The sequence below is a fragment of the Diadema antillarum genome, unplaced genomic scaffold, assembly GCF_040938485.1.
Source record: "Diadema antillarum isolate AM-2024a unplaced genomic scaffold, OU_Dant_1.0 seq00000379_RagTag, whole genome shotgun sequence".
In the NCBI taxonomy this organism is placed as follows: domain Eukaryota; kingdom Metazoa; phylum Echinodermata; class Echinoidea; order Diadematoida; family Diadematidae; genus Diadema; species Diadema antillarum.
Window position 1 is genome coordinate 230,534 of NW_027271378.1, and position 119,408 is coordinate 349,941.

The window sequence follows — 119,408 nt, forward strand, 5'->3', positions numbered from 1 at the left end:
AATTCAAATTCAAATTCCAGAAGGCACAGCACCACTTATAGTCTTGGTCGATTCTTGTCACTACTTTCCAATGACATTAGCACAGGCAAACATGATTCAACCGTGCTCCATCATTGGTCATAATAACATCAATTTGACTTCAGCAACATCTAGGAGACGGAAGACATTTCAAGACGCAACTTTCAACTTGCACTGAAAAAAAAAAAACAATGTTATTGAACAATTTTACACAGAATGTTTGGAATAAGGGCATATCTACTCGTGTAATCACGCAAACAACAGAATTAAATTTTGGCTTTAAGCTCTTCATCGTCTCTAGTTTTCTGCCCGAGATCAAATTCACGAATTTCCTTTTAAAACGCTCCTATACAATGTACAACGTCTGACAGAACCCCCGAGTGTATATTTTTACATTTCATGTTTTATATGAATGAAAATAAATAGATTTATACATATTCATGTAATCTTATTTGTATATTTGTATATGTATCTATATATATATATATATATATATATATATATACGGATGTGTAGGTACGCTTAAGATTCAAATTCAGATTGATATTTCTCAGATTGTCATGCGATTATTAAAACTGCAATTCAAAGTTTAGTACCTGGGGGTGTTTCATAAAGCTGTTCGTAAAGTTACGAACGACTTACGAGCGACTGGTGATCAGTTCTTGTGCTGAATTATGGATATTCTGATAAGTATAGTACATCAAAACTGATCACCAGTCGCTCGTAAGTTGTTCGTAACTTTACGAACAGCTTTATGAAACACCCCCTGGTATGACAAACAATTCCCATGATATTCAGAACACTTGACCACTTGTTGACGTTGTTAATCGTCGTCCATCCCAATTTGCTATTTTTCAATGATTTATGATTTCATTTGTGTTTATTCACAAAACTTTCAGATGTACGATACTCCAGCTTCACCCAATTGATAGGTCCACGACAAGAGCCATTGTGTCAGTCTCACCGGCCATGAACTGGTCGTAGGTGAGTCCATTCCGAATCGCAGTTCGCCCATGCTCTGTCGACGAGGCCACACCACTGCTCGTTTCGTTGATCACCTGCAGCAGTTGGGTGTGGCTTTTGTGAATCGCCGGGAAGGAATTGACAACCGCTTGAGAGGCGGGGTCGAAGAGGTACGTAGTTCCTGACGCCTGTAAAACGACAGGGAATGGTATTAATGGCATTTTACACTTACTTGCACTTCTGATTAAATGTAAAGGCACTATATATAGGAAACCTAAAACAAAATGTATATGTGGATTGACTGAATGTAGCAATATGAAAGCACATGAGCGAAGTTTTCAGGAAAATCGGACAATCGATCGAAAAGTTACGAATTTAAAAAAAAAAATGGTGCCGTCATCGCTGGATAAGAAGACTACTGAAGTCCATGACATCACGTATGGACAAAAATATAAAGAAAATAAAAGGTAAATTCAACATCTAGTCTTATATTTCTACAGCATAATGAAACAGCTCTTGACTTTCCTTTTTGAGAAAGCAGGGGTAATGGTTTTACCTTTAACACACTTATGTCAGTAACATATACAAGTCGATGGAATGTGTAGGCCCCTATACTTTTCAGGCAGAAAGACGTTTTGTGAAATTCTCCCCGAGTCCGATTATATTCTTTACATTGTTGTAAATAAATGACGTTAACAAACTGTACAAACGGTAGCAGTTTTCTTACCAAGCGTTGACGGCACCGAAACTTTAATATTTAATAACTTTTACATCGACTGTTCGATTCTCCCAAAAATTTTGCAGATGGTGTGTTGTATATAATATTGCTGCTTTAACTCAATTCGTATTGAAATTTCGGTTATGGTTTCCTTTAAGTATGATGTGGAGCTACGCCATATACAGTAGCTTCATGATTTAAGGCAGCGATAACTCTCGTTACATGCTTATTCGTTTAGTATTCTTATGTAACGGATATAGCTATAGTAGATGAAAAGGAGTGAGTGGAACAAGTTTGGCTATCATTTGGATAAATAGTGGTGTTAACCGATCAAACACTGGTTTGATCTTGATGCAGAATCCAGCCCCTTGGCATTACTAAATTTCTTTCTTTTTTTAGAAATATTCGATTGAACTGAGTAAGACCATTAAACTTTACAAAATTGGTTTAAAAAAAAAAACAACTCATAAGTATGCCTATTCAAGACCGAATATCAACTTTAGCATTGTGTTGGTAAGTGTCAATCAGTTATACACTGAGCGATTTTAATCCACTGATGATTTTGCAGCCGAAATAAACACGTGTATATTCCCAAATCAGGGTTCAAATTAGGGGCAAGTTTTTATGTTGAATTGTCGATACTATATAGCAACGAATGATACAAAGCCGCATTGGACCGCATCGCACTTGTATATGTAGTTAAAATGACACTATAGCATTGGTTAAATGGTTTGATGAGAAAAACAGTGATATCTCCTTATATCTTAGGCTTCATTGCAAAAATTTCACATGGTAGAATGTTTTGTGGTGCAACTGACCTACACATATGCATCAGATATGATATCTTGAACATTTTGTAAATCTCTGCTCCCAAAAAACATGATCTTTAAGGTGGTGATGATTTAGCTTTGAACTTTTTGCAAGATAGTTAAAAATGATTTTATGAAATATGAAAGAGCATATACAATTTTACGAGACATTCAAATTTTATTTCATGAAAATCGGTTTTGAAATGGCTGAGCTATCCAAAAACAAAGTAAAACAAAGCGATCTTATAGGTTCCGACCTTTTATTTAGGATCACTTTGTTTTGGATATTTCAGCCATTGCAAGACCGATTTTCAACAAACAAACTTCGAATTCCTTTCAGAATTGTGTGCACTTTCATATTTCCTAGGAGGTTTCCAGTTACTGAAGCCTGAAGAAATCTGATGGCCCATCTCAACCGAAACTGTACCTTTGATTCAACAACCTTTAAAGGGACATTCCATACAATTTATGGAATTTTACATTGTAGTACACAAACTGATAGTGCCATGTATAGCTTTCTCAAATCTATTGTGGTCCTCGCGAAGACAAACCAATACTCTGAAAAAAAACCAACAACGACCTAGTACACTCAACAAAGATGATGATATAGGAGGCTCACATTATTCCAGTAATGTATCAATGTTATCAATAACGTTTGCTTAACAAATTCACCTGTGTAAAAAAATGTATGCATGCTGTCTTGTTTGTTCTGCCTCCACGAGCACCTAATCATGCATTGTTATGTGAGGGTGATGAAGCTATGTCATCATCCTTGTTCACTGGGATTTGTTATGAATTTTGAAAATATTTTTATTCCTTAACTTAATTACTTTATATTCTTTAACTCTGTACCCAGTGTGACCAATAGACTGTTTTTCGTAATGTTTTCAGATTTATGGATGTTTCATTTCCGGGAGCATAGATAAAAGCTATTCCATTAACCTGTTCCTCATAAATAAAATTCAGTTGCTTAAATCCCGTTTGCATGCATTACTTGTAGCTATGTCGGACAAGCCTCAGTACAAGCTTTCAGGTTGTCACGAACAACCTTTGTTTTAAAGGTATGCATACAACTTGAATATGTTACGAAAACCGCTGATTTATCGATTTTCTAATACAAAAGTCTCAAAATCTTCCGGAGGTCTCCTTTAAAGCGCTCATTTTCATTGTTGAAGTTGTATAGTTGTGATTCTATCAAAGTAAACACCCAGACTTCTGAGAGTAAGAAAGTATTTAATTTCAATCTCAGCTTGCTGCCTTGAAACGTAAACATCTATCACAACCATACTGCGTTCATGCATATAAAATGAGGTGAAGTCATCTTCTAAATGCTTTCCCAGTGGTTCATACATACACCATGATTACTGTATCAAATTTATATTTGTTGTTTTATCGATATTTTACCTGCGCTAAAATACGCCATAATACGTTAGAGTTTCTCTTTATTTTTTTGAATGCAAATATCAAAGCAAGGTACTTTGTTTGAAGATTTGTGTACAAGAGAATGAGAGACTTTTGACGCGAAGTATACCATCATGACCTAATCTAATATGACTCGACTGATTCAGAGCAATTATCAACTTCGAATACACAATATTAAGCTTATAAGATCCCATAACTTTCAGTATCAAGGGAATTTCTGTGTTCTATAATGCGTTGAGGCTTCTAAGTGAAGGAGATTTAAGAAAACATTCACATCTTAACCTACGCAGCTTGAATGAAACAGAATGTCGCAGATTCCTTTACCACCAAATATTTTCATCACCATATTCAAAAAAAAAGAAGAAAGAAACACGTGTCGATAATCACTAATTATTTTGATCACCATTTAAACGTGTGTCGATAAAGAATTATATACTATATATACAAAACATGTACCATCGCAATAATTCGGTTGCACGGGTTCATTGTATGGGTTCATTGTATGGCACAATAGCGTTCTATACACCGGTAGTTTCTGAACTATACGCAAGCTGGGCCCTGTTGCATAAAACCCTTACCGCTGGACTTACCGCTCCTTTCTAGCGGTAAGTCTTCAAATTAGCGGTAAATTTTGTAATCCTTGATGCTGATTGGCTGTGACGCCTAATTTTGACGGTAGTTACCATTGAAATTCAACAGTAAGTTTTATGCAACGGGCCCCTGATCTTTTGAAAATTTCCCAAATAGCTCCTTACCATTCCGGTGTGTTCGATCAGTTGAACCTCACTCGAGGAAAGGGATGTCATCGATCACTTTCCGCCACAAACCTGGGAATTCTGAGCCATGAAAAGTAAAGACATATTTGTGACTTGAGACTTTTCTATATACCTGCAAACAAAATCAAGAAGAAGAAATGCTTGAATACGATCTCAAAATGGACCTACTAGAGTGTTAATTGTTCTCTCGCTAGCTTTTTCACTCTCATTGATGTATTTCGTCCTTTTGTTATCAGTGACATTACAAAATGGTCATTTCTATTTATGTACACGTAAGTGTATTTACTTTGTCACAATGTGCACATTTTCGTCTAATGGAACATGTATCTCATGGGTGTTGTTGTTGTTGTTATTGTTTGTTCTTCTCTATCGTCAACAATATCATTATCATCGAACGTAGTCCATGGGCCAAGACCCGAAAAATGGGTTGTTGGTACCACCTGAGGTGGCAAAACCTTTTTGGTGTCATTTTGTTTGTCGGACATACATATGCTTATCAAGCTATGATAGCATTTCCAAATGAGTAGCTTAGTCATAATAAATCAATTTTCAACCAATTTGGTCTCGTTTTTATATCACTATACTTCTGAATCGAAACTAACTGCTATACAAAGAAGAGCACTGTCTTCTGTATGTCCACAGGTGTTCTGTTGTAAACGCGGTGCGCTTAGTCTTTATTCAAGGCAGCGAAGGGAATATCCAAAGGGTTATGATGTCCACAGCTGTCACGCGGTGCGCTTAGTCTTTATCTAGAACAATGTACCATTATCATATTTAAAGTTCCTAATAAAAGGGATTATCTATACGGTTTTTATACTACCCTCTCAACAAAAAATACATCAGTCTTAAACAAAAATCAATCTGTTCATTTACAATATTATTCATTATAATGTATTGTAGTGTACCGGTACATTGTTTTTGCATTATCTTTCATTGTTGGATGGAAATAAAGCAACATTGGCGTGGTATTAGCGTTTTAACCGTAGCGTTTTCACCGGAAATTGATAAATAATTGAAAAATACGGTAAAATTTACGAGGAATTGCTTTTTATTTTGCTGTTGTTTTTAGATAAGGGGAAATACACTGTATTATAAGCTTTGGATATTCCCTTCGCCGTCGTGAATAAAGACTAAGCGCTGTGGACATCATAACCTTTGGATATTCCCTTCGTTGCCTTCACTAAAGACTAAGCGCACCGCGTTTTCAACAGAACACCTGTGAACATACAGAAGACAGTGCTTTTCTTTGTATAGCGGTTAGTCTCAATTCAGAAATACAGGTATATAACAACGAGACCAAATTGGTTAAAAATTCATTTATTATGACTAAGCCACTCATTTGGAAATGCTATCATAGCTTGATAAGCATATCTATGCCCGACAAACCTACTACACACATGGACTAATAACGAATGTCTTTCATTGATCCCATCATCACCGCCGCCACCTGATTATGTGCATCTTAATGAGTACTTTCAGGTGCTTGGATAATGACGATTGAGCAATCGTGCATCGTCCCTATGAAAGAACAATTTCCCTCATTGCAGTCTTATTTTGCTGAGGTGCCTTTTCAGACTCAACTGCCTTCGAATAAACGTCGATGAAAGGGAGCAGCAAACCTGAAAACATGACAGTTTTCCTGTCACGAAATTGAAAATTACCCGAGTGGACACTTGTGGACAAACATGTAACATGGCTTAATAATGATGGGACATACATGTCATCTACGGTTACTGTCCATGATTACTCTGGAACGATGTGCGAAAAATGTGGAAATTAGATTACAAAAATTAATCACATGCAACCTGCCAAAATAATTGCTTTCTCTTGTAAAGTACGCGCATTTCGCCAATGAAAGTACTTGAGCGACAATTTCCCAATTTACCCTACAACTGCACGTGCATTTTTCTTGATTCAAGAGAAAAACTACCTTCTGCGCACGTACTTTTTAGAGTTTTCAGAGCGTCGTCTTGATTATATCCAGGTTGGCTGTCGGCGGTGATGATAAGACCAAAGCAGGAAAGCATGCTTAAAATGCTTTTGTGCTACTTTTGACAGAAACAGGTGCATGAATTAATTAACGAGCGATGAACGTCCATGTGTAGGAGGTCCATGCATGGACTAACGTATCTATTCGTATGGTTGCTCAGAAATTATGCGGCTTTCAAACCCCGATCATCAAAGGCACATTTCAATACACCGATGGACTTCCGTTCAGTTCAGCTCAGTTAATTTCTGTATTCCGTTTTTAAAACATTGTATAACAAATCTTGTCCATTAAACGTGTGTATCCATAGAAAACTGACAGCTGTTTAAATAATAATTGTTGCACCTCCTTCATGCTCAGGCGAACACAGACACATTCCATAAGCTTTACAAAGAACTCACTATTATAAACTCCGCCACAATACTGTATTCTATTTATACACTGTCTGAATAAAAAAGCTGTGTACATTGTATATGACTGCGGCCTAAGCATTACCGTTCATCCAAACGTTGACAGCTACCTGATGACTTTGCACTCTACAGATACAGACATCCGTGTCCACCTCCCTACAGCGCGAATACTATGCGTTGACTTGTGTCGATTCATAATACCCTGATCGTGGCCAAAAGTATACTGTATAGTATCTAAAAATAATGTGTCGTGTATTTTATGATATACTGCTCTCCAGATTAATGGGATATACGCTCACTTGCACACAAAACACCTCCCCCCCCCCAAAAAAAAAAAAAAAACCCGACAAAACAAAACAAAGCGACGCCATTAGTCAGTCAGTACTGAAGTATGCGGAATGCACCTTCCCCATGACCGAGCATAATTTATCTTCCACGTTTGAACGCTACAATGTCACACCATATTTACTTTTTACTATCTAGAAAGAGATCTCATTTCAATATCTCATTCTAACCCTAATCAATTCTTTATCTCTCACTTCAAGATAAGGAGTTTAGATAAAAATCTTGATCAATTTATTTTATTTACTGATGGTGTTCACGCGTGGTGCCATTGGCCCCAATGTATACCGTGGCTAATACAGAACACACATACGTCACTTAGCTTCCTCTCGGGCCCGTTGCATAAAAGTTACTATCATGGTAACTTTGCCATCCAATGGTAACTTACATGGAATTCTTTATTTTGATTGGCTATTGAGTATTGTTGCCATGGTAGTTACCACTGGATGACAAAGTTACCATAATAGTAACTTTTATGCAACGGGCCCCAGGATTTCAAATATACCGCTTTAAACTGATTACCAACAGCAGACTCTGGACACTGCTGGAAGAAAGGAGGTGGGTTAGGTTTTCATATCTCAAAAAAAAAAAAATTAGACTGTCGGCTATCAAATTTAGTATCACTACAGAAACTTAATTTTATTCAATGTCTTTTTATAGAGAAAAATCCCTAAACAAAGGAATCATAATTTAGGAAATCAACAGACCACCTATAGTTCGAATTTTCTTGAGTGTGCCCAGTTATTTCATGGTCTGTATACAGAAATAATCCCTTCAACAAAATATTCACACTATATAATGTTCATTTCAATTTGAATCTTTTAACTATATACAATGATAACAGTTTGTTAAAAACATTAAGTGTTGTCCAAGTCTGTTATTCCTCTCCTCAGGAAATCTACTATAGATTAACCGATATTTTATCTATACTCTAATTCATAACATACGTGCTAACAACCTTTTTTCCGCTATCTTACCTGGGCCAGGTTTTATCGTAAGATATAATCGATTATAAATTTCCTTTTCACACATGAAGGCTGCCGTAGACTTACCATAGAAATCAATATATAATCAATTATAACTCTTCGTAAAACAGGGCCTTGTGGTAGTTTCTGATGATTACTGATCATTTCCCTTTGTGAATATGCACTTCTTCCAAATCTTCAAACTGTCACAAATAATCTGTCGATTGATTCTATACAGTTTTCGTATCATATCAGAGACAAACATTAATAGACTAGAGGGGAAATATTGATATACTTTGCTTGGTCCATTGTCTACGATCAAAACGATATAAGCATATTTTTGGATTTCTATAGAAGCATTCTGACAATTCAGTTCAACACCATTTGGTCTCGTTAAAAAAAAAGAGACAGCCTGATCAAACCATAAAAAGTACCCCGACAAACAGGTTATGAATTTACTTCCTAAGTCTCTTTGATTGATAAGAAAAACACTCTTTTGTAAATACCGCAAGGTACCTACCGCTAGACTTTATCAAAGGTAAGATTCCATAATTATCAGGGAGGTCTCACCTCCCTGAAAATGTCATATTCAGAACCGTGGCATGCATTATCATCTTCATTGCGTTTAGCTAAGTGAAATAATGTATTTCTCAAATTAATTTGACAAATAGTTAATGTAAATTATTGTTGCCATGGGTAGAGTGGAAGGTGATTTATCAAGCGCTTAAAAAAATGTATAATACCAATAACAACGTCCTTATCCATACATTAAAATGATAATGAATTGCCTTAAAATTGCCAACCCCGCAAAATAAGACGGATGCTTTCAAATACGTTTTTTAGAGATTTGGCCATGTCTTGCCGATGAAATCTATGATGTACCCATGCAGCGAGAATTTCACTCATTAGGCGAAATGAACATATTTTATCAAAATTATCATTATCATTATTTTGTATTCCGATTGTCGAAGATGAAAAGATAATATTGTTAGTAGTCGAATGAAATATTCGGATTAAATATATGACGGAATTGCAAATTTTCTTATTAAAACATTATCCACGTGATAGTGTGTTGTCTTCATTGTACAATGTCGCGTCCTTTGTCAATGCATTCATCTGTTGTTTTGTTTTGGGTTTGTTTGTTTGTTTGTTTGTTTGTTTGTTTGTTTTTGCTCTCCTTTTTTACGAATTTGGACAATGCACACACATGTGCTTATGTCTATACCCACTATTGTGAGGTGTTTTTTTTTTCAGCATTCTTCTGTTGGGTATAGCACCGCTCATCGAATAGTGCTTGCAACTTGAACATTGCTAGATTTGCCTGAAACTGTATTTTCTGCACTTTAAAATAATTACGGTTTGAGCAATGATGATGTATACTTATTTATCACTTTTTGAGTTATCCATCGTACAAGCTAAGCTTTTTAGTGGACCACTCTTTTTCCGTAATACCTACTTTATTGTCATCCCTCAAAACATGCCTATAGGTGTTCTCAGATATGATATATCTTATTATATTCTATGCGATTCACTTTTCGTTTTTTTTCCCTTGATTGAAATTAATCAAACCATGTGATTGTTTTAAGCATGATTTATATCATATCATACTCTGTATTCACTTCTTGCTTGAAGGAAAAAAAATAAACTGAATTGAACTGAACTGAAACTGAAACTGAATTTCGCCACTCACTTTTTTTCCTAAGTTTGTCTTGTCTATTATGGGACAGTCTTTCCTATTTACATATATAAAGGGCAACAGATCCCATGAGTACATACTATCATCCCATTTTTCTTTTAATTTCCTTTCTAAAATTCTTCGAACGGTTTGTTTAAAAAAGCAACCCTTGTATATAATACAATACCTTTTAAATGCAAGATTCCCAGTTTGGACTTGGAAAGAAAAACAACAATACAACTCACGCCTTACGTTCACTGACAAGATAGCTCATGACATGTTTTTCATAATTGATATGGCATGGAATTTTTTCTTGATTTTGCAACATGGTTTGACACGATAGATCAATCCATGCTTTACTTTACAAGATAAATCATTAAAGAATTATATGATTATATGACAAATATGTTTCGTCGTTATATTCATAGCCACGACCTCCAAGTTTCTAAACTGATATTTTGCGGTGTCCTAACACTAACAGGTTCCCTGTTGGGTTCACTCTTATTATACTGTACAGCAACGATATATCAAAAACTCACTTTATACAATATGCCTTCCCTTGTTTACTTTGCAGATTATACAAATCTGTTTTTCTGTCTCATCGAAATCACAATTCCTGGAGTTTTTTGACTTTTTTAAAATTTTGATTTGATTTAATCCATTGAATTGACTACAAATTTCAAAAGCACAAAGACAATGAATAACACGTGCAGTGATATAAAGCGATGATATAACAGTACACATATCGATACACATTTTATAAGCAATATTGCATTGAGCAATATACATACACAGAAACATAGAATAAAATAAAATATACAGCATATTTCAGTAAATAACGGAGATAACTGAATGCAGAGATAATAGTAAATAATGACTGGGAAGAAGGTGTGATTTTGTCCAGTCTCGGATCTTTGCAAACACGTTATCTCTATGATGATATTGGAAAACTAACTGCAGGTTTTGTTGGGGTTTTTTTAGTAATTCGTTATGCTTCCTAATATGTCTGTCAAGATAAATAGTATCCATCTACAGTAAGTCCACATAGTGTGTAAGGCCTTCATTGATAGTGATTTATCTCAGAAAGTCCCATATAAACTAAAATAATATTTAATAAAATCCAGGACAGGAATTCTTGATAAAATGATACTTTCCTATAGCTAGTATTCAGGGCATATACATTGTACATTCCACACCCTTATATACTAGGTGTTTCAAAAAACATTTCCCACTTTTGATTCTTAATAATTCAAAAATTATATATCAGATAACACTGTCATTGATATGAATGATAGCTGAACAGTGTATGGTTGAAGGTAGTTTAAATATGAAAACATAAATACGTTTCATGAAATCCACGATTGATTTCACAGTTAGGTTCCAGACTTTGCTCTATTTTCAACCCTCTGTACAAAATTTCACTTTGCACAGGGGTCAATGGGTGTGTATGGGAGTGTGTGGTTAACACCCTGACAATGGTCCTGAACAATGGCCAGGGTTTGAATGCTTCATTATTAATTCATGAGAAATTCCACTATCACAAGTAGTCTTTATTCAGCCTCTGGCAGTATCTGTGTAAAGTCAAACGCTTGCCGATTCTGTCGTTGAGTCGCGACAGTGCTCTCCCTACTTCTGAAAAACAGAATTACAATGAATACCTTCTGTTCTATCGTAAACGTGGTGACAGGAAGCAAAGAAAATCAATTAGAGTGTATAATAACTTGTGTATATGGACCCTTAAATAAATCTACTGTGAAAAAAATCGCCCCAATGATAAATGCTGCTGAACTCTTTACCAAAGATGATCTCTTTTTATCGAAAAAGCGAAAAATTTTGTCAGACTATTTAATTAATAGACAGTTGTATCAAAATGAGGAACTTTAGATCATTTATACTTATTTATATCCCAAATTTAGTGATATGCGAAGCAAAATTTGAAAATGATTGCCAGCTGGAATGAAATGTGGTGTTTGCAAGCTCTTTATCGCGCATGAATTCAGACTAGCAGTGCCCAGGGCAATCCACATGAATTACTGATTAAGCATTCATGTGCCAGGGAGCGCGAGACTGACTCCGAGTCAACAGGTGGTTCAGGCATGTCCATTGTTCAGGGCGATTGTCAGCACACACTCACATACACATCATTGGTTCCTGTGCGAAGTTCAGTTTTTGTACAGAGTGTTAAAATCTGACCAAAATCTGAAACCTTACTTCAAAATCAATCTTAGATTTAATGAAATTGATTTATGCTTTCACGTGCAAATTACCTTCAACCAAATTGTACACTAATTGTACACCAGCTATTACTCATATCAATTACATTTTTATTGGATGAATAGTTTTTGAACTATTAATGATCAAAAGTGGGAAATGTTTTTTGGAACACCTAGTATAAGGGCCCAACTATACGGGATTCTTGTCTGGGTGTTTACTTCGGGAATTTCCCATACATTGTTTCAGTTTTTCTTCTGCAAATAATAGCTAAACGTTAGAATTATAATCATACTGGACATTCACCTCACACCTGCGAAGTTTTTATAAGGCATAAAATCTTGAAAATAACAGACTTGCTTTATGGCAATTTAATGTTTCACTGGCCAAGTACCGGACTTTTTATACAAATATTTTCAAGAAATACTAGCAACACAATTCATATTAATCAACTCGTTAGTCATGCTTACCATGTGCACCTTCCACGTACTAAAGCAATTTTTACGAAAAAAAAATGCTCACTGAATCAAATAATGAAATGAGCTTCCAAATGAACTTGAATTACATATTTTCTTTCAACGAAATCTAAAGCAATCATCTAAGCATTATTGTGGCACACAAAGTGATTAGCATGTTTATAGTCTTCTTGTTCTTTCTTTTATCATGTTACCAAGTGAAGTCTTGCATTCTGGCGGGGTCCCTGGTCAGGATCGCAGGTCTACTCTATATATAGGCCTTTACTCTACAAGCCTTTATTTTGGTGTGTGTGTGTGTGTGTGTGTGTGTGTGTGTGTATGTGCGTGTGTGCGTGTGTGTGTTTTAACTGAATGTTGGAAACTCCGTTTGTCTACGGTTGGTCTGTCTCGCAGCATGGTTCCATTGGCCCGTGAGGTTCGTATAATTTCTTCTCGAGTGTCACGGTATAACGTGTCCGATAAAATTTCTCACTTTCCGCAACCTACAATCAATGTTTTAAATTATGTGTTTTATGCCACCCTGACACGTAAAAGAAAACTGCACTCATCGGCATTTGAATTAAAACTTCGATTTCCTTCAATGTGTTCGCTTGTCATTTAATGCAGTATAGGCCTATCTACTGTTGGCCTCTTTTTTATCTTTTATGAACAGTTTGGTCTAGATATTTATTCGTCAGACGTGTATACCATATTTCACTTCAACCGATTTTATATTAGGGCTTATGACTTAAAAAGCCTTATTTTTTTTCATGTGGACCCAACATATTCATCACACTTTGCAAAATTTTGTTACCAACTGAACACTACTACAAGTTGACCGTTGCGTTGATCGTCATAAAGATAGATTTGTACGTGTAGCTATGTGATTAATATTTCACATTTGATGTGTATTTTTACTTTAAAATCTGAATAAATCTTTTTTCCCTTATTGTATGTTTTCCTGAGATATTGACACTGAAACTGATAGCGATTGATTATCTAATTAAGCAAAGCCAATTTGAAGGGTAGGTTACAACTCTAAGCTCCATCCGTCTTGGCTCGGTAGCCTGTGTAGTGGCCAATTTTGGCTTCTTACTTACTTTACTTACTTTTACTTTTACTTTTCCGGAACGATGGTGTAGGACAGAGCCTGTTCATCGATCAGGTAGAGTTATCTCTTGATGCTCTCTTTCCAATCAAGCAATTGTCCAGCGCTGTTACCCTTCTAATACAATTAACAGCTCAACTTCTATTGCGTATTTGTGTTATTACCAAAAATGGCCTATGGCAGGAGTTGACAGCTACTGGAGACCAAGAGCATGTATTATGTACCAATACACATACATGTAATGACTATAATCAGTCATAATCAAACACAACACCTTTCCAGTGCTTGTCTAGTCTATTCTTAAAGGCATTTATGGAACAAGCAGAGACCACTTCTTCTGGGAGAGAGTTCCACATACCAACAACTCTGTTAGCAAAGAAATACTTTCTGACATCTAACCTTGCAAACCGTTTTCCCAGTTTCATGGAATGACCACGTGTTCGTCCATTACTTCGATCCCACAGGAAGGCTGGCAGCTTCCCTAACAACATGTCAAACTTTTGACTATGAGTATGACCATCAACGACCCGTGTGGCATTCAGGGACAATCTGGCGAACTGCAGCACGACATGACAATATGTACAAAACAGTTACTGTAGTTGAAGCATGAGCTTCACGGTTGAAGGTTATTAATCCAACAGCCGACGCAGACGTGATGCGCCGACAACAAGCAAAAATCACATGAACACATTCGAGATGGGTCCCATCTCACCGAACTCGGTGGGCCATCGTTATCTAGTCTGGGTGCCAAAGGCGGAACCTTGTTTTACCGTCCACCCACTGTTTTTTGATGGTTTTACCCTATTTCGGGGGTGCTGAATCCGAATCTGCATGATGCAACTCGTGCATCCTTGAGGGTTTTGAGATATTCAAGATGGCCGCCAAAATGGCCGCCCAAACCGGAAATTCCCATGTATTTCCTTCCAAATGGTGAGAAATTGAAAACAATCGATGGTTTTACAATATTTCGAGGGTGCTGAATCCAAATCTGGATGATGCAACTCTTGCATCCTTGAGGGTTTTGAGATATTCAAGATGGCCCCCAAAATGGCCGCCAAAACCGGATATTCCTATGTATTTCCTTCTAAATGGTGAGAAATTGAAAACAATTGATGGTTCTAAGCTGTTTCGAGGGTGCTGAATCCGAATCTGGCTGATGCGACTCTTGCATCCTTGAGGATATTGCAATATTCAAGATGGCAGCCAAAATGGCCGCCGAAACCCGGAAATTCGTATGTATTTCTTTCTAAATGGTGAGATCAAGTTCAAATTAATTGATGGTTCTAAGCTATTTCGAGGGTGCTGTATCCGAATCTGGCTGATGCGACTCTTGTACCCTTGAGGATTTTGAGATATTCAAGATGGCCGCCATATGGCCGCCCAAACCGGAATTTCCTATGTATTTCCTTCTGAATGTTGAGTAATTGAAAACAATTGAGTATATGAATATAAGAACGACCCAAATCCAATTTTTGGCCAAATTTAGTTTGACATGGGAAATTGTAGCTTATGCATGGACTATATAAATGATAAATCCTAATTACCCCCGGAAGTGCCAGAAATAAATGAGTTAAATCTTATATGAATGTAAACATGAAGGACTTGGGTCGTTCTTACATTCATATTATAGCGCCCTCTCTCGTCCTTCTCTCATCTCTACAGCAGAATATCATGTATATGAATCAAAGAACGACCCAAGTCCATATGAATCAAAGAACGACCCAAGTCCATTACACAAAATGGCCTCTCCACAATTAATGTAAATGTTAATTGTCATAATGATATATGTTCTAAATTGTATATACAATGTTGCCTTCCCATCACAGTTAAATAGAATATTATTGGACAAATAAAAAAAATATGAAGTTTTTTTAAAGTTTACTTGAAATGGTCATCCATGGACTTGGGTCGTTCTTATATTCATATACTCAATTGATAGTTCGAAGCTATTTCGACGGTGGTGAATCCAAATCTGGATGATGCAACTCTTGCATCGTTAAGGGTTCTGAGATATTCAAGATGGCCGCCAAAATGGCCGCCAAAACCGGAAATTCCCCTGTATTTCTTTCAAAATGGTGAGAAATTGAAAAACTGTTGATGGTTTTACCCTAGTTCGAGGGTGCTGGATCAGAATCTTGATAAAACTCTTGTATCCTTAAGGGTTTTTAGATAAGGATGGCCACCAAAATGACCGCCAAAAATGGAAACTCACATGTAGACCCCCTTTTTCCTTCTAAATGGTGTAAAATTGAAAACAAATTGATGGTTTTACCCTATTTTGAGTTTGCTGAATTTGAAGTTGCAGGATACAGCTCTTGCATCCTTGATGGTTTGGAGATTATAAAGATGGCCGCCAAAATGGCCCCCAAATGGCCGTCAAAAACGGAAATTCCCATGTAGGCCCCCTAATTCGTTATAAATGGTGTAAAATTGAAAACAATTGGTGGCTTTACCCTAATTTGATGGTGCTGAATCCGAACCTGGTTGATGCAACTCTTGTGTTTTGGGGTTTTTGAGAATTCCAAGATGACCGCCAAAATAACAGTCAATATTGAAAATTTTGAGACCCTATTCAGCACCCTCGACATTTTGTTGTTGCCATTTTTGCATTCCTTAGGGTTTTCAGATGTCCACGATGACCGCCAAAATAATTGGCAGAAATTGAAATTCCAATGTTAATATCTTTTTTCTAAATGGAGAAAATGTAAAAGTTAATTGATGGTCTCATCCCATTTCGAGGGTGCTGAGGGTTTTGAGATATTTACAAATATCCTGTATAAACGGAAATTCCGTGATATTTTCTTATAAATTTTGAAATATTGTGCTATAACGTGAAGCCGAGGGATTAAAAGCAATAATCCGTTTTCTTGAATTCAACTCGGTTGAGCAAATTTGTCAAATCAGCCAACAATTAATGGCATCCAAAATGACTGTCACAATGGTATTGTAATATGCTGAGATTTTCCGATATGTCTCAAACGGAACTTTAACACGTAATGGAAAGAAAGATTGTATTATTGACATCATACTGTAACGTACAAATAACACAAAGATAAGACTGAAATTTTTTTAATGCCCAATATTGTATAAAGTATTGCCTGTGATAGCCAATAAGGGCTCCGCAGACTAATGTGAAGTTAATCCTTTTGGCTGTAAGAGTAATATTAAATTATGGACTGCTGGTATTTGGTGTTGAAATTTGTCTTGTATTCTTATGAGTCTCGCCGCGTACCTGTGGCATATTCTGATTACGTCACTAGAAATGGTTGCATCCATGACCCTTATAGTAGATATCAATATAAGGGTAATTTCAAAAGCACTCTGCGTGATTATGATATCCGTAAGTATACTAGACTATCAACTATTACCTTACATTTTGTCGTTGGTTTTTTTTTTTTTTTTACTGCGCGTTACCTGTGACTTTCGTGTGTATGTATGATATCGTCGCTTGGATGACAAGACCCTGCATCTGAAATTTTAGTGAATATGACTTTTATAAATAAACAGTCAGATAACTAGTTAATGATGTCCTATCCAAACCTTAGTTGTCTTACCTCAAAAATGAAGCTACCATGGCATGTCAAAGGAAAGGTTCTCTCATTTGTTATAGTGCTTTGGCTGCCATGTTTGTTTGCTTTTTGTTTTCGTTTTTGTTTTTTCTCTCCTGAACATGTGACATTTTGTAGATACGAGGTTTGTCGCCCCATATATGTATATATATATATATATATACGTATATATATATATATATATATATATATGATATTACATCATATTGAAGAAAAATTTGAAGCAGAACTATAAAAATGTCCAACTCTTGTCTTCAACAATATCATCAAGACCACCAATATAACCCAATTAACCAATGTGAGTGTTCATGGATGAAACGATTAAAACGGTTCATGGATTAAAATAGGTGATGTTGGGAATCTCAGTAAACTTCTCTACATCACTATCACAATATGATCGAGATGGGTATGTCTTGTCCACTGACTGTAAGTGTTCAAAACATATCCATGATATGTAGATGAAACAGTGTAATCCTTCAAATATTCAACCGCATCTGTAGTCTTGCAGGATTCATTCCTGGCACAGCTGTATCTTTCAAACTCCAAGATATCCGGTAAAGCTGGTTTCACTGTACAGCAAGTTCAAACTGGGATGTACAATATGCGTTCGTTTATCAGCAGAGTATGGTCGGGTTTAGATTTTGTCATTGACAAAAACCTGAAATAGGGTAAAACCATCAATTGTTATTAATTTCTCACCATTCTGGGGAGCATTAGCGGCTATCTTAAATATCTCCAAACTCTCAATGATGCAAGGGTGGAATCGTCCAGATTCGCATTCAGCATAGTGATCAAAATAGGGTAGAATCATCAACAAAATTGTTCTCAATTGCGAAACATTAAAATTGTAATACGTGTAAATTTCAGGTTTTGGCGGCCATTTTGAAATCGGAATAGGATAGAATCGTCAATTGTTCTCAATATTGAACCATTGAGAATGAAATACGTGAACATTTCCGGTTTTGGCGGCCATTTTGGCGGCCATCTTGAATATCTCAAAATCCTCAACGATGCGGGAGATGCATCATTCGGATTCGGATTCAGCACCCTCCAAACAGGGTAAAACCATCAAATGTTTTCAATTTCTTACCATTTAGGAGGAAATACATCGGAATTTCTCGTTTTTGAATTGACGGTCATTTCGGCGGCCACTTTGGCGGCCATCTTGAATATCTTAAAACCCTCAAGGATGCAAGAGTTGCATCATCCAGATTCGGATTCAACACCATTGAAATAGCGTAAAACCATATAGATTGTTTTCAATTTCTCACCATTTAAAAGGAAATGCATGGGAATTTCCAGTTTTGGCAGCCATTTTGGCGGCCATCTTGAATATCTCAAAATCCTCAAGGATGCAAGACTTGCGTCATCCAGATTCAGATTCAGCACCCTCGAAATAGGGTAAAACCATCAATAGTTTTCAATTTCTCACCATTTAGAAGGGAATACATAGGAATTTCCGGTTTGGGCGGCCATTTTGACGGCCATCTTGAATATCTCAAAATCTTCAAGGATGCAAGAGTTGCATCATCCAGATTTGGATTCAGCACCCTCGAAATAGGGTAAAACCATCAATTGTTCTCAATTTCTCACCATTTGGAAGGAAATACATGGGAATTTCCGGTTTGGGCAGCCATTTTGGCGGCCATCTTGAGTATCTCAAAACCCTCAAGGATGCACGAGTTGCATCATCCAGATTCGGATTCAGCACCCTCGAAATAGGGCAAAACCATCAAAAAACATTGGGTGGACGGTAAAACAAGGTTAGGCCCAAAAAGTGGCTTTGGCACCCAGACTAATCCCCACATGTACAGGAACGCAAACAGGTGTGCTCTTCACACGAAACGTAAACATCTTCAACCACCTATATGGGATCATATTCATAATTATGATCTCAAAAATGGCAGGATTTTGATGGAAAACCCGTTTCTCCGTGCACTCACTATCAAAACATTCTCATCCCGATTTTAAGCGATCAAATATTGTCTGCCACAGAATTTACCATACTCACAGCTTGAGGAAAGCATCTTATACCATGAAACGGCACAACGACTGTTGGCTCACGGCCACGCATATCTCTCAGCTCCTCTGCAAACATGCATGCTCTGCATTATGCATTTAGGCTGGATACGTCACTTTGCGATCACGTGACTCCTTCGCTATCCAAAACCGCGTAGCCATTATTGGGGAATCCCCCAACAGCCTGTTCAAGTATGCGTGTATACTAGTACCTACCTGTGTATTATGTCTTCCTGTCTGTGGCGTGTGTGCTTAGACATGCATTGTATAGGTCTTCGTGTGCATCATTCTTCTTCATCTTCTTCTGATTAAGTCTGCCTCCTTCAATAGACTGAAGATTCTTGCAGACTGGTGCTATTTACATTATAATACAATTTATTTACAGATATTTACAAGCACATAGAAAATATGACGAAAATAACTAGCCACTGTGATCAACCGTTAGACGGTTTCGAAATGATCCCACAGATGGCGCTGAAACAATTTCTGACGACAGGGAATTCCAGTTCCTTACAGTTCTTGGGAAGAACGAATGGCGATGCGATTCAGTTCTCGAATATGGTACCTGATAGGAGTGTGGTTGCGAGGCTCGCGTCAACTGAGTAGCCTGTTTGATAATAAAGTCCTGTGCTGAAAGAGGTGTAAGATTACTAGTATTGTGTATTTTGTACATCATAATTAGCCTGTCATTTTCTCTGCGCTGTTCCAGAGTGGTCCAATCAAGTTCTTGTAGCATTTTGGTGACACTCGAGGTGTTATGATAGCGATTTAAAGTGAATCGCGCAGCTCTGCTCTGGACCATTTCCACTTGGTGGATCAGGTTCTTGGTAGATGGATCCCAAACTGTGGAAGCATACTCAACAATTGGTCGAACCAACGTTTTGTAAGCTGTGACTTTAACATCAGAAGATTTTATGCGAAGATTGCGTCTTAGAAATGCAAGCACGTTATTTGCTTTATTGACGGTATGACATGACATGAAATGAAATGAAATGAAATGAAATGATAGGAATTGAAATTAAAAAAAATACTTACAGTTTCACGGTTAGCAAATATTGATCTGTTTTTCACACAGCTCAGTCGATGGGGAGGGTCAACCTTCGTGAAGACTGGAAACCAAATACAACAGAATCGAGAGGATCAGCGTTCTAAGGGCTTCCTACTTCTACGCTGGCTGGAGAGCAAGTCAGCAACGAATTTTCGTTCCACAAAAAAAAAAATGAATAAAAAATATGTAGAACCATAAGGACTTCGCGGGGAATCCCCAAGTCCAGGCATAATTAGAAGGTGTTGAGTGAATATTATAAGGGCATCAGCGGTTTTCAACGTCCTTGCCTTTGCGTGTGCGTGTGCTTACAATCCACATCTGCGTGTATAGGTATTACACCTGTAAATAAAATCATGCGTGGACACACGGGTTCATCTCATTCATTTTTATGATTATACTATAAAGGGATTGTACAAGTATTGGTTGAGACCTTACTTCAGGTTTCTAACGTATTTTGTTGAAATAATAAGAAACCTCTTATGAAATGTGACAGAGCATGTAATTCCAAGGGGAATTCAATGTTTCTTCAATGAAAATTGGTTTTGAAATTTCTGATCTATCAAAAAAAAAAGAGCAATCCTATTGAGAGGTGGGACCCACCTTTTATTACGATGGCTTTGTTTAACTTTGTTTTTGGATGTCTCAGCTAAGACAGATTTTCATATCAAATAAACTTTGAATTCCTCTTAGAATGGCATGCTCTGTATACTATTTCAAAAGTGGTTTCTTGGTATCTCGCAAAAAGTTGAAAGCCAAATCCTCATATCCACCAATACTATACCATCCCTTTAACATGTAATCAAGGTTTTCTGCTCTTGTGAAATAGAAAAAAAAAAAAAACGAAACCAAAGCGACCCTTGTTAAGGAAAGGTATACAGTAAATGAAACCCGTGTTCGTCAATAGGAATACAACGAGTGGGATTCCCAGGCGTGTAGAGCTGCGAAACTTCCCCCGTCGACAACAACAACAAAAATATTGTTTCTCAAGAGGCTTTCGTATTTTTGTATCGATAAAAGATAAAAGAACCAGGAAACGTAAATAGAGAAGAGTCCTTTTCATGAAAGAATTAAATGGCTCGCCCTCATCTATCACAGAATCATGCCAAAGAAACTAAAATCTTAAAGAGACAATGTTCTACAAAGCAAATAGTGATTTCGATTCAATGTTTTTTTGTTCCTTCTTTTTGTGTAACAGACAATGGTGATATTAGAACACCGTCAAATCGGACACCTCGGCTCTAGTATACTAGTATACAAGAACAAGAATATGAAATCAGCCAGTTATCGGTGAGGGCAAATGAATAATCTTTTTTTAAAAGCATTTTGGGCATTTAAAGGGGCTCTATCAGAATTCACCTAAAGTGAGTTGTAATATACGCATCAGGAGTTGTGTGATCAACTTGTTGAGATACGCCCTTCATCCTAATGAAGAAAAGAGAAGAAGAAGAAGAAGAAGAAGAAGAAGAAGAAGAAAGAAAAAGGAAAGGAAAGGAAAAGAAGAAAGAGGAGTCAATAGAACAAAATGACATCGGGCCATATAGGAGTCAGGGGCACGAGTCAGACGGCCCTCCAGTTAGAGACATAAAAAAAAAAGTCCAAGTTATAGATGTACGAGTCATACATGCACTCACGACGGCCACTAAGCCCACGAGTTATACGCTATCCACGAGATAAAGACACCAAGCGAAATAGGCCTACTAGCTCGACACTAAAGTAGAACAAACCCATTATGAGCTAGACACCTACGCAATTATGGCCTATGCGCTCGACACTAAACGCAAAAAAAAAAGGTCCTCAAAAGCTCAATGGGCCCTTTTTGCCGATTGCCCGACTCTTGCACATTATTTGCCTATCATGCAGTGTCTATAGGGCGTGGACCGTATAGCTCATGGGCCTATGATTATTTCAACTGATGTCGAGCTCGTGGGCCTTGTCTAGCTCGTGGGCCTTGTCTAGCTCGTGGGCCGTATAGTCTAGCGGATATAGGGCACATATAGGGTGAATCATGCACATTATGGTAAAAGCACCATATTTGGTACACATGTATATGATGCCAATACAAGTCATTTCTGATATGGAAGCCACTCTTATTCTGCCTGTGGCGGCCGTGGCGGCCATTTTTCAAAATGGCCGCCATGTGATATAGCAATGCTGTGTATTTTGGAAACTATAGGTCCGATTGTCGTGATTCTTGTACCAAAGTATAGGTTTTTAGGGTCAAGGATTCCAATAAAATGATTTTTGAGAGGATAAAACCATGGCAACCTACTTATTGGCAGCCATTTTGAAAAAAATATGGCCACCATGCTAGATATAACATATCCTTAAAACATATTGGACAAAGGGTCATGACTCTGATACCAACTTATATGTTTTTGGCGTCAAGGACTCCGATAAATTCAACTGTAAGTGAATATGAATCGTTTCATCCTACGTTTTGGCGGCCATTTTGATAAATATGGCTGCCATACAACGGATAATGAATATTGTATATCTTCGAACTCAATGAATATAAAATCACGATTCAAGTGTAAAAGTATAGATTTGGGGTGAAGGTTTTCAATATAATGATGTTTTAGCAAAGTGAATAGGTTCATCACATCCTTTGTTTTGGCGGCCTCACTCCAGTTAAACATGGCTGCCGCTCTGCATTGTATTCATATATCTTTAAAACCAATGGATGCATCTTCATGATTCTGGTACAAAAACATGTTTTTGAGGTTCAATTATTTAAATGGATACATCTTTTCGTGTATACAACCATCACATCCTATGTTTTGGCTGCCATTTTAAAATATGGCCACCGCAATATATACTATACTGTACGTCTTTGAAACTAATTGAGGTCAATGATTTTAAACTAGCATTTGTTGATGAATAGAACTAACACATTTCGTTTTCATGTCCATTTTGATAAATATGACTGCCGCACTACATAGAGTATGCACACACACACACACACACACACACACATTATATACAGTGTGGCCTAGAATTAACGGAAACGCGAGTTTTCGCAAATATCTGCACATTTGCATTACTTTGATGCCAAAATGAATGACAGAGTTGTAGAGAATTTATCTAGAAGAAGAATGACACCAAAATCATCCGATTTGGTTGAGTAGTTTTCATTCTACAGATTTTTTTTTTTTTTTTAAAGACGGGTTGAGCGTAACTTTCTTAACTCAATTCAACAAATTTCAGCATCGAACAAAAGCCACTTGGGAGACTAACAAAGAATTGAGGCCGCACATCACAATGTGGAATGCTTGAATAGGATTATTGTCGAAAATTGACCTTCAATTGTTGGGTAGTCTCCGTTGCTGAGCTTTGATAAAATAAAGTAAGGAATTAATGATTAACAAAAACATGTCTAGAAAGAAAAGTATTCAACAAAATTGGACAAATTCGTTTTGGTTTTTGAAAAATATTCGTTTCCATTTTCTGAGAGGCCACCCTGTATGTATTATATATACACACCCTCACTTGCCATATGTATTTTCCCATTGACAAGAATCGTTCACCTATCATTGGTAAATGAACCTCCTATGTCGTTGCGGCGTTCAGTTCTTCTTCAGTTGTTGATTGACCATACCTCTATCACATTCACTATTCAAGTATAGGTATTGAACATCACATAAGTACAAATGTTGCATACGTGGGATACTAAAGATAATTATGTTGAATATGCAACAACAGTTTATAGTGTACATATGTATATACCAAAGCAGGCTTTATGATTATGCAAATCATGTTGTCCTCCTGAAACCAATGATATCTCGGTCACAGTAATAGTTCACATTCTATTTTTTTTTCTTATTTGGCACCCTTACATCATCTGGTCTTATCTACTATCCGTTCTCCGTTTCTTCTTCACTAGCACTGATTACTCGGGGCTTACAGCCAAACAAGCTTGCTTTCATGTAGGTCCCGCCATACTTTTCTTTGATCAACCCCATCTCGATTTCAAATTTGACCTGTTATTACATATAATTACTGTGTTATCACCATGTATATTGTTGTGTTTTGCACATTGTTTACAAGGTGAAAGAACTTGTTTGATTTCTGTTATAATGTCCACAAATGAGAAGTATGAAAATAAAATGAATTGAATTGAATTGAATATCAAAGGTAGAATAAAATGGTGAGAATGGAATAGAAGACTTTTCCCCAATTTTGGATGCATAGACAGGAGAGTACAATTAGTGTACTGTCATAGTTTCCAGCCACAAAGACATGATTAGTATTGCAGTCTTATAAGACCTACTGATTTCTAAAGTTTGTTTTCAGTTCTTGTTCATTATTTCATAGTATGACCTTGTCAAAACTGTTACACAAAATTATAAGGAATCATATGAAGGAATCGAATTAGCTCTGACAATCCGAAACAATTATTGTTCCTGATCATCCATTGCCAAGCGGTGATGAACGTGAATGCATATATAGATGCAGGTGCGCTTTAGAGAACGTCTTCAGTATTTCTACGGGTGCCGGTAAGTAAGATCGATTTACTGAATATTTTGTTCAGCAGTTTTATCTTCCAATAATTATGAACCTAAACATTTGTATTTCTTTGAGGTTTTCCTTAAATTCATAAATTAGCATAATTTTTCTTGTAGTTTATATTTTGCTAGTAGACTCATGTGGACCTGCAAATGACAATTAGATGTAAACCTATAAAGATGTATTGTATAATACCTATTATATTTGCCGGAGAGATGATGAACTACAACACCTTACCGCATTACGGGTTCCGTTCCGGATTTGGATAAGGTTTACTCCCTAGCCTTTGATTAACCAAAAAAAAAAAATGCCCGCAAGGAAGCGGGAGACTCGTGGAGGGCGGGGACGTCTTTCTACCCGTACAGGACCAGAAGGACCTGCCCACTGCCACTATTTACTTTATCGTTTGATGTATAAGATTTAGTGTAGTTATAAGTATCAGAACAGCCTGGTCAATCATGGATTTTATAGACATAAATATAGTGTGTTTACATTTGATGTAAGTGACCCAAGAAGTTTTAGAAGTTTTCTCACACTTAGTGTCATTTTTCCAAAGAAAACAAATGTACTACTTGGTTGGAAAGTATGATTTTCATTCCATATTCCAGGGACCAGAGAAAGCGAGAGTCTATATTTCTAGAAAATATATAATCTTGATTAGTATGTACTTCAGACATGAAATTGTGAAGATCATGTTTTTGACATACACTGTACACAAAGAAATCCTATAAAGGAAGTTGAGCATATTTTCCAAAATGCTTACAAAGTTAACTATGCCCAGATGTCCCACATTAGAATACTAAAAATGAGTGAACAAGTAATTGTTGACCCCTAAAACAAACGATTTTCATTCCATAGTCAAGGGACCAGAGAAAGCGAGAGTATATATTTCTAGAAAATATATAATCTTGATTAATATGTACTTCAGACATGAAATTGTGAAGATCATGTTTTTGACATACACTGTACACAAAGAAATCCTATAAAGGAAGTTGAGCATATTTTCCTAAATGCTTACAAAGTTAACTACGCCCAGATGTCCCACATTAGAATACTAAAAATGAGTGAACAAGTAATTGTTGACCCCTAAAACAAACGTTTACACCAGAATCAATCCACAATGGGCATCCCGCTTTCATAACACTTGTACGCTATTTATTAAATGGCCGCCAAAACAAAGGATGTGATGAACCTATTCACTTTGCTAAAACATCATTATATTGAAAACCTTCACCCAAAAGCTATACTTTAACACTTGAATCGTGATTATATATCTTTTGAGTTCGAAGATGTACAATATTCATCATCTGTTGTATGGCAGCCATATGTATTAAAATGGCCGCCAAAACGTAGGATGAAACGATTCATATTCACTTACAGTTGAATTTATCAGAATCCTTGACCCAAAAACATATAAGTTGGTACCAGAGTCATGACCCTTTGTCCATACGTTTTAAGGATATGTTATATCTAGCATGGTGGCCATATTTTTTCAAAATGGCCGCCAATAAGTAGGTTGCCATGGTTTTATCCTCTCAAAAAATATTTTATTGGAATCCTTGACCCTCAAAACCTATACTTTGGTACAAAAATCACGACAATCGGACTTATAGTTTCCAAAATACACAGCATTGCTACATCACATGGCGGCCATTTTGAAAAATGGCCGCCACGGCCGCCAAAGGGAGAATCAGAGTGGCTTCCATATCAGAAATGACTTGTATTGGCATCATGTACATGTGTACCAAATATAGTGCTTTTACCATTAAGTGCATGATTTTTTCTATATCCGCTGGACTAGTATGATTCATGGGCAGTATGCATGACTCGTTGGCTGTTACGACCTGTGAGTGCACACGACTCTGGTACAGACTGCATCTATCGCTCCTTTTCTATACAACGAAAATCATACAAATGTAATAATTTTGAATGATGTCAACTCCCTCGATATTTCAATATTAATTTTGATGTGACCAGTATAATTTTGAATGAGCGAAAGACTTCTGTCGTCAATGTTGAACAACTTCTTGCCATGGTAACAACATTTGTTTTTCAATAAAAACAGAGAGAAATACGAATTGGGCTATCTCCCTCAGTCATAGGTGGGGTTATTAATCACATCTGGCAAATTGTTCAATGACAGTTCCACTTCTTTGGGGAAATGTTTCAAATAGAATGCATGTACACGTATAATGGTCCTATCGGATATTCTGTGGCGAGTTCCCGACTCGTTACCAGTCCTCATCGTTAACTTTGGCAGTGCATCATGAGCCGCGGTCGATAACAAGAATTCACAAGGTCTTAATTGATTTCAATTCATAATAATCTAGTTAATCTAGTTAATTAGATTAATAAATCATTATCATTATTATCATTATATATCATTATTATTATCATTATTATCATCATTATTATGAGTAGATTATAATTGTTTTTACCCCTTAATTATTCTTTGATTTTTAGATATGGTTTTCCTTAAAACGTTGAATTTCTGCTATAGTCCTGTTCTCATTATTGACCCACTGCTTTACGTAAGAATAAGTTTCTCTCCAAACGTAAAACCTTCGCCCCTGGCTACCCCCCCCCCCCCCCCCCGCCCCTTCGTATTTGCGCCCTCCTTCCGATTTCCCTGTCCCTGGCCGCTCTCTCCTTCCCATCTTTCATTTTTCATATTTGTCTATCCCTCCCTCTATATTCCTCTGTCTATACCCACCTTTCATACCTACTGCTCTGCCTATGCATCTATTAATTCCAACCCATGGTCTGTATAATCATCTACCAACCTATCTATCTGTCAATTATGTCAACGGAAATGATATTTCGGACTATTCCTACAAAAGCACTCGAGATAAAACGAGAGAAAAATCCTTTTGAATCATTCTCAAATCACTGAAATTGTTCATTGTGGAATCATTGGACACTGGTATGATACATGTCTACAAAAGTTGTTTGTATACTAATGCTTGCCATGCAAGTTTCTCGTTCTTATTCCCTAGAGCCCGTTGTTTCTGAACATGATTACGCATTCATCTGTATGATTGCGTTTCTTTCACCCTTCTATACTGCGATGCAATTTCCCGTTTTCAAGACTTTGATTTCAAATTTGCATTTCACATTGCATGCTTTTCACTTCTTTATTAACATTGATTATTTGGGGGCTTTTCTTGGGAGGACTACATTAATATTCTTCTCTATAGCAGCATACCTATTTTACTGAAGTAGTGCTTTTTAACATTCTGGGTTCTTCTCATTTTGTTATCAATCGTAGATACTTCATGAAAATATGCGTCTTGGTTTTCTTTTAATTCTTTCTCCGTCCTGTTAAGCTCCACCCCCAAAATAGTTATTCAGATCATAATTATTTATTCATGTATTCCAGTTGTGACGCCATCCTCCCGTAAGACTTGAGCTGAACAATAAAGACAACGCCCTCCCATTTGATTGCTACGTCAAATATTTGTCAGAAACGTTTGCATAAAAAAAGAACGTGTGATGCTTTGGGGATGAGTAAGTGCACTTAATAATAGCAAAGAATGCCAAGACACGTAATCTGGTAACTGTGTTTATTGTTCAGGTCATGTCAAGTGTCACAGGATGATGATGTCACAATCGGAATATGGATAAAGATGATCGGAAGGAATTTTTTGAGGTAGAAAAGTAGATTTATATATATATATATATATATATATATATATATATATATATATATATTACATATATATAATACATATTTATATATGTTATATAATATATTGATATATATCATATGTAATATATATATATATATATATATATATATATATATATATATATATATATATATATATATATATATATATTGAAACAAGAAAGGGAAAACTGACTAGAAACAAATAATAAAATTGCTCAAAGTTTTCACTATATAATTATATATCATGAAATGAAATGAAATGAAATGAAATGAAATGAAATGAGATTTATTTACCAAACAAACAAACATCGTCAACAAAGTCAAAACAATTAATAGTTGAGATATAGTTTGGCAAAAAAGAATATATAATATATGTATATATATATATATATATATATATATATATATATATATATATTCACAAAATTTGATTTGGTTATGTACATACCAAACGGCATCAATAGAGGTCAACATGTACAGTCTAAAGTGGATTCTTATCCCCATGATCGAGAAACGTTTTTCAGTGTGTTTGCGGGGAAGGGGGGAAGGGGTAGATTACTTGTGATTTAGTCAAGGGTGCAATGCGTTACTTGTCAACTACCCCCCCCCCCCCCACCCCCCCCCCCCCCACAAAGACCAGCGAGGACCAAAGAACAAACAGGAATAATAACGCAGAGAAGTGCAAGGAAAGAATGAAAGTCGTATTCATTATTAAAATGGACTATTAGTAGTCCTTGTGTTGGCAAATAAAAACGACTGGGGTGATCCACGTATAGTCCGCCATTTGCTGAAGCACTAAGCCTAATACACGACATTGATGATAATAAGTAAACCTATGTTCTATTGATTTCTTGTATCCAGACATTGTGATCCATTAATGCTCTCATTAAATTATATCAAATTTTATTCAACGGAGGTGGGGGGCGCGCGGGCGTCTTCTGCATGACCAGCTCTTGGAGTTGAACATAACTAGGCTAAAGATGGCGCTGTTGATTTTCCCTGAAAAGAATAGTGTTGTTGCAGGTTAGAAACCAGCAGCTTTGGCCCGCGATATACTCTAAAAGTCCAAATGAGAAAGACTAGATGGAGCTGGTAAGATTAATTTCATTTGTCGAAATATCATAATAAAAGGATACAGCACTATATCAAAGAAAAGAGATTCTTGGACGTTTTGATTGAAGTAATTTCATAGAATGGGAGAGGGCCCGAGTTCGGCTGAACAACAGGGGCTCTGACACAGAAACAGAAACAAGCACTGAGCATGAAAAACTTTAGAATATCATTTCGTCGTTATGCTTTACAGACGTGTCGAGTTTAGGTAGATTTTGCTTTTTATTTTCCGTGTTGAAAGAAGCAAATCGACTTATAAGTATGATACAGGGGAAATTCAGCGCTTCTCAAGAAAGAGTCATAGAATGAACCGAAACGAGGTGGTTCTAATAAGCCGCCGAAAATGTCTGCGCACTTTCAGTCTACAGACATCAGAGAGATTATACAGGCCCCTACGTAACAACCTCTGTGACAGGCATGCACAAGGTCACACGGATCGATTCGATGAGTAATAATGTACATAATCGTTCGCATGCATGGCTACCCAAAAATTCCCGACGTCACCTCAGTCTCTCGGAGGTATTTATTTTATTGAAAGGTATTTATTAAATAACATCTCTTGCAGCCAGGAGGCTGAATTGCGGACATTTTACATGGATCATCATGAATACATTCAAATATACAAACATACATTAAAAATATTAACTATTGCACAATAAAATTAACCTTTACCATCAACAAAACAAAAAAAAATACAATTACAACTATTCACTTCTCTGTTCTTGTGTCCATAAATAATCTCTTTTGTTTAATAAATAACTTTACTAAAAATCAACTTTCTTTTCATCTACTCATCTTCTTTTCCTCCATCTTCTCTTTTCCCCCTCCTTATAAACTTTACCATCCTCGTCTTCACTTTCACTCTTTCAACCTCTTCTTATTCCCTGAAATTATCCTTATAATAATCACACGTTATCAGTTTTCATCATTAAAAATCAAAATACCCTTTACTCTCTTTTACAAAAAACAATCAATATACATTCATCAAAATTATGTTATTGCAATGTATTATATAAAACACTGGTTTCGTATGAATGAAATCATTCAAACTACCAAATTTCTTATTTCACATATCACAGAACAGAGGAACATAATATGGCAATTAAACTGATCTAAAAAGTCTGCTTAAGACTAAAAAATTCTGGCAAGTGAAAAAAAAAATGAAATGAAATCAGAAATAAATGAATGAATGGAAGGCCCATAATCAAACACATCATTACAAAAAGAGAAAGAAAGAAAATAAAAACAAATAAAAAAAAACAAAAAATAAATGATGAATCCACATGCGATTTATAACAAAGTTGAGTGTTTTATCAAAGAGAGAAAGTTTCGGCGTGCCTGCAAAAGGCTGAACTTGAATAACAAAACACAGAGTGCATGGGCGATATAACTTTCAGTAAAACATCGGTTATATTCTTCTGTGTCAAAAAGATATATATGTATATATATATAATCATATTCATATTAAAACACTTTAAAAACTTTCAGATCTTACACATATAAAAATAAAATCAGTTGTTATCTCATTTTCATAAATAATCTCTATTTTTCATATAAATAACCTGACTAACCACAACCTTTTTTCATCTACTCATCTTCTTCTTCTCTTTCCCTCCTCCTTATAAACTTTACCATCCTCTTCTTCAATTTCCCTACTTCAACCTCTTCTTATTCCCTTACTATCTATTACAAAACCTCAATAAAAAAGATCAGATATTACATTCATCAGAAAATAGCCTCTTGCAATCAATCGTAAGGAACAGCGCGTACAGTGCTAGCGCCACCATGGACCTACTACAAAAAGATCCGTGACGCCACCACAAGGAGGCACTTGACAAGCCACCTTGCATGCACGTCGCGTTCACAAGACCTACACATGTATGCACTTTTGAGAAATGAGCAACATTGAATAATGTGTGAAAAGTTACGTTGTTACACCTTCATAATGGCGTGTGCTGATTTACTTTATCATTATTATTATTTATTCGGCATTTGCAAAACAATACAAGTGATAACAGAGAAACAGGTAAAACAAGCAAAACGCAAGAAAACAAAGCGTCAGGCTTTCCCTGTTGAGCTAGTTTCAAAATAGATTAAAAATAGTAATAAAATTTTCACTTGACCTTTGATCCCATGGTCCAAATCTTATCATACATAGTTCATGCAAAATGTATGCATTTCCAAGGTAATGATTGAGAAAATAATGTATTTTCAGCACTGTACCTACGCTACTTTTGTATAGTCTACGATTTGCGTGATTAACCATCCATAAACTTTGCATCATTATCCTATAGAACCTACTTTATACCGTATTGTTATGTGTGTTTGTGCGACCAGGTGGGTGACCAAGGATTGAGGCTCAATAGATGGTATCACAACAATGTTTTTTTTTCTTTTGATCTGTGAGTGTTCGATCCCGCTACAAATAAAACCCGAAATATTTGAAGCAATACATGTGCCAAACTGGAGCTGCTCCAGGCATTACAGTAGGACAATATTATTGATTCACGTCCCATCGCATAATAACCAGCCATTCTCACTTATTATGTCCATATTCATTGTAATTAGGCTACTTTTCTCCGTCCCTTCTTGTATACAGAAGATTACACACTGCTCGGTATACAGACACGGGGATGCACAAAAAAGATGCGTTAAACTTGATGACATAAAAATAAAAATTACTCCGCTTTTATATTGCATGTCTTTACACTAATGTATTCTGACTTACAAACTGATAAAGAACTATTACTAATCGTCTTGTATGCCATATCAGTTTCATTTATCGGAAGTGATAGGGGAAAAAAATCGGCTATCCAATGAGGGTATATACCTTCGCAGTAATCATTCAAATGGTAGTAGTTTTATATTGACGTACAAACGAATTCCACAGGTGCCTTTTTGTCTTTGATGATCGGGGTTCGATGCCGCCACTTGCTGAGATATCTAAAGATTCATTATAAGCACCGCAGTGCTGGTTAATGGGAAGTATCCAGTGACCGGTGTTCCACGTAAAGGTCTGTATAACGCATCGAGATACTTATCAAGTGTGAAATATGCTATCAGGTTTTAAAAGCCATGTACAAACTAGCAATTATCATTTCTATTATCATTATTAATATTATTATTATTATTATTATTATCATTATCAACGACATCATCATCATCATTATCTTCTGAGTCTATCACAATTCGCGCCACTTTTGAAATCGTGGTCTTAATAACTATGGAGTAGTCGTGGAGGCCTTCATATTTTATTTAGATCTTGAGGTCTGCAGGCATGCAGTCATAGCAATCGCGTTGATCGTAGACAAGTTTTGGACGGTTCAAAAATAATTGTCGACGGTAAACGCGATTGTGACGACTGACCTCAAGATCCGATAAGATCACCACGTCTACTCCACGATTAAGACCACGATTTCGATACAAAGTGGCGCAAATTGTGATGAACAACATTCACAAAAAATCTTCGATCGGCAACTGAATGGGCAATCGTGGCGTTCGTGGTGGTCGCACGATACTTAGGCCTAGTGGGAATTTGCTTTTGCAACTACATGCATGTTTTTCTCTTTTCCTTCTATTTTGCCCCATTTTCTTTGTAAATAAGATATCAGTCCGTATTTTGGGTTAATGATCAGGGGCGTCACCAGCTTTTTTTCAAGAGGGGTGCGTTTTGACACTAAATGTTTACGAGATTTTTTGGACAGACATTTGGAACATAGGAAGCTCTCAATCCCTAGATTTTTACTGTTTTTTGAGGGAAACCAAGCGGGGAAAGGGCACCGGCGTAGATAGGATTTAATCTTGGGGGGGGGGGGTAGTATGCGAGGGAGCGAGCAAGGGTGGGGGGAGGGTGTGGAAGTGCCGGAGGGGGTTGTACCCCCTATAAATGGATTATGGAATGACGGTGTGAAACGACAAATTACTGGCAGCGATATCAGGAGAATGGCATAACGGCTACATGCGAGCGAGCGGAGCGAGCGAACTTGAAAATTTTGACATTATGCCGTTTGTAGCCATATTTTTTTGCTTTGGAAATTAAGGGGGGGGGGCACACCGGGCGCAACTGCTGGCAATTACTGGCAGCAACATCAGGTGAATGGCATAATAATCAAATGCGAGCGAGCAAAGAGAGCGAGCTTGGAAATTTTGACATTTTACAGTCCAAAAACTGCCATTTGGAGCCATATTTTTTCGCTTTGGAAATAAAGGAGAGGTGGGGGCGCAACGGGCGCAACTACCGGTAATTACTGGCAGCAATATCAGGAGAATGGCATATCAATTAAATGCGAGCGAGCGAGCGAGCGAGCGAGCTTGACAATTTTGACATTTTACAGTTAAAAAAAACTGCCGTTTGTAGCCATATTTTTTTGCTTTGGAAATTAAGGGGGGGGGGGCACACCGGGCGCAACTGCTGGCAATTACTGGCAGCAACATCAGGTGAATGGCATAACAAATAAATGCGAGCGAGAGAAGAGAGCGAGCTTGGAAATTTTGACATTTTACAGTCCAAAAACTGCTATTTGGAGCCATATTTTTTCGCTTTGGAAATAAAGGAGGGGTGGGGGCGCAACGGGCGCAACTGCCGGTAATTACTGGCAGCAACATCAGGAGAATTGCATAACAATTATTAAATGCGAGCGAGCGAGCGAGCTTGAAAATTTTGACATTTTACAGTCCAAAACTGTTTGTAGCCATATTTTTGTAGCCATATTTTTTTTTTTTTTGTTTGCTTTGGAAATTAAGGGGGGGCGCACCGGGCGCAACTGCTGGCAATTACTGGCAGCAACATCAGGTGAATGGCATAACAATTAAATGCGAGCGAGCCAGCGAGCGAGCTTGAAAATTTTGACATCATACAGTAAAAAACAAACAAACTGCCGTTTGTAGCTATATTTCTTCGCTTTAGAATTTAAGGGGCGCATCGGGCGCAACTGCTGGCAAATACCGGCAGCAATATAAGGAGAGCATAATGATTACATTCGAGCGAGCGGAACGAGCGAGCTTGAAAATTTTACATTTTACAGTCCAAAAACTGCCGTTTGTAGCCATATTTTTTAGCTTTGGAAATTAAGGGGGAGGGGCACCGGGCGCAAGTGCTGGCAATTACTGGCAGCAACATCAGGTGAATTGCATAACGATTAAATGCGAGTGAGCGAAGAGAGCGAGCTTGAAAATTTTACATTTTACAGTCCAAAAACTGCCGTTCTTAGCCATATTTTTTCACTTTGGAAATTAAGGGGGGCGCACCGGGCGCAACTGCAGGCAATTACTGGCAGCAACATCAGAAGAATGGCATAAAGATTAAATGCGAGCGAACGGAGCGAGCGAGCTTGAAATTTTTGACATTTTACAGTCCCCAAACTGCCGTTTGTAGCTATATTTTTTCGCTTTGGAAATTGAGGGGGGGGGGGGGGGGGGCGCACCAGGCGCAACTGTCGGCAATTACTGGCAGCAACTTCAGGAGAATGGCATTACGACTAAATGCGAGCTTGAAAATTTTGACATTTTGCTGTCCAAAAACTGCCGTTTGAAGCTATATTATTTTTTTTTTCGCTTTGGAAATTAAAGGGGGGGGGGGAAAGCCCGGTGCGCCCCTCCCCCTGGATCCGCCACTGGTAGTCAAGGGTGTGGGTTTATGTTCATGAGGTGGCGTCGAAGTGACCAAGCGGGGAAAGGATGTCCAAAATCTGCACTTTAGAGCATCCCCTAAACTATTGTGCGTGTTTGTTTGTGTGTGTGTATATGGAAAAGTTAGGAATTAGCCCAGGTCAAGTCTTTTTATTGGCAATGCAAGATATTTTTATATAGACTAGTATGTAAAGCAACACTGCAAAATCAATGATCTAGCTTTGATATAACGAAGGTACAAAGGTGTACATTCTATACATCACATTGCGCAACATTGTAGCGACTCTTCGTTCGGATGTACTGAGTACACTGCGCACATCCTGCTTATAATTATGCAGAATGCCAACCAGGAATCACGCTGAATCACAATGTTTTGTCGGGTCCGGGCTTTTTGAACAATGTTTCACACTATATACCTATTTAATTATGGTTAAAAGAAATCATAGAAAAAAATCTTATTTCTTGATCACCCTTTCATTCAAAAGCAGTTTACTAACAGTTGAACTACTATTTTGGTAAGTCTTTTTTTTTAAACCAGCGGATTGGGAGGGGGGCGCACCCCCCCCCCCCCCCCCCCCCCCTCCGTAGTTACGCCACTGCTTTTGGGTGAAATAATTGGACAGATTTCTTGAATTCTAACAAAAAAGCAAGAAAATCTTTTCATCGCGGGAATTATGATTATGTGGGGTGGGGCAATTGGTGCGCTTGCCTTCCAATATTTTTATGGGGGCAACATTTTTGTTTTCTTTCAAAAGCAAGAAAATCTTACTTCGGGAATTATTAATTATGGGGGGCAAAATTAAAATATGCTTGCCCCTCCAATATTTTTATGGGGGTAACTTTTTGTTTTTCTGTCAAAAAAAAAAAAAGAAAATCTTCTCGTCTCTGGAATTATGGGGGGGGGTGGGCAAAATGATATGCTTCCCCCTCCATTTTTTTCCATTTTTTTTTTTTAATGAGGCTAAGGCTCGTTCTAGGGCTGGCAATATGGATTGGTCAGAAGTAACGTACATAGACCCTACATACTTGTATAATAAGTAGCTCACGTACATGCAAACGTGTATAAGTGCTCCGTATCGTACGGATGTACAGTACGGTCGATAAATATAGGTTTCTCGGCCAATATCGCACTTTTGTCAGTCCAATTCCTAATTGCTGCATTCAATTTAGCAAAATTTAGCGTAGATGACATGTTCGGTAGTTCAATTTTATGATCTCTTCATTCAAATTAATTTTGGAGCATTCAAATTACCTTTAGCCTCATTCTAATTAACACTTTTTCAATTGAAATTCGTAAAACAAGCACCATTTCGTTATTCGTTCATTCAATTTAGAATGATATAGTCACGTGATCACGGACATGCCGCACTCGTTCATTCAAATTCATTTTTGGGCATCCAATTTAACATCTTTTGCAGTCAATTTAGCACGCATGTTTATGCTTTGGTTCTTTCTTTATTTTTTGTCAACATAGATATTGTTTTGCAAGCGTCATTACATTTCATATTTTTGTACTTATTTTAGAGATTTTGGCAACAGTTTTTTTTTTCAATGTGCTTAGTGATTAGTGATTCTTCCAGTCCGAAGATATAGTGCATCATGTGGCCACAACTTATCTGGCCGTTGAGTGCTTTATTCCGAGTGTGTCGGCCAGTTCTAGAAAGTCAAGGTTATGATCATCAAATGTTTCTATAATTCTTTTTCTGTCTTCTTGAGAAATACGTCTGTATCTAACTTGTGCTGTCATGACTGTAAGAAGATGAAGTTAATCTGTAGTATTGGTACATGTAGGCCTAAAATGACATGTATGAAAGAAAATGGGCGTTACAGAACAACAAACTCGAGTTATATATGGTAAAGAATATAATACTTTTACTGCTTAACAGTGCGTGGATGAAACAAAAAGTCACACGGAAATACACGTTTAGATTTTATCACCTTTTCAAAAAAGAAATAACATGACGTTAATTTGAATGAACATGTTAGGAATTTGACTGCCCATACGCGAAATTGAATGACTGAAATACCCCTTTCGGCCAGTGTTGGCGAATTTGAATGACTGAAGAGCACGTGCCAATTTGAATGCTCGTTTTACGAATTCGAATGGCACATGTGCGAATTTCTTTGATCGAAATGCTAAATTGAACGACCAACTTGCAATTTTGAATGACAGAATATGCAGTGACGAGGATTTTCGCTAAATTGAATGAACCTTTTATCAAATGGACTGACAAAAGTGCGAAATTGGCCGGGAAAACCTATAGTATAACACTGTAGAATACAGTGCTGCAGAACCAAGGGTGCGAATTGTTTTTGCCGACGATTTTTTTTTTTTTGTGCGTGTGTGTGTGTGTGTGTGTGTGTCCCTGGTGGAAAATATAAAAAAAGAAAAAGAAAAGAGTAATTACTAGTATTTAGCGTCCGGCGTTGAGGTCGCTCGCAGACTGATTTTTTTTTTTTTTTTTTTTTTTTAAAGGATCTGAAGGGGGGTGCGTTCGCACCCAACGCACCCCCCCTGGTGACGCCCATGATGATGATATTGTAAAAGCAGTTGGTAAAAGAAATCTCTACTTCATGCTTTTCAGCGGTTTTCCTTAATAAATCGTTGGTGAGAGTCGCGTCGTGGAGGTTCGGAAAGGGCGGGATGCCTGTTGAGCACGTAGTATGGCGGCTCCCGCGTGCGTTGCTGTGACGACTCCGCCAAACTCCGCCCACATATTAGTAGCGACCTCCAACTGCAAATATAATTCCTTGGCTGCGGTAGCATTTAGCCGGCTCCCCCCGCGCCGCCGGTGCACACGGCATGCGGCAGTGCTGGTCCGTCCCCCCGATGAATGAACAGGTGTGTAGGGTTTCAGCTACGTGTGGGAAACCGGGATATCAACAAAACTGTGCTTTGTGTGGGCATGCACGTGTCCCGTGGGCGTGATATTGCCAAAACCTGAAATTGAGACCAATTTGTAGTCGTGATAATTCATAAGCTCAATCTTTGGTACCGTTTTGAAACGGAACGCTACACAGACCATAGTATACCCGACACTCAACAGGTTGGACCTAGTACCTGAGTAATAACAGTATTACATAACTGAACAGCAGGTCGGCGGTGCATGGGTCGGACTCGGATCGGCGGCATCGTCTCGTGTATTTTGCCTTGAATGTACTACAACTTTCAGGGCTCCAAGGCAGGACCGAGTCACGCTTGTGAGGAATTGAATATTTCTACCCAGTGTCTCAGTGATATGTCTTCAACGTCTTTACTCTAGATACTGCGCGGCATAACGTTCTCGTAAGTCGTACGAACAGTCAAACTTGCATTTGATCAATGGTCCCATGCACTGAGTTTTCCGAGTTGCTCGGCAGCTCGGTTTGGTTTGTTGACATAATTCAGAGCTCTAATTTACATGCAGTTGACGGGCGCGGGCGGTATCCACTGAAATCAACGCCGGCCAATTTTCGCGTGGATCGTGGACTTTGACTCCAGCTGCACGTTTCAGTTTTAACAGTAACACTCGAACTTTCCGAGCTCATGTTCCTTGTCGCTGTATAAAATCTTGGATTGGTAATCACAAAGCTGCCAGTGAAATCATCTGCTAGAATTACCCCTGAGCCGCTAGTCGTGTGCTCTTCACTTCCGTCTCGCTCGTGATCTTGTGGGTGCGTGAACATGGCGCGAGTTTGTGTCTCCAAGGTGCTGCCGGCTCTGCTCCTGATTCTCGGGCTTAGTCTAGCAGTGGCTCTTGCTGGTAGCACTCCCACCTCGACACTGTCTCTCCTCAAAGACAACCTGAAAGTCGTCAATATGCCCCTGGGAGACTGGCTTGAGATTATGATCACAAATGTTGTGAGGTTTGTCGCTTCGCAAACTGTCCTCACGATAGCTGTATTTGCAGTGGGATGCTACGTTGCAAAGTATCTCTACGGTGTCTTCTTCTTGCCCATGAATATTATTCGAAGACCTGGAGATGTCGGCTACATTTTGGATGGCAAAAGGAAGAGTGAGGTTGTGAACGAAATCCGGAGGAGAAGGAAGGTGGGGCAGTTGCCACCACTCTTCCCAAATGGATGGATCCCACTAATAGCATCATGCAACTTAAAGAAAGGAGACGTGGAGTACATCAGCGCTTTTGGTAAGCATCTCATTGTGGACAATTGCAATGTCGTTCGGGTTGGCAATCATTTTGATAGCCAGACTCTGAAGAAGTAGTTCATGTAGCAGTTCACATGATAAGCTGGACTGAGCTATTCTGGTTGATCGATGATTCAGTGAACAATAAAAAACGTTCTTGTTTTTTTTTTTCTGAAATATGCAAAATATGTGAAAATTTCCACACAGCAAAAGTTTCCGCTTTTACAGCATGCACAGACCAAAGGCATAGAACCTCTACATTTATGTAAGTACCTCTACACCAGCTGTAGATTGCTCACGTTCAATATTTTCAAATTATGTTATTAAGGCCTGTTCACAGATTGGAGAATGATAAACAAGATGTTGTGATGTTTGAACATTCCAGTCACATCTGATAGAAAACATATGAAGTTTGAAAATACTGTAAAACATGATATATTCGCGGCATGAAATTTTCACGAATTGGAGCCGACAGCCTTTTTCGTGGCATGAAATTTTCGCGAATTGCCACTGGCTTTCAATGCATGTAGTGTAGACAAAAACTTTCGCATGCATTTTAATTTCGCGAATTTCGGCACTCGCGAAATTCGCAAAATTAAAATGCACACCAAAATTCCTCGTTTTACAGTATACAATCAACCTCACCACAGCCAACCTTGCATTGAAGTCAAAAGATTGGCAAAGATGAAGAAAAATTCTACCCCCTGTGCGTAGAATGGTTTTATTGTGCTAGTTTGATTTGCATAGGATGAAGGATTTCCTCCTTTTAGTGAAATTGACAGTATTTAATGCGAGTGTTTGCACTATAGTGTGCATGTGCACAACTGAATTGCATTCAACCACAGGCACAGCTATAAAGGCCTTGGCAATAAGCGACAAAACGTCGCTGCAAACTTCATACGAAGTGTCCTAAACTTTTCACATCTGTCTGTGAAATAGCATCCACTGATGAACCAACTTGTATTTTCTCTTCCTCGCTAGAAGTTTCGTTTTCTTTCTTTCTTTTTTTATAGAAAGGTGATAGCTGTACAGCTGTAGATCTGTTTCTTTTGCATGGCTGCTGTCAATTTGTTGAATTCTGTCCCCAAATTATTTTTTTAACTAAATCTTACACTAAAAATGTTAATTTTTTTGATTAGAAAGAGGTTTGCCATTATTTTTTTAACCAAATCTTACACTAAAAATGTTAATTTTTTTGATTAGAAAGAGGTTTGCCATCCAGTTGTGGTGCAGTATTTTAAATGTCTTTTTTTTTTCAATCTTGGAATCCAGCTCTTATTCGAATGTTCATATCATTTTTGAGTGGTTTCTATACAGATCTATAGGATTACATTCTGTGACAGTATAACATTACTTTCTTATTTCTTGCTCCTATTCCCAAAGTAATAAATTATGAAAACCAGGCTGTTTCCACGTGTGAGCCAACCAGGTCTGTCAGCTATGTGCGTTGAATAAACCTCCCAGTGACTGAGTTTAACATTTCCGCTGAACCTCTGTTTTTTTTACCCCCTCCTCCTCTATCCCCCCCCCCCCCCATGTTCAGAATTATGACTAGGGCTGATCGAAGGTACAATAGTTCATTAGAGGTAATAATATTGCTGAGCACTGCAGAATTTGAAGCTGTTGATATTGCTATGCAGCCTTGATTGCTTGGTGCTAATTGGTAGTCCGTGGCCACTGAGAATGATCAATAAGGAAACATTAATTTAGCTGTGAGAGAGAATGCACAAAAATACTCCAGCAAACAAAGGAATATAAACGCAGTTGAAAATTTGTTATCACTCTCTAGACTTTGTATCATGAGTGAGTGGAATTTTTACAGCAAGTTTCTGGTGTCCATCAACAAAATTATGTCCATTCATTGCATTGTTCTTGCAATAATCTAAATATGATATGAGAGCTTTCATTACCATACAACTAGGGCAGGGATTCGCAATTCACTGAATTGAAATTCCAGTAGGTTAGAATTTAGACCATAAGTTGTTTTCTATCCATTTTCAGAAAGAGAGAAAAAAAAATTCTCTTCAGTATCATTTGAATACTTTTTTTCTTCTTTATTTTTTTTTTTTTTTTTGGGGGGGGGGGAGGTAGGGATTAGAAGGCAATTTATCTGTCATTGCTACCAACTTAACTACTGGTTATGCTTGAAAAATGATTGCGATGCCACTTGTCTATTTCCCACGAGCTTTAGTTTTTACAGCAATAATCTTCAACTCGTGTCGATTGCCAGCTATAATAGTACCATGGTGGACATTGTAGATTTGTATTTCCACCATTTGTAATTGGAATCAGGATCCATTTAGATGGATGATAGGACCAAGGAGGATTACAGTATTATTGCATATTATATACCTCATTTCTAGAATCCTCTCCTCTGATTGGTTAAAAGGGGAGTCATGAAAATAGCTGTGCCGTATTTTTTAGTTACGGTACCAGTACTGTGATCGGGGCCCAGGCACAGTTACTAAATAGGTTTGGAGACAGTCGCGACCCCGTACACATAGATCGCTCATATGGACGCACCAATGATACGACCGCCGCGCATTCGATCAGCGTGCTGTAAAAGAGATTAGCGGACTGGTTTGGAGACAGTTGCAACCGCGTACACTGTACACCTGTTACAAATTGTATATTATGATCACTCATGTACATGTGAGTGTACGTACGTACCAATGATACGACTGCCGCGCTGTCGATCAGCATTGATTACGAGTGTTGTAAAAGAGACTAGAATCTCTATTTTCGGTATATAAAACAAATAATGACTGCTTGATATTCGGGGCACAGTTAAATTATGTAGGCCCTCGGTGATGTGAAAACCGTAACCATGCCCTCAGCCTCGCTTTGGGCATGGTTACGGTTTTCACATCACCTTGGGCCCATAATTTTAATTGTGACCCTCATAGCAGTCATTATTTGTATACTGTACCATACTACCAGGGATACCAGTTTGTTACAGCAAGAAGATTTGTTGTACGCATAGTTTAAATTGTGGTCCCAATGAAATACATCGGGTACTATGGTACAAATTTTAAAGAGTTGTGTTGTCATTTTTGCTGCTTTCATAGTGTACAAACATGTAATATCTATGTGCCACCAACAACACTTGTCATAATATGATTAAGAGAGGATGAGGTATGACAGATTAAGATCCCACATGTGGAGGTTAGTACTGAAATAAAGCAAATTAATCTTCTGTAATCGTACTGGAAACCAAGCATGAAACAAGTACCGGTATTAACTTTTAGTGCAGTCAACTGGGGTTTTTTTTTTCCAAAATTGTGGTTTTCTCCCAAACCCTAAACACCAAATACCACAGTTTGTCTCTGTGGGGACAGTGTTTCCGCAAGTTTCATCAGATGCAGAATGTTGTTAGCACTGTAGTTGCGCGGCAGAAAGATGAAACTGGTGATGAATGGGGCCATGCTTCCTTCTGCCTCTCAATGGACTGAATCAGGTGTGAGACTCTGCACATGGTGCACCCATGCGTTGTTGTGCCCACTGGAGCTTGACTCTTGATTGTGTAGATTATTGCCTAGCAATCTCATTGTTTCCGTCTGAAAGAAGGAATCCAATTGGGAAGAAGACGAACAATAGCTGGATGTCACTTTCACCCCTGGGACTATGAGCTTATGTAAGAGTAACAATTCATGAGGGACTTGCTAGCCCTCTTCATGGAGAAAAGACCCGGTAAACTTCAAGTTCTTGTCTCATGGAATTCAAAATAAACATCACTCAAATAGAGCATATCATGTGCTGATTTTGTTGTGTTGTTGTTTTTTGTGGGGGGGGGGGGTGGGGTTGGGGCATACACTTGTACTTGCCCACATTACTGAACTTGGACCATTATTTCTGTTAAATTATTGAGGGTCTTTGGTTACTTTTCTCTTTTGTGCCCAGATGCCTTTTTTTTAGTAGCCTGAGCCATTGTCCAAGTACATTGTAGGCTACATTTAAAACTCTGCCATGTTTTGAAGATCAGCACATGTACTCTGACATACATCGTACGGGTAGTTCCACTTTGCAGACCTACTGAGTAGTGTAAAGCACTATCTCACTCAGCAGGACACAGGAAACATTGCTGTTTAAAATAGAATGCACCTGTGAAAACAGTGACATTATTTGATCATCTTTCATAACATCTTCTTCACCCCCTGCAATTCTCCATATCGCATATAGCCGATATCCAGCACTATTTGCTATCGAAAGCAAAAATTCCCTTCAAAGTACCCGGATGTGCTGGGAAGGGTACTTCCGGTGCTGGCGCGCTTGTTGGCGATGGATGCTTTCTTGCTTTTATATGACAGCTTCGTTGGCTTTCCTGGCGAGTGTCTCGAGTTCTTGTCGTCGTTTCACAGCATTCCAAACACCGGGACTGTTCAAAAATTCTCTCAGTTGTGGCACTGTCATTCCCTGAAATTCATCCATGATGAATGTGTGAACAGTTCAGAAAAAGAACGATGATACTTCGCACTTTCATTGAGGGTATAACGTTTCAAAGTTGTTACCGGAAGTGAGCTTCCCAGCAAAAATACCCAGATGTTGATATCGATAGCTGATATCACGGTATATCGGCTATATGTGATATGGAGAATTGGAGAAGGGAATTCACAATTTCCCTCAAAAGATCTTATACATGTAGTGCCTGTAAGCAACAATTACATTTAGACCTGTGCAAGCAAAGACAAACAGTAATCTGTAAAGCATGGTCAAATGCACAGCTGGAGGTTGATTCTTGTGTCCACATGGAGCGAAACTACGAGTGGGGAGCCACCCGTGGCTCATGGATAGAGCATTTATAAACCCTAAGATGTCTTGTGGTTCTAATCATCGACTAAACTTTAAGATTGCTAACTTTCGAATGTGTCCACATGGCGCTAAACTACAGGCTAATCATCAAGAGTTAAGTTTCAACCTAAACTTATAAAGTTTAGGAATAGCGTGTAAACATAACTATACTGTGTCCACCACATCGTTCAAACATTTGGTGCTATCTGCTGCCCCAGGAGAATTCAAGTGCACAGGGTATACAGACCATTCCTCTATTTCAGTTGTGGGCACATTGCTATAATAGTACAAGGTATTGACTCAGTGCCTGGAAATGGACTTTTGGAATGTCTCCTAAGTAAATTACCATAGAGTCAACAGCCGAAAAAAAAGCTGTGTAGGGGTCTAACTTCCGGTGCTATCACATTGTACATCACTGCTTAGAATTTTATGATACTACTGAGCAATGTAGTTTGTTTTCAGTATAACAAAGTGGTCCTTGGAAAGGTTGCTATCTTCGAGCATCAGTGATTCTTTTACATTGTACAGAAGTACTCTAAAACGGTCATGGCACAATGCTGTGACCATTTGTTACCGATCATCACAAAACCAAAAATAGAAATAAAAAGGTCATACCCCTTGATTTAATACATGAGAACTCAAAAAAGGTGAAATGAGTCAACCATGTCAATTTTTGTTTTTCCATTTCTGAAAGAGCTAAATTCTTCTTCTACATTATTTGTTAAGTTTGGTATCAGAAAATGAATGGGAAAGTAGGTTTTCAGCAGTTTTTTCTACAACCCTTTTATGGTAGTGTGATAATGTCCTACTGAAGGCCCCTTTTAATTTCTTGTAAGTCCAGGCACAAGCTCCTCATTTTTAACCCTAATAACTTTTGAGAGGATAACATTTTGCTAAGACTACTTTGGAAGTTGGCATTAATGGTGAACAGAATGTGTTGATAGGGCACGCTCAATTTCAGCTCAATCTAATTGAAATCCCTTCATTGTCTTTGGTCCCATTCATCGTGACGCTAGCTCAGCTTGATAAGATTAAGCACTTGAATAGACCATATATTTTCGATAGAGCCTTTTTCTCTACCATTCACTTCACACTTTACCAGAGTATGTGCTTTCTTTCCAATAGTGTAAAACAAGGAATGTTTGTGTGCATTTTGATTTTGCAAATTTCGCGAGAGCCAAGATTTGCGAAATCACATGTAGAATGCAGTGTATGAAAGGTCTTGTCTACACCAAGGAGGTACAAACCTAGTACCTCCTTGGTTAGAGGCAATTCACAAAAATTTCATGCTGCGAAAAAGGCTGTTGGTTCCAATTTGCGAAAATTTTATGCCTCTAAAATAATGTGTTTTACAGTATTGTTATGTTAGGAGAGTCCATTTGAATCGAGCTATATATGCCATTATAAAGCTTAGATTCTGCTCTTTCCAAATTTACCATATCTGGCGACTTTTTGTTGGTTTTGCAGTACAGGACCACACATTTAGAATCCCGATCATCTGGGGTAAACAGGGAACGTTTTTTTACTGGTCATGCCAGACCAGTAAATTTGGCAATTCCTGAAAAATTACTAGCCTGACAGTGATTTTTACCTGTCCGCGACTGTCGGACCAGTGCCAGTATTGAGCGTTAATGCACACAATTATTGGTCTGTATGTCAAGGTGACAGTGGGCGACCACAGTGGAAGTGATCGTCACTGGGCCTTACAAGGTTGTGTTTATGAGAGTATGAAGGGCATCCTAACATGCTGTAATCGAAGCAATTAAATATTTATCGAAGCATGTCCATGAGGAATGTGTGATAGAAAAAAAAATAGTGAAGAAAGTGTGTAACTCAATGGAATATGTACCGGTACTAGGTAAAATGAAATGATACATGTAGGTAATCCTATTTATCATGGTCAGCAAAGTTATAGCAAGCTTATTAGAAGAGCAGTGAGGAAAGAATCGCAAAGCTGTGAACTTTATGGTTAAAATAGGACTTTATACAGTACAATGTAGCAAGTGTAGCAAAGGCACTGTATCACCATCAACCAAAATATTGCTTTGAGGCAGCTTTGTTTGCTGTTGGAAGACCCGGTTTAAATGTACTTGACAGAGATACCAAGTAATTGTGCAAATGTTCAGCGTCCCTGGGAAAATATGATATCCAAAGCTTATTGCACCTTACATACCAGAATGACAATAAAATGTTATTTCATTATGACATAGAACTGTGGTTATACCATATCAAACATACACTGTAATTGTAACTACTTCCTCATAACTGCTTGTAAAAGTACGCAAAGTCCTCGAATGGCAAATTTGTAGTAATTTTGAGGTTTTCCATGACCCAGAAATTGTTCTGTAGAATCAATAGAGGGAATTCATGATACAGTACTCACCCGTTAACCCGGAACCGCTTTAGCGTTAACCCCGCTTAAGTGCGACAAAACTTGATATATCAAATATTTCACGTGTTATTTCCACCGCTTAATCAGAACGATGAACTGCTTTATCGGGACAAATCTGGCTGAAACACTTCCTTGACCTGTGTATTAATGTCTAAAAATTATAGGGGGGTTCACACGTACACCAATTAGCGGAATAAAAATCTCGAGATTTGCATCGCAATTGGTATCTCGAGTTTTTTGCACATGTGGACAGAAAAAACCCGAAAATTAGCGCGATAAGCATCGCGATGCTAATCCCAAGAAATCTTGCACTAGTTCCTCAATTAGTGCAGGATAATTTGCCCCGCGCTGGTATGTGTGAACGGTCGGGATTAGAATCTCGAGTTTTTATATCCCATCATGCAATGCGCACATCACAACAGCGAGGCCTCTGCGAAGGACAAAGGGGAGTGCGCACAGGTAGTGACAGAGAAGGGCGCTGTGTGACCCAGTTTGCAGGCTTTACTGTTATCTCGATCAGCAATTAGCGGGATAATTCTGTACGTGTGGATGCTTGCAAGAAACTAGAGATTCCGAGCAAGATCGCTATCCTGCTAATTTGGAGCGTGTGAACGGTTGCCAAAAAATCTCAAGATATGGAGCGCGATCATCATCCCGCTATTTTGTACATGTGAACCCGGCTAGTAAGTAAATCCTTTGAAATAATTGCAGAGATTTCATTTCTTTACCAGAAGGATTTTTTTTTCCTAGCCAGTTCCGATAGATTATGCCAACTGCAATCGCATTTTTGCCGTTAGACAGTGAGATGTTAAGCAGAGACGGTCTTTATCGAGCGTCGTGTTATCGTGCGTCGTTAGCTTCTCCTCATGCACTTAATACACTTTACTATCTTCAGCATCGAATATTAGCCCTCATCCCTCCTTCCAGTAGATGTCTGTCCTCTATCTATCTACATTTATATCTTTTTATTTCTCTACTTCAAGCAAGATATTTTCCTGGTACGAAATTTTTGCGAATAGGACGGTCATTTTCGCAGCATGAAATTTTCATGAATTGCCACTGGCATTAAATCCGTAGATATGGTTAGTGTAGACAAGAACTTATTGCGTGCATTTCAATTTTGCGGATCTTGCCTCTACAAAATTTCGCGAAAATAAAATACATGTGAACATATGTGGTTTTACAGAACGCTCTGCCTGTCTATGTCACCTGTATCATTTTCTCTCAGTTTGCTTTGGTTCCTTCCCATCTCCCATCCCTCCCTCCCTCATCCAAATAGAAGATGGATGCAGGTTGCTGGTTTGTGAGGCAACAAGTGATGCTTTATTTTCATCACCTTGGTTACGAGACCTGTTAACAGTCTTTGTTCTTGAAGACAGGTTTCAAGGTGAGGTCAAATGGGGTTCCATTGATGCAACATGTACAGTCATTCAGAGGCCTGATGGCATTTAAAACATAGAAAGTACCGTACTGCTTTGAGAATATCTTCGACTTGTGTAAGCTCATTCCCTTTTCTACTATGCCCTAAAATGAATTTACTTGTCACTAGTAAACATAAGTGATGCTATGCTGCAATTGTAGTCTAGCTTCAAGGAGTCCTTCTCACTTTCCACTGTACATGTTGATGCTATTGATGGTTAGATAGACAGATAGATAGAAGAAAGAGGGAGAAAGAGTGAGTGTAAAGAGCATTCGCATTTTATGCTCCTTGCAGAGATGAAAATAATCAGAGATTTTTATAACCAAGACCAAATTTGGCTGTAGCTCTTTAGTTCAGTTAGTTCGTAATGATGGAATTAGTGTGTATTTCCTCACCACTTTTCCTGAGACGTAGACTAATCGACCCTGAGGAATGGAGTGGTTCATTGACTGGCACTGAGTCAAAAGGCAATTATGCAATCAATGTTTGCCAGTGATCCCTGTAGGTTAACAGGGCCATGGGGGATGGTCATCAAACACAAGACTGCTCATCTTACACGTACAAGCCAGCATTATTAGCTCCATTGTGGACCAATTGTTTCGGGATTTCAAGGGTATTGATCCAGCAATGTACGCATGTAAAGCCCTCAGTCCCAGTGATACGAGCATGTTCTCTAATTTTCTGGCTCCATACAGATACATGTATATTGTAACAGCTTCTGTGTGTTGTAACAGGCAGGAAAGTCCATTCCAAATGGCTGCAGCCAAGTTTCACTTGAGAGGTCATTGAGAGGTTTTCAGCATTTAATCATGGCAGTACACTGGGTTGACATACCATCACATACACTGTTGTAACGAGAAGGCCGCAATAAGAACACAACGTGTAGTGTGATTTCCCTTTAATACTCAGATTTATTCATTGTCTGCAATATACTATGGTAACCCAGTTATGGCCTCTGTTTCATACTGTAATGTCAACTCTTCTGTCAAAAAGTAAATCCACACGCCAACCTTGAGAAAGATTAAGTTTTGAGATACAGAGAGTGTACATGTATGGAATGTTTTGTGGACATGCATTGTAAGCACTCCAATGTAGTGTATCGGTGTGGTTATCCCCTAAAATCCAAGTATATGTTAGATCAGACAATCATGACCCACATTCAAGAACTAACAACTTTCTTCAAGAATCTTTGTCTTCATGAAAATAATATTTGATATGATATCAAAAGTGCTATAAAGGCCATCAGATAGGAAATTTGGCAATGGTACTACAGGAAACAGAAGTAAGATATCATTATCATACAAATCTGTACTAATATCAATCCACGAGGGACTACTCTGGTGATATGGTGGGTGTCACCTCTTGTCTATTTCTGCTCCTGAGAGCCGCTAACAGGGATCCATAGTCCCACATTGATGGCACATTGATATGTCATTGAAATCATGTTTATTTGGATGACAATGTACAGTAGCAACCACAGCATCTTTCCCCAGGAAAGTCATTGTTAGTGATTTTGTATAAATATGAGACTAAAATTATATGATGCAAAAGATCCATGTCGTTCTTCTTGATTTCACATCAAAACGGGGAAATTTATTTGGGATTTGTGTAATAGCTCCCTTTGAGATTCAAATTTTAGTGATGGCTTCATTGCCACTGATTATTTGAGTATGTGGGGCATGGAATAGCACCGTTGGTTTCGTGAAAGCATGGGAAGCATTGGAATTCCATTAACCCGTTGAGGACGGTTTGATATTGCTACAACACGCATTTCCCATAGACGCTTGCCCGAGTATACTCGGGACTCGTCCTCAACGAGTTAATTTCTATTCTGAACTCAAACTTTCTGTTCATCTAATCTTTTTTATACTGCTAAAGCCAACTTGAATGAGATGTGGAAAGTTCTGTCATTAATGCATGAAAGTGATGACCTCAGAATTCTACATTTGCATGTTTTGTAGTGCTATTTATAAGCTACCCAACCGTGACAATGAAAATCGTATCTGCAAGTACGGTAAAATGTTATTGACGAAAAGAGGAAGTGAAAAGTTAGATCTTCTGTGTGAGCTCTATACCCCTTTCAGCTACTCTCTTGGCTCGGGCCAGGCCCGAGCTAAGTCGTAAAACATTGAGTTTTAGAATGGGTCGGGCCAAATTGGCCCGCGCCAGGCTCGAGCTATTTTGGCGCTGCTGTAAGCTACCACTATGTGTGGGCCAAGCTTGGGCCTGGTGCCGATTGAAGAGTGTGTGAATGATAGCAGCGCCATGCAGGCTCGGGCCAAAATTCTTTGCGCAGTCAATGGGCACAATTACCTGGCCGTTCTCCGCCGAAGCTCACATTCAGTTACATGGTAGCTATCACTTACTTGGCGGAGTTCGTGAATAGGTCATTGTAAAATTGGCACCGCTCTGCTGTAGACTAGTTATTCAGCACAACTTTAACTGCTTGGCGCAGGCTAATTTAGCTCGGGCCAGGAGCTGGCCAAAAATGCATGAGTATACCGAAAGGGATGAGTATCACAAAATTTCATGCATAGAACTCTTCCAATATTGTTCATTCCCTGTGTTTGTGCAGTCCCTGAAATGCTGCATCTAATGACGCTGAAAAGTGAAAAGGTTTTTCCGTCTTAAATAGTTGTATCGAAAGCAAAGTATGTTGTTTATTCATGCATTGGATACCAGTCTGTAAAAGGTATTATCATGGCTATAAAAAGAAGAAAGAAGATAGAAGAATGACATCTCAAAACAAACAGCAAAAAAGAAAAAAAAACAAACAACATCAACAATTACAGCTACAGCTGTATACAGAAGTAACAAACAAGGAATATATTTTAAAAAAAATTGTTGGTTAAAGTAAGAGGGCTATTAATGACTGACTGCCACTAAAGTACACTTGTAACTCAACGAGATGTTATCCATCCAACTACCATAAACAGCACATGTAGCTGTCATAATCACACGCCCTATCCATATTTTTTGTTTCTGAACACACCTCCTGCCAATCTGAAAGAGACTGCTTGAATACAAAGACTGAATGTATAAAACTCAAACCCATGTTACTCCCAATCTGTTGTCGAATGTCAGAACAGATAACCTTGGCCAATGAAATCACAATCACAAATTCATTTTCTCGTCAGGAGATGAATTCTGGCATTTAAAAAAAGTAAATTGAAATCACTCAATTCACAGTACAGATTATTCTGTGTATTAAATTATCTACCTCAATGATAGGATTCAGGAGATAGAGCGTGTACCAGACCAGCACCTACGTATGAGTAGATGGTGGTGTAGGTTGATGCATCATAGCTGCTACTGGTTGACATGGCAACAAGGGTTAGGCCATACCTTTCAAGAATTCACAGTCATATCATGGTTCCTAAGGCACCGCCTGTAAGGATTTTTCATTCTCACAATGAATTTCAATCACCAGTCTAAATCTTCTCCAATAACCTGTTTTCTCTTGCATCTACAGCAAGGTAATGCTCTGAAATACAGATGAGACAGAATCATATGTATGTCATGTAGGCACATAAACACCTAGGCAGATAATAGATGGATACAAATCTTGAGATTGCATTACTATCAAAATCTCAAGATTTTTGCCTGTGTGAACACAGAAATTCCACAAATTATCGGAATCAACATCGCGAAGCAAATTCCAAGAAATCTTGGGCTTATTTCTGAATTATTGCTATAATTCACCATGCAGTGACTGTGTGATTGCTGGAGCAAATGCAGCAAGGGAACAGTTAGCAAGAAGACTCAATGCCATTTTGTGACTGGCGTGGGACATTTCAAAATTCATTTAGGAATGTAATGGGTTCTTCAGCCATACACGTATAAAAGCATGGGAACTTTTCCATGTCTTGATATAGGGCCTCTAGAGATACATGTATTGATACTGGAATTAATCCCCCATTATATTCATGAATAATCTGAAGGTCAGTTGGTTCTTTTGGTATATACAGTAGACATTTGTACTCACCAAGGTACCTTTGTACTTGAGCACCCTTCATTAGCACAAGATTGCCAATAGGTAAGCATTTTTTTTTTCTTTTTAAAGCCAAGGTGGTGGTCTAAAGGGCCAACCACCAATTTGTTGTTTTGACTATGGAACTAGTTTTTCGACCATTTTCTTGTTCAACCTTATCAAAATTTTTGTGAAATGCAGAGATTGGCAATGAGTACGGGTCACCGGTAATTGTGTTTAGTCGTCCAACCATTCATCTTTTTGCAGGTGAGAGAATTCAGTTTAACTTTTAAAGACTGTGTACTTTCAGACTATAAACTCTCAGTGGCCGGGATTTGTGAGATATTCAGATATATATACAGTCAACCTCGGATACCTCGACGTCGGATAAGCCGAATATCACTTACCTCGGGTGCAAAATGAAAGTCCCGATTGTTCCTATGGAGTTTCCGTGTATTAAAATTTGTGTAGCTCGAAGAAAATAACTCGAAGTTCGGTTACCTCGAAGTGAAATCTCATGTCCCGATCTTAATTAACTTATTGTTTTTCCCAGCATGTTGCTCGAATCGAAATTGCAACATCACTCAGCATCTCCGATTAAGCGCGCGTGGACAGCTGAGACATGTCACAAATCTTTTCACACTCGACTGTAAATATTCTTAACAATCGCGCGCCCAAAGAAATACCCGGTAGGCCTACACAGCTAACAAGAAAAACCCCCAACAACTACCTACTACACACGTACACGATTACTAGTATGCACATAGCACCCGTGCCAATGGAGTGCTTACGTTAACACTACGCTCTTTTCTTTAACCACTGTGTTCTGATTTTTGATCGTGATACCGAGTAGTCATACCGTGCGCGTAGATTTCTTAACCGTCGTGGCGCACCTGCTTAGGTGTTGACCGTCCACTGTTCTAACATCAATCTCCTGCGTAGTGCCTATATTTTGACTTTTTTTGGCCTTTCACGAAGTTTGTTTCATTTATTCTTCCCCGAGAACGCAAGCTCTGGATTTTTTTTTTTCCAGCAATGCAATTATGAAAATAGTGTGGTATATGATCTGGAAGTATAGGCTGAGCATAATAAAGAATGGAATAGACAGGGCTCCACACTGACTTTATCGGGTCACCAATGTCATTGATTTTTATTTTTTGTCGGTCGAAAGTAAAATCTGCTGACTAAAAAAAAACCAAAAAAACAAAAAACGAGGAAAACATTAGAAAAACTAAATCGGCCCTACTAAACATAGAAAAATTAATATTTAAGTATTATTGAAGTGATACAGATGCCCATGTCTTAAAGAAATGAATAGAAAATTCAATCATCTTATTCTGTGTTTTAAGATTTAGCAATTAGGCGTAGAGATTATTATAAAAGTTGATGCTTATACTATAGGAGGTTAAAACTTACGTTTGAAATGAGAAAGCATTTGCTGACATTTGTTAGCATCCGAAAGTTACCGTTATTATTTTCTTATTGTAAAAGCAATCATCCAACATATATTAGTATGTATTGTTAGCACCCTACGGAGCCGAATATAACCGTTAATCATTTTTAAATGTAAAAGCAAGCAACCGACATTCATTTTAGCATCTTAGCGGAGCTGAATGCTATCCTTATCCATTTCCAAACGTGAAAGCAAACATCCGCTATATGTTTTAGCATCTAACTGAGTGGGTTAATACCGTTAATCATTTCCAAATGTAAAAGCAACAATCTGTTATTTATTCTTGCATCGTAGGGAGCAGAATATTACGGTTATTCATTTCAAACATCCGACATTTATTTTATTATCGTATCCGGAGCCGAAAGGTACTGCAGTCCACTTCCGAGAGTGAAATGAATCATCTGACAATTATTTTATCATTGTACGGAGCCGAATGTTACTGTTTTTCATTTTTGAACGTCAAGGCAGACATCAGACATTTATTTTAACATCAAACGTAGCTGAATTACCGTTATTCATTTCAAAATGTAATAGCAAATATCCAATATTCTTTTAACAACGTATGGGGCAGAATGTTACCGCCATTCATTTCCAAACATGCCAAACGTAAAAGCAATCATTCGACATGTATTTTGATGACTTGCGGAGCTGAATGGCATAGCCATTTACTTTCTAACGTAAAAGCAAACATACGGCATTTATCTTATCATCGTACGGAGTTTGATGTTATTGTTATTCATTTCAGAACATTAAAGCAAACATTCGACATTTATTTTAGCATCTTCCGGAGCTAAATGTTATTGCAATTTACTTTCAAATGTAAAAACAAACATCCAGCATTTATTTTATCATCGTTAGGAGTTGAATATTATTGTTACTCATTTACGAACGTCAAAGCAAACATCAAACATTAATTTTACCATTGAACGCAGTTGAATGTTGCTGTTATTCATTTTGAAATTTAAAAGCAAACATTAGAAAGTTATCTTAGCATTGTATGGAGCAGAATATTACTGCTATTCACTTCCGAACATAAAAGCAATCATCTGACATCTATTTTAGCATCTTCCGGAGCCGAATGTTATTGCTATTTCCTTTCGAAAGTATAAGGAAACACCCGACATTTATCAAACCATCGTATGGAGTTGAATATTAGTTTTTCATTTCCGAACGTCAAAGCAAATATTCGACATTTATTCCAGTGTCTTTCGGAGCCCAATGTTATCCTTCATTTTCGAACGCAAAATCAAATATCTGACATTTCAATTAGTTTTAGCACCATACGGAGCTGAGTCTTATCGTTATTCATTTTCAAAAGTATTAGCAAACATCCTACATTTATTTTAGTATCATACCGAGTCGAATATTACCGTTATTCATTTCCAAAATTAAAAGCAAACATCTGACATTTATTTTAGCATCTTACGTAGCCGATTGTTACCGCTATTCATTTTCAAAAGTAAAGGCAAACATCCGAATTTTTTTGGTTGCGCGATCGGGCCACCAAAATCTTTATTTCTGAAATTTTAATTTCGATTTTCATTCAATTCATTCATATAAAAGTCGGTTCAATTCCAATTGACAAGCATGCAAACAATCGGTAGGCACTACAACAGATACTATGTTGAACAACGATAAACTTCGGATAAGTCGAAGAAAATTCGACGTACACGTACCTCGAAATTCGCGTACCTCGAACCATTTTCTTCAGTCCCGACGAATTGGAGGTATCCGAGTTTGACTGTATTATAAGATGGAATTGAAAGCTGTGAAGCTGTGATTTGAATAGGGGGGCTGCGTTCGGATACCACTGAAAGAGAACACTCGACAGGTGTACCATGTACCATCACTTTGATTTGAACTTCTTGAAAAAAAAAAATCTCTTTTATATATTTCCTAGAGATTATAAATCTATGTAGGTCTATGTATGCCTTTCTGAAACATAAAACTTTCATTTTTCAAACTATATATTTTTTTTCACTGTTAATGTACTGTAAAAGTGGAAATTTTCGCGCATTTCATGCTACCAGACACTAGCTCAAAAATAAAAGCATGCAAATATTTTTGCATGTCGTATGTTCCAGTAGTTGATGTCCTGATTCCATGGAATTAAAAACATGCAAAATCCATCTTGCCCAGTCGTGCGCGAAAAATTACTCACGCGAAAATATCCACTTTTACAGTAAGACAAAGAGTGATAAGGCAAATGTCATAAGAGCTTCATGTTTATGGTAAAATCATGAAGATAGCTCCATGGTGAGATGTATGATTTTTGTTTGTGTGCATGTGATGTGGCCATCAGCTAATGCTAAATGGATATCAACTGATGACAGCATGGTTTGGTTCAGTGGGACTTATACTTCAATTTCATATTGCACCCACAAATTTTAGGCTCTGATCCATCACCATGTCATTCATCACAGCCATGAACAGCACACGATATTCCACAACAGCAAATAATGCCAGCTCTAACAGCATCCTCAGAATGCTTGCTCTGCGGTACATGTCTGCCATATGGCAATGGCTATTTTTAGTTTGGCGTCATACTAATGTGCAAGTACCATAATCTTCAGTAGGAAAGTAGCTTTCAGTAACGTCTACTGCAGAGCTACGAGTAAAATACCAAATATATCTAGCATACCTGTCAGTGCATTTAATGCAGCCTAGTAAATACGGCCCTCAAGTACAATTGTATTTGTATTGATGCAGGACTTGACATCAGTTGTGGCCTAATGGACTGGGGCTACCAAAAATTTATATGTGTCTTCCAAACTTTAAAGGGACTGTACAGTACTGGTTGAGGTAAGGATTCAGGTTTATAACATTCCTAAGTGAGATAATGAGAAATCTCTTATGAAATATGAAAGAGCATGTAATTTCAAAAAGGATTCATCGTTTATTTGATGAAAATACAAGGTTTTCAAATGGCTGAGATATCAAAAAAGTGACAATGATAAAAGGCGACAGGCCTAGCCTTTTATTAGGACCTCTTTGTTTCACCTCATTTTTTGATTTTTTATGTCTCAACCATTTCAAACCGATTTTCATCAAATAAACTTTTGATTCCCCAAAGAAGTGCATGCTCTTTGACATCTCATAGAGTGGTTTCTGAATATCTCGCAAAACGTTAAAAGCTAAATCCTCACCTCAACCAGACCTGTACAGTCTCTATAACATTGTTGTTGGTTTTTTTTTTCAGCAGGGTAGTTCTGTCAGTGGCTACAAACGCTGTTATGCTCAGAGGCCCTGTGACACATTATACCTCACAAAATATACATAATGCAGAGGTTAAACCTTGTGATGGCCAGTTGCATGAGCAACTACTATAAGATTTAAAGTGGATTTTTATATTTCCTTTTATATCAGGCCAACAAAATTGTAAATCTAGAGATTTCAGTGGCCAAAATAGTCCACCAGATGAAAAAAGTTTAATGTGTACATGTACAAACTAGTTCTGTATTTAGTTTCTTTTTCTCTCTCTCTCTCTACTATAGTGCAAACGGTAATTGTACAATGAGTGATGAGGTAAAGGTGTCTCAGCAAATTTATTTCAGTTTCGAAGCCTTAATCAAATGCTATCTTGCACGTAGACACTGTTAATATTTAGCCAGGGGATGATGCGGTCAGGGCATTATCGTGTGGCCCAAGAAATTCCGAATTCCTGTGGGTCCTTAGTATGGGTGGGGGTGGGGCTAAATAACAAACATGCCCTCAGAAGGCACTACAGTTGTCTCTTGTTATCTAATGTTTGTTATAGAGATCATTTTGTCATTTCTATTTTGATACAGTAAAGTTAATTAATAGCCACGCTCAAGATGGATTTTCAGTATCATTTAGCGCATTTTCTTTGTCATCCGAAAACATTTGCTGAAAATTTATGGAACATTTCTGTGGTTTTACATTTCCTCATTGCTCTCTTAGTCTATTTCCAATGATACTTTCTCATTTATTTTCAATTTCCATACGAGTTTCAAGGTAAACCTTTGTTGCCTTTCTATAGTCCTTTTTACACTTGTGTTTCTTAACCCTGTACTTTCTCTGACCCAGGACTATCGCTAGTCCCGTACCAATTTTTTCAGCTTTTTACACTCGCCAATAAATCCCGTACTAAGCTCTTGTCCTGGGCTAAGGAGAAAACTGACCTTTTTACACTCGTATTTCTTAGCCCCGTACTTTCCAAACCACATGAATATTCATGATTACGCTGTGCACTGTACAAGTACACGCACGCACCGGCAGCACTTGATTACCTCGTTTCTGAGTGGTCAGTGGGGGGGTCGGACTTCGTCTCCGTCGCTTAGCCCAGGATTATTTTTTCGTTCTGTTTACACTCGCTTGCACGAGAAAGGGCGTATCTTGCGAGGAGAAACACCTGCCCACAGAATTCCACAGAAACAAATACTGACCTCCCACAAGATGACAGGGGAAATCTAAACAAGGGTCTCTCTCACCCTCCGATGAATTAGTATAAAAGATCAATGCTCATTTCGTCTGGCGTCTTCGGATGTCCTCCTGAGGTCCGTCTAGACAGGGGAACTCTTAAAGGGAAGGTAAACCCCAAGAGCAATGTGGATTGAGTGAAAGCAGCAGCATTGGTAGAACACATCAGTGAAAGTTTGAGGAAAATCGGACAATCGATGCAAAAGTTATGAATTTTTATAGTTTTGATGTTGGAACCGCTGGATGAGGAGACTACTAGAGGTTATGACGTATGAGTGGACAACAATACCATGAAAATATAAAGAATATTCTGCAAGAATCCATTTTTCATGAAAATTACAAATTCCATCAACTTGATATTGACATATATTAAGGGTAGCAATTATTCCCCCTGCTTTCTGAAAGCGGTTGGTCCATCGCTCTTTCATAATTCTAGAAAAGTGAATTTTTGTTGAATTTCCTTTATATTTTCTTTGTATTGTTGTCCACTCATACGTCATATGCTCTAGTAGACTCCTCATCCAGCGGTTCCAACACCAAAACTTTAAAAATTCATAACTTTTGCATCGATTGTCCGATTTTCCTCAAACTTTCACTGATGTGTTCTACTAATGTTGCTGCTTTCACTCAATCCACATTGTTCTTTGGGTTTACCTTCCCTTTAATGGGTATAAGAGAGAATTTACAGAAAGTGCAGTTTCCTAAAAAGTGAGAAAAGAGGATTTAAAGGACAAGTCGACCTTCATAAGGATTGAGAGAATGCAGCAATATTAGTAGAACATATCAGTGAAAGTTTGAGGAAAATTGGACAATCCGTTCAAAAGTTACGAATATTTTAAGTATCTCCTCAGTCCCTGCTGGAAGAGAAGACTACTACAGTGTATGATGTCACATGCGTACAACTATATAATGAAAATAAAAAGAGAATTTCACAAAACTTTACTTTTTGAATAAAGTGCACATTTCTTCGACTTGCTACCGACGTATGTTAAGGGTGATATTATTCCCCCTGCCTTCTGAAAGAGAGAAGTCGAGTGTTCTTTTGTTGTGCGAGAAAAATGGAAATATGTTGAATTTTCTTTATTCTTTCTTTATAGCGTTGTACTCATGTGACATCACAAGCTACAGTAGTCTTTTCATCCAGCCTAGACTGAGCAGAAACTTCAAAAATTCATAACTTTTTAACGGATTGTCCGATTTTGCTCAAACTCTCACTGATGTGTTCTACTAATATTGCTGCATTCACTCAACCCATATGTCTATGAAGGTGAACTTGTCCTTTAAATGATCATCGGGTGAGAATGAAAAGGGCGTTAAGGTGCCTAGTAGCAGCTTAACGCCCTTTACAGGGGTCGCACTTCACTTTTTTCAAAACTAGCCATGCGGACTACTTAGAATCAATTTTGACACTGAAGCAATATTTTGGCTAGCCAGGCGGACTAGTAACTTCAGAATTTTATGATTTTTAGCTAGTCCAACGTGATTTTGGGTGGCCAATGGCCAGCAGACCATCGCCAATTTCGAACCCTGCTTTATCAATTCTAAGCCAACAAGATTAAGGTCACTCGGGCGTGCTGTGCAGAACTATCAATTTCCAAGTGAAAGCAGCGCCGGTCTGAAAAAACTATGGTCCAGTAAAACTGCTAATACAGTACTCTCCGCATAATCGGGTATCGCTTAAACGGGTACTCCGTTTAATTGGGTAGTAATGTCAAAATCAGTTCCAATGCACATTAAAATTACCTGATAATCGGGTTGCCTCTCCGCATAAATGGGTAAACAATTTTCTTGTAACCTAATTTCTACCCACATTTTATCGCAGATATAACACTTTATAGTAGAGCAGATAAGCCGAAAAATTGTGCAAAGTTTGACTAAAGCATGAAACTTTCACCAGTGTTAGTACATGTTATCAGATTCATTTTAAGATCGGGAGGTAAGTCTGAATTGACCTCTGATGACCTCCAAAGGTCAATGACCTCAAAATTTGATAGAAATTGATATTTTGCGTCATTGATTAATGTTCAATATGGTAATGATGTACTAAAAACTCATTTTTGTTACAGTGGAATTGTCTTCATGTTCCATAGAACCCTGACAGGTTTCTACCTTTGACCTCTGATGACCTCCAGAGGTCAATAACCTCAAAATTTGATAAAAATTGATATTTTGCGTCATTGATTAATGTTAAATAATATGGTAATGATGTACTAAAAACTCATTTTTGTTACAGTGGAATTGTCTTCATGTTCCATAGAACCCTGACAGGTTTCTACCTTTGACCTCTGATGACCTCCAGAGGTCAATGACCTCAAAATTTGATAAAAATTGATACTTTGCGTCATTGATTAATGTTAAATAATATGGTAATGATGTACTAAAAACTCATTTTTGTTACAGCGGAATTGTCTTCATGTTCCATAAATCCTTGACAGGTTTCTACCTTTGACCTCTAATGACCTCCAGAGGTCAATTATTGACCTCAAATTATCAGAATTTTGATATTTGGTGCAATTGGTTGATGATAAACACAACGATGTCCTAAAAATTCATTTGTGTTACAACTGAATCGTTTTCCTATTCCTCAGATCAAGGGAAATTATTTACATGTCTCTGCCTTTGACCTCTGAGGACTGTGACAAGTCAATGACCTCAAAATATCAAAATATCGATATTTGATGTATATTCAATGGTTAACTGTATACCTGGTGTGCAATCATGCATTATGCTATTAGCATTTATACTACATTGTACAAGAAGTGTCTTCTCATTCCACAGAACATTGGTCATTACCCTGTGTATATCCAACTTCGACCTCTAAGGACAATGTGAGGTCAGACTTTTAGAATATCACTAAAAATTTGTGTAGGATTGCAAATATTGATGTTTGGCTTCATTGGTTTAATCCTAAATGTTTAATCATGTACAAATCATGCCTTGACATTATAATCGAAGTATGTATGCACATTCCACAAAGCATTGGTTCATAGTAACAGGTCTCAGGAATGTGAGCGGTCAATTACTTCAGAAATGAAGCTTACGTGTCTTCAGTGATGGCAGTGACCTCAAATATAATATTTATGTTTGGGTTAGTTATGCAGACTAGCTTGCATGAAATTATGTGCAACATTATCCAATTTGCACTGGACAAAATTTGTACGCTTAAACATGGAAGGTGGGGAGAGGAGTACCATATTTTGGGTTGATGCTTAATAGTTTGTGAACAGGCATATGGCAAAGTCCCTTGAACTGGATGAAAGGGTGACACTGGAGATGCTAACCAGAAAACAACAGGCCCACCTCATCAGATGTACGTCACGAGTCAAACAACCCGAGTCGTACAGCCCATGAGTTACGCAGCCCACGAGTCATACATCCCGTGACCTAAATACTATACTAGTAGATGAACAAGGTCAATGAGCTCGACATCAAATATAATAGGCCCACAAGCTGTGCGGTCCGCGAGCTCGACACTCGAGGAAAACAAGGCCCACGAGATTAATATATGTATTACATCAGAAAGCTTAATCTATTCAGTGTAGGTCTTGTGGACCTCCCCCTCCCCCCATGTGTCGGACTCTTATGGGCCTGGTTTGCCTAAGTGTCAAGCTCATGGGCAATGCTACCTAGGTTCGAGCTGGCGGGCCTGTGTTGGTCATTGTCAAGCTCGTGGGCTGTATGGTTTCGGTGAATGACTCATGGTCCTGGAGCATACAGTGACGTCATGGACCATCTGGAAAGCGACATACTGTGAGGCATAACATGCATTCCACATGAAGCAACCCTGTGTCTTGCAACTTGCTATTGTCATCCAATTAAGTTTGGGTCATTACGTCAGGAAATTTTGGGCATTTTTTCAATGACCTGTTTAGGAACCTCATTTCCAAATAGGAGTGAAACTACTATTTACTCTAATTGTCTTCTTTATGCCCGATACTCCTTAAAGGGGATGGCTAGTAACCGATCAGTGGGAATCAGTGGGAATGCTGGGGGATGATTGTTACAATCCTTGTGGGATTCATTTAAGAGTACATTATATCTACTGTTGTGTGAAAATTATTTGCTTCAGAACGGTCTCATATTCAAGTAATGTGCAGATTAATGCCCCGTCACTGACCAGGGACGCTTACCTGGAAACATTTAACTGCACATTACTTGAATATGAGACCATTCTGAAGCAAATAATTTTCACACAAGAATAGATATATAATGTACTCTTAAATGAATCCCACAAGGATTGGAACAATCATCCCTCAGTATTCCCACTGATTCCCACTGATCAGTTACTAGCCATCCCCTTTAACACTTGGGCCTGGCCAAGAGTTGTGCCCCCATGCCCAAATATTGGTTGTTTCCAATATGCCGCCATCCGGTTTGCATCCAATGTGTGAATCAGGGTACGCTGGCAGCGGGTAATATCACCTGCATGATCCGGTTAAGGCTCTCTGCCAGCAAGTTATGATTCAGTGTAACCTGCTGAAATTGGTCTAGATCTATACCCTCGATCTCTTTCAAGACAGGGCAGCATCTGCGTCTTCAGTGAAGCATGCGATCGGCACACAGATCTCCTCCACGACTTAACTGGATAGACATCCTGAGTCAGACCAGCGTTCTTATAGGTGCACAGCCACTGTATGCGATCATCAGAGTCTTCCAATGGCAATATCTAAACAGTTTGGGTGAAGGCAAGCTTGTCTCTATGATGAGTGCATTGCACATAGAGTACAGGATGCACGAGATGATAAGAAAGCTTCTTTTTGTTTCGCGGGATAGGCTAGAAGCCTTTCTCAGGCAGAGGTTCTGAATTATTGGGTCGTGCTCAGTCTGCACACAGTGAGCTGTTTGTTTGTTTGTTTGTTTGTTTGTTAATTTCCATCTGTGAAGATGGCTGGATAGCCCATATTTAGCTACGTTAAGCTGGTCTTCCATGGGGTCCAGTTGGATGTGAGGTGGGACCACTTCACCAGGTTAGACACCCTGCTCTTTGCGATGAATGAATGAAGCGGGATCTTTTACGTGCATGAGTTATTACTCTTTCATACACGGGACCTCCATTTTATGTCCTATCCGAGGGACAGAGTGTTTTGCCTCTTGCTAGAGGGGACGGTATGTTTACACACGACATTGCTCAGTCCAGACTCGGGTTCGAACCCGGGCCGCGTGATCGTGAGGCAGACGCGCTACCGACTGAGCCAACTCACCGCCCTGACAGCTGAATCTGTCAGCTGAATACCATATCAAGTATACGTGTGTAATGATTGTGTGTAATGATATGGGAAAAATGAATGGAAAAATCAAAGTACATGTTTATGTATTCTACGTGGAATCTGTTCCTGTCTGTTGTCTTGGAAGAAATGCATCAATCTTGCAATGCTGTTGTCTCCATCACGAGTATATAATTATGGAACGTGTTGATCAAAGTTTTTGTGATGTCGGAAAATGCCGGGCTGTATTGCATGTGGCCTGTTGAAGGTGGCCTTCAATTTGTTTTTCACAGTATTATTGGCATGTTTAACAGACTGTAACTCACCAAGATGCCTCTTGAAATGTTTTGAAAAACTTCTGCTTGATTTTTCATGAGCGGATGATTATCAGTTGTCTTTCTGCTTTTTCATCTTGTGTGAAACAAAGTATTGTTTCTCTTCAAAAGATAGCGTGCCAATTAATCTGCACTTACTGTTGGTGCTCTATTGGCCCTATAAGACATTCAAACCCACCTTCTTCCTAGAAATCCGTAGGCGTTGTGGTGTGGAACAGGATCTGAACATCTCTCATGAAGCAAGACTTCTCTTTTCTTTTCTTTTCTCCACCAACAATATGAAACAAAGATATCCGTATGCGTTGTGGTATAAAGACGTGGTAGAGCGAGACTTCTCTTCTCTTTTCTTTTCTTTTCCCCACTAAGAAACAAGTTTAGCAGGAAACACAGAAGCATTCGCACATACTGTTAACATTTCCCATCACATGCTTTTAACATCGGAATTTTCATGTACACATTTTGCCTGGAAAAGAATTACCAAGAACTTTTCAACATAATACATGTTTAAAAGAAGCCATTTAGTTCATATATAATTTACTCGACAGAGTGATTTATAGAGGCCTACTTATCACTGTCCACGTACTCGAACAGTTTTCGCTAAAGATACAAGTATGTTTACAAGACTGCAAACAGTAGAATGATTTGCCCCTTAACATATCAGACTACTACATCTCTTGAAATGTCTTCAAACGTAAATGAAAGTCATTCCTCTTAAATGATTACTCTCGGTCGACGAATGAGGTCCTCGTCTGCATGTCATTGTCGATCTCGTCAGTGTGACTGGGCCGTCCATTGAGCGGTCTGCCGTCACGCTCTCAGTAGGCCTATTCTCTTCGTCACCATCACTCTCCACTTTGTATCAGTCTGACAGGGCGCTTCAACATCTCCATCTCCGATAACACCAGTTGACTATTTGGAGTTTGTAATTGCACTCCAAATTGGCGTAAACTAGAGTTTTGTGTTATCGTGACTCATAGTTTTTCCTACTGTCCTGCTGCTCGCCGGTTCAGTCATGACAGTCAGATCCTCATCACATTCACAGCGTAGGTCGATGGTGCATTCAGCGTCGATAAAGATTAGTTGGTTGACTTGGAGGAGGGGGGGGGGGGCATGATGTACCAAGAAAGTAGAACTCCTGACTTTATCTCTGTGGTCTCCAACTATTCTCAAAGTTCCTCAAAATTCTCTCAAAATCCTCAAAACTCTGCAGCCTTTGCTTCACTAAATAGCGTGAAGCCGCTCCCACTGTGCTTGCCACTCTAACTGTTTTCTCGGCTGAGACATGTTTTTTTTTTTATAACTAATTTACCAACAAACTTCCTTTCCCTAAAGCATTTCATTGGCTCAATCTTATATCGGGGTGTGGCGTTCACTAGAAATTAATTCCTTACTGGTCAAATGTTCAATTTGCTCCTTCTATTCGTTTCTGTGAAAACTCAATTTTCTATGATTCATCTCATTTTCTGATTAACTCGCCCACTGTCTTTTAGTTTCTTCATTCACTTGTTCTCTGTAACCACTGGTAAAGACTTTATTGTTTCTTGGATATCCAAATGATAAATCAAATGAATATTAGTGTCCTTATGGCAACCAGCGTCATCGTTGTTCTGGGTCATTATCCGTGATACCCCTTTCATAAACTCAATAATGCGGATAATATCCGCAATATTTGGTCGTAAAATCGGAGCGGGGAAAGAATAATGCGCTTTATTTCGACCCTTCTATTATCCGCATAATAGCAGCATCGGGACCAGATTTGGAGTTTATGAACGCAAACCCAAATAATGCGGATAATTGCCGGGGTGCGGTCAGACGTCACCTGTCTTTCCCGCAGGAGGGACGTGTGCAGTTACCATGACGATTATCCGCCTTTTTCAGGACGGGTGCTCGTAAAAATAATGCGGATAATTTTCAGAGTTTGTGAACGCATTTTTTATTGAATTGTCCGCATTATTCTTATGCGGATAATTGGAGGATGAGTTTATGAAAGGGGTATGAATTTGTCTTTGGAGTTCCTGTTTGACCCACTCCACTAAACAATAAATGCTAAAATAGAGGGATAAATTCTGACAGGAGGGCCACCTTCCAGCTCAGAGGGTCATTTATGTTTGGGGATTAGAGGGCAAAAACACGTCATCACGTCATTCTCCGTAATTTGGCGCGGGGCTTTGGGGATGGAGAGTGCTGACCACTAGCGGGGAAAGTAGCCAACATCAAACTTATAAATTCCTATGACCATAGACTTTTCTTGGAAGAGGTGGTTTTGACCCCCCCCCCAAAAAAAAAAAAAAGAAAAAGAAAAAGAAAGGAAATAGCTGGAAGGAAGATAAACGGTTTCATAAACTGCAAGAAGGGGAAAAGACTGAGCATAATTGACCTCACAGGGTGTCTAGGAAAACGACTGCAGTGTTCTGTTTTCTTTTACTCTCTATCCTATTCTATTCTATTCTATTATATTCTATTCTTTATCATAAACATGTGCTAGTAGCTATCTGGGCTACAATTGTGTTTGTTTTGTACATCCTCCAAAGGTCACCTGAGGTCAAAGGTAGAGCCCTATCTGTGCTCTTTGGAATAATGAAGACAATTTCTTGTAAAACAGGTATGCTTGGTTTGTACACCTTAACCATGTTTATCATTAACTAATGACACTACAGATCAATATTATGATATTTTGAGGTCATTGACCTCTAAAAGGTCACCAGAGGTCAGAGTTAGAAACCTGTCTTTGCTCTTTGGAATATGAAGACAGTTTCATTGCAAAACAGATATGCTTGTTTTGCACATCTTAACCATGTTTATCATTAACTAATAACATCACAGATCAATATTATGGTATTTTGAGGTCATTGACCTCTAAAGGTCATCAGAGGTCAAAGGTAGAAACCTGTCAATGCCCTGTGGAATCAGAAGATTTGTAGTACAAATGCATATTTAGTGCAGCGTAACCAAGATCTAAGCCTATCATTCACAAATGCCTCCAAACATCAATATTTTGATATTCAAAGTTCATTCACCTCTGGAGGTCATCAGAGGTCAAATCAGACTTACCTCCCGATCTTAAAATGAATCTTATGGTATGTACTAACACTGGTGAAAGTTTCATACTTTAGTCAAATTTTGCACAATTCTCATGATTTTGAGGGCTTAACCGCTCTACTATTAAGAAATCATGCATGTCAAATTTTCCACGGCTAATTGCATTCTCTGCTTAATTTGCAAAGAAGACTGATCATTTGGGGAGTGATTAAACATGAAAACACATGTACCAGTACCGACCTGTCACACGTAAACGAACATTACACATGTAGCTGGCACTCACAATTGCATAGACAGACAGGAGTTGAACACACTTGCACTCCTCCCTTGCTCTGCAACAACATTCACAATACGAGTTAAGTTTGAAACGAAAATCAGGCCATGCACCAGCTCCATAATTTTGCTTTTCCCCAGTCACTTGTAACCCGACGTTCTACGTGACTAGTGCACGCAAAGAGACGTGTTCATTTCGGAAAACGCCTGCGTGTTAGCGAGGAGTCTATAGTCAAACAACAAAGTTTTCTGAAGACATATTTGTCCACAGGAGTGTAAATTATTGCTCGTGACTGAGCAAGTGTAAGATATGTATAACATGCCGTGCGAGCACGCGTGCTAAGCATACAGTATAGGTGTTTGATGCAGTGTACAATGCATGTACATACACATTGCGTGTGTCAATGTGAATGAGACGTGTTCTTCTGTTAATCGCGTACTCCGCTTAATCGGGTAAGAAACACTCTGCCCGAGCCTACCCGATTATGCGGAGAGTACTGTATCTCAATTTCTGTTATGTTTGAAGTCGCCAAATTTTGACTGTATTAGGTAGAAAAATGAATACTGTAAAAGTGGAAACTTTCGCGGTCTTGAAATTTTCGCGCATTTCGTGCAACCAGAAACTAGCGCGAAAATAAAAGCATGCAGATATTTTTGCTTGCCACATGTTCCTGTGCATGATGTCTTGATTCCGCGGAATTAAAAACACGTGAAACTCTTCTCACCCAGCCAAGCGCGAAAAATTAGTAGCACGAAAATACAGTCAAACCTGTCTATAGCGGCCACCCAAGGGATACGGAAAAAGTGGCCGTTATAGACAGGTGGCCGCTATAGACAGGTAATCCAACTTTGTGTGCATTGCCTACATGTACATGTATCATCGTTGACATGTACATTTATGTGTGTACGTATGCACACATATGTATCATGCATATCTAGAACAATGCCGGTGTTTATGAAATTGTTGCACAGTACACTAGATGTAGCATGTGCACAGTCATGAATTAGTGCATTATTGTGACTGAATAAGTGATGAATGCAACGGTCGCGATCACTGAATGTTGCCCAGAAATGACTGGCACGGCTAAAAAGCAAAATTATCAGCTCGGCTACGGCTCCATCGGGTTTTTGGCCGCTATAGACAGGTTAAAATCTACCGCGGGAAACAAAATTTGTGGCCGCTGGCCGCGTTAGACAGGTGGCCGCTATACACAGGGTCTTTAACATGGCTTTTCTCTCGGGGGGATTTTTCAGTGGCCGCTATAGACAGGTGGCCGCTATAGAGAGGTGGCCGCTAAGGCAGGTTTGACTGTATTTACTTTTACAGTAGTGTAAAATGCAATATTTTGGCGGCACGAAATGTTCACGAATGGGAGCGGACGGCCTTAATTGCAGCATGATATTTTCATGAGTTGCCTCTAACATTCAGAGCACATGAAGGAGACCTTTAGCATGCATTCTAATCTCACGATCTTGGCTCTCGCAAAATTTGTGAAATTAAAATTAATGCAAACATTCTTCGTTTTACAGTACTCTCTCAGGTAAGACAAACTTAGAAAATTTGAGTGGGTCAATTAAAATGACACATTCTTGGCTATGGTTCCAGAGAGTCCTATTCTGCAACTTTTTTGTGAGTTTTTGAGCTGGGTAGTCTCGAAGGAATTGTTATTCTTCCTCTTATTTCAGATCAAAACATTCTTTTGGGGGGCCACAAATATGTCAGATTGAAAAAAAAAAAATCTTGACGGAAGAATTTCATGAATTTGAACAATTATGCAGTACCCGCTGTATGCTATAAGGATTAGAACAAACACCTGCTGTTGGGCGAAAGCTCTGTGGTCTAGTGGAGATGACACCTGTCCGGAGATCAGGAGGTCATTCGAATCCTGCACGAGTATGTACACCACAATTTCTTTTATCATGGCTACTACTAAAACACTGATCAATTCAGTGCTTATTAAACCCCGCCACATGCAGTGTGAAGGGGGTATAATAGGAATCACCGTGATGTTTGTCGGGCGGTCGGTCGGTCTGTTGCAAAATCTTGCGTCGCGAACTCCTCCTACAGTTTTGAAGCAATTTAATTGAAACTTAGGGTAAATGATGATATTGAGGTATAGATGTGCAAGACATGTTTTTTGTGTTTGTCGGACAATGCGTTGCCATGGTAACCATAATTTTACCAAAACCTTGTGGATTGAATAACTTCCATAGTATTTAAGCAATCAATTTCAAAATTGGTGTCTATGATGATCTATAGGTGTAGTTATGCAAGACACTCTTTGTGTTTGTACTTGACAAAGCGTTGCCATGGTAACCGCATGTTTTCTTCGAAATCTTGTGGAGTGAACAACTTCCACAGTTTTGAAGCAATTGAAATCAAATTTGGTAGGCATTATGGCCTTGAGGCATAGATGTGGAACACATAATTTTTGTGTTTGTCGGACAAAGCGTTGCCATGGTAACCATAATTTTACCAAAACCTTGTGGATTGAATAACTTCCACATCATTCAAGCAATTAAAGGACAAGTTCACCTTCATAGACATGTGGGTTGAGTGAATGCAGGAATTTTAGTGGAACACATCAATGAGAGTTTGAAGAAAATCGGACAATCCATTCAAAAGTTATGAATTTTTGAAGTTTCTGCTGGATGAGAAGACTACTATAGCTTGTGATGTCATATGAGTACAACTATATAGAGAAAGTATAAAGAATATTCAAGATATTCTCACTTTTCTCACATAATAAAAGAACACTTGACTTCTCTCTTTCAGAAGTCACGGGGAATAATATTACCCCTCACATAAGTCAGTAACAAGTCGAAGAAATGTGCACTTTATTCAAAAAGTCAAGTTTTTTGAAATTCCCTTTTTTATTTTCTTTATATCGTTGTATGCATGTGACCTCATACACAGTAGTAGTCTTCTCCTCCAGCAGTGATTGCACAGATATTATAAAAATTATAACTTTTGAACAGATTGTCGGATTTTCCCCAAACTTTCACTAATGTGTTCTACTAATATTGTTACCTTCACTAAATCCACATGTATATGAAGGTGAACTTGTCCTTTAAGGTCAAATTTAGTATGTATGATGATCGGGAGGTGTAGTTATGCAAGACACCAATGTGTTAATATAAGAAAAATGTGTTGCCATGGTAACCACTCATTTTTTAATCAAATTGAACCATTTAATCTATGAAGGTGAAATTTGGTGTGTATGATGCTCTTTAAGTGTAGTTTTGCAAAATGTCCTTGGTATTTGCATCAGACAATGCGTTTCCATGGTAACCGCATGTTTTTTTTTAAAATCCTGTGGAGTGAACTTCTTCCACAGTTTTCAAGCAATTGAAACCAAATTTGGTAGGCATTATGGCCCTGAGGTATAGATGTGGAACACATTATTTTTGTGTTTGTCACACAAACCGTTGCCATGGTAACCACAATTTTACCAAAACCTTGCAGATCGAATAACTTTTCCATCATTCAAGCAATTAAAGTCAAATTTAGTATGCATCATGATCTAGAAGTGTAGTTTTGCAAGACACCAATATGTTAGTTTAAGGAAAATGTGTTGCCATGGTAACCACTCATTTTTTAAATAAAAATAAACTATTCAAGCTATGAAGGTCAAATTTGGTGTGTATGATGGTCTTTAAGTGTAGTTATGCAAAATGTCCCTTGTGTTTGTATCAGACAATGCATTGCCATGGTAACCACACTTTTTACCCAAACCTTGTGGAACTCAGTGTCAACTCTGTAATTGTACAGTAAACTAAAATTATTCTGCTTCCAATTCGACAAGTGCACAAACTTGGTATTAACGTCATTGCCCTCATGACATCACATACAATTTAAGCGACACAAGGGGCGGGGATATTAATCACCTTCAGTGATGATTCTAGTTTACATCAGTGTAGGGCAATTTGTCAATCAGTTACAATGAGAAAACATCTTGACGGAAGAATTTCTTGAATTTGAATGAAAGATTCTAGTGGCCTGAACCTGCCCACCAGAGAAATGTGTTAGTCTTGAGCCATGCATAAGGGATTATTATTTGTTCAGTATTCAAGACAGCAGGATAACCTGTGACCTGTCTCGGTCTCAATGAGGTAAGTGTGCACTTGAAAAAATTCCGCACCAGAAGCACACTGACAACAGTTGGCAAGAACCCAAGTTCCCATTCAAAAAGCCCTAAATACACTACATTCTATGTACCCTGGAACAAAAAATGGCATTTGGGAGGGGGGGGGGGGGTACAGAAACAACAGTGTTACAATGTACAAGACACGTGTCAGCAAAGCATATTGGTTCCGTGATAACAAGTACCAACTTGGTAGAACCAGTGCCCCAGTGTAGTAGAATAAGTGGGAAATCCCATACGGACACATGACATGAATGAAAACAATCCATATTCACAACCTTCATGCTTGCATTTGATGAAATGGAAAGTTTTGAGCCAACAATAATTTCCTGTTTGGCCCTGTAAGATGAATTTCTCTCGCTTTTAATTCTGCAGAATCAAAATGTAAAGTACATGTAGTATTTACATAGTAACAAGCAAAAAAAAAAGCGCATTTTTATTTTTGCTCTAGATTCATGTCACACGAAATGTGCAAATAATTCTACACCATGAAAATTTCCGTTTTTACAGTAGTCTCATGATTACACAGCAGAATTTCTTTGTGAGAAAAGAGCACAGATTTCCAAAACAAAAGAAAAAGAAAGTACAATGTGTATGGTGAGATTAGTTTTAAAGGCAAAATTCACCTTGGAAATTAGTCTTTCAGTGTAGTACATTGAATTTCTTTTTATTTCAAATGTTTTATAATTGTTATTGCTTGTTAGTTCTTTTTTTGGACAGAATATATGTATTTGCTTGGTCACTTTCTGAGTTACGTGTATATTAAAAACAAGAAAAATCACAATAGGTTTTAAGCTGCCAATATGAGTTCAATTTGTGAAGCTTCTGGTGGTTCAAATAACTTTTGTTGGATCATTATGAAAAAAAAAATTACAATAGTAATTGAAATTTGGAATGTGGGATGATAATCATGATTCACATGTAATGTGCATGGGCACAAATGACAGGCAGCTATATGTGGGTCCATTGTAAAGCATTGAAACCATCATAAAATATGAAATGTCATTTAAGAGCACCACTCCCCCCCCCCCCCTTCTTGTGGTAAGGTTTGGTGTGTTAGTTTTGCTTAAATCACATAAGTGGATAATGTCATCTAGACTTTAAGGGGTATAGCACAAAAAATCTTGCAAGTTCTGTTCCTACCTGCAAGAGAAGTTTTAGGCCTACAAACTTCTCAGATTCCAGTCAGCACACCAAGTCACGGTGATCCTACTGATTGGGAGGAACTTTATTGTGATCATGGGCCCAGCAGGATATTATTAATCCCCTCAAGTGATTCTCAGACGGTGTTCTCCAGATGTTGGTTGCCATGGATACGAAGCGTATCTGGTCATGATCCTTTGGGATGTATTTGTGGGGAAAAAAGAGCACTTTGTCCTGTTGATCCTACTTTTAGGGTGCGTTCATGCAAATTTCGTAGCCAGAATCACAAACATGAATCGTGATTCAAAACGGCGTTTCAAATCACGGTCTCCGCGGAAGAGCATTCATGCGGGCTTTTGTCAACGCTGATTCTAGCTCAGCTCATTATCTGCCATTGCGCAGCGCACTGCGCAGTTTGTCCTTGTCTCTGCAACTCGAGCCTGACCTCCTGTTAAATTCTTCTTCTGCCAACTGATCAGTGAGTTTATTGTATACGTTTTTATTTCGGTGAATACCTTCCAATTCGCTATGACATTCAGGCTCTGCCCACAGATCGAGGAATAATCTTAATTCTTTGTCTGTCCAATTGTTTCCTTTGGTAGAACAGCTGCAGTCATTACTATTATCAACTCAATCGGAGAGTAATTACTTGTATTATTATAATGAAAAGCTAGATAGTAGCATAGAATCAATGTATGGCGTTGGTGTAAACAAACTAGTGCAGGTATGGTACTGAAACACACGGTTCGTAAGACACGCATGCGCACAGCGCACAATGACGACATAAAATCATGATTGAAATCACGGTTGCGTTCATGCGGTTTATGCGATTGTGATTCTGGCAGAATCATGATTCAAAATGCCCTTTTTTCCGCATTTCAGATCAGCATTTTGAAACGGGTTTAAATGGAAAAATTGCATCAACGCAAGTAAACATGTTTAGGGACTAAACGCATTTAGAAACGCAATTCTAGTTTCGCATGAACGCAGCCTTAATGTTTTGCTGTTGTTTTTTTTAAGAGGTAGACAGACAAGCTGAAGAAAGGCTAGAAGTGAGAAAAAGAAAATACGATTGGCTTTTTAAAGGGGTAAGGGACGGAATGTGATAGTGCAAGTGTATATTCAGAACTTGTAAAATGAATAAGCAACTTTCCTAAATGCTTTGAACACTGCTTTTCCTTAAGTCTAGTCTTGGGATTGATTTTGTTTTCAGCATTGGCAGTTAAATCTCAATATTCTTTCAATTTGGTGGCACTTGGGATTTTACCACCAAATCCTTATGTGTTATTGGTTAATATTCTGTCAAGCAGTAGTGGTTACTTTCATCAAACATCGGCATAGTTGTAATTTGCTAGAGCAACAAAAAAAAAAGTAAATGAACTACCCGTAGTATGCAATAAAATAATTTCTCTTTTTTGCCATAATGTAAATTTCGATCTGTATTTATTTTGCATTTTTGTCTGAACAAGGTTGTACTGTGGAAATAATATTGCATTTGATCAAGCACTCAAATATTAAAAGGCATATGTACCCAGTTGGCCTTGAAATGAGCTGTAGTTAATGAAACTATACTGATGCAGTGTTGTGTATTGAGCAGAATAGAAAAGGGGAGGGTAAAAAGAAATGGCGCAGTTGTGTTTATTGAACTGCGAGACGAATTTGGCTTCAAGGGCTGCTGCATGAGACTTGCTACCTTTAATTAAGTTTTAATTCTATGTACAGAGCTGGGAACAATCATAAGAACTTTATACTTTGCCAGGTTTGTCTTTATTCTGCAATCAGATCAGAGAAGATCTCAAACAGCACATGCTAAATTACTATTAGAAAGTCTTGACAGTGGTACTGTGCAGTGCACCACCTCCGCATATTTATCAGCTTCACAGATTTCAAGACGATAGGAACAAAAACAACTAGACAGCCTGATCTCAAAAAGTGTTTGAACAAGTATTCCTTCTTGCAGATCTTGAAAGATATGACAGTTGAAACATTTTGAATTCATCATTAAAGTGTACATGTACAGTATGTCGAAAATTAACAGCCCTACTCATGCAAAGGCCATTATTGCCCGTGAGGTTTTACTTCAAACAAACCCAAGTTAAAAGTGGATCAAAGAGATCAGCAGAAGAGATTTTGCATGAGAAAGTAGCTTTGTATTGTGATCAGAATTTAATGGAAACCAAAGTCTAAGTACACCTTGTATCAATATGGATTGAGTTTAAAAGTGTTCAGCAATATTAGTGGAACACATTAGTGAAAGTTTGAGGAAAATTGGGCAGTCAAAATTCAATAGTCGTGAATTTTTAAAGTTTTGGTGCTGTCATGCCTGGATATTAGGAGACTGCTGCACTTCATGGCAGCATATGGGACAATATTTAAAGAAAACATTTGAAAGGAGAATTCCACAAACTCCCATTTTTCATATTTGGGCTATGGTTTTCTATAACAGATTACGGAAGAGGTAGGACAAAATTGGATCTTTCATGACTGATTACTGTAAAAGTGGTTTCTTTTGCGTACAGATCATTCTTTCGCGGTTTCCATCGGTGCCGACTTTTTCGCGTTTGTTTAAATTCGCGGTTGGCAAAGTCTGTGAATTCACATTCGGCAAAAACTGTTTTATTTTGAACATGAAAACCCAAACTATAATCCAATCATTCTTTTTATTAAATAGAAATTGAAATCAAATGCAGGCTTATCTGAAATCCCGTCTCTGGAGTACTTTATAACATGCTTGTAAAATTGCCTAGATGACCTACATTGCGCGGTATCGCTGTGTGTTTGTTGACCATCAATATACTCAATGCGCGGAATCTTCGTGTGTGCATGTGCGCAATTTAGCATTGTAACAAGCGGCGAGTTCAAAACATTTTCGCGTGATGTTAAATTCGCGGTTCAACCTCAAAGCGCGAAAATAAAACCACCGCGAAAGAAACTACTTTTACAGTATTTTGTTTTGTAAGCATGATTAGCATTAAGAATAGTGGTATCTCTTTCATATGGCAAAAACAAAGTCTTCACATGTCTTGTGACATTGAGCACAATTCTGTGTGAAAGAATTCTCGTAAGAGCTGTTAATTTTGTGAGGGTTAAATTTTCATGAATTTTGCTAAATCACTGTTGGGTCGCGAATGTAACAAATGGAAATTTTGCCACACGGTAGGTTATTAGCCCACTTTCAATAAGATAGCTTTGGAGTCTAACCTTGAAAACAACATCCTTCAAAAATGCCTTTTGACGTCGTCATAAAAATATATGTAATTATGTACGCGAAAGTAACAACTTTTACAGAATCTTAGGCTTTTCATTAAGTCTTGACAGCATGGATGGTTCTTTTAATAGATTACAACTGGCACCCAAGTGCTTACATCAGTGATTGGGATGTTTTCAAAAGCAACCTTTGACCAGTTTGAGGTATCGCCTCCCGTTTTCAGGAGATAAACGGAATAAACTTGAATGACGTCCTATCTATTTAAGTTGTGGGATGCAAATTAAAAACTGAAAAAAAAAAAATATGATGCCTGACAACGTAGAACAAGTTAATGATCAACGTGTCGACGTTGGGTGTGAGTAGTGTTCTCAAACACTCCACCTGAGCTCAGAGATGAAACTACTTTAATAGTTGATATATCTACTAATCTACAGTTCCACCAGATGGACACTCTTTGTTGTTTTATGACAAACAATTCCAACTATGTGCAACCCCCCAAGTGTAGTGCTGCTTTATAAATATGCATTGTTGACTTTCATGACTAGAGTAAAATTCAATAAATTAATTAGTGGAAGAATAGAGTAAAAGTCAATAGATTTATTAGTGGAAGAGTCACAAAAATTGAGCCCAAGAAAATGTCTATGTTGTAACAAGTTCAATGATAATATAATATGGACTGGCCTTGAGGGGGATACAACATTTATTGCCCGAACTAGAATTGTATTGCCCTCACACCAATTTCGCTGGTTCAAACGGCAATCTCCTCAGCACAGTCTGGGTTCCAGCGAAAGGAATAGACATACCACACTACCCAATTCTTGAGCCATAAGTTGTAGTTTTTAGAAGGGGAACATCTTTTACTGAATGTAATAGACAGCCAAAATTTTGATTATGACGTCATATTGTTGGTGCCACACATAGCTTCAAAGCCCGATTTTGATGAGCGTGTGTTTATGGAAGGCCTGGAAAGGAGATGATGTTGGGTAACTCATGGTCACTTTAGCTTTAGCGGATCGATAAGGCCAGATTTTGACCTAACTAATCACCGTTGTACTTGATTTTTCCCCTGAGGGAAGCTCTCAGAGTGCCATCTTCGTCTCTCTTCCACCTCCCTGGTTCAAAGAACAATTAATATTATTGGTTGCAGCCACATAAGTGCAAATTGAATGAGCTGTGATGCCTTAATCTCAAAAGTCTCTTATTTTGTGCACAAAGATGTAATGAAAATCATTCATTTGAGTCAAGTAGATATTATACTCAGTATATCAATACAACCTGTTCACCCTTAGAAGTCATATTGCTCTCTTTAATGCACAGCAAAACAGAAGTGTAAATTTGAATGATGTAAGTTTTTCAGAAGAGGAATACAAATGGTGGTAGATATCTGTGTCAAGGTCAAAGTGGTGCTTGTGGAGCTTCATCACTTCCTAAATTGACACATGAGAATGCCACTGATATCATGCTTCGCTTAAGAAAACATGAACTTGAAAATCTTGTAACTTTCATGTGTACTATAAAACTAGGAATGTTTGCATGTTTTATTTTCGAGAATTTTGCAAGAACCTAGATCAATGAAATCAAAATGCATGCAAAAGTTCTAGTCTACACTATAATGCATATTATGCATTGAATGTCAGTGACAATTTGCAAAAATTACATGAGGCGAAAATGGCTGTTGGCTTCAATTCGAAAAAAAAAATCATGCTGCAAAAATGATCTTGCTTTACAGTAAATATTTGTGATTTTGATAAAAACTTTTCCTATACTTTGTCCAACAAATATTGATGTCGAACCTTAAACTTCCATTTTGTTCTTTTTCATCTCCTCAGTGCAGGATTGAAAAAAAAACAACTTTATTGCTCTCTCTTCTTGATACCTTATTATCATTTCAGCTCAATCATTAAAAGATACTTTTTTCTTGAACAAGCTGTAACTGAATTGAATACTTACTGACGTTTCTTTGGCTGCGCAAGTGTGCACACCAGTGTGCACACCACACCGCACATGCAATGTACACTTACGTGGTGTCCCTGAAAGATTTTCAGTGGCAGATGACGCGTGATGGTGACTCAGTTGTCAAAGTTAAAGGACAAGTTCACCTTCATAAACATAAGGATTGAGAAAATGCAACAATATTAGTAGAACACATCAGTGAAAGTTTGAGGAAAATTGGACAATCGATGCGAAAGTTATGAATTTTTTTAATTTTTGTGTTGGAACCGCTGGATGAGACTACTACAGCCTGTGAGTCATATGCGTACAACAGTATAAAGAAAATGTAAAAGAAAATTCAACATATTTTCACTTTTTTCGCATAATAAAAGAGCACTTGACTTGCCTCTTTCTAAAGGCAGGGGGAATAATATTACCCACAACATTTGTCGGTAACGAGTCAAGGGAATGTGTACTTTTTTCAAAAGATGGAATTTTGTGAAATTCTCTTTATATTTTCCTTATATTGTTGTACGCATGTGACATCTAAGTTATTCATACACTGCAGTAGTCTTCTCATCCAGCGGGTACTGCACAAAAACTTCAAAAATTCATAACTTTTGAACGGATTGTCTGATTTTCCTCAAACTTTCAATGATGTGTTCTACTAATATTGCTACATTCTCTCAATCCTTATGTTTATGAAGGTGAACTTGTCCTTTAAGGTGCACAAAAACAAAAACTTGGCCAAACCTCTTGTTTCATTTTCATTTTTGGTGTGCTCACTTCCTCGTCAGATTTGCATCCTAGTGGATGATTTCTTATCCTGCAAAGAAAGGGCTATCACAAGTGATGGGTGGGGCATCATAAATTAAAACTGATGAGAGTTATAGGAGCATAAAGCGTGTGTTAAAATAAACATGAAATCTAAAGCAAAACGGAACAGTGCACTGTCATTTGCAAGCAGAAGTAGTCTGTTATGTCATACCTCAAAATGAGGACTCTCATAGACATTGTGCACTGTCAGTTTTAGTAGGGTTCAATGGGTAATTAGTCAAAATAGGCCACTAAAACTAATGGCTTCTGAAAGTTATCAGTAGAGAGCATACATGTTATTTTCTGACAGATTTAGCAAGACTTGGAGAGGTCTGGTGAAAGGACGTTACTGCCTTTTAAGTCTTGTGAAACTTTCCCAATTAGATTTTCTGGTGAATATTGCACACAATAATGGGACTTGACTGTGATTCTTGGAATTAGGAAGCCCAATTTGTTGTTTACTTAGCGTATGTCAACTGTGAGCTGTGGAAGGAAACGAATGAAAATCTTTTGCGGATGTGTTGCGGTGACCGTGACTTCAAATTCTGAGGACTAATTTGCCAGATGTGTCGTTCATTCATGTCGACCAATAACTGAGAATTTAGAAGACAGAAAGTTGTGTAGTGGCTGTTATTACACTCGTAGCCATGACTTTGATACTGAGAAGTGATTAGCCAGATGTTTGTGTTCTTTTCATGTCAGCTGTAAGCCAAGTCTTCTTTGGAAACAACCCTCCCATCACATGACTTCTGTATAGTAGCTAATTACGAACTGTAAAGCGAGATATTTTTTGCGGCATGAAATCTCCGCAAATTGCCACTGGCAGTCTATGCTCAATAGCGTCGACAGGAACTTTATACATTAGAACATTTTCATTTCGCAAATCTTGGCTCTCGCGAAATTCAAAATATCTAAATGCATGCAAACATTTCTGGTTTTAAAGCACAAGGTGCAGAATGGAATGAAGAGTTTGGAACATTTTTTTTTTTTTTGATGTGTTTGATGTCTCTGTTTGACCTGCATGTATATGTGACCGACCAGCTCCAAATCTACAGAAAATAGGCCAAAATGAATTTCAAACATCTACATAGTTTAAAAGACCACTGGATACACAGAATATTTCACAAGGTTTTCATTTGCACAAATTTTGTGAGTCAGGAGGTGCTATAAGTTTGCAGTGGTAGAAAGACACATGAAAATATTGACTCTGATCTCAATATGAATGTGACGTGCGCATACATTTTTCCGTTCAGTACAGTACTCCACAAGTGCAAATTTATCCATGTTCGCAAATTTATCCACGTTTGCAAAATCATCTCGAAATCTCGATTCACAGAAGTTTAGACTCGCTGAATATGTGGAATATCTAACTGTAAGCTCTAAGATTTAAAATGATGTATAACTTGTTTATAAACTGGAGTATCCTAACCCATTTAAAAAGTGGGTGAAATAAGAGAGGTTTGGAATGCAGTATCATAGAAAAGGGAGAAAAGAGGATTTAAAGATTAGGGTCACTCAAGTGTGCAATACACATTTCCCTTTGAAGTAGCGCCTATCCCTAAAAACATAGTCCAGAAAATTTGTTAATGTTTCGATTTCAATTTTGTTTTTTAGCCACCAAAATTTGACAGTAGGTAGCAAAAAAATTACTCTTCCAGGTAATGGCAAACTTAAGAAATTCGAGGCGGTCAACCCATGTGATATATTTTCATCCATGACAGAGAATCTTCTCTGCAACTTTTTGTGGGTTTTGAGCTGGGCGGTTGTATAAATATTGGCTGAAATGCAGCCATTGTGGCTCGATGAAATCTCAAAATGATGACTAGATCCAGAAATAATCCAATATTTTAGACATAACATGAGTCATTTCCAGACATTGTCAAGTGTCTCTACCCAATGCAATAGTCTCATGTTTCTAGCCTCAAACAAGTGGGTTTCTGTTGGCTTTATTTGAGTGAGAGTATTTTAGCCAACACCTTGTTGAGGAGCCCCAGTTTTAAGGCACAAAAGTATGTGTGCTTTTTATACGTGAGGTCTGCTGTATAATGATATTTGTGGAACATAATTGCAGTTTAGAAGGAATGTCTTGTATCCTTAAAGGGTAATTCTTCATCCTTTCTCACTTCTATTCGTTTCTTTGCCCTCCCCCGTGCAACAGACCATGAGTTTGCGGTGTTTCGCGGTGAAGATGGCGAAGCGCACGTACTCGACGCATACTGCCCTCATCTCGGAGCAAACATAGCCGTCGGTGGCCTCGTCAAGGGAAACTGCTTGATGTGCCCCTTCCATGGCTGGAAGTTTGAGGGCAAGGAAGGAAAGTGCGTTGACATCCCATACAAGCCGTCAGATAGTAAGTCTCACAGATATATGATTCGTCACGCCATACACCGGGGTACTGTAGTAACGCAGGGTACAACTATTCTATTGATTTGAATCCCTCATAATTCAAACTTTCTCTCTTAAAGTCGAAGCTATTTCTTCAGTCCAAATAGATTCGACTTGGGCGAGGTTGAGTGACTATTCTATGCACTAATCGAGGTGCTGGGTGGCTTTTGGCAGCAATGAATGGGCACCCATGCATACTATTCATCACAAGATTGATTTTTTTTTTAAATCACAAGACCTAACTGTTTTCCATAGAAAGTGATTTCATGCTAACAAATAGGTGGATTTCTAATAAATTCAATGTCAACAGAAAGGACACTTTCACTTTGTCAATGTTTCTGACTGGGCCCAAATTTAGTGAACTTTGATCATTTGTAAATTTCAGTGATATAAAGACTTGTATACACAACTTCATATCTCAATGTTTTGTTATGTTTTTCTGAAAGTTTGAGTATAATAATTTGCAAAAATTTCCACTCCACAAAACAGTCTACATAATACATGACCAAATACAACTTGTACCAGCTTAAGTTTTAATGTACTACATCAAATGTTTTAGTATTTTTTTTCTGAGGATCGGTGTGCTCTTCTGCGAAGGAACAAAATATTATGCCAAAATTAAATGACTTTGCATTTATTTTACAGTGCATGATAAACAGGTTATAAACTTGTAGCTTGAATTGTTTTCCAGTAATCACAAATGCGAGACAGCATTAACTATCTATGATATTACAAATGATATCTCTCTGTCCGCTAAGAACTTTTAGAGAATGATTTTCATAATTTTGTGTGTGTTTGCATATCTGTTGAAGGGAAGGAGAATGGCATTTGAATGTTCAAAGATTTGTTTGCAAGACAAATTCTTTGCAAATGTTGCAGCTCCTTGGATGTTTGTATACCCTCATACAGTATACTGCATAAAGAGAAAGAAAGAAAAACAAATATTTGTTAAATTTCCAAAGGCCAAAAAGGAGGAAACAGTTACTTTGTGTTGTGAGTTTTAGGTTGAAATCTCAAGATTTGTAGGACTGTAGTCTTCTTTCTGTGATAATCTTTTCATTCATTGTTTTCATACACAAACAAGAAAAGACTGGATGCCTCTGCTTCAGAGGTGATGGTAATGATGATGATGATGATGATGATGATGATGATGATGATGATGATGATGTAGATGATGATGCTGATAGTTCTTTGGTCCAATTTTCTGCAGTTAATGGAAACTTCATCTTTGGAGAAGTTATCCATCATTGTCACTATATCAAGTGACATTTAAGGACAAGTCCACCTTCATATACATGTGGACTGAGTGAATGCAACAGTATTTACTAGTAGAACACGTGAGTGAAAGTTTGAGGAAAGTCTGACAATCCGTTCAAAAGTTATGAATTTTTTAAGTATCTGCGCAATCACTGATGGATAAGAAGACTACTACAGTGTATGATGCATAGAACGATGATAAGGAAAATAAAAGGAGTTTTAAAGAATTTCACAAAACTTTACTTTTTGAATAAAGTGCACATTTCTTTGACTTTTTACTGATGTATGTAAAGGGTAATATCATTCCCCTTGCCTTCTGAAAGAGAGAAGTCAAGTGTTCTTTTGTTATGCAAGAAAAGTGAAAATATGTTGAATTTTCACGTTTATACTTTCTTTATATTGTTGTACACATGTGACATCATAAGCTATAATAGTCTTATTATCCAGCTGTGACTGAGCAGAAATTTCAAAAATTCATAACTTTTGAACAGATTGTCCGATTTTCCTCAAACTCTCACTGACGTGTTCTACTAATATTGCTGCATTCACTCAACCCACATGTCTTTATATCTCACATAAATGTAACGCATAGTTATAAAGTCCTCTCATGTTTTTATCATTGTCCCTGTCATCCAGAGCCTATTCCAAACGTAGCGCACTCTAAGGCGTGGCCGATGCTGGAGCAGAACGGGCTGGTGTTTGTGTGGCACGACGCGGAGGGGCGGGAACCGCAATGGCAACCAGAATCCATGGATTGCCAGAAATGGGGCAAGATGCGTTTCCATGGCAAGACGGAGCACACCATCTGTGCCCACATAGAGGTATGTAGGCTCTGTCGCTCTCTTCTGCAATGAGGAGTGTTTGGAATATATTTGATGCATGTATAAGATAGCCACATGATTTCAAGCGGGGTGATTGGTCAAAACGTGTCACATGGCATTCAACTTATTTTGCGCACTGCATAGGAGTGTAGATGTTGCACCAAATATTAAAGTGATATACCACTCTTGTGATATCATGTTGAAGTTTGTCTATCATTTGTCGTGTATTTGATCTTATGTTACCCTTTTTCTATTTGTTATTCATCAAAACTTGCTGTCTTATAAAAGGAATAGTACTCTTGTCCCATTGTGCGACAATGTAAGTGCAGTGTACGCTCGGTATCTTTAGATGGTGTGCACTGTGTACTCACCTTGCAGCGCTTATGCAGGGGTGGCACAAATCTAAAGAAACCTTGCATTCACTGCATGTACACTACCGTGCACTGTGCCGTGCACTACTTCTGTGTAACTCTGTCTTTGAAAGACAAGTTTGCCTTCATATATATTATGTAGATCAGGCGTATGTAAAAATATAAGTACATGAAAAATATCAGTGACAGATTGAGAAAAATTTGCAAAAAAAAAAAAGTTTGCAAATACTATTAATGGGTTCCCTCCACTACATCCAGGAGCAAAGTTACTAGTTTCTAAGCTTCTCTCTCCGTGCTATAAACACCAGCACACCCCTTGTCTGGTTGGCCCCTTCTTAGGGATGGTAGACAGTAACATAGAAGAAGAAGTAGAAGAAGAGTTATTTTGCAAACAGGCAGACAGACAGACAGACAAACAAATCAAAACCAACAAAAACATGACTTCCTTGGTAGAGGTAAAGTAACTTTTATTGACACCACCCCTCTGACTCTGTGGAAGAAGAGAGCCCCAAATAGTACGGTTATTCTGTCACATGACTAATCAGTCAGATGATTTCGCTATGTCACATGACTGATCAGTCAGGTGATTTCACTGTGTAACGTGCCTCCTCACCCAATGTCCTCCCTGCCAGGAAATCTCGGAGAATGGAGCGGACTGCAATCACCTCGAGTACGTCCACGGGAACCTCTTCGTCAGCGGCAACGACTTGAGATACATGGGGACCAAGTAAGTCGCGACAAATTTCAGGATCAATTTATTTGGGATCGAACGGAGAACAATGTCCTGGGCTTGTAAATTGTGAGGGGTTTGGGGTTCACCGTGTGTGGTGTAGATCCAGCTCCATCCCTGGATGCAATTCAATGCTCGATGATCGTAATCGTTCATCGCTGTTGTCATTGTCATAGAGGGGGTGCTGTGGTATAGTGGATAAGACTCCTGGCTCCCAATTGGGGGACCCAAGTTTTGATTCCCACCCAGTACTTTCAGATGTTCTTGGATGAGATGTTATTACCAATCTCGTCCCTCTTGACCAAGGTGCATTTGGGAACCGGGCAACGCTAGGGTAATGATAATGACAGGGCCCTCTGGTAGAGCAGTTGCAACATTGAAGGGGCTACCCAGGATAAATAAGACCTTATGATTATTAGTATAACACAATTATCATTTATTATCTCATGTTATTTTCCCCGAGACTATATTCACTAAAATGCAGGAGTTTCTATGATTGATATTCACTTGATGGTACAGTAGGGCCTATGGATTCTAGTGCAGTGATGATAGGCATATATTAGGGGGGATAGTAAAAAACCGACAAGGACAACCAAAAAAAAATCCAATCTCGATAAGGACAAACGAAAATATCCTATATGTTGATTAAACCTACAATTCCGCAGTAATGCACATTTCACGAAATTGAAATCTATGCATTGAATTTTAAAAAAAGAGAAAAACACACACCAATTGCATTATATTCCTCCCTCCTGTATCAACCCCTCTTACCTCCCCACCCCTCTTCCTCATAACCTCTCCTTCCCCTCCTATCACTACCCCACCCTTGCTCCCTTGTCCCCTTATGTTCCTCCTTCGTTATTGCCCCATCCCACCTATACCTCTTTCCCTCTTTCCCTTACCACCTCTCTTTCCCCCTTCTATCACTACCCCACACTTCCTCCATTGCCTCCCTTACATTCCCTCCCCCTAATCACCACCTCCTTCCTCCCTCATCCCCTTTCCCACTCATCCCCTTTCCCACATCACCTCTCATCCCATCCCACCCTCTATCCCTCCACCACCATCACGACCACTCCTCTCCCCATCAGGTGGTTGAGCTGGGCACGACACTCGTGGGGAGGGACGTGGGAACAGGACCCAGATGACAAGCACATCGGTATCATGACAATCTACCACTCGTTCAGCCTGTTCGGGATCCCGCTCATGATGACGCAGACGAAGAGCGAGGCGCGGCAGGTGGGTAGCAAGGAGCACTCTCCAACTTCTCTTCTATTCTTTGACAAAGTGTCATCGGAGGCGCTATGTTTTTGAGAGGGTTGTCTGTGCACCTGTCCTTCCTGCATTCATTTTGGTCAAAAATGAAAGAATTGAAGTCCAAAAATCGAAACTATCATCTCAGACAAGCGTGCATGTGAATACTCATGATTAAACATTTTCATATGGATGCTGGACTGGCCAGCTTATCACATATTGAGATGTTTTTTTTTCGTGGCAGAAACAGGAGAATTTATGAAGAGTAAAACAGGATTAATCCTTTTTTGAGCACTCTGCACCGTTATCATTATTATTTGTTCAGCAATTCAATATTCAATACAAGCAGACATAGAATACAAAGGGAAAATCATATTACATGATATAAAGATTTCGGTGATTCTAGGTGCATGCCGCTGGTTGCCAGGGGAGGAAAAGGCAAACATAATCACCGAGGCTCAAGGCCTTCCTCCCTGACCAGTGCATGCACCCAGAATCAGTGTAAAACAGCCACAAACACTATCAAATAATACCACTGTCCCCAGAAAATCAGAGCTGTAAAGTGCCATCTTCAATTCACTCTTGTCTTGGTAAAGAAGTTATGATAATGAAGATAGGTCTTACCAAGCAAACAAAGCACATAAAGTTGTAAGCCTTGGAGATGTAATAGAAAATCAAGCGTGTGGTGGTTCACTATATAATGTCACTGATATATCCCTGATTTTAGATCTAACTTTTTTTTCTTTCTTTTTGGGTTGGAAGGTAAGTATCTTGTTTGAAATGCTTTCGTTCAAGAGAATGGTTATTGCTTGTTATTTAATGTTGCCCCAAATTACTGGACCTAAAGGCTACTTGGTTGATCACAAACATTTAACTGTCTAGTGAACAAAGAGCTTTGTAGTCACCTCTTTTAACTTGAACATGTTTTGCTTGATGGACATCCATCACCCCAAGTTTGCCCTCTCACCCCTCATTACAGAATGGACCAGCCCATGTGCTTTTATATTTCTACCTGCCATTTGGGTCGGCTGTCATCTCGATAGGGGTGACACCCACGGAGGGACTTGTGCAAAAGGTCACTCAGCAGGTCTTCAGCACAGCTTTTGTGCCCAGGTGGCTGGCCAAATTCTTTCTCCTTGCAGAATATCTTCAGGTGAGTCACTCAAAGAATAATATGGAGAGGGAGTTTGCACCCCTTTTTTTTTCCTCATCCTCATTTGATTTGAAGTTCCTCTTCTTGTGAAGATCTGTTGGAATAGTCCATGTTAAAGCAGGGTGGTCCTTAACTGCAAAATTTGAGCATGTTGCAAGCTGTGACTGTGAGAAGACTGCAGAAATTATTTGCATGAAGTGCACTTAATGAGCTGGTAGGGTGCAATATTTTGTGACTTAATACTGATTGTGTTGCTTACTTTCGATGCTCTGTCTCATGTTTTGTGCACAAATTTCGTGGTAGTTTATTGTTTCTCAAGATTTGCACATGTTATATTTGATTGCATTTTATTTTGAGCATGTGGCCAATTCTCAAGGATGGTACATATCATTCTGCTGGCTTTTGAGGCTGTTGCACAAGAATTCCAGCATGTTGCTGCAACACAATCAAATCCCTCATTGCACATCTTGTGATGACGGTAGTGAAAAATCCCTTTTTTTGTGTGTGTGTGTTTTTTTGTGTTTTTTTTTCAAAGTTTCATTGTCTTGTTTCGTAGTGCTTCAGCATTTGCCAGATATATCAGGAGAGGCACTCATACCATGTGACTCATGTTATTTGTGATCCGTTTGTATTCCAGTTTGAGCGCGACATCACGATTTGGAACCACAAGACCTACCTCAATAAGCCAGTCCTGGTCGCCCAGGACAGGCTCATCGGCAAGCACCGGCGCTGGTACTCACAGTTCTTCTCGGAGCACACCCCACGGTTCAGCGACCAGAAGCCGACACTGGACTGGTAGTCCCGTCATGACTGTCGGGATCTGGGTGGGTGGAGCGTTAGGGTTGGGGGAGGGGGAGGGAAGGGTTGGAGACCAAGCGTCCTGACAACCTTCAGAGAGTCGCACTGAAGATGTATCAGTGCATTTTATATGTGTCATAGTTTGCAAGACACAAAGGGAAAGTGTGATTTTTTTTTTTCTTCACCATTTTCTGTGATCAGGATGTTGTCCCAGACTTAGCCAAGAGTTGTGGTCGAGTGAATGAAGATTTTTTTGACAGTGATTTGCTGATGAAGGATGCTTGTGTATATCTGTAAGTATTTCTCCCACCACTCAACCTCAGCAGAACGGTAGCTGCAATTCAAAAAAAGAAAGAAATAGAATAACATAAATACATGTTAAAAAAAAAGAAAAACACAGAACAATGTAAATGCTTTTGCAAGCATGGAAAATGGAAGTGAATTGTTGATGCATTCTTGTTCATGGGTGGAATTCTTTGCCGTGCATAATTTTTGAATTAGAACAATAGAATTTTTACCATGTGTTTGTTAGGAAAGTGATAAATTAGATTAAAGGAAGAAAAAGTAGTCACAGTGTGATGTGCATATTTTGATACTTTTAGGCTTGCTTTGATCATGGAAATGTTTGATAGATATGTTATGTTTGTCTTCTTCTTTTTTTTATTATGTGTTTGATGTGATTTAATACCAAAGTTTTGTGTAATATTTTCATGTCCAAGGGAAATTAGCACACAAGGAAGTAATTTCTCTTTTTTCTAAATCAAAACACTGATTTGAATGACAGTGCCACTGATGTAAACGACTTGTGATAACTTGTTTTGAGACGGGCATGGGCCATTTGCAGTGGTATGGCTTAAACTCCAGTGATTTGTAACGTGATGTGGCAGATGATATGTGAGCACACATGGAATATTTATTAGTGATGAGAATATATATATATATATATATATGATGCAAAGTTAATGTAGGGTGTGAGATATAGGAATAGTAATATAAGCTACACTTGAAGAAAAAATCAAACAAAGAAGATAAGAGGAAGTCATTATCTTGATTTTATAATGGTTTCAGTTTTTTTGATAATTGCGTTCATTCCATATAGAGATTGGTGATGAGAATGTGTGTGCGATGGAGCAATAGGAACATGAAGTCTTTCTATTTTTACCCCCATCTCTGTCCACTTGTATGTCTTTTTTGTCTGTAATTAAATTTGAAGGATTCTATCTCGAATTGAGAATTGGGATGTATGAGACCAAATCATCATAGTTTTCACTGTTCTCGGAGCATCGCATTCACATGTGAATTTGCTGTGGTATTGAATACTGAAGTAATTTGTTCGCCATTAACCTCATTGGCAAAATATCAGGGTCACAGATTTAGATACCATTCAGTATTTGATGTGATACTGTTCTCATTCATATAATGCCTCAATATTTTTGGTAATTTAAGCATTGTGCACGCACATAAACCTGCAACGGGAAAGGGCACAAAATTTGTGGGGTCACATGAGAAACACACCACCGAATGATTTGCAGTATTTTACGACATGATTTGATTCTTGCTTGGCGCATTTCATGCAAAGTTTGAGTCGCCACCGCCGTATTTCACATTGTATTTCACTGGGCAAAGGAGTTCGTATTCATATCATATTGGATGGCATGAGTGGGGTACCAGGAAATAATGCACAAGTTATGGCCAATATTGCATGAATCGAAGATTCGAAGATTCATGCAATATTGGTTCGAATGAGTGCAATATTCCTTGGTATCCTAGTGATTAAAGCCATTATCATTTATATAATCATCTAGAGAAAGCATGAACCAAATAAGTACTGTATTTCTACTAAACTTTGAAGTCGACTCTGCGCTGAAGAAAAAAAAATAGGGGTGACTTGCACTTGTGTAGCAAGGTGTTTGCGTGCTCGTGAATTGCAACAAGAGTTTGCACACTTGCAGTTCACACAGTCAGCAAGCGCCCGCGCAACAGACGAGACAGAATACGGTGTATTATTGCACAGCCAGTGACAATGGTAGCCTATGTGGAATTAATAGATTTGTCTATGCGTTTCATTGACTTCGCTTTCATATTGCACAGTGAAAATCAAGCGGGCAAGAATATGCTATATCGTGTTTTTAATGCACTGCTCAAATGTCCTATGAAGCAGATTACATGAAATACTGTACAAGATAATGTGGTTTCACTGACGATGTGAGTGCACCAAAAATGACTTCACTTCACCAAATCCTGGAGGACGTTTTTTTTTTTTCTTTTACAAAATCTAGGATAAACTTTAAATGTAAACCATTTAGAGGTAGAGGTCAGGGTATTGTGGCATTTCAATAAAAAATCTCCTTGTTTGGTGTGTCATAAACGAAGGTTTTCAATCATATGCAGTGGAGATTCAAGCCATCTGCTGCTGCAATTGCGGCAATAACAGCACTTGATGTAGAGCATGTACATTTTGATCGTGAATGGAGCACGTCATCTGCAGTGTCACATTTTTTTTTAAATGGAAGTCTTTGAAGATTGCCTCATCCTCGTATGTTGCCATGGATATAGCTATGAAAGTTTGGAAGAATGAGATCTAAGTCTCATTTGCGTCGATGAGGAGCAATTTGTCAATCAGCTGCAATAAAAATGAGATGCGGTGGAAATTGATGCATTTGCAATTTATTTAGTTTTTTATTTGTTTTTACTTCCAATTTGAGTCTTGGTGATATGATTTGCACCCATCACAGATCTCTTAGCAGTGGATTTTTTTTTTTTTTTTGCAAGTGAGGCTCCGGAAATAGAATGCATGCCGTAATCTCTTGGTGTGGCTTTAGGCCTTGGATGCAATTTGAATTTGTGGAGGAATGTGGGTGGTCTGGGAGAGATAATAAATGGCAGAAGGTCGAGGACGCAACTACAGGATTTTTTTTTCCTTCTTCTTGTTCTAAGCCCACTTCCATAATACCCACCCATGTGGAACTGGTCAAACCACCTTGGTATCTCGTGCTTTATTGTAACATAATGTGCATGGAGCTACCTCCATGATATACTGTATGTGCCCCTACATCACAAGACCACCAAAAACTACCAGACATGGACTTTTAGTGCAGGACAGATTCTGCAAGAGCAGACTCTTAGCTTTCAAATGATGTATATAACTCAATACAAATGGGCTTCCCTATAACCCGTCTTTAAAGTGGAAAGAAAGTGCACACTCTGGAAAAGTGCTTTCACTGAAAAATAGGGGGCTGATGTGAAGCTTAGGGTCTATTCAGTCTCACCTTGCTGTGTTCTTTGCGGTGAATGGGACGAAAAATAGGATGTAAAATTCAATAGAAATCACAAGGGATTATCAGATTAAGCTGACATATTGCACGTCCTTTGAAGCGTACAGTCTATTTAAAGTGTTTAAACTCACCAAGCTGTGTTCTGTGCATTGAATGGGACAAGAAAAACAACAACAACAACAATAACAGCAACAATAATAAGATGTAAAATTCCACAGCAACCACAATGAAGAGATTATCAGATTAAAGGGATCGTATAGTTTCGGTTGAGACCTAATTTCAGATTTCTAAAATTTTTTGGTAAGATAATGAGAAACATCCTATGAAATATGAAAGAGCATGTAATTCTATGAGGAATTCAATGTTTATTTGATGAAAATTGGTTTTGAAATGGCTGAGATATCCAAAACAGAGTGATTCTAATACGTGTGGGACCCACACTTTATTACGATCGCTTTGTTTTACTTTGTTTTTGGATGTTTCAGTCACTCCAAACTGGATTTTCATCAAATAAACTTTGAATCCCTCTGAAAATGGTATGCTCTGTACTATTTCATAAGTGTTTTCTTGGTATCTCGCAAAAAGTTAAAAGCCTATTTCTCATCTCCACCAATACTGTACTATCCCTTTAAGATGAAGATTTGCACACTCTATAATACATTCCCATTCTGTTCATGGCTAAATACTATCTTACAAAGCACTAACATCATCCTTTCAAAATTTAGTCGAGTGGGAAGTGTGTAAAGAGTTTCTAGGAAATGAAAAGGAGGCTTAAAGACATACCAGATCACATCATTCTAAATTTGAAAAAAAAAAACTGTTTTATAAATACTGCAAAAATAACAGATTTACCTTTCATATTTGTTTTTATCTTCCATATTATAAATCTATCTTGAAGAAGAATTGCTCTTTCAAAAGATATGAAAAAAAAAAACTAAAGACTGACAAGGTTGACAGAATTTACCCATTTTGAGTCCTAGCGTGAATTTGGGCTTGGGACTTTTTGTTGGTTTTGTGACACACATTCTCATTTGTCTGTGTAGGCTATAGAGATAACACATAGTGTACATGCATGCATACATTCATACACATTATGTATTAAAAACAAACAAGCGCATGATTTAGAGGAGAGCTTTCAATATATATATGACGAAAGTTTGGTGTTGGATGGTTTCTGTTTATGTAATTGAGGCACCAAAAAAAGAAAAAAGTGATACAGATTACCATCTGAAACACAAACACATACACAAGACAAGTGCCACTTATCCCGCAATGAGTATATGAATACAGACAGATGAAACCAAAGCAGGTGAAGATAGGCGACCCGCTTCCAATATGTGCACAACATGAACGTGCCGCCCAGGGATATCGCAGTCGAGCGACTGCATTTGCGCATTTGGTAATCAAAGCCGCGATGCCGTCAAAGTTGTTTTTAACACAGCGAGAGAGTTGGGCAAGGAGTAGAAATCCCACAGCAGATGGTGATTATTTTGTCATTGCTTCGTTTTTGCAAGTGGGTATCCTTATCACTTATCAAAACTTAAATGTTTGCCGAGTTACGTGCCATATCACCCTGCACGTAATAGTTTCAACTGTGCATGACCTCATCGTACAAGGGAGTGATGTATGTGGGGGATGAATGAAGTGAATGTAATGAATCATTTTGAATCTAGTAACCCCCCAGTAGAAATACAGCGACCTGCATGTACAGAATGTGTCGGCAGTGGAACAAGAGGGGGGAGTTTTAAGATCTTTAAGTTACTTAGGGCAACTCCCCAAGGAACAACAAGTTTAGTTTGATTATTCTTTATTCGGGCTCTGTGATATAACACATTTTTCCTCATTCTCAATGATTGTATTAAAAATGGGGCATTGTTCAAAACCATTAGCCTTCATTAGGCCCACTTCCCATACAGCTCACAGAGTAGACCCTTCACAACATTCAGTTCATGTGTTGCAGTGCAATCTTAACTAGACCCAAAACAAAACAAAACAAAAAAAATCCTTCGCCTGTGGCAAATGAAGAACCTGGACACAAATCCGGGAATTTTGTAAAATGTTAACCAACAGTAGTAGCCAACCCCATTGAAAGCGTTGGGAAATATGTGAAGGGCAAATTATTGAAGCCGGGGAATCTGTTTGTACCTGCTTATGAGTCGGCAGGGAACAACAACTAACCTAACAACTAACAACTAAGACTGATCAAGCTGACATGGTTTGTGACACCAACCTACAATTGTTATTTCGCACATATTATTCCTCTTGAAGATTATCTTCCAAGTTAGTGAAAGAAAATATCAGTGAATGGTTTGAATCCTCCTGTAATCTGATCGAGAGACGGTCGGCGGCATACGTGATTTATGCTCCATTTTGCACCCATTCTGTCAATAAGATGATCATGTTTGCATTATTCCGTGTGGGCACTCGATTGACTTGGAATGGTCTAAATCCAATGGACCAGCTCTGCAATGTATTCAGATTTTATGCATGCTTTCTTCACGAAAGTTGCCCTTAATTCCAACCGCGAAGCTTGCCAGAGGCTTGCCCTACCTAGCAACAACTAAGCAAATTCCTGCCTATGGAACTTAATGGGAGGAGCAGGTACATGAGATGCTTCATTACTAGGCTGTAGGGAAAGAAACATCCATTTAGTGTGATAAAATTATAGAAATGGTCTATTGTAGCTGACGCACTCGTCAAACTTGGAACATTATCTTCATACCATTTCTTTCTTCTTTTTTTTTTCAGAGAGAGGTGAGTGTGGGAATAGACTAAATAGTGAAGTGGGAAGTTTAAAATTTGTCTAGTAAACTAAATTGATTGGAGCTATTAAGAATAGATAAGATTACAGAATGAATGACAAATGAGTAATGGGTCGCAGTTGCTGTGTCAATGAAAATATTATAGGCCTTGTCAATCAAACGTCAAGTTCAAAGTTCAAGAGCAGATAATGAGCATGATATGGATGTAGTGACTGACGCAAGAGACGCTTGAAGCCGAAATTCTGCACGTAGGTGATGTTGACTAAGCAAAAATTGTAATGAGCCACTGACGCCACAAAGACGCTGCCTTGCAGGAACAGAAAAGATTGTTGATTGGTCTGTTGCGTGCAGGACGTGATGAAATTTGTTGTTTATTTATTGTTTACTCTTGGCAGATAGCACTTTTTGAGAACCAAATATCTTGTACATTACCAATTTGACAGCGTGATGCAATATCCTCAAGTATTATAGTGACAGCCACTAGCTCCTTTTAGGAGAACAAAAAATGTAGCAAAGTGTTTCAGAGATCAATTCTATTTACAGTTTTCATCTCGCAATGCAAAATGCCTTGAATGGAGAATGTTTGCGTAATGAGGACATGATGTACATATTTTCTTCCTCATTTGAAAACTTAACAATACGGAGAATAAAATTCTTTACGTCAATATGTATCGTGTAGTTAGTATTAGTGCAATCATGAGCTTTAGTCTGAAGCTTTGTCACTGAGAAAGGGTGAGCCGACCTTTTTTTTTCCCCTCTTTTAAAGATTTTGCTGTCCAGTACCGTTAAATTCGGTGAATTCTCCTACTTTGAAGACAGTCACTTCTTGTTATCTTTCATGCATTCCATGCTTACTATTTTTTCAGCAAAGCCTTTCCTGGCCTTGACAAGCTTTGAAACTTATGTAATAGCATTCCACCTCACTATAAAGATTTTTTACAAGGATACAACAGTCTGTTTTTCTGAAGGGTTAGCCTTAGGGTGTTTTGTTTTTCCCACATTTTCTCTCATTCTTGTTTAATAGCAAGCAATTTTTGTTGGAAATATAAAGGATGTAGTGCTTTGTGCGATCTCATGAGTAGAAATACGGTAATAAATGGGCCATTGCCTGATTTGCAGCTTTATTATTCAGTGAAGTTGCTTTTAAAGCAAGGGTCAAGAGTTGAAAGACGTGCAGAAGGGGGCATTTGCTTCGAGGAATCAGATTCATAGGAATGAAAGAGTTGGGCTCAGACTGTTGCCGGAGTGAATGAACAGAGAAAGTTAGAATCAGACAAGTACTGGGGGTGTTGGTTTGCTGTGTAAAAGGCAGGAGTGCATTAGACGTGACGCTTCACTGACCTGGTCATCTGATTTCTCTGCAGTCAGGAAATTCAGATTTATTTTTTCCACACTAAAAAAAATAATAAAAGAATAAGACTGTTAAAGTTAACAGGACTTCTCTTGTACAGTTTGGTGCATGGTTGCAATAGCCTTGATCAGTGCAAGAGCAGGGCACATATTAAAATGTCCAGTTTCCATGGTTCTATGTTGGAAGTTTCCCCTGCAATCACGCATTAGCAAGTTTCAGACCTGCAATGCGAATGCCGAGATGATGCAGTCTCCTGGGTTGGACAATGGGAACGTCTGTCTTGCGCATGTGCATAAGACCATTTGAAACATATATATATTTGCCTAATTAACATAATTGTTTTAGCACTAGCTTTGAAGACCTGAAGCTTGCTATTGATATCTCTTCCATGTCTGGATGAGAGAATATCAAAATCTCCTGGATTCAGGGAATCAATCTGCTCATAGAGATGCAGGCAACATGCGAGTGTCTCTCCTATGGCTCTTTGAAATCCTCCTGACTTTGATGAATGAGTGTTGGCAGCCCTATGTATGTGCACATGTCAATGATGGCGAAACATTTGTGCCATTTGTTCTAGGGTGTTGTGGTTTTTTTTGTTTTGTTTTTAGGAACAGATTTGTGTGGGACATACATGCTGTATGCCAAGATGCATGCAAGTTCTTGTACCAAGACATCCGCTTGTATGCGTAAGATAGTATACTTATCAGGCAGACGGCACCATTGGTTCTATTTTGAGATGTAAGAGCTCTCTATGTTAGACCTTGGTGTATTTTCTGTGTGCGTGCCAAACAAGCTGTCTATTTTATGACATTTCTCATGTGTGTCTGCACTCATACAATTGCAAGTCTTTAACATGGGAAACCTTCCAACAAAGTGTGATTTATTGGCATTTCACAGTTTTTGTACATTGTTGTGTTTCATTGTAAAGTGACCCAGCATTATGTGACAGATTGCCATGCAAATGGGTTTTTGAATTTCTTTGAGTTGTTACTGTTCATCTTGTCAGTCCTTGTTGTGTACATTTTAGCTTTTTTATGATACCTTCAAATTTTCAGCCATTTTTAGACTGTAGGCCTACATGTATTCTCTCTTAGTACTATGTTGCGCAATGCTTGCATGACAATATATTTTGTTGAGTTCCCTGTATTTTTTTTCTACCAGTGATAATCTAGGTTTCCAATTGTTCAGAACTAGATCTGAATGAAGTCCTGGTTGGGGTCTATTAAGGGCAAGAGTGGTGTACAAGATAATTAAATCCTATCACCTTGAATGGGTTAACAGTGCTTTCCACACAGATCCTCTTCCCATCTCCAAATGTCTTATTTTCTTTTTTACCTCTCTCTCTCATCATCTTTCCTATAGTTGCCCCCCCCCCCCCCCAAGGTTCTCACAGTCTGTTTAAAACAGAAGTCTAATTAGTGATCTAGCACGGTCAAAGTTCACACCATGTACCCCACATATCAGCAGTTTGCAAGTCTATTTTTAGTGCAGTGTACTCTCCTACCCTGCTTCTGTGCTGTGTAAACTGGAGTGGATTGGTAACTGAAACAAATATTTGTCCCGGTATCACCTGAAAAAAAGACAAGAAAATGTCTTGATTGTGATATTGCAGATTGTGGTGAACAATCTTATATTTTTGCATTGTATATTTGGTAAATTCCTGTAAGCCAGAAGATGTGAAATGGAGTTAAGATGGTTTAATTGTAAACACGTCATAGAAAAATAGGAAAAGTAGATAACAAACTATAAGAATGTAAGACAGATATCCACCAGGAACGAGACTGTTTGAGGTGATCACACTACTGACTCAGACACACTGTAGAATGGAGTTTTATTGCAAAACAAGCTAATAGAATACTATTCTTGTCAGGTTGAGATATTTACAATTAAAACTGCTAAAAAAAGGGGGAAAGTATAAGAGAATACAAGTTATATTTAATCATAACCTCAAGAATATTCCTTCTTATGTTATAAGTGAGTTATCACTGGAAAAAAAAAATAAGTTGCTCTCTCTGATGATGAACTTACTTGAAAATGTTTCAAAATGGCACCAAGTCCATTTTGTGATGATGCTCTTATTATGCTTTCACAGCTCCTGTAACAAGTGTATGTGTAGATAGATGTAACCTTGAAAATTGATTATCAATGTGGCCTTAGAGCAATAATGTCATAACCGTTTGGTGTCCTTTTTTTTAGGCATTTGGAGGCTTGGCAGTGGGATATGAATGAGCTTTTTAATGTGGGTTGCCATTGAACTTTGATGTATGTGTAGAGGGGTTTAGTCTTTCATATGCAATTCATTGTTATCTTCTTGATATTTTATTGCATTTTGTCTTTTTTGGGGGCAAAAGATGAAGATGAGATGTAAAATGGAAGTATGTGGATTGGCAAGCTACAAGATAATGAATGATTCGGATGGCAATTTTGTGTGTGCCCTACAATAATTAGTTATGACTTTCTACTTACTCGACTGTATTAATGAGTGTCTGTTAAGCCCTTGTGTGCAGTAGTTGAAAGCAAGTAGGGATCATGCATTCTGTGAGTACAGCAATTTGTGTTTCATTCTTTGTCGGAAGCAAGCATCTGCCTATATATGTAATTTCCTGACTAAATGTCGTCAGAAATGTGAATTTAGGTGTGTCTGACAGTACTGTACGTGATTAAGAGTTGTGCCTTGACATCATGAAGAAACTTTAATACTGTTTTAACTTTATTCCATATAAGGGGTAAAGCAGTTTGATCCTCTGTCACTGTAGCTTTAGAAAATATATTAAAGTATATTGAATTACACTACAACAAAACAAAGAAAACAAAGACATGCATTTCTATTTAAGGAAGAAAGTAAAATAAAAAAAAAATGAATTAAAAAATGCCTCTTCCAATGAAATCATATGTGTTTAGCAATTTGGGATTATGTTATATAATCATTGGCATTCTCTATTTCATGTTGATTGGCATCACATGTGTCATTGAACACCAGTTCACAAACAAATATTAATTTATTGTATGTATACTATGTGAACAGGCTCTCGTGTGGGAGCTGCAGCACATGCCATTGGTGTGAAAAGACAAAGATTTTTTTTTCTCATTTGTTTTTTTGGGGTTGTTTTTGCTTCTGTCTTCTTCTTTTTTTCTACATGGCTTCAGGTAACATTTGCTCCCAGGATGTAGGCATTTAATTCCATTTGCCATGTACAGACTTATTTTCTGACCTACAAAAGAAGCTCCCAGTGTGTGACGGTTACATAGAGAATATATATGTATTTCATTCTCACTCCACTCTGTAGGAGACGGCGCCTGTTATATATTGCTGTAAAGTACCTGTCCTATGTCCAGTTACCAGGAGGTATACCGGTATATTCATATACTAATGCTGGTGTATGTTTGCAGCGAGATACATACAATGTGTATTTGTATATGGCAAAGGATATATATCCCATTCTGGTTGTATGCACATTAATACACTCTACACCAGTATTTTCGTAATTGAGTTTCGATGCCCTTTTCACCAAGCTCCACATTGCTTAAGCTGACAATGCCAGTGAATTTGTGAGAGCTTATTTTCCTGTTGCATTTCTTTTGATTTCATTAAAATTGATTTCAATCTTTGTGTGACCATTTATATTCTATAGCATTTTGTCTCATTCATTTTGCATACTGTGTATTATGCTCTCTAGAGTGAAATATGTCTTGAAAATCTGCAATGGCTGTGATATCAACAAAGGGAGAAGTAGAGGTTAATAGATAGAAAAAATAGATAGAGAGATAGATAGATAGATAGATAGATAGATAGATAGATAGATAGATAGATAGACAGACAGATAGATAGATAGATAGATAGATAGATAGATAGATAGATAGATGGATAGATAGATAAGATAGATGGATGGATAGATAGATAAGATGGATGGATAGATAGATAAGATGGATGGATAGATAATTGATAGATAGATAGGATAGATAAATGAAGTAAATAGATGGATGGATGGATGGATGGATGAATAGATAGATAAGATATTTCAGATATATGGATTGGGTGAGAGAGAGGGGGGGGGGAGAGAGAGCAAAATAAGCCATATGCTCCGTGGAGAGATGAGGAGAAAGAGAAATAAAAACAATAGCTGAAATAGATTACGAGAGAGTGGGTTATGTCTTTGAAATCTGAAATGACTGTGATACCTACAAAGAGAGAAATAGTGGTTGATAGATATAAGGATTGGTGGATATAATCAATAGCGAGCAGTGGCGGATCCAGAGGGGGCACAGCGGGTGCACGCCCCCTCTTTATTTTTGGTTAAAACAAAGAAATGATGTCATAAAAAGTTAGACCTGAGTTCCCATCTCAGCAGCAGCAACAACAACAACAAAATTCAGTCTCTTTAACGTATAGGCCTCGATAGATGATACCCAAGCAGGTGGACGTGTAGAAGAGAGACAGGCAAATTCGAGCAAGGGTAATGTTGGTGGGGGAGCATGGTTTCATTCATTTTCAGGGTTTTTGTTGTTGTTGTTGTTGTTCTTTTCTTGTTCTACAAAACCAAAACAAATACGATACACACTGATTCAACAACAATAACAACAACAACAGTAATAATAACAGTAATGAGAATAATTATAATGATGATAATATGAACAACAATAACACGACAACAACAACAACAACAATTAAAGTCCACCATCGGGTGTGCTGCATGACAGCCCTTGCCTGTTTAGGTCCGACCTAACACGATAATCTTACTTTTCTTACTTTATCGTACATGCGATCATGTCAAACGGAAAAAAAAAATGCAATCTTCATACAAGACAACGCCGAGCTGGGAAATTAATCCGTACCGATAATAAGAGTGCCTAACTGATGGCAGATAACATGAAATGCAGTTTCCATTTGTTAATGTGTTCCTTTAGAATGTAAACATTGCGAATATATATATATATATATATATATATATATATATATATATATATATTATATATGTGTGTGTGTGTGTGTGTGTGTGTGTGTGTGTGTGTGTGTGTGTGTGTGTATATATATGTATATATATATATAATATATATATATATATATATATATATATATATATATAGTGGGGGCGCTGTGGCATAATGGATAAGACTCCCGTTCGGAGGACCCGAGTTCGAATCCCGCCAAGTGCTTACGTCCTTGGACAAGATGTTTTTAGCCACTATGTCCCTCTCGACCCAGGTGTATAAATGGGTACCTGGCAACGCTGGGGTAATAATGGCAGGGCCTCCTGGTAGAGCAGTGGCTACCCTGGGTAGATGATACCTTATTATTATTATTATTATTATTATTATTATTATTATTATTATTATTATTATTATTATTATTATTATTATTATTATTATTATTATTATCATTATTATTATTATTATTATTATTATTATTATTATTATTATTATTATTATTATTATTATTATATACATACGTACATACATACATACATACATACATACATACATAAACCCTTAGACATATGTTTGCTGTGTTATCCTGCTTTTTTCCAACGGGAATCATTTGCCTTACAGCGTGTGTGGAAAATTACAAGGCATATTCCTGGAGCTCCATGGCCTATTGATGCATGAACCTGCGTTTGTACATCAGGGAGGTGTTCGTTTCACCTCCCTGGTCTGTACAACTCCATCCATTTACACAGTGACGTCACTCTGTGGAAAGGAAAAAAATGTAATTCATAATACGAAGTATTTCATATCTTTGTCACGAATGAATAACTACAAACTGCAGGCAAAGGGTACACGTACTGTATTCACCACCCCATTCACTACACACCCTATGTACGTTTGTGCTTCGTTATAGCACTCCTGTGTTGTACTAGCAGCTGTAGGGTCCACTGAAACTGGTGAAAACATGCCCACAAGAATTCAAACTGCTGTCGAGACATTTATAAACGCCCAAGTCAGCTTAGGACACAAAATAGATGCGTCCCTTTCTCGTCTGTTAATCCCAGGGAGGTGCAGAGACACGTCTCACCTCCCCGATTCAGTTTACCGACAGAATGGTAATACTCTTATCAGGCCTACAATAATGTTTGAACATTGACGATTTAATCGTGTATTGTCACTGATATGAAAAAAGAGAAATTTCCCACATTTCGGCCTTGTTCGGCTGAGGTGCCTTTCCAATCTCAACTGCCTGTGACTAAGCACCAAAATAATGCTGGGGAGTAGCAAACCTAAAACATGAAAAATATTGTGTCACAGGAGCAGTACGGGGGCCTCTTTTTTGATCGCTGGAGGGAATTTTAACACAATGTTCAAAATGATTATGCTTAATGAAATACATTTGTTTTAAAGTTTGCGATAAAAGTCTAAAATGGATCGAGATCGGACACAGGAGTAGGGACAAAAAATCCAACTAAATATGCGCTGTACAGCATGTTTATGTTGCTTTGCAAAATCTCTCCGTAAGATTTAAGATGGGTGTTTTAGCTTTCGTTTTTAACCTACAGGTATGTGATACACAATGATATCGAATCCAGACTTCCAAATTGATTCTGAAAATGTTGAAATACTTAAAGGACAAGTTCACCTTCATAGATATGTGGGTTGAGTGAATGCAGCAATATTAGTAGAACACATCAGTGAGAGTTTGAACAAAATCAGACAATCCGTTAAAAAGTTATGAATTTTTGAAGTTTCTGCTCAGTCGCGGCTGGATGAAAAGACTACTATACCTTGTGATGTCACATGAGTACAACGATATAAAGAAAGAATAAAGAAAATTCAACATATTTCCATTTTTCTCGCATAACAAAAGAACGCTCGACTTCTCTCTTTCAGAAGGCCGGGGGAATGATATTACCCTTAACATTCGTCAGTAGCAAGTCGAAGAAATGTGCACTTTATTCAAAAAGTAAAGTTTTGTGAAATTCTCTTTTTATTTTCCTTATATAGTTGTACGCATGTGACATCATACACTGTAGTAGTCTTCTCTTCCAGCAGTGACTGCGCAGATACTTAAAATATTCGTAACTTTTGAACGGATTGTCCAATTTTCCTCAAACTTTCACTGATGTATTCTACTAATATTGCTGCAGTCTCTCAATCCTTATGTATATGAAGGTGGACTTGTCCTTTAATTCATTGCAAATGTATGACCTGTTTGAACTGGGGTTATCCCACAAGACCGACTCCCACGAGTCATACAGCCCACCAGTTTGACATTGAAAAAAGGTTCACGAGTCATACAGCCCATCACACGAGTCATACAGCCCATGAGTTCAACACGAGGCAAAAACAGCCCACTAGTTCGACATTACTACACGGGGATTATGTACGTGTCAGTCTCATGGGCCTCGTTTGCTTAGTGTCGAACTCGTGGGCTATATGACTTGTGGGTTATATGACTCGTGGGTGTCGGTCTCGAGACTTGCACCCGTTTGAACATCCGAGATCATCCAGCTAGTGGCGCTTAGACCACCTGTATGTATAAAGCGCTATTCCCTTTTCTCAGATTATCATATCAGGCTGACCAAAGATTATCATTAAGGGCGTCATTTCCTATTAGGTAGTCCACTCGATTTACCAGTTACAGAATTCTAGAGCTTAAAACCACAAACCAAGATCTAATCGTTGTATCAAAGTTTTTAGACCCGACCCTTTCGTTTAGGTTACGGATCAAAATTGTTCAATTTATTGTTAAAACACGACGAAAATATGGTAACGCCAACACCACAGTCATCCAACAGATACGACATGAATTGCATTTTCTATTGATCCTGTCTCGTAACTTTTGTTGACCACAAGGGACAGCATCGTGCAAACGGAGACAAAAGAAAAATCGAAAATATCAGAAACTGTCCATGTTTTTACTGACGGTATATGCTCGTGGCTACCTCTACCAGAAGAAAGTATCGATATGTGATTTTTATAAGAAATTGATGAATGATTGACGGAAAACGGTGTGGAGAAATCGCGACCTAAATTCTCAATGGTACATTTGTTCTATAACCATCGAATCGAGATGACGATTTCTGACGAGACACTACGGAAAGGGTAACAGAAATAACGACAAAAATGAATGTTTCGTAGTTTCACTGATCATCGAAAATTTCAAGCACACAACGAGAGAAAATGTAGAATCATTTCACAACCAGTGCATTGTCGAAATTAGGTAAAACTTCTGTGGATATCACCAGGGCCGGCGCTAGGTGTTTTTTTTTTTTTTGGGGGGGGGGGGGGCGACAATATGAGGAGGAAAAAAAAGGTATCTACCGTTTTGGATGTCACTCGTCTACTAAATCGGAGGACAAGCCAAGAAAAAAAAACAGTTTTTGTAGTTTGGGCTGCCAATTTAAATCTCCACCGACATCGAATGACAAACAAAGAGTCAGACCCTTTATTTTCTGCCCAAAAAAGTGTGTTTGTGTGTGTGTGGGGGGGGGGGGGTGAGGGGTGGACAAAATGGTCAGACCCTAGTCATTTTCTGCAAAAGAGTACCCCCCCCCCCCCCCCCCCACTCCCATTGGGCCGGCCCGGATCACAGTAATTTCCTGCACTCGTCTATGGACATAACTGTCTCATAACCAAAGCTGGGCTTTTTTTGAATACTGCTCGCCTCATTATGGGTTGCCTGCATCTGTTTGCGCAACCTGAATTCCTCGATTATTTAAACATTTATCTAAACATTATGATTATGATTATGATTATGATCAATTGTTTTTTGATCTTCTGTGTTGAGAATGACCGCAGCATTGACAACCAAGAGAAAAAAAAAAAAAAAAAAAAACAAGAATCACCGTCAGCAGAAACGACTAGGAGAACTCAGTAGAACCGGGGAAAAAACGGGGGTGAATGTATTTTCCCTGTTAACCCCATGTTTGAACCGACAATCGACTCAAGTATTCCCGCGGGAAAAGTTATTCATTCTCACGAGTGCCTCCGGGGGACGATTGGCTGAAAAATCACAGCGAAACAGTGATGTTTAATGCAGAGAAAGAGCGAGTGAACGTCATTCCCGCTTCTCTCTCCCACCCCCTTTTTTTTCAAGCCTCGTATCGCCATCATCTCTCTCCATCTCCATCTATTTATTTATCTATCCCTCACTTTCTCTCCCTGCATCTCCTCCCTCTCTCACCCTCTCTCTCTAGTTGAGTATGACTTACTTTTTTTACCACCACAAACTTTAAGAGTCATCATTGGCCACGAGAGAGCCGTGAACGACTTCTCCATGAAAAATGGATTTTATTAATTCAGAAGGTTCCTAAGACTTTTTTTTCTCTTCTTCTTCGTCTCCTTCCTTTAGTTTCTGTCTTTGGTTTTTGATGGTTTGTTTGTTGTAGTTGTTTTTCTGCGGGGGGGGGGGGTATCTTAGAGGTTTCTTGAGGAATAAGGGACTACAAAATATGACGGAAACTTACGTGATATGATAGCATTAGGATTTATTAAAAGGATTTTCCATCATGTCAGCTCCCGAGTTTGTGGAGCGCTAAACCCACACACGGACGCAGCTAGGGGCTCTCTGTCGAGCAAAAACGCCGTAGAACTGCAGTGCTGTGCTGGCATCTTTGTCATGGAATTAGCCAACAAGACCGACTTATATGCTGTGGATATCTATTTTTCACCACTAGATTAGTTTTTAGGTCTTTTTTTTTTACATCGCACCTTCAATTCTTTATTTTAACAATTGCACCTCTCCGTCTCATCTCAATTTCAGGCACCCTTAAAGGGGATGGCTAGTAAACTGATCAGTGGGAATCAGTGGGAATGCTGGGGGATGATTGTTCCAATCCTTGTGGGATTCATTTAAGAGTATATTATATATCTATTGTTGTGTGAAAATTATTTGCTACAGAATGGTCTCATATTCAAGCAATGTGCAGTTTAATCGCCCCGTCACTGTACAGGCATGCTAACCTGGAAACATTAAACTGCACATTACTGGAATATGAGACCATATACTCTTAAATGAATCCCACAAGGATTGGAACAATCATCCCCCAGCATTCCCACTGATTCCAACTGATCAGTTACTAGCCATCCCCTCTAAACCTCATCGCATACTGACGTGGTCATCTTACATCTTAATTGTGAAGGAGGATTTTGTTTCTGATTTTGTTTGGCATTCACAACAGAAATTTTTTTGCGCGAGACAGCAATATCGCTGCTTCTTGAGTGGAATCTGGTAGTGAGATGAGACCCACCACGGCCTGGTGAGAACATCGTCAATTAGACGGAATTTGTCCCGTCTTCTTCAACATTAGCGTCGGATGCACACTCACACTCGCCCATTCGCCACAACCGTTTTAGGCACCAGAACCTCGACCAGTCACCCACATCTTAGCCCACGCAACGCTCTACTTGCAAAGTTTTTTCAAGGATATATTGGCGTGGGAGTAATCCCCAAACGATGATTTAGTTTAAAGAGCTGAACCTTGCCTTAACTGTTGATTAAGCTGCCGGCATCAGGCTGTGACGGATTTCCAGACGGTAGATGCCCTCTAAATGAGAAGTGCGCTATTCACAAAGGTCTGATGTCAGATCAGAAGAAATAAGGGCGGATTAATGACGGATTATCATTGTGATGGTCGGCTGATTGCGAAGGATTAGAAAAGTTTGTTGACACCATGAGACGTCTGTTGCCAGCTGAAGCCATCGTTCTGCTTTTCTCAATGCTAGCAATCCCTGAGGGAGATTTGGTGAGAAGCTTACACGTGTCCTCACAGACAGCGTAATCATTATCATTGAGTTTTTTGCAGGACAAAATGTGCCCCACTGTGATTAAAGATTCAGTTTCAGTTCCGATTCCTTAATCAATGCAAAAATGAGCTTACGACTGAAAAATTGATGTCTCCTTGACCATGTAGAATGTTCACTGAACAAACACTAAGGTGTAAATTTGAGTAGGTTTACTGAAAGTTTCGAACACAGTCCTCTTTGCAAATGAGTACCTCTCAGCATGGTAACTAAGGAGAGTCCCAACATTAAAAGTGTTGATGATGCTTGTGATAACGCTACTTGCTAACATCATTATGTCACTAATTCTATGAAAATCAGCCACATCTTCTATTGCTTTTGGTAAGAATAGAAATAAGAAGGAACATCAAGTCAGCATCTCGAATAATTACAAGGCAATTTTTCATGTTTCAGCTTGAAGCTGCATGCTACCTATATGACATACCAAAATACTTTGGAATTATGGCAGTTAGGAAACATCAATCCTACGATGTAAACAGTTATCAAATCTTGACCGCATCTGCCTCGGGCTTTATGTGATTTTCAGTATAACATATCCCTCAAGAAGGGACAGGGGGAGCACGCCAGACGGAAGCCAAGCCACGCAATTCCGCCGCCAGTAGCAGGTGAGTTGCCATTTCGGTGGCAGGTTAATTGCGTCGTGTTGTTTTGATGTATGCATATGTATATGTACGTATGTATGTATGTATGATATACTTATACTAGTATTCATATTTACGTTTATATTTATATTTATATCTATCTCTAAATCTATATTTATATTTATATTTATATTTATATTTATATTTATATTTATATTTATATTTATATTTATATTTATATTTATATTTATATTTATATTTATATTTATATTTATATTTATGTTTATATTTATATTTATATTTATATTTATATTTATATTTGGAGATTGTTCCTTTCCCAAACAATGAACCTACAACGTAGGTCCATGCCCAAACGTACGCGGTGCCTCATTGTGGGTAGAATGATAGTGAAAGTCTTTGACTTCAGACTCGCAGCAGAACACTCAGCCATGACCACAAAGGACATAATAGCCAAATACAGAAGATGAGCTCATTGCTGTGATGCAGGACAGCACATCAAATCATACACCCCCAGATCCTGATGAAGGCTTGAATCTTATTTTATATATATATATATATATAGATATAGATATATACATATTCATTCATTTATTTATTCATTTATTCTTTCATATTTACAGCTAAGGCATTGGAGTGGTCAGGAGTTACCTTACTAATCGAAAACAATTTGTATCTATCAACGGACATGCATCGACTACGCAAAATGTTAACTGTGGTGTTCAAGGAAGCTTGCTAGGTCCCCTTTTATTTATTCTCTATGTTAATGATATGTCAAATTCTTCAAACATCCTCTCTTTCTTATCATTTGCGGATGATACTGATATGTTTCTATCTGATTCTGATTCTGATCGATTAATTGATATTTTAAATAGTGAATTAATGAAGATACTTCAGTGGATAAGAGCGAACAAATTATCAATAAATTTGCAAAACAACTAAATGCATGCTGTTCAGTAATTCACTGGAAAATTTACCGAGAAATATTTTCCTGGAAGACACGGTCATATAAGAAGTTTCTTCCATCAAATTCTTAGGTTTGATCCTGGACAATAAACTTACCTGGGGTTCGCATATTGATTCTGTATGTCGTGTTATTTCAAGGAATATAGGTGAACAAAGTTAAATTTTATCTTCCCAAAAATGTACTTTTTATGTTATATTCTACTTTGATACTACCTTACTTAAAACATTATTAATTATGGGATACTCGCATGGGGAAACACTTTTTCTACTTATACAGAAAGAATATTATCATTACAGAAAAAAGCTCTTCGTATCATTTGTCACGAATCGTGGAGAAGTCATACTAATAATTTATTCCACGAAAATAATATTTTGAAAATGTATGACCTCTATCGTTTGCAATTAGGACAATTCATGTATAAACTCACCAACCATTCTCTCCCCCTTGTGTTTGATTCCATGTTTTTAAAGAATGAAACTGTTCATGCATATCCAACCCGTCAATCCCATGAATATCATTTGCCTTTGACTAGGACGGTTTTTGCAAAATCTTTATTCTCCTTTTCTGGACCAAAATTCTGGAATTCTCTGGATAATAATGTAAAACAAGCTTTAAGTTTTTATACATTTTCTTTATAGTTAAAGAATCATTTAAAAACTTCGTATGCAGCATAATAATTCATTCTTCTTTTTTCACTTTGGATTTTCAAAGTTGTTGTTGCTTCGTTATTCTCACACGTTCATCAGCGAGCCCGTGCTTCTGTAGCCTTTTGTCAAGGCCCTCTCGCTGTATGGTGAAGAGAGCCCAGCTGAGTGGGGTTGCGCGAGGGCCTTTTGAGATCTGCTTCGCATCCTTTTGTTAGCCCTTTGAATTACCGAGTTTTGCTCCCCGATTTCGGGAGCAAAAGTCGGACCAATCAGCGTGTCTGTCTGCTCGAACCCGATTTGAATGGAGCGAATGCACGCCGCAGATCACACAGAACTCTACACACACAGAGTGTGTAGAGTTCTGTGGCAGACCTCTGCGGGTGGTCAGTGATGCATGCGAACAGGCATGACAACACGTCCAAGACTGAGGATTCGGGGAGCGCGCCATTCCATTGGTTGACCGGAACCCGATAAAATGAGTATTCAGAAGGGTTCACGTGTCATGAATAATAATATGTGAAGCAGATCTCAAAAGGCCCTCGCGCTGGCGCGCTCGGCTGGGCTCGCTTCGCTCGCCCATTACAGCGAGAGGGCCTTGACAAAAGGCTAGTGCTTCTGTGCCTCCAGTGCCCTAGTTATGACCCACCATTTCCTCCCCCCCCCCCCTTGTCCACCTCGGACTTACTACCTTCTTCACTACTATATCTTTCTATCCTCTCATCAATTTTTCCTTACAAGAGAGGCGCCATGTGTTTGTTAATGTGCGTCCGTATGTATGCATGTATGTGTGTATTACTCTGTCTGTCTTTTTTTTTTGCTACCGCTTAGGGAAATTTGTTGTTGTTGTTGCTGTTTTTTTTCAATGATATTTTTTTCTCTATGAGGGGACTGCATTCTACAAGCTCTGCTTTTTAGCAGTCCCCTCCATTTCCAGCAATATTGTTTATGCATTTACCACAGTGACGTAACAGTTATTTGTATCTCTGTTGATAATTTACCTGTATCTCTTTTACAATGTTATTCTTCTGTTCATCGCATTGTGGTACTGATTTCATGACGTCTTTGTATATGAGCGTTCCCTTGTATTTCTTATTATTTGTTTGTTGGAAGTGAAATAAATCAACTTGAACTTGAACTTGAAGTACTAGTTGAGTATGATGTAGGCTACACGATGTATAAAATGATCAATTTCTTGGAATCTTCATCAAAAAGTTTTTTGTTTCTCTATCACAATTTGATTAATGAACTTTTAAAATTTCATTCTCCTTCTGTTAGTCTGAATAGCAACCATCTAATTTCTGACGAAAGATAAACATAGAGCCTACTTTTGAGTCAAATTCATCCAGGGGGTCTACCATATTATAATAAAAGAAAAAACGGGGGAGTTTTTGCCATTACACCAGTGCATTACACATCCGTAACTCGGAGCGTTTAAATAACCCCAGCACATTTTCCTGTGATCACTCGTACATGCCTCCGTGCTGTCATTTTAGGTGAAGTCCTACCGCTTAAGTTTGTGGAACTGCTGATAGTCGTGCATTCCGACGTATGCCATTACCATGGTAACGGCACGGCGGACTACATCACGAACGCCCTGAATCAGGTAAGAACTCACGATTTTATATAGCTAATGGTTATATCTCGAGTATATCCTGCAATGTAATACCATGCATGAGATCATGATTTTTCCACATCTGTGACTTCGTCATGAGGATGAGCACATGTCATTATGAATGTGTAGACATTAATATTATATGCATATTAATTATTTTGTTCCAAGCAACTTTCACGACACCATCTGACAGACATTGTTCCGAAATGACACGAGGTGAAGCCTAATAGATGTAGGGCCTACTGGAACACAATAACAAGCGCAAAAGAATGTCATATAAGTTTATATTGATCCAAGACACCAAATTGTCTCACATGCATGGCATGCGATGTATTTGCTACTATTTGCAACTATCGGTTGCAGTTAACTCAATAACATGAACTTGCTGCTATTTAGAAACGTTACGATGAACAGCAATTCAAGAAATCAGACACTGTCAGGCGCAAGGTGCGACCGACACTGGAGTTTGTTTCCTTTACATGTATAGTTGCGTTCAATTCCCTCCAAAACTTTTAAATGCCATATGTCCGATTTTGGTGACTCTTCTGTCACAATGTCTTCGTTCATCTGCAACGTATACAATGTTTCTTTCCACTGTATCATTTCATCATGATTGTAATATTAAAAGAGCAATATCGAGTGCAAATTTTGTCCTTCTAATTTTTTTTTTGTTTCAACCATCAGGCAGCGGGGTTGTGGAGCGACGTCAAGAACCTAGGGGTCAATATAACTCTCAGCGTGAAGAAACTGATACTTGTCCAGCGTGACCTACATGTAAGAACAAAACTACTTGCCTTCGATTAGCTACATACTGTATTGTTAGATATACCACTACACTGTTAAATACCTTCTCAACTATCGACGTTTGCGAGGAATAGACATAAAGAAACTGATATCATAAGAGAGCTTGGTAAAGTTCTACTCTATGTATAAAGACTATTTTCCATTTGTGTTAACTGTTAAAGAGCGCTGTATTTATACATTAATTTTGCAATCTTAAATGGTCTTGAATAATGATCAGCGTGAAACTTGCAGTGAGAAAACTATGGAAGATTACGGAAAGAACCAAGATTTGGTATAAATAGTCCGACAAGGATTATTGTACTGACATTATCTTAAAGCAAAGTTTAGCTATCTGCATACCTGTGTCTTCTTTCTCTCGGCGGAATTTCTAGAAGATGGTTTGCGTTTTCACAGACATTGCAAAATTCTGAATCGGCTGTATACATACATGTTGAAAAAACACATCCTGGTAACTAGCAACGTTTTGAAAACAACGAAAATTCACCTCTGTATTCAATTTTTGTGCCGTGAATAAATTTGAGTATTTCCTCAATACAACCGCTCTTGAGCATGTGTTTCGTTTGCATAACCCACCAAGTAAAATCGTCTTGTATATCAAGTTTAAGTTCAAAATCAAGTTTAAGTTGAGGTTTATATTTCCTCCATCTAAACATAATCAATGACACATAGTTATTATGCGCACGATGTAAACGAAATGAAAGAGATGTGATGTCAACATATGTAATCCAAAAAGCAGGGTGCACTATACTTTAGAAAGCAATTCAAGAAGTGAAACAATTGAGTGACAAATAATTTGGGGAATGTAGATGGGGGACCAACTTAAAAGTGAAGCTTGAAGATTGTTGATCGGAATAGTTATGTAGGCCCTATCATACTAGAGAAGAATTCTTGCTCACCAAATCCACTATATATTCATATCAATTAATCAATATTACTGAACAAATCAAACATAGATATATTCATTTTCATGTCGCCTATAAGGGGATGATAGAACTAAAAAGTATCAGCCGTAATTGGGGCTTATGTGGGATCAAAGTGAGGAACGTGTTTTTTTTTATTACCAATTCTATTATTACTATTATCATTGTTGTAATTATTACTATTACAACTATCATCGATATTATCATATTATTGTTTTCATCACCATCATCATCATCATCATCATCATCATTTCTTCAGGGTGAACTGCCGAATACTTCTAACGCAGTCATGGCTCTCCGAAAGTTTTGTTCCTGGCAGAAACTGTTCAGGGTTGCCAGCGATCTCAGTTACGATGCAGCCATACTAGTAACAAGGTATATTCATTTGTATGTTGTTTGGGTGATGTTCGTTCTCCCGAAGATTAGTTAAAGTGATCGTATAGTTTTGGTTGTGATCTAATTTCAGATTTCTAACATTTTTTGGTGAAATAATGAGGAACCTCTAAATATGAAAGAGCATGTAATTCTATGAGGAATTCAACGTTTATTTGATGAAATTTGGTTTTGAAATGGCTGAGATATCAAAAAAAGAGCGATTCTAATAAAGTGTGGGACCCACACATTTATTACGATTGCTTTGTTTTACTTTATTTTTGATTTCTCAGCCATTTCAAAACCGATTTTCATCAAATAAACTTTGAATTCCTCTTAAAATGGTATGCTCTGTACTACATCATATCTTTCTTGGTCTCTCGCAAAAAGTTTAAAGCCCAATTCTCATCTCCACCAATACTGTACCATCCCTTTAATCCCAAATTGAAATAAGGTTCGTTTTTCTAAAAAAAAAAAAAATTCCTCGTTTCGTAACACACACTTAGTTGCTCGTTGATCCCAAAATAAAGTAGGAATTCTTTAGTCCCTACATTCGTGGCGTAATTCCGAAGGTTGATTATTCTGAAAGTTCGTTGGTCCGAAAATGAATACGATTGTTCATTCCCTGGGTTATCCCGAAGGTGAAAAGGTTCTATAGTTCGCAGGTTCGTTAATCCGAAAACACCCTCTTATACAAGAGACAGAGGGAAGGGGTTACCTTCTCGAAATACAACGAGGCCTTTTCCACATAGTTAAGCTGGATCGAAGCTTATGTAGTCATGTCTAATTGTGTCCTCATGCCGTCGGACCAGACTTTACGGTCTGCATGAAATTTGAAATAAAATTTAATAATTGTAACGCGACTATTTTTGCAGGGTTTTTTTTTTTCTTATCATCTGTATCTGTCAGTTTCTGTCAATCTTTGTTTCTATCTGTCTTTCAAATCATTTTTGTAAATCATTGATCAGAAGATCATTTTGTAAACACACGAGAACGGTGGCAGGACTTCGTCATATTATTCTACCGTCTCTATACAAGCTCCACCACGTCAAAAGTGTTGTGCGCGAAGACCTGCGCAACAAAATGACTCCTGTTTGCATTTTCTTGTCCCCATTGATATTAATTCTTGATGATGTCTTTCTTGCCAAGGAGGGACATCCATATCGATAACAATTACAACGCCACTGGTCTGGCGTACATGTTCGGTGCCTGCGACCCGGACTACGGCTGTGCTATCGTGGAGGACACGAGTCACATGGGGACAGCTATCACGCTGACACACGAAATCGGACACATGTAAGTTGGATGAAAAGAGTGCATAACACTTTCTCACGAAATAGGAGATGTCAGGTTTATAACTTATTCGGTAAAGCGAACAGACAGTCGGTTGACAGAAATATATATTTATCTATTCATTGAATGCATATTCATCTATGTATTTACATTAGATATAGGCCATATGTAATTATATATATTATGCATACATACATACATTTGAATATACATAGAGAGAGAGAGAGAAAGAGAGAAAGAGAAAGAGAGAAAGAGGAAGATGATGCAAAAAAGGAGACGGAGTGTTAGAGTAATGGTGGATCAAAAATGGAATGATAGAATTGAGAAATATTCATACAGGTGATGTTGGAGAAAGGAAAACAAGATGCCCTTCACATGCAAAGCGCAAATCATGCGACAATCATAGCAGTATTCAACAAACATAAGAATGATGATGATAAGAATAACAACAATAATACAGTATGTAATAACAATAATGATAATGATAATAGATGATAGTGATAATAATAATAATGATAATAATAGATAATAGTAATGAAAATAATAATAATGATAATAATATTAATAATGATAATAACAATAATTATAATAATAATATTAATAATAATAATATTAATAATAATAATGATAATAATAATAATAATAATATGGTCTTCTTTACCCACCCCGAGTAGCATCTTCAGTGTGTTGAGTCGAAGCAAGGGAATAAGAAAATTATGAAGTTATAAACTTCTACGTTTCCACGAACAACAATATCGGTAGCAGCCACATCGGTATAGCAGCCATTTGTGCATATCAAAACTGACAATCCGTGGCGTAATGTCTTGGTGATATTCTAATAGATCCATTCCAACATAATATTGTGTGGAATAAACATTTATCTAATTGGTTGACATTAAACATCTTGCCTTGTGGGGTGCTGTTGCATAGTGGATAAGACTCCCGACTCCCAATCGGAGGACCCAAGCTCGATTCCCGCCCAGCATTGCCCAGTGCTAATGTCCTTACATGTTTTTACCCGTATCAGGGCAATTACCCCCGGCTAAGCCTGGAGTAACGATTAGGGTTACGATTAGGTTTGGGGTTAGGGGTTTGGGTTAGGGTTATGATTAGGTTCAAGATTAGGATTAGGATAAGAGCCACGGGAAGGGTATGGGATAATTGCCCAGGGGGTAATTGCCCTATCGGAGACCCGATTTTACCCACTATGTCCTTCTCGACCAAAGTAAAACGGGCACCTGGCAAGGCTGTAAGGTAATAATAGCAGGGCCCTCTGGTAGAGCAGTGACAACACTAAAGAGGCTATCCTGCATAAAGAAGACATTATTATTATTTTCATTATTATTGTTATTATTATCATTATTATCATTACTACTACTACTACTATCTTTATTATTATTATTATTATTATTATTATTATTATTATTATTATTATTATCATCATTATTATTATTATTATCATTATTATTATTATTGTTATCATTATCATCATCATCATCATCATCATCATCATCTTCATCTTCATTACTATTGCTACACTTGCAGACTAGGCGTGCATCATGACGGTGATTTCAACGGCTGTCCCGACAAACTCAACATCATGAGCGGATTCATAGTGAGTGGTGCTGCTGCGGTTCGCTGGTCCACCTGTAGCACCCAGTCTCTCTTGGAGTTTCTGAGGTGAGTGAGAACGCTGCGAAAGCAGCGAAATCGACCAAGACGAGTATTTCACCAAATTAAGAAAGTAATAATGATTATGATTAAATAAAAACTAGAATGAAACAAAACACCTGAAGAAATTCTGGTCCTGCATCAACCTATTATACCAATAATCTTATGCTCATAACCAATATCTTCGCAGAATTCTGTTCAATTATTTAAACAAAGTAAGACCTGTAAAACAGCTTATACTGTAGATGATAGCAAGTCTTTACACAGTGGTTAAATAAATACACTCAACTCAACTCAACTCAACTCAACTCAACTCAACTCAACTCAACTCAACTCAACTCAACTCAACTCAACTCAACTCAACTCGACTCGACCTCTAACTTGCGTCAAGCCACTGTATAAGCATAGGCCTAAGTTACGCATATGCACGTATAGCTCAGCTGATCAGAAAAGAGACTGTAATATTGTCTTACGTAAAATAAAACACAGAGTTTAAAAAAAAAACTCAAATTTTGTTCAAAACGAAAAGCTAAATTCTGTATCATCTCATGTTGAATCACTCCTACGAAAAAAAAAATCACCTCGCATTAACTTCGTAAGCCAACGTAGCATGGTCACAAGTTTTGATTTGAACAATATGAAACGCTGGCTGAAAAAAAAAAATCTTATGACTATATAGGGCATTTGCATATATTTAGTTTAGCCTATATGATTGTCATAGCGACCATTGAATATAACCCATCTATCTCTCATACATATCGACCAACTCACTGTGATCTCGATGGGGAATTTGGTTTAACTTCATGATGTCGTTAAGCCATTCACATACGATTCTCGTTTTTAATTTTATCCTTCTTTTTCTTTTTCTTTTTCTTCTTCCTCTCCTTCTTCTTCTTCTTCTTCTTCTTCTTCTTCTTCTTCTTCTTCTTCTTCTCCTTTTTGGATAGAATGGAGCGATCTACCTGTCTCTCCGAGCCACCGTCTACGGACTCCATGCGGCTAGACCCGGCCGCCATGCCAGGAGACCGTTACGATGGGGACATCCAATGTCGTGTGGCTTTCGGCGCAGGGGCCAAGACATGCGCAGCAACACGTAAATCGGTTGGTCAACAAGTCCCAGAAATCGTTGTTTTGTTTTCTTTGTTTGTTTTTGTTTGTTTTTTGTTTGTTTGTTTGTTTGTTTGTTTGTTTGTTTTCAACGTGGTTTTATGTTTACCTTTTACTTATAGGCCTATACTTCAATATTCATCGTTACTGTTTCGTTTAAAAAAAATGCTTTTGGTAAATTCGGTCCCAAAAACATACTCTCGAATACACAAATTATACTCTGCCTAACTTTGAGTTTCGGGTTAAATCTGTAGGCACTGGTGCCTCCAAAGGTATGCTACAATATATTCACTGAGGGGCGCAACTCCGAAGCGAATAGCATTGCATTGTATTTTGGAGTTACCTTCGCCCATAGTTTAACCAGACACTCTCAAAGCAGAGTGCATTTGTATACTTTGTACTATTTCCAGGAGTATTAGATTTTGTCCCTGGTGAAAAGGATACTCATGATTACGTAACATATACTTTCTCAATGTTCAAAGTTTTCTGTAAGGTGAAAAAAGAAATAAAAAAAGTTTTTATATAAAAAGGGTTACCGATCTTAAAGCCGGATTTCGACGGAGAATACTAAGTGTATTGATCATTTTCAAGAGAATCTGATTTTGTCCCTTGTAAAAAGGGTACTATTATTGTTACTTAGATAGTGACTTTCTCTCCCAAGAAAAGGCGGTTACGAAAGTTTTCTGTAAAGTCAAAAGTTAAAGAAGTTTTAGATAAGAAGTATGTTTGTTTCTTGGGTTTTTCTGAGATCGATCAAGCAGTCAAATTCCTATTCTCTGTGTTACAAAACGTTCGGCGATTAAAACGATCCTTAAAGCGCATTATTCTGTATTATTCGTAGTCGCCTTGTGTTCTTAATGCCCCTCATCCAGACAGTACAGCAATTATCTAAGAAACTTTGGATCAAAGTTTGGGGTAAATATGAGAGCTGTTGGTTTGTCAGTGACTCCCACAACCCCTTCTTGATGTAGATGAATGGTCTGTATTGCCCGGAAGTCTTAAACGACACTTTATATTGTTGAGGCAAAGGTGCATGTACTTTTGGGGATAAACTTTTTTGTTTCAGGGCCGCTTCCACAATGACACCTTCGACGCTGTTATACAGTGACTTTGCCGGTGGTATATTGATGGAGTTAAAGGAAACCCAAACTCAAAGAGAAATGTGGATTGAGTGAAAGCAGCAACATTAGTAGAACTTTATCAGTGAAAGTTTGAGGAAAATTGGACAATCGATGCAAAAGTTTTGATTTCTTAACGTTCTGGTGTTGGAACCATTGGATTGGATAAGGAGGCTACTTGAGTTTATGACATCATGTGTGGACAACAATGGGTCTATAAATAAAGTACATTGTATAAAGAAAATTCAACACGCTTTCACTTTTCGCACTTGACTAACCACTTTCAGAAAGAAGGGGGAATAATTACAACACCCTCAACATATGTCAGTAAGAAGTTGATAGAATGTGTAGTTTTCATGAAAAATTGATTTTTGTTGAATCTCTGCATATTTTCTTTGTTGTTGTCCACACATGACGTCATGAATTCTATAGTCTCCTTATCCAGTGATTACAACAACAAAACTTCAAAAATAAATAACTTTTGTTTCGATTGTCTGATTTTCCTCAAACTTTCACTGATGTGTTCTACTAATGTTGCTGCTTTCACTCAATCCACATTGCTCTTTTGGTTTCGGTTTCCTTCAATCATATACATGTATATGATGCTTACTTGGTGTAGATTATAAAAATCCAATGTACCAACTTAATTAACCTCTCTATATAAGCTCTCGCGTGAGACCATCAGAAAATTTGTTCAAGGAGGAAGCTATGGTATTAGCTATGGAAACAATTAAAAAAACCGTAAATGTCCAGCTAATATTATGAAGGGATGTCACACGCAAGGAACACGATGAAAATGTGGACCGAAATATGTATTTTGTTCTTATATTTGCAGTTGTCGTGTCAGCAACTTAAATGTATGCTACCGACCCGGGGAGAGTGTTTTTCTACTGAGCGACCTCCGCTGGACGGAACAATGTGTGCAATAAACAAGGTACAGTATTTTCCACATTAGTCCGCTTTCAAATTTCCAGGCCGCTTTTCTATGCCCAATTCCCAATTAATCCAGTGCCATGCATTATAATTGCTCATTATTTTTCTAATTAAGTCATTTTCTTCCAATGTAAGATGATCTTAAAATGCTAAAGTAAGAACAGAACTCATCTGCAGCCTTTCAAAATCTGGATTACTGAAATGAGAACATATTATTATGTGTTGTCAGAGGCAATAATTACGTAAGGGCTGGGAGGTCTAGACCAGAAGGTTGACATAAAAATCGAAAAGAAGGCAAAACTATGTTAAAATTGTCACGAGTGTGGATACATGTTATAGAATATAAAAAACTTTCGTTTTCTCCCTTATTTGTTTGTTTGTTTGTTTGTCTGTCTGTTTGTTTGATCGTATAGTGGTGCTACCGCGGACGCTGTGTGCCGCGGCCGACAAATCCTCGCAGAGAGAATTTCAAGTCAACCTTCACAGAAATTACAAGTTTGAAACTAATGGCTGACACACCTGCCACCCAGACCACTACTTCCACTCCACTGGGAAACTCTAAAACCTGGGTATAAAGCGGGACTGGGAAGGTAATATGATGAGTCTGCTGCAGACATGAAGTCAAAAGCGCGTGTGAACTTCTAAACCTGGTTTACCAGGTTCTCTTGGACAAGAGAACAAGTGCATTCGTGGCCTAAATTCATGTTTATTTATGTTATGCTACCCATAAAAATGGCTCTAGAGAGAAAGTTTAGAGTTTCTTCTTTCAATATCAGTTTTCTTTCTGTGTGAAAACTGCGTGTATCACAGTATTAACACAGGAGGCACGGGAGGATTACCAACCTGTCCGTTTACTGTCAACGTGCAAAAAGCAATTTCCAAGAATTCATGATTCAAGATATTTTATTGTCATGTAAAAATAATACATAGAATTAGTTCTCAGACATTTGCGCAGAGCATATGGGAGTTACAAACAGAGTCCCCGTTCCACCTGGGAAATTTGGCACTTTCAGAATTGAAATCCAGTGATCCAGAGTACAATGCGTCTTTGGCCAAGTCCGTCGCCATACTTCAGGTGGCAAATAATTTCCAATAAGAATGTGTGAAAATGAAGGACACACCTAGTTCCCCCAACCCTCCACTTGAGGAAGTGTTGCACATCTTTAGAATTAGAATATTCAACGATCTAGGCTAGTGCACTCCTGGGGTTGAATAGTTTGAAAATATGCAATTAAAAATACATAAAAAATACACAGAGAAAAATATTCCATTTCCGGGCAAAATGTGAATGGTTCAATTGTGAAACATCACCTCTTCTCTTGCGTGTGTGCCTATTCACATTTAGTATAGTGTAAGTCCGTGGAAGTGTACCTTTCAATATAAGGGGTGTGAGAAGGGGCATGGCCGGCGGAACTGGGGGGGGGGGGGGGGGGGGGGGGGGGTGAGACGAGTGCATAAGTTGCATTAAAAAGAAATTGATAGAGATCTTGAAGTGTGAGCGCGATAAGTCTATGTTTTTGCACCGAAGACCCTTTTTTTGTTTTTTGTTTTTTGCTTGTCAGCTGAAGAAACCCGGAAGTGGAAGGGGAGAGATGAGCTGAAGACCCTTTGCTTAGTAGCTCATGAAACCCGGAAGTGCCCCCCCCCCCCCCCAACACCTTTGAAAACGCTCCGCCGGCACTGAGAGGTATCCCCATCCCTTCCAGGGAACTTCTGTACTTTAAAAATTGAAATCCAGCAATCTAAAGCACATTTTTGGTGGAATATTTAGAAAAATTCCAATAAAGAAATTATAAAAAAAATCAAAAATAAATATCCATTATAGACAATGATGTGAACGTGTTTTGTTACTTCTGATAGGTGCAACAGGGCATGCAATAACAGCCACATATAATTTATGTACACACGCATAAATTCTATTCCAGAAAAAAACACCCTCAAACAATGTGTGCGCACGCACATGCACACACACACAAACACACACACACACACACACACACACACAATGTTTCAATGGGCTCAGTCAAAGTTCTAGACTCTCCTTGTTCCTGTGTTAGACATAATAACAAAAAAGCTGAATTTTCACTGAAATGAGGGGGGGGGGTATTTGTCTTCCCCATACCACCCCCCCCCCCCCCAACCCACCGATCTCAGTCGTTGATTGCACGATTTTTGTGTGAATGGGGTCTCAAAATGTGCGCAGAATGTGAAAGAAGAAAGTCAGGATATCTTTTTTTTTTTTTAAATTAAAAAAAAATTGATATTTTCGCGAAAAATGTCGGTTTAGCCCCCCCCCCCCCCCCCCCCCCCCCCCCCGTCCATATGGTACAAGGGGTCAGTCTTTACTTACAGTAGTTCTACGTGCCTTGAGCCAGAGTGGAAGA

The 119,408-nt window shown here is 38.2% G+C and overlaps 2 protein-coding genes across 3 annotated transcripts in view; one reads left to right on the forward strand and one right to left on the reverse strand.

The window, feature by feature from the left end:
- Positions 1-14,477, reverse strand: part of LOC139731561 (uncharacterized) — a 20,201-nt gene extending 5,724 nt beyond the window's left edge. The window contains exons 1-3 of one of the 2 annotated variants that reach the window (XM_071642451.1): positions 14,259-14,477; positions 4,686-4,766; positions 983-1,169 (exon numbers count right to left, since the gene is read on the reverse strand). In XM_071642451.1, the coding sequence (XP_071498552.1) occupies positions 983-1,169; positions 4,686-4,736 (238 nt within the window). In that variant the 5' untranslated portion in view covers positions 4,737-4,766; positions 14,259-14,477. Of the gene's footprint in view, positions 1-982; positions 1,170-4,685; positions 4,767-13,860; positions 14,119-14,258 lie in introns of those variants that run through there. The other variant, XM_071642450.1, reaches the window with a different exon arrangement.
- A 24,376-nt stretch (positions 14,478-38,853) lies between these two features.
- Positions 38,854-86,880, forward strand: LOC139731569 (cholesterol 7-desaturase nvd-like). The gene is made up of 7 exons (XM_071642458.1): positions 38,854-39,533; positions 80,249-80,440; positions 82,369-82,553; positions 83,557-83,651; positions 84,746-84,893; positions 85,888-86,061; positions 86,699-86,880. The coding sequence occupies exons 1-7, from the start codon at positions 39,071-39,073 to the stop codon at positions 86,858-86,860; spliced, it is 1,419 nt and encodes a 472-aa protein (XP_071498559.1). The 5' UTR covers positions 38,854-39,070; the 3' UTR covers positions 86,861-86,880.
- The last annotated feature ends 32,528 nt before the right edge of the window (positions 86,881-119,408 follow it).

What these genes read in the sequence shown, in the direction of transcription:
- LOC139731569 (XM_071642458.1), top strand. Translation starts at nt 39,071, where the DNA reads ATGGCGCGAGTTTGTGTCTCCAAGGTGCTGCCGGCTCTGCTCCTGATT. An exon ending in CCCATACAAGCCGTCAGATA is followed by an intron (nt 80,441 to 82,368) that starts GTAAGTCTCACA and finishes CCTGTCATCCAG; the next exon opens with AGCCTATTCCAAACGTAGCG. An exon ending in TTGAGATACATGGGGACCAA is followed by an intron (nt 83,652 to 84,745) that starts GTAAGTCGCGAC and finishes TCTCCCCATCAG; the next exon opens with GTGGTTGAGCTGGGCACGAC.